This window comes from Stegodyphus dumicola, chromosome 12 (genome assembly GCF_044657685.1).
Source record: "Stegodyphus dumicola isolate Sdum_Otavi_A_Nest chromosome 12, ASM4465768v1".
Lineage (NCBI taxonomy): Eukaryota > Metazoa > Arthropoda > Arachnida > Araneae > Eresidae > Stegodyphus > Stegodyphus dumicola.
The window spans coordinates 104,373,960-104,518,138 of record NC_140779.1 but is presented as its reverse complement, the minus strand read 5'-3'; the positions used below and the strand labels follow the sequence as shown (position 1 = coordinate 104,518,138).

Sequence of the window (144,179 nt, the reverse complement as noted above, 5' to 3'; positions counted from 1 at the left end):
TTTAGTGAGTTCGATTAGAGCGGAGTAATTTAAAAAAAGTTATTTTATACGTTTTATTTCATGCTTTTTAGGCTATAGTAGGCAAAAAGTAATAATAAAAGAAAATCACTTCTTAAAAATTTTATTATTTTACGTAGAAGTTCGCCATTTTCATTTCAGAAGACGTTATTATCGATTTTGTGAACCATTATTATCGATTTTGTGAACGTCTGATACAACTTTATGGATACCATGAACTGAGAACTTTATTTTTAATGCAACTGCAATTTATTTTTATCATTTTATTTCTCTTTCATGTAAATATTTTTAACAGAGCTTTAGATTATGTACTGTAATATGAAAAATGTAAATTATTTGGTTATGCTTTTTTAAAATTAAAACAAATCTAGTTAATGATGAAGGTGGGACCATACCTTGTAGAGTCATTAGGTTATTTTAAAGCAAGCGATGTTAAAAATGTACAATGCCCTCGTCGGGAATCGAACCTGGACCTCTCGAATACGCGCCGAATATTACCCCGACGGCATGCTGGAAGGAAGGGAAAAAACTATATATACTCCCCCTTTCAAAGGGCGACTGGGGATTAGGGGACCCAATCGCCAAATCCTGGTCCACCACCTTTTAATTCGAGCGCCATTGTAGAAGCGTAGGTTGTTGTTGTTATTTTGCTGTTTTCAGGATAAGTGATAAGTGACGGAGGACGTGGGCACTGTCTCTTTACCTTAATGGTTAATCTGTTTTCAGGATATGTGAAAAATGTGCAATGGCCTCGCCGGGACTTGAACCTGGACCTCTCGAATACGGGCCGACTGTTCTACCGTTACACCACGAGGGCTTACTGGAAGGAGGAAGAAAATGCCTTAAAGCCTGTTGACCACTGGCAAAGACCAGGTGTCCCCGTTCATCGTCAAATGAACTGAATTAAACTGCCTCTAAATGTAGTAAAAATATCCTTTTTAATCTGGCACTCCCAGCAGCGGCCGAATGGTAAATTGGCTGAACAGTGGTGATTCCTTCCTTTGTTCGATTCCAGGTGAACCAGCTGGCTACATGAAAGCTTTCGTGGTTTTCCTGTGTGTAACGTGTATTCGAGGCAGTTTTCCTTTCAGTCCTCTACAAATGGCCCCTCCCCTTAGGCAGATAGCCTTAGTGTGCTTTTCCTTAACCAAAAAAATCAAACCAAACTAATCTGGGGCAGGATTACTTTCAATGAGTTTATAATTTTTTTGTTTGATTCAGAGTTCAGATCTACTCATCGCTTAATTGCATGGAAATAATAAAAGATTAAACCTTCTGATTTAAAAATTCAACGTTAGTAAATGCACGAAATATCTAAAAATTCGAAAGATTTTTTTGGAAGACTCTTTTTCGATCTATCCGATTATGTGAATATCAAAATTCTGAAATGGGTAGTGTTATAGGTTATGAAGCATTTACGAAAAAAACTCCAAACTAAATAAAAACTATCTGTATTGAATTTTTAAAACATTCCTAAGAAATATTACATTACCAAGAGCAAATACTTATGTATGAAAATTTTCAAGTAAAGTCGATCTGTAGAAGAAGATCAAAAGTTAATTTCAAGATTCAAAAACCAAATAAACAGAAAAACCAAGATACATAAAGCCGTGCTTAAAGAAACTTTCAATTAACTATTTTATAAGGTATTTCTCCCGCCCTTGTCGCGCTTGCCTAGCGAGCCTTCGTGGTGTAGTGGTCTGCACGCTCAGCGCGTATTTGAGAGGTCGCGGTTCGATTCCCGGCGAAGGTGTTGCTAATGTTTCATCTTTCTTGCTTCCAAAAAATACCTAATGTCTCTACAGTGGCGCCCGAAATAAAATGGTGTTGGATGATGATTCTCCTCACCCAGGATTTGGCGATTGGGTCCCCTAAAAACTCCAGTCGCTCTCTTTAAAAGGGGGAGTATATAAGGTATTTCCCCCGCCTTCTTAGCGAGCCTTCGTCGTGTAGTGGTCTGCAAGTTCAGCGCGTATATTTAAAATAGTAATTATTTAATTAAATTAAAACGAAATGGACAGAGAAATGAACTAGAAAGTTCAAATTTAATCAAATTATAAAAAATAATAAATAAAATTTGTGATATTTACTAAATTAACCTGGACTGATTTTGAAAAGTGATATGTAGAAACATAAAAAAATTTTCAACAGTCAAACTGATTGTGTGTAACAGTAATTTATATTCATATTATTGAATTATATTTATAAAAGGTTTCGAATATTATTATAACGATGCAAGAAAGCAGGTATAATACCAAAATGAATAAATAAATTCAACTAAAATTTAATTCATTTATCTTTATTCTTATTTTTTATTCTTTGTTATTTATTCTTATATTATTTTTAATTCATTTATTTTTCATTTAAAATTCCATGAAATAAAAAAAAAAATTTTTTTTAATTATTATGAAGAAACTGCGTTTTTTTAATGAAAATCTTGCCTGTAATTCGGACTAAGTGTTCGGAGAGAAAGATATTTGAAAAATTATATTTTCAAATCTGCGATAAAAGAATTAATAGTAAAAATAAGGTAAATCTTGTCCTATTACATATTATTTTCAGGTTAAGATGGTAAATTTTACAGTATTCCCTGTTACCTTAATGTCAATTGCATTGAGTTTTAAATTTTTTTTTAGATATATGACTAAGATAAGGTATTTACTGTACAAAAGTTAATTTACGTGTCTAAGTAATTAAATATTGATGTAAAAATGTATAATGTTGATCATCATACTTATATAGAAAATTAATGTAATATCACCTTTTCACCTCCTTAATAGTAAAATAAAAACTTAACGTTGAATCTAAAAAGTATTCACCGTGTATTGCGCTTAATCAAATTTAAATGGATATTAGCAGATTAATTAGTTCAGATGTTAAAAGACGTTAAGTGTTTAAAGTAAATTATAACATGCTAAGTGTGCTCGTATTGTGCATATTTCGAAATCTCATGAAGAATCCTAAATGAAAGAAATTATTATTAATTAGTCCAAAGGGGCAATTGCCCTGAAGGACTACTAATTTCGTTTTGGGATTTTGCGTTGGTTCACTGTAAATGTTGGTTCACTTTTCAAATTGTTGCCACCAAACATTATCGCCCTGTGTTATATTTAAAGAAATTAAATAGCGAAGAATCTCCATAAATGTATGTATGTTTCTCGCATTGGGATAAAACAACGGTACCTAGAACCATCAAATTTTGAATAACGTAATCTTCTACCGAATATGGTCATCCGGAAGCCCAACTTTGGAATTTGAAATTTGTTTTATTATCGATTTCATATGTTGCAACACTTTAACGAATTTTTGATTAACAAACTCAACGATTTCAAAGCGAGCAATGTCAACACTTCACCGGAAAATAAAACACTTTTATCTCCAGCGCGCGAAACTGTGTATCGGAATTTCTAAAGCTTTGTTCATTTAAAAATTATTTTTCGATATTGTTATTGAATTGAATTTTATGGTTTAAGTGCAAATAGAGTTATATTTAATAAATACAGGTCACACACAAAACGTTAAAGAAACGCCCCTTTGGGCGTAATGTAAAATCTGGACGCTTTCAGATTATTATTATTTTTTTTTTTACTTTGTTATTTCTTCTTCCTTTTATTCTATGGTAATGACAATACGACTTTTTGGTGACTATAATTTTTGAGACACGGCCCAGTTTAAATATTAGGACTTTTCTGCAGCATCTCTGTTTATACCAAGATACCAAGGAGGTGGATTTAATTTAATCGAATCCCTCTTTCCCTTTTTCTAAAGTCACAAGAGGACTTGGGGGGGGGCAGATGGATGTAATGTGACCCAATGTGAAGCGCATACGAACAATCCATACTTTAAATCATTCCATCTTTGTAGGAGCAGCCAATGTTAATCACTTTACAATTTGGGTGCAATTGATTTGCTGTTCCCTTATAAAAATAAGAATATTTTGTAAGACTGCAGTTATTGTAGGCTAACCATAATATTTTTTGCATTTTGCACAAACCGGGAAAATTCTAAGAAAATACGCATAAGAGGTGAATAAAACTATTAGGTATGTACTCATGATTGGAAATTTTAAATAAAGAAATTTTTAACGAAAAACAACACTGAATTAAAAGAAATTGTTAAGAACTCAAGTGAACATAACTTTAATTTTAAAAACTCATTAATATTTATCACTAGTGCGAAATTCTTTTTTTCATTGTTGTTTTTAATGGCATCGGAATTAAGTGAACCATGAATATAGGAAACTATTTAAGGTTTACGGAGATCTGCTGAACTAAGTTTAATGGCGTTGGAATCCATAAGTCGCTTTCTGGAACAGATCCAAGTGCATCATGTGACAAATTTTGTGAAGATGATTATGACATTGTTGTTGTTGTCTTGTCCATATTACATGGAACAATGGTTGGGACAGAACCTACTCTAATGAGTGGTTGGACTTCTATTTTCCACCCTCAATTTTGAGGGAGTTCACTTCCCCCACTGGGATCTGGGGACTCCCACCTATCTCCTCTTCCACTAATCCACACGAGAGGACTTTCAACTCACCGTATATTTATAATGTCGCCATGCCGCACCGACACTATACATTTGCAAACATCCATGTCTTCTCCGGGGTTCGAACCCGGGCACATCGTAGTAGGTTTCCCTAACACCACTGGGCGACAGATGATTATGATGAAATTGGTGAATTTCCTACTAGTGCTGAGATAAAGAATGCCGCATATTATGTGATAAATTTTGTTAAGATGCTTATGATGGAACTAGCGAATTTCCTACAAGTGCGGAGATGAGAGAAGCCGCCCCTTATCTCAGCACTTGTAGGAAATTCACCAATCTTATCATAATCATTTTCCAAAATTTGTCCATGATGTGCTTGAATTTGTTTCAGAAAGCGATTAGCAGATTCAATGGTCATTAAACGAGTTAGTTCAGCAGATCTAAGTAAACCTTAGAAAACATTTCCTATTTTCGTGGTTCATTTAATCAAACTGGAAGAAAGCGGGGTAATTTAGTTCACTGTTAATTTTGCAGCTTTGTAAAACTTTTACGGATTTAGCACTTTTACCTCTTTCTTCTGAGCATATGATATTCAGTCTTGAGAATACTCTTTCGACAAGTGCCAGTGTTCTTAACATGTTAAAAATTATTCTATTATTTCATCAAGACAGGGCAATGATTTATTTTTTTTCCTTTAAATCACTGAAAGGTTGTATCCATTTTCCGTCACAATTACCGTTTTCTCAAATAAATTAATTAACTGACAAAAAAAAACTTTTGCAGTCACTAGTTCGTCAGAAAGTTCATTTATGTTAACTGTATTATCTGCAACAGTTTCTTTGGTTTTTGCATCTGAAGCTTCAATTTCATACCATGTTAGATCAATGTTGTTTATACAAATAAAAGATTTTGCGCCACAAAAACTGTTTTTCCTACAGTTTAATGTAAGAAAGACATCTACTATCATTTTGGGAGATGAGCATTTAGACAAGAGAAAAAGTACTTACAGATCTAGATTTAAAAAAATATTTAGATTGCCAATAGTCAGTGTAACAGAGAGAATATTTCAATTACGAAATCTCAGTTCTACGAGTAACTGCACTATTTTTACTAGTTTCCTAATCGGTAATTTTAAAATTTTACCCAATAACCAAGACAACATAACAAACTAGTCGACACTCAAGGACTGCATCATTAAACCGGGACTGTTCCGGTCAAATTATCCGGTCATCATTAAACCTGGACTGTCTCACTTTGCGCGGGACTGTCCCGGTCAAAGTGAGATTACGTTATTAGTATCTTTTTTACGGTTGAGCTATTTCTGCAATGAAACTTTAATTTCGACCTTTCTAATTGCAAACAGCTTACTCCACATCAATGGCTTTTGAAATACTTACATTCTGTTGTTTGTTAGAAAAGTGCAAGGTATTATTGTCCCTTCACTACGAATATACAATTTATAAAAAAGTCTAACAATTAATCTGAAAGTCAACGGTCATCCAAAAGTGTTCGTTCAGGTTTGCACTCATTGCTAATCTTTTTTTTTTTTTTTTTATCCAAAAACAGACGTTAGTCATGAATCGGAGATTAGTGTCAAAGCGGCATTCTGAGTTGAATCACTATAAAAGGATTATCACTTTTCAAACTTTTGCCACCAAATAGCGCCATGTATTATATTTAAAGAAATTAAATTATGAAGAATCTGCATTAATGCATGCATGTTTCTCTCATTGTGAAAAAACACGGTACCTACAGCCATCAAATTTTGAATAGCGTTATTCTCCACTGAATATGACATCTGGAAGCCCTAATTTTGAATTTTGAATTTGTTTTATTATCAATTTCATATTTTGTAACACTTTAAGGAATTTTTAATTAACAAACTCAAGGATTTCAAAGCGAGCCATGGCAACACCGTACAGAAAAAACACTTTTATCTCTAGCGCGGGAAACTGTGTATCAGGAATTCTAAAGAAATGCTCAATTTAAAATTATTTTTCGGTATTGCTCTTGAACTGAATTTTATGGTTTAAGTGCGAAGAGCACTATATTTAAAAAAAAAAATAAAATAAAAGTAACACACAAAACGTTAAAAAAAGCGCCCCTTTGGACGTAATTTAATATCTGAAACCCACCAGATTTTTTTAATATTTTATTTAAGGAATTATGCTTTAGGTTTTTGCTAAGAGTACTGTAAAGTTCATTTCTATCGTATTTGGCTTAGCCCATAGCTTATCGTGACGCTTTTTCATACATTTATACAAATTCAATGGCCAGCGGCAGATTTAAAAGTAGGAGGGTTTTTTCCCCCTTTTCTCAATTCGTCGTATCCATGTTGAGTTTTCTCAGTAAAACGGCTTACATTTTTTTTTTGGTCTTTTTATTATTAACTTTTTGTGTGTTAACTTTATTTATTAAATATCACGTTCTCCGCATTTACGCCACCTAAAATTCACATTGCAACATCATAAAATACTTAAAAACTGTAAGTATATCTCTAGAATTTCCGATAGACAGTCCCGCAGGCTGAAGATAAAAACATTTTATTTCGTACACTGCTGCCTGCTGCACTCGCACTGCTCCCTTTGAAATCGAGGGCCCACCAGCGGCCGAGCGGTAAAGTCGCTGAACACTGGTAGTTCGGTCCGAGGTTCGAATCCCGCGAACGGGCTGGCTGCATGGGCGTTTTCGTGGTTTTCCCCATGTGTAACGTGTATACGAGCCAGTTTCCCTTAGAAAGTCCTCCACGAAAGGCATCCCTCCCTTTAGGCAGATAGCCCTCGAGGCTTTGCCATAATCACACACACACCGTTTGAAATCGTTGAGTTTCTTAATCAAAAATTCATAAAAGCTTTAGAGAATATGAAATAGATAATAAAACTGTATAAAATCATTTGATGAAAATATATTAAATATTTTTAATTATACAGATTATGAATTAGTAAATGAAATTTTATTATTAAAACCAATCTGATTAAAAAGTAAGAAAAGAATATTCTTAAGAGCTGTATCTGTTGCTTTCAAATAGCTTAGTTTGTTAATGTACAATAGATAGATTCAATTTGGAAGATAAATGACTTATATTTTGCCGAATGGCAACAGACTCGAATCAAAAGAGAAAGACACATTTATAGTCATTTGGTCGAAAATTCCATTTCGAGACTAATAGTACCTTTTGGGCTGTAGATACGCTCTTCGAAAGGGTAATTTAAAAAAAAAAAAAAAAAAAAAAAAAAAAAACTAGTCTTTGGCGTCAAACGTTGGCGATTAAATCTTCGTACTGTAGTTTCCCTGCAACCCCTGGGTGGTAACATGAAAACTGCCTTGTGAAATGCGGAAATCACTATCATTATCCGACTGAGGTGATTGGTTGATTGTAGGGTAGGGCCCGCGACAATATTTTGTTCCCTGTATTAATGATCTCTTATTAAATTTCATTGCAGTCACGCGCCCCTACCCGCGAAGACCTGTCAGTTAGGCTAGCGAAAGGTATCTTGTCCTTAGCCCACTGATACTGCTGCGTATTTTTTAATTTTTTCCCCCTCATACGACGATTAAAGCCTTAATTGGAGTCGTAAGAAACACTTTACCTCTTTTTTCTCCTTATGCTTGTCTATCATCATTCGGCAGTAGCCGAAATGTCTGTAGCTGTTATTAGCCAGTGTTATCAGATACAGAAACAACCTAAAAGAAATGAAGAATGTGTATCTTTAAAACTTGTAACAAAGTTTTGAAAATTAAAGTTTCTCAGTTCACACGTACGCTAAAATCAGTGAGAGATATTACGCATACGCATTTCAAGGCTGCGTCATGTTAACGTTATGGAGGAGTATGAAATCGTTCAAAGTAAATTGTGGTCTTTTCCGCAATGGTATGCGGGCTTTCAAACTGCCATAACTAAATCTAAAATAATTTATATTCAGACCGTTTATATTGCCCATCACACATACTTTACCTTGGAAATTAGACGAAGTGCTGAACGTCATTTCTCCCTGTAGATTGTCGTTAGACATATTATTCATTCCGTGATCACGAAGTCACTGTCACTTTGTAGGGTACTGCTATGGGTAGAAGCTTAGCTCAAAGGTCCTAGAGACCCTACTAGACTGCAAAGCAAGTTATCGTTTTAGTCTGAAGCAAATGACTGAAGTTAAAGTAGCCTTTTTGTTTAACTTTTAAATGAACAAAAGGCTCTGCTTAAGTGGCAGACAAATCTCGGCCACTTTCGGAGACTTAATACAGCATAAGCTAAAGTTAATTTCAAATGTATTTAACATGGTCTGAGACTACACAAAGTAGTCTACTCAAGCTGGCTCAAGAAAATTAACGGCGCGTATTTGAAATGTGGGTTAACAAGATGCTAAAGCTGGAATAACTTTAACAGAGCTGGCTATAGTAAGTTAAAGTCCGTATCACGAATGCTTCAGCTACGTGGGACTGGACGTCGAAATAGGCATTTCTTAAAATCCGCATTTCGACGAAACCTACGTAGCTAAGTTACTGTTTTCACTTACTAAACAGACTTGAAAGCCCGATTTTCGCTCAGATTGTGATCACGTGATCCTTCAGAAGCAGAACGTTCCTTTGATTGGTTGATCTCTATATGAGACAGAGGCTGCATACGGAACATTTTTGGCGAAGTTTCAAAATATCTCGCGTAGCCGGAACATAGTTTCTATAGCTAGGTGGGACTTCGCTTCCAGCGGAACTGCTTCTTCTAGGACCCTCCCGTTTAAACCAATGCTATCAGAACCTCGTTTCTCGGAAAAGTCCCGTCTAGCGGGGACCGTCGCTAGATGTGATAAACCCTTTTGACTGAAAGGCGAGGCTGACAGAAGCTCTAACCCTAACCCTTGGCTTAAATACTCAATAACTAATTTGCATTCTGGTGTGGACTATGAAAAGAAGCTAAAGTAAAGGTACAAAATCTTAATAATTGGTTAATTTACATATCTCATATTTTAGATGGACCTTTCTCTTTTGGCACTTTCTAAAAGATAAGATACCAACTAGATAGACAGATGGATGGCAGCAGATGTGGAGATCAGAATGTCGCCGACGGTAAACAGACTCACTCTAGTACCTACGGTATCTAGAAAGCATATCTCTCATGGGAAATGCTTGTATATAAATAGTTATAGATTAATTCTTGTCCTATTATTAACATATGTAACAAGGTTTTGATCATTATTAGCCTTAACATCATTGACTTTGATTATTATATAATTGCCCTGAGCAAGATATACATTATTCAACACCAGGATTTTGTTCAGCACTAGGATTACACTCAACATACTATACGGCAATCGGTATTTGAATTTCCTGCCATGTATTAGTGTTAACATCAAAGTAGCGTATTTTTTGTATCAGTTTCCGCCAAATGATGGTCCATGGATTGTATGCCACTTGTGACATCATTTTTTGCGACCCCTAACAAGATTCACAATTTTTTTTATTATTGCAGTAACAACATAATTTAGGTTCATAATTTAAAAACCAAAACAGACCAATTGTCTATTAATCTAATTTAATTATTATATAAATGAGACATTTAGCAGAGTTATCTTAAACCGAGTAATCATTTACACATTGTCTTTCAACATTCTCCTACAGAACAATCTTACAAAATATTATAGTATATATTTTAAACCTCCAATAATTGTCAAAATGTTGAAAGGTTGTATTTATTAAGAATCGTGAGAGTGCTTGCTAACCTAATCTATGAAATTCGTCTACAGAATTGTAATTTTTGTAAGAAAAATCACAAGACATGTTGATTTCACTTAAAATGAGTTCTCACAATCATTTAGAAAATGAACTAAAATAGAGAGCCATCATAGGTTTAGGGGCGGCCAATTTCAAGCGTAGGTCTCTCGATGTGACGAGTGGCCCGAATGGCGATAACGAAGTTATAGCATCAGTATTAAACTATCACAACACATGCGGAGTATTCATATAAAGTATTAAATGTACAAAAGGCATAGATCGATTACGACTAGAGAGTTCTCTCAGGCCTTTGCTGAACACAATTTCCAGGCTAATTGTATACAGTCGCCTAGTAGAGTAGGTTTCTTGTGGTAATACATGCCTAGTAATACATGCCCTCACTCGTCTATTCTAGATCTAGGTACTATTTTGTCTACAGCAAGACTGGGGCCATGTCTTCTCTTGTGATGAGTCAAGATTCAGTTATTATTCTTGGCAATCGTTCATCTTGAGAGAGCCTGGAGTCCGCTATCTACAATTTAAAAAAAAGAAAATCGATCACTTTCGTAGAAGTAGAATCTTTATGTGAGAAAGCGTTCTGTTGGGTGTCGATGTACTACTGTGTGCCTTCCATGCGACTATTGTGACCGCATACAGGGATGATGTTCCTGAATCTTATGTGAAGCTTTTACGGGAAGCTCTTAAAGAAGATTTTATTTTTATCGACACAACGAGAAACCATGCAGAGCTCAAGTGGTAGACGATTTACTGGAGGAAGATGTTCGCCAGGAGTCGCCAATCCCAAATCCTGTAGACCACATTTGGAATGCTCTAGGAAAAATTCATTGCACAACTAAAACGCCCTCCCAAGACTCTTCAGACATTAAAAGGCTCAATTTGTTCCCACAAGTTATGATCAACAACTTCATTTAGAGTATAAATGCCCATTGTGGGGCTTTTAATGCTGTGCGAGTAACCTAAGTTCTTATTAGTCGAACCATTTTGGAAATACGAGGTGTCACCTTTTGGCCGTTTTAGATTTCATTGGCATATCGCAGAAGATTCACTGCCTCTTTATTTATTATGTTACTACTGGCTGTCCCATAGTGTTTGACATCTATGTATAAAATTCCAGTATAATAAAACAAATATTTTTCGAGATCTCAGATTTTTTTTTTTTTTTTTTTTTTTTTTTTTTTTTTTTGTGTGTGTGTGTGTGTGTGTGTTTGTAAGCTTAATTTGGATACCAGTTTATATTTGGGCTGGAAAAGGCTGGTTTGCGTGCATGGAAAAACACGAAGCTTTACGCATCTTATAACTTAAGAAAATATTCGTTTCGTATTCACTGATAGAAAAACGCGGAAGACCCTAAATAATTTGGCTCTGTCCAAATGTTACTTGTATTCTGATAGTAAATCTGCTCTCAGTGCTGACGTAAAATAAAACTTAGGATAAAAAAACTGAAAAGGCTTTCCTCCTGCATTTCTGTTGCTTTAGTTACAGCATATGCCTTTCCTATGTCAAAATAGGCCTTTAATCCAGGTTATTCTGCTATCTTATTATTTTGGGATACTTTTCTTTGAATATTTGCAATTGTAGGAGAGTTGTGATGACTGCTTTAGATTGCTTACAAAATGGAGATGCTATTCGCATAAATAACAGCTATATCTGAAATATTTATTTATAACTTTTTCTGTGTCTTATCTTATGACTGAATCTGCTGCCTGGAATTCGTTATTTCACAAAAGGCATCCAAGATTTACTAGTTTGTCCACAAGTCAATCTAAGAAGGTTGGATAAGGACTAAAAGTGTTCTTTATCAAAAAAGCATCATTTGTGGAGTAGACTGAATTATTAAATTAAATCTATCACTAAGTGCCTAACTTCATTCTATTTTGAACAATAGCATCCTGGAAGATTATATATGAAAGGAATTATGACCGAAGTCATTTGATGAAATCATAGGTTAATATTATATAGGCTATTAAATATTAATATTTATGTATTACTATTAAATAGTCGAAGATCCAGCCATTTTTTTAAATATGAGAGACGTACGGTTATGGTCTACTATAATCAATAAATCACTTCTTAACATATGCAAAATATCACAGTATTTTGCTTTGTTTTCTTCATTTTTTGAAATCCCAGAACTGGAATATTCAAAGGCGAAGTGATGTCAATAGCTCTAATTACTAGATTTTAAACTGTAGAGCTCTGCGATATGTAGAAGCTCATCTCAATATCCTGCAAACCTTACGAGATAGGAAAGTGAGTTATCACTTTAAGTCTGAAGCAAATCACCAGTTGATAAGAAGGTTAAAATAACCTTTGCATTTAACTCTTAAATTAACAGAAGACATTACTTATACCACCGACGAACCTCCGCTAGTTGCAGGTATTTACCATAGCCCAAAATAAGTTAATCTCAAATTTAGGTAACATAGTCTGAGACTACGCCCAATATAGACTAATTATGTTGTTTCATGACAATTATTGGCCCGTATTTCAACGACTGCTGGTAAGTTGCTATAGCTGGAATAGAATTTTCTCTTTTTGGCAGAGTTGGAGTTAATACATAACTCAAGGCGACGCTACCAGAAACTCTAAAGCATTTAAATCCTCGGCTTAAATACAAACTATCACTAAAACTACCATAAACAAAAGACTCACTTGGATTTTTTAAATAGTTTTAATTATCAAAACACAATTAAGATAAAACATTACAATTAAGGGCGTTATAATTACACATTTAAGTTACAAAGTAAATCTCGGGGAAACAGCATGCTTAGCTCATGACGCCCGTACATCGACTGAAGGCTATTAACTTTCTTGGACGGTGTTTCTTCCGGCGGCCGCTAGGTGGCGCTCATTGAGCCGAGGGGTTATAAAACTAATTTGCACTTTAGTAAGCAATGGGAAAAGAAGAATTTGAAATAAATGTTCAAACCATAAGAACTGGTTAATTAACATAGCATCCCACACCTGTTACTGGGTTTTGAAAGGATATAATGAACTATAGAGTACATATTTCTTCTGGTTGACATAGGCAGAGTCATTAATGAAGTTAGTGTGTCGCATATTAATGTGTGCCTAAAACAGAATGAAGTGATATTCTTTTCAGCAAACAACAGCGTTTAAAATTCACGCTTATGATCAGATGATTATTACAGCTGCAAGGAATATTATCGCCGTGAGATGATTAGAATCAAAACTACATTTTTTTTCATTTACAGTTTGCAGTGGAATATATCAAAAAGACTCGTCGGAAGAAGACTCGAAGATATCAAAAATATTTTGTGCAGAAAGCGTAAATAAATTATTATCAGTGAGCTTAAATTTAATTGAGGCAGTTAAGAAGAACAAAAGATTCTCGATAATAGGAGTTATACTGTATTAACTGTAACCAGTAGTAAGCGCAGGTTCCTGAACGCGAAGTAAAGAACTTAATTTTTCCCATCCATTTCTGTGATGGAGCATTTATAACTACTATCGTGTTTCTTGACACGCATTAAAAAGATAAGCAAATGCGCTAGAACTAGACATAAACAGCCCACTCATATTTAAAATTGAGCGATGCGGTCGTCTGCGCCAGTCGCGTTTTGGATTTTTCATTTTTATCTTCTTTCCAACAACAAGAAAAGAACAAAAGCAGAACGAGAAAATGAATGAAGACTAAAAAAGAAAACGAAAATTCTTAACCCTAAGGTTGGAAACAAATTAAGCATCGGGTTGTATCGGTTTCTAGCATCTTTTTAAAGCCAGTGTACGTTTCTGTTAATTAGAAATTCTCTGCACGCAAGTAATTCGAAGAGCATCACGTGTTTGCACGCTTTTCTGAGGGGAGACGTTTTCCGCTGCATATGTAACTCCCACCGTCACCTGGAAACATTCTTCTTTTATAATACGATTTATTTTGCTCTTTTACAGTGAACCCTGGCAGCTGATAAAGAGAAACTCGCAGGGGAAACATCCCTAAAGATGAAGCGGGGAATAGCGAATGGGGCTAGAGTAAATATTCAATGTTTAATATAGCCTATGGAAAAATTAATTAATATTAATGTAATTTTATGATGTAACCGTAAATTTACTTTTTTAAGTGACAATGACTGTTATCAATGACAAAGTATCTGTTTATTATGAAAACAATATTTTACAGAGGAAAATATTTCAATATAATTATATTTACAGTGTCTCATCTTTGTTTTCGGACACTTATGTTTACCAGTTTTATTTGGAAATATCAGTTACTGAATATTAGTGAAATAACTTTATTTTTTCACGTATACTATTAATAATCGTTTTTAAAACTTACTTATTTCAGAAAACGTTATTTAAAGCATTTCTGGTTATAAAAAATATTCATAATGTTCTGTAATACATAAGCATTTGGAAACTTTGAACAAACAGTTTATATTTAATAAAAACACGAAAATAACGGGACACTCAATTATTTTGCTGGATATCTTTTACCTAAAATTATGTTGTTTTTCGTGTATTTTACCATATATTCAACTACTTTTTTCCGTGTAAGTATTTTCTATTTTGTACTCCGCAAGAATTACGTTTAGAAGTGCTTCCGAAATAATGTCATGCTTCTGCATTCGTTCGTAAACTCACTCCATATATGTCCGATAAGATTTAAGTACGACAAATATAGAGAAATTTTGTCAACTTCAGGGCAGTTGTATCATAACCCCAAGCGAACATTTAGACTTGTATGCCTACAGTCGTTATCCCGATAGAACTGGTACATATTTTGTATGTTGTTTTGTATTTTGTATATTTTGTTGAAGTTTTCTTGCATACGTTTTCAGATTTTCCTTAAGAATACTTATATGTTATACTCCTCCATTCTGTTTTTTATTAAATTATATTTCACATTCCAGAAACAGCAAAACATTCTGAAATCATTACACTTCCATCCTCGCGTTTAACAACAGACAATAATTACTTCGGATTCAATATTTTATTAGTATTTTCAAATTTTCAATCTCACCAATACTTCAGGTAAAAAATATTAAGCACTGTTAAACATTAATAAACATTGATCCATTAAGTGCATCCATACAATACATGTTTTTTCTCTTCGATTTTTCTAATATCAGATTTTGATTTATTTCCAACCGTCACATTTATGAAGAATCTTTTCTTACCATGAATTTTCCAAAAGTCAAGCGTATTCTTCCTTGTTTGCTTCTTCACAGAATTTTTTTTCCTTACGACTAGGTGGTTATATTCCTATACCCGATGATTAGTCAAACAGTTTCGGAATTAAATTTTATAGCATATCAATCTTCCAATTTCAGCTGCAAATATTAAAGCACTAAGCCTTCAGTCTTGCTTGATTTTCACCCGGATAAATATCCTGTTTCTTGAGTGTGCTGCAAACGTGGTTCAGATTTTAAGGCTGCTTAATATGTATCGTTTCATTATGTTAAGACCAATTAAGTCTTTATATTTACGGTTTTTGAATATTTTTACCTCCCTTGAAGTGTCCTATACTGTATTTCCTTGCGCATTCTCCTCCTTTTTTTTAACTAATTTTATCGTCTGAATCGAGAAGGCAAAATTACACGGGTAATTTAATTTCCGAAGAACGCGGTTACGATAAGAACACAAAGGTAATCGTGGATAAAATATTAATAACTACTGCAATATTACTTCTTTAAAATAAATCTATATTCAAATAAAAATACGTAGTAGTATTAACATTACAATATGTAATGGATAATGAGCCAATATTTGACGGCAACTTCAGCCGGAGACATGGCGGAGAGCTCGACGTGTCCAGCTCAGCTGCCTTAGGAGCGCCTATTATGAATGAGTCTTTACCGCAGTACCCAAGAGGGACATCGGAGGAATAAAAAAGAAGCGGGCTATCGAAAGATCTAACACATCAGCAGTAGATAAGGATATAATGATCTGGAATGTAAATAGAAGAAGTAAGGTGAAAATTCCTGTTTGGAAACTTCTTAAATGAGAGAACACCTGACCGTACGGGTAGCTTAAAAATCTGCATAAAGTACGTTTCATATAATAAATGCAAGGAAAACTCAAATGAATAAAATGCTAATACAGAAATACAAATACAACTTTAATACATTGAATAAAAATAGAAATAATCAAGAGAATACAGTTTAACAATAAATTAGCCTTCAGAGAGAAAAGCTATGCACAGTAGAGAAAGGGGGGAATTTAGTGGCTATTGCTAAAATTTTTAGAATGTAGCGCTAAAAACCTGGGGTAAAAATACGCGAGGATGTACGGTGTAATTTTCTAAGAGAAAGCGCAGATGTTTCGAAGAGTCTTGCAATGTTCCCTTCAGATTTGAAAACGGAGGTCATTTCTTTAATATCTGATAAGTGTTCTGTTGAAATTTCAAGAACACTAGACAGTGAAAACAGATGTGAGCCACTGTAATTACTATTCTTTTAACAAATATACAACGGATAGTAAATTTTTAGCATGTACCTTACAATTTATACTGTGTCAAATATTATAGGAGCTTTTTTACAGAATATATGCAGGTATGGAAATAATATTTCACATAAATATTTACATACTATTTACAAGATAATGGCAAAATGAAGAAAACACAAGAGGTTTCGTATTGAATGGGACAAAAAGAAATCATATCTGTGAACACTGTAATTACTTCATTTCGAGAAAACAAATTTACAGCGAACTATAGTTATCCAAGTTTCTATACATATTCTATGTGTTCTCCTCCTGTGACACAGCAAATATCTATGCGGTATCCCAGTTCCTGCTGCTCTCGTGATGGAATAGACTTTGTTAATGATTCTATCACTTCAGTTATCTGCTGCTTCAGTTGCTGTCAAGTCCTAGGGAAATGGAGGCCTGGGTACTTAGTCTTCAATAAAACCCAATAAGAAAAAAAACCACAAGGAGTTAGATATGAGGATCTCTACAACGAGCAAAGCAATAGCGTATCGTTTGACCCAGCACGGCCAGTCCACCGATGGGATAGACTGCCGTTCAGGTACTGGCATATGTTTGTATGGCGATGTGGTGGAACACAGTCTTGCTACAGAAAGAAGCTGGGAACCGCTTCCTCCAACTGAGGGGATAGCCACTTTGATAGCATATCTTGCTAAATGCACCCATTAATCGATTTTTCCACGAAGATAAAAGGACCAAAAATGCAACTGTTGGAAATGGCGCAGAAAATATTCACCTTTGGAGAACTACATTCAAGTTTCATTTGGATTTTCCGTTGACCAAAATTGTAAATTGTGGCGATTAACTTTGCTAGAAACGCAAAAATTGACTTTCATTCTTGAACACAAGTCTGTTTGCGAAACCATCTATTTCCAGCTTATCTTGTTAAATTCTCAAAGGAAGCTTTACGCTACAGTTTGTTGGAAAGTTTTAACGCCTGCATCATCTGAAAGGTGTATGGCCGGAATTGTAGAGGTTTCCTTATCACATGCCACACCATAAGGGACATTGAGTTCAGAACTCGCATGATGCGTTGATTTTGTGGGTCTTAATAGAAACGTTTCACGAATTTTTTCAAGCATTTCGGTTTGGGCTGCTGCTCGTCCTGAGCTGGTTTTTTTACAGCACGTGTCCTAAAACTGCTTCATCCACCGTTCAGTGTTGTGACGATGCAGTGATTCTGTACCAAATATCGTGAGAAAATGTCTTTGACGAAACTGTTGTAAATATAACAGTTGGAAAAGTCGACGATAAACGATGATGTTTTTTCACAGTACTCTTTCTCTTGCATGGATGTCATTTTGATTAATAGTGCCTCTAGCGTCGATTTCGTAACCGGAAGATTTTTCGTTGTTGCCAGATAAAACTGCGATGTTGTAATTGTAATTTCAGAATTAATTTGCTTCGGCTTAATAAATCTATTACAGTTACAGATTATATGAGTTACAGATTAAACTTTATGTAAGACGAAGCAACCTACTTTACAGTTACAGTGTTACGAATAATGGTCTGTGTTCAAGACCTAAATGTTATCAATATTTTTGAGAGTTTAAGTTACAACATTCTCATTTTCCACTATTCGAGTTCTCCAGGTCTGAGGTTATTTTAAAAGGATGGTCTTATAGATGTAAGTCTTGCGCATTCATGTAAATATGTCTCAAATTGCCTACTTTTCCAGAGAACCACTGGTCTGAGTCCTTAAGGCTGAACTTATATGGGCAACCCGGAGGTGTAGGGTAGAGTTCAAGGGACAGTTAGATAAAAGACTTTGGTGACCCAACATATGTTTACATATGACCCAACTAGTTTTTTCTTCATTCCTTCGCTCTCTCGTTTATGGATTAGCTGCACTATGCATTCCATGGTGAAATCGACAAGGGAAAAATTTTTGGTGTTTCCTTTTGTTTGATACCCTAAGCAAGCTTATATTGTTTAATGCAATGATCTCGGCTCCCGAAGCAATTTTATGAGACAATTCATGTTAGACTTTGTTGCAAATACAGAGTTATAAAGATATCAAAACTCTAAATATTCGAAGCCCGAGTTTATATTATCTTGATAACCAATAAAAATTAATGTGAATAAAGCATCAGAAAACCTATGAATGGAGCTAAATAATTTAGAGTGAGCTTAAATTTTATCCAAAGACTTGAAGATAAAGGTTTGATTAATTTTTATTCGGATTTGTCAAAAAATTAATCAGTTACGAGTTTTTGCACTAAAAATAAATTTCTTTGTTCGGGAGTATATTTACATGTGAATAGCCTTTTTTTAACATTAAAAATTAATAAGTAAAAAACCTGATTGGCCAATGGGCATCTACAATCCGTAGTTAAGATAATTTCTCTTCAAGGTTGCAAACTTTATGAAAACCAAAACGCCGTCAAGTGTCAAACTGTAGAAAGAAATAATATAAGCTTATAATTATTTACATGGAACTATGTGTATTTTTATTTATAGGTCAAATAAAAAGTTTTGAAGTTTGAGAAAGCGTCTAAGTTCTCATTATTTATTCTTAAGTTTTGACCTACTTGAAAAATTTTCTCTAAAGAAAGTTTTCATCATTTTTTTCAGTTTAAATTAACGTAAGTTATTTAATGATTAATTATACATCTCAGAACTATTTTAAATATATGTTAGTCTGAAAATTTAATATTTAGCTGTCCGTGTATTTATATTACAAATTATAGCCAATAAAATTGTCTTACAGGTACCAAACTCTAGATTTCAAGTAGAAAATAAATGCAAAGTTTCTAATAATCTATCAAGTTTGATTTTTTTTTCACTTTGCGATATTATTATTATGATTTATATATCTTTCGAAAAATATTTAGTAAGCAGAATTTAAAATTAATTAAAATTTTTTTAATTGTTAATAAAAAAATTTTATTTTGTTAAAAATTTCTGGTCCATCAGCTGTTTTCAAATCGTGCATGCGGCCCACGGGTAGTCTGAGTTTTGAGCCCACTGTCTTAATGGTTGATCCAACCCTGCATGAAGCAACTCGCTGACTTGTAGTCAAATAACTGACGAAACAGTGTCATGCTAAAGTAGATCCGATGGGCATGACGTAGCAGTTATCATATCAAGTTGAAATCTGTTTACCTGATCTTTTTCGTATGTCATAGATTGACATGCATTGTTCATCCAGCTTGTTAAATTAATTGGCCAATGGGATTAATGTCCCAATTAAAACTTTTGTTATTCACTTACATTCAGTGTTCTTTGCGCGCAAAATTCTACTACGTAACCATCATTTTCAATCCCCAACATCAGTAAACATTCTAAAAAATTCTTCGCGGCTTCGGTTTCCAAGTTGTACACTGCAGATGTTTAATGAGAAATACAATCTGCTGAGATGAATAAGAAAAAGAGAATTTTCTTTCGTTTGAGACGAATTAATACACAAGGTTGAAGTCACAAACTAAATAGTAGTTTCACGATGATCGTCAAAACAAAAAAGAATGGGAAAATATTCCGAACACGTCACGCTGTCTATCATCAAGACTGAATGGAGTGACGTAAAGCTTTTAGATGTGAAAACTTAAAACGCACTGCGCAGTAATACTTTTTTTTTAATTTTTATACTTCAAATAGCATCTGCTTTTATTTTTGAATATTTATTTTGATAAAAAATTTGCTTCCCCTTCTCCAGAATTTACTCCCCTTCCATTCAATGGAATTTAGAAACATATCTAACGTTGCACTTCCAAGTCAAGCAGGTAGAATTCAGATGAAAAGAGATACTAGGTTTCCAAGTTCGAAAAAACACTATTTCTATACTATCCAGTTTTTAAAGTTATTGTTTTGTTCGGAGTTGTAAATTTGTTTATTTTATTATTGACTGGCGAAATTTTAATCTGGGTTTTTGAATTTTTTTGAATTTAAACGATTCTCTACAAGTTAAATTTTCAAGTCACTTTTTTCTCGCCTATCAATAAAATCTGTGGTTTGGTTTAATTCTTAAGGAATTTATAGCTTATCTCGTCAGTATAGTTTGAGGTAGATCGGCAAAACTAAAACAACGTTAATGTTTCCCATCAAGAAATACGAGTCCTATGTCGGAGAAGGCGAAATTAACAGGTCTTCGTAGCTATTCATAGTTGAAAATTTAATTATAACTCATAATCTGCAAAAAGTTTTCCAAAAAGCTTCTTCGCTTCTTCCATTATGGTCAACTGGATTTTCTTGAGGATTTTCACATTCGCAAACATTTACCTTTAGTTAATGACTTTAATTCCAATTCAGTCCTTCCTAACGCTTTTAAAATTCTATTTGCTTAATTTTTCAACTTTCGTTACTATTTCTGTCAACAGATGGCACTACCTTCTCATTCGCTTCACTCCTTTTGGAGATAAATGCTAGCGCGTCTATTCCTTCGCTGCTTGCACACGTGAAATTTGGTCACGCCCAATTTCCACAACAGTTAATCTGTCCTTTCTGACCACAGTTCTGTGCTTAGCTATTTTATGAGCACTGAGAAGTATCTCATCCACGACAGCCGGAACAGCACACGACAACGGCACTTGCAACTTCAAGCTTGGTTACAAATTTATTTGCTCCTGATGAAGAAGTATTTGTACCTTTCGCCCTCGAAATCGGTAGATTCTAGCCTGAAATCTAAGCGAAGCACAAGGTTGCTGTTGCTTTGTTAATTTTATGTTTCAGACAGTATTTCAAAATATTTTCTTTTGAAATTTAGCTATTATTTTTTAAATAAGTAGCTTTTTTAATTTAGTCTTCCCTTTATTATCAAATTTAAAAATTTGCGCAAGAGTACTTTTTAAGTGGAGTTCAATTTTTAAGGGCCATTTAAGGGAATTTTTTAACAGTGTTTGCCATATAAGTCTATCACTTAAGTAAAATTCAATTGTACGCAAAGACTGATGTGTATTATAGAATCATATTTATTATTCTGCTAGAAACTATGGTATTGATTAACAAAATAAGTAACAAACTTTTATCTTTACGGCAAATCTGAATCTTCATTGGCTTTCATTTCTTTTCTAGAAAATATCTCAATTAAATCTCAAACTATCCTTTCGGAATATGTTACATGTATAAAACATACATTAGATGACATAAAAACTGCAATAAACTGAATGAAATTATAATTAATGAAATTATCAAATAACCATAACTGCATATATTTTCATTGGGTCAACGCACATATTGGTGTTACCGGGAATGAGAGGGCGGATATACTAGCTAAAGAGGCAGCCCTGGGAAGAGGGTGATATTTATGACGATATTAATGATTCCAGAAGAATTGCCTTGAGAAAAATGAAAGAAAGTATAATTGAGAAATGGGCTCGGGAATGGAATGGTTCAAATAAAAATAAGGGTTACTTGAAAATTTTGACTATAAAAAGAAAAATGGATCTATTTAATAATATAGATACTATTCAAGTCATCACGGATCATGGTAGATTCTCGTCCTATTTAAAACGTTTTAATCTCCAGGGCAATGATCAATGCTTGGCTTGTGGGAAGTACGGAAATGCAGCTCATTTTATGGAAGAATGTAAACTGACCGAGAGTTTGAGGACGAGATTTGGAAAAATAAATGAACAGAATGTAATTGAAAAAAGAAAATTCTTGGATAGCTATGCAACATAAATTATGAGGATTGTGAATGAAAACGACTATCATAGGAATAGGACCATTAAATATTTTAGTTTTTCTTTTGTTTACGATCTGTGTTGATCTGTTTAATCTGTGCTTTAATTTTTTGTTTTTATCTTTTAGCTGTATTTTTGTTTGTCTGTGTCGGGTGTGCTGCGTTAACCATGAGGCCGATTATTATCGGCCAGAGGGTTGCAATACACTCGTAAACTAAACTATAACTGCAATTAATATAATTAAATGGACCTATCTATTCAGAATTATGTTGAATGTATAACCGTGTACTATCATATTAATATAGATATTTTTAACAATTGAAAGTTCCTTACTTTTTATAATGTTCTTTATTCTTTTCGTAATTTTTCAGAATTCTTAGTTTATGTTTTGTACTTGTTATAAATTATTAGTCCTAAAGTGGTATTAATCTCAAAATACGATTTTGCATTATTTCACTTTAACGTACTATTTCACTTTTCTTTCGAGTCTGTCTCCCTTCAGAAAAACGCACGATATTATTCTTTCATATTTAATCTGTCTGTTATTAATTAACAAACTGAACTACTTAAAAGCAATAGACGCAGTTTTCACAAATACTATTTTTTCAGTTTTTAATCTGCTTGATTTAAATAAAATTGCATTTAATTAATGAAAATTAAAAACATTAAAAAAATAACATTACATATTTTTTTCACTTTTAAAACGTGCAGAAGATATATAACGGTCTCATGTTGGTCTAAATGCATATTCATCCAATATCTTATTATCTGTTTCGCCATTTCACCTGGCCATCTCTATCAGTAACCACTACTGATAAACTATATTAAACTTTAAGGAAACAAAAACCCTTTTGAGCGATCATTGAAATCTGAAACCATTTTCCCCCCAACACAGTTTCTAATTCGCACTGTGAAAGAATACCATAACTGATAAAATAAACAAAAACTAAATGCTGCTAATAATAGCTGTTGCTAAATAGAAGAAAGACCGCATTCCCTCCTGCCTTGAAACTATGAATCCCTCCAAGGAGAAATTCCATCCTGGTTGAGAACTCTTGAAATGAGCTAACGACTGACAAAACTCTCTCGGTGGCTGGCTACATGTTAATTAAGCAGTTATTTGTAATTTCAGTCCTTTCGTATTCCTGATCAGAAGGCAAATGCGTAGCGATTATTTAAATTTAGGTTTTGGAATTTGGGACAGAAATTGTTCCTGGCATCAAGTGAGCGTTACGTGGCTAGTTTCCTGCTAGTTCTGATAGTTGTAAGTATTCGGCTTGGCATTCCCTCGCTGCCGACACTTTATTTCTCACGCTCCGGCAGAGTTAGTGAATCAGCTTCTGGTAGTATGTAACTGTGTAATTCTTGACTAATGTTCAACGTTTGATTTAATTTGGATTGTTCAATTTTATGTTGCAGTACCGCAAATTCTGTAAATTATAGCACAAATAGTGCCCTTATGTTCTAAATTCTGTTTAAATAAAACGGCTATTTTAGTCTTCTCAGGACTTTATCATTGCTTTCAGGCATAACGATAATTCGCTTCACGTTTATTAGGGTTACTAGACTAAAGCAGCTTTACCAGATCAGTTGTAAGCTCACATAGTAATTAGAAATTAATATACTATTGTACTATGTTTTCCTACTAATTTTATGTTGAAAATTATGTATTTCTTTTTTGAAAACTTTATTTATTTATTTATTTACTTTCTTACTTATCAGAATTGATTTTTCATATTATACAATGGTTTTGGACTTTATAAGAAATTTAAGACTTGCTTGCAACACAGCAGTAGATATTGCTAGAGTTAGGTCTAAAACATTTTTGGAATTGTTAATTTTGTTATTTCTTGTAATTCAGCGGCATATACAAGTCGATTAAAAATACTGGCATAAATATAGAGGCAACTAAAAGATGACGTTTTTATAATAGGAAATGTGTCCTGAAATAGGTTATAAGTCGAGCTGTTAATTCGATTTTGATTTTATTCGATGACTTCACTTTAGTTAAAAAATTATTCAATAATATTCTGATAATATTAATTGAATTTTTGATTACAATAATTGATGCATTTTCCATGTTTTCGTATACAAACGGGCAGGACTTTGGTAATTTGATAACAATATATGAATTATATTAGCCATTATCACACTAAGCGATTTTATTGTATTTAAGTAATTACGATCAAATAGGCTCGATTTAATAGAAAATTTTCAGGTTATTTTTGCAATTCCCCAAGAAAACAAGTAAACTTACTTACGGGTATTAAAACACATTCAAACAAAATAATTAAAATCAAATACGAAATTCGTCATATAACTCTCTCATTCGAGAAAAACTTTTGTTAACATCCGAAAAATGAGTTTCTCCTTATTCCTTTACACAATTTCCTTATTACACAATTTAACTTCTTAATAAATTAATGAAGTGCATAAATATGTTTAATTTTAGAAAAAAAATGAAACACATCTGTACCTGAGTTGAAACTCCATTCATACCCAGTTGTAACAGATATCGAACCTAAGTCTGAAAATATTCGGGAGAATTCTATACAGGTTGTCTCAGTACCACGTTTCAGAACTTCTAGGAGGTGTAGGGTGCACCCCAAACGACTAGGAATCAGACAGCAATGCAGGGTCTGATATGCTTTTCTGACCCGGTAGATGTTGCTGGACAAAAGTTCCGAGAATTCTTGCAGGGAATCCTCATTTCGCATAATTACGCAGAGTTAGTAGGATGAATAATTATATGAACGCGGAGTTAGCTGATGTCCATTTGGCATATGAGGGCTGCAGCTTGTAGTGGGCTAGCCACACAGCGCTTATATATGGAACGGTATCTTATGAGCCGTACACCCAGCCATACTTTCCAAGGCTGCACAAGAAGTTAGCAGGTTACTTTCAAATAGCTGCCATGAATCGGGCACGATCAGCACAGACTCCGGATATTGAAGAGATGTATTTGCTACATGGGTTACAGCCGAAAACATGGGTTACAGCCCAAGTTTCGGCTGCATATACGGCTACATGGGTTACAGCCCATGTTTCGGCTGTAAACCATGTAGCCGTATATGCTACATGGGTTATAGCCGAAAACATCGCAGCAAAAACATCGCGGACGAAAACGTCGTGAAGAAAACAACGAGCGAAAACGTCAGGTACAAAAAATCATGGGAGAAAAGAAAGCAAAGAGACAACATCGCAGTTCTAAAACATCGTAGTACAAAATATCGTCGTCGAAAATAAAGCAGTAGAAAAATATCGTCATCGAAAATATCGTGGTAAAAAATAAAGTACGTACAAATAGTAAATAAACAGTAAACGTAGGGTTACAGAATCTTGTGCTGGCAGAATCCTAACCAACTCTACACGAGTGTCAAAAGCTCTCTTTCTAGATCTAAAAGCCCTCGGCTGAAATACGTACGTCACTCTGAAATTTTTTAGATATGCTCAGACGATGAGTGGCAGAAAAAAATAACGATTGGATTTGAAAGTATGAATTATTTTAGCCTAGGAGACGATTTTTTATTGCAAGGGTAGAATAAATTTTAGGCAGAAGGAGAATATAGCTGCCGCGAGAACATTATCGCGCTCTCATTTTCTACGATTTTAATGTGGAATTAAATCAATAAGAATGCGTTCAACGTCTACAGTTAGCATTTGGAAATAAAGGTCCATTTCATGCTACCTCATTTAGATGGTTTACAGAATTTCACAGATTTCACGACTCTCTTCAAGATGAAGAACATAAGGCAGAAGGGCGTTATCAGCAGTAATCCCGGATAATGTGTCTATCAAACGGAAAATATTAACCGATGATAATAGCTGTACCTACCAAATGATACAGAAAGAACATATCATTGGATACGCCGCCACACATAAAATTATTCATGAAGAATTGCACATGAAAAAATCAGTTTGCTGTTGGATTCCCCATAATTTAACTGAGCACCAAAAAGAGGAGAGTGTCAGGATTAATAAAAAAGCCCTTAAATTACTTGTTGGTGGCCACCGCACCTTAAATAAAATTGGTGGCCACCGCATTATTTCTAAAATCGTAACTGGTGATGAAACGGACACGCCATTTTTTGACGTTCAAATCCATCAAAAAAGTAAAGGGTAGGTCTTGGAAGATTGTCCCCCATCCACAATGGTAAATAGACAACGTGCCATCAAAAAAGTGATGTAAGCCGTTTTCTTTAGAAGTTCAAAAAAGTTATATAAGCCGTTTTCCTTCTTTAGAAGTGTCCTCTGTCCTTTCAATTTGACGCCACTGACGCCTTTGGCCGTCAAATTGAAAGGACAGAGGACAGTTACAGCTAACCGGTACACCACTAAGTGTCTTCCAAAAATTTTTCAAGAAATGAATGTTAGAGGACTCATGCTTCACCATGACAATGCATCTTCTAATTCAGCAAGATTGACAGGTGAGTTTCTTGAACAAAAACACATCAAAGTGATAGAACATCCACCCTGTTCACCCCATCTAGCTATAAGTGACTTTTGGTTATTTTTTAATCTAAAAAAGAACTTATGTGGACGTTGTTTTCATACCGAAAAGATGCTGAGGCTACAAATGCGTTTTTTAATTGTTTTCAAAAAATGAATAACCTGAGACATCTAATCTTTGGAAAATTCGTCTACAGTAGTGCATTGATGCTGGAGGATACTACTTTGAACACTCCGAAAGCTTCGTAAGTATAACTGTAAAAATCTATATGTATCTCAAAAATTTCAGAATGACCTTCGTACACTACAAAAAAATTTACATTCTGGTGAGGAATACGGAAAGAAGTAGTTACAGTAAAGATCAAAATCATAACAGCTGGTTAGTTTAACACAGCCTGACAAAGTAAACAAAAATCGAGCAAATATAACATTAAAAGGCGAAACAATAAGAACAAATAAGAATGATAATTTCAATCATTACAGGGTAAGACTGTCAAAATATAACGAAAAATAACACTTGTGCAGATTAATAATGTAAGAGATTTCTAAAATCAGTTAAATAAATAATTAAGGATATTGCTGTCGAAAAATGGCCCCAAGTGATTTTCCACACGTGAACTTTTTAATCACTCTCGCGACGTTCTTCCCTTATCAACTGGATAGAGTTATACCCTGTGCTTGCAGACTTGCTACACTCTATACTTGCAAGTATAAGATCCTGAATTAACTCCTTATTTCTCATTACTGTCGAGCAGCTGCAAACTGATGGCCTGGCGTTACTTTAGTGAGTGATTATCTATCTGTCTATAGTTTAGCGTTAGAAAGCGATGCATTGGAGTGGAAGTGAAATTTGGTAGACGTATTTTTGATTGCCTTCTTGTAGCTTTAGGTTAATTTAAATGCCCGCAAAATTATTTCACCATTTATTTCTTGTTATCATTATGATATTTTCTTTTAACATTGAATATAAATATAATTGTCTGAATATACAGGAATTCTGTGCACATACATTGATAATACCTTCTACATCAGATCATTGATATAAAATATCTGAATAAAAGCTTCTTTTATTTTGCTACAACATGCCTAATATTTTGAATATGTATTTTGATTATATGAAGCATATACACAGGTGCAAAGCATAAATTCATTTTTTATAATTAGATGTAATACGCTGAATAAATGCGCACCTCATCATGTATGAAAATTATGTGCCTATTTAGATGACGTCTGTTATTAACAAATACATTATACAAATACCTAAAACAAGCCATTAGAGCTAAATACATTCTTATATTCGAAGATAAGAATAACTAATTCCCTCCCCTGCTCATCTGAAACTGTATTAGTTTTATAAAACTTTTAAATAAAGGAAAAGAATTGTTGGGGTACCTCAGTATGCGTTTACTTTGAAACGCGTCCAACTTGGTGTACGTCCGTCCTCTTTGATCGCGAAAATTTTTATTTCGCATGCGCATTTTTTTGGAATACGACTCCATGAGTCATTACTGGGCACACTACACCTATTTATCTCTATAGATACAATGCTAAGACTGCTTATTGAGTGAGAGTATTCCCGTTGCTTCTATTCAGTTAACAACCCGAGTTTTATATAATTATATAATTCTAAATTTTCACGTGATTTAGTGTTTTTCGAGTAAATTTTTTTTGTAAATATATTAACAATGAATGTTAGGAAAGTTAATGAAAAGTGTCAAGCAAAGAAGAAAATTGTGAGGATCACCATGGGGGGAAGAAAGGGATTGTTGAAAAGTATGAAGAAGGCATGAGTATTCAGGACCTGGGCTGTTCCATACCGTATGTCGAGTGCGATGATATCTATGACTGTGAAAAATAAACTCGCTATTAAATCGGCTGAAGTTGTGAAGGGGGAGGAAAACGATTACCAAACAAAGATCAGAGAACATTAAAACATGCTGAAAAATTGCTTTTATTCTAGATAGCAGAAAAACATTTATGTACAGTGTCATGCGCAATCCGTCATTTATGCATGCTAAATATTTCATTTACTCCATTTGTAGTGTTAGAAATTTTGCATTTAGATAGCTAATTTTTTATAATTAAAATTGTTATATTTCTTCGTGCAATGCAGCGCGAGACAAATTTTAAGAGAAAGCTATGCCGGAAAAGTAAAAATACAGGAGCACGTGCATTTAACATTGACTAAATGGATATCTCGGTAATTTGTATTAAAATTGAATAAATGTAATCGACCGCTATGTTCGCTGTAATCGTAATTTCATCCTCTTATTGCTTTCCAAATAATCTCGAGAAGCATAAATTACTAGAAATATAACTACTGATTATACTGCGTGATGTTGTGAACACTTGTACGAATATCTCTGAGGAAATATTTCAGCGTTCTGATATATTTCTTTTGATAAGAATAAATTTTATTAACCTATTATCATTTTATTTAGTTTATTAGAAACCCGTACGCACGCAACAGTACTTTAGTTTTAAAGGTGTTATAGTCATAACAATGGAGTTTATATATATATATATATATATATATATAATGTTGTATGAACTTAAATCCATTTAACGCGAATACAAGTTATTATTACTTGCGCAATTGCTGCAAAGTTAGTTAATAATAATTTATTTCCTAAACAGTATTGATTAATTGATTATATTATCTCCTAAGTTTAATTAAAGTAGAATTATTTTAAAAGTGTGCATCCATACTGGTAAGTTATATTTTGAAAGATGTTTTGAAGTAATTTGAAAGCAAAATGTTAATAATGTTTTAACGGGGACTGGAGTTAAATCATCACGAAGAATAATATTACAATTGTAAAAGTAAAAATTAAAACATGTAATTATTGTCATTGATCGGAAATTAGTTGACTTTTCAAGGGAAACAAACCAACTCCCGTTCAATGATCAATAATTGATAAAAATACGTAAATATGAAAGTGTTTCGTCTTTACTCGAGTTATAAGTTAAAGCCAAACCGGTAATTCTAGTCAGGCCAAATATTTCCGCGAATAGTTGTTACTCAAAGAACTTATTCTCATGAAGCATTTTAGTCAATTCAATTTGGAGTAAAAATCAATTACTGTAGAGAAATCCTGTAAAACTCGAGTAACCGTCCCCGACACTATCATCTTTACGTATTTGAGTACTATATTATTTGTAGAAATTAAACATTGGAAATTGTCATTATGAAATCGAAATCAAAGTAAAGTTGAAATAAACATAGAAGATTATAAAAAAGATAAATAATGCAAACTTTGTAAAAACAAATCAAAGAGAACATAAAAATAATATAAAAATAATATAAAAATAAAATAGAAAATAATATAAATAAGATCAGTGAATGTACATGAAGATATAAAGGCCAGAAAGGTATTAAGTAACTTACATTCTTTCTAGTGGGGGAGTTGGCAATGTGTTCTCTTCGTGTCTGACTCAGAAGTGTAGGGTGTCCGAAAATTCTTAGCGGCAGTAGGGGCTTTGAATTATATCAGTCGGTAAGACTTGGGTGAAGAAATTTATGGTAGTGGGTGGGACTTGGAATTCTTGAGGGATGTATTTTGTGGAGTTCTTATCTGAGAGAGACCGTCTGTTAAGATTTTTTTAAAAATACTAGTGAATGGAAATTAATTAATTTCTGGCTAATTGTCGTGTCGCAATGATTAAGAATTTAAGAAAGGAAAAAGGCATTTTCGCTGTCCAAGAGCTAGTAGACAGTCTAAAGGCAGGAAATAGGCCCATTTTTTTAGTAACAGTATATGTCTGAAGACAATTAGCTTTTTACAATATATACAATTGAGTAATTACACTATATACAAATCTTTCAACTGACAGTCATCCAACTTATACCGCCTTCTCAGGTTTAGGAATAAATTATCATATCCCTATCAGTTAAATGATTTAGAGTGAGTATTTAACGCCTGCTCTTTTAAGGCAATGGTTGATAAATTGAAAGGGAATTAGATTATTTTTGAGAATTTTGATAAGGATCAAAATTTCGCGTTGTAAATCTATTGTATCTGTGCATATAGTTTTAATTCGTTGTATTTGATTAATTATAGTATTGTTAATTACTTTTTTGGATATGTTGGAGTTCCAATTTATTAATTTGTTAGTATTGAAATTGAAGTTTCTTGTTTTGTCAAAAAGTAAAATTTTTTTGTAGTTAATGATTTGAAGATCTAGAAAGTCTATGCTATTTTGTGAATTATTAGTTTTATTAAGTTTAAGACAATTCGGATAAATGTCGGAGTTTTCAATTTTACCAAAATTATTAATTGTAATAAGGTCATCAATAAATCTGTAGGTGTGTTTGTAGTAATTTAACTCTTGTGGTTGTAGATTTTTTTGGAAGTTAAATTCTTTGACAAATAAAAAGATATTACAGATCGAGGTGCTGGAATGTAAGCCCATTGGCAATCCTCTGACTTGTTTAAAAAGTTGATTTTGAAACTTGATGTAGTTATGAAAAAGTGTGCATTTTAGGTAGGTTTTCCATTTGTCAAGAGTCATGATATTGAGTATATTAGGGAAAAGTTTTGGTAGATCAAGTAGATTGGTATAGATTTCTTCTAGAGGAAGTGAGGTATATAAGTTTTCAAAATCATAGCAGTTAATGTTTTGGATGTTAATGGTATGAATGGTATTAATGACAGGAGTGTTATTATGAATGATCCAGCAATAGTTATGATTAGTGTTACAATCATTGAAAATAAATTTACAGATTTTATTAAGTTGAATTGAAAAATAATAGTCTATATTTTTCTTGTAATTATTAGTTCCATTAGCTATAAATCTAAATTTTAATGGTGTTTTATGGAATTTGGGAATCGCATAAAGATTAGTAAATCTGTTGTAGTTTGCATTGAAAGTAATATTGAGTTTCTTATGAAAAGTTTTAATCCTGTTTATTATAGATGTTTCTGTAAGGTTGGCTGATTGATAAGTAGTTGCGTTGAGAAGTTCTTTATGAATAATCTCAGTGTAGAATTGTTTTCATATAATGCTAAAGTTATTAGTTGCTTTATCTATTTTTGTAATAGTAAAAAGCTGTTTTAATTTACTAATATCAGATGTAAGTTGCGACCAGTTCAGTGTACTTTTAAATTTGAGGTGACTGATTTCTGTGGATATGCGTTGAAGAATTTTAGCTTTCCATTTTAAGAAGGTATCTATGGGAAAATTCAGTTGATAGCTTGCTTTAATTATAAATTCGTTGATGTTGTTTTCGAAAGTCTTGTAACAGTAATTTGTAGTCATGTTTCTGACTGGTCTAAATTTTGTACCATAACTCATTAGTGTTTTTAGTTGATGGTTTTGTATGATATTCAGGTTGCCAGTAATTATGTGCTGGTGATGAGAATCTACGTAATTGCTGTAAATTGGTGTCTTACAATGTCATTCTGCAGTTTCATCTATTTCATGGTGGTTAGTAAGCAAGTTGCTTAAGGTCCTTTGATATTTAAATGCAATCATTGGTATAGTGTCAACTGCGGGGAAGTAATCTTTACAATCTCTGATGATTCTTGAGAAATGAATATTGTCAAACTGCGGATGCAGAAAATTGACTTTAAAATAAATTTTGCGTTGAGTGAGACTATTAGAGAGTCTGAAAAGACTAAAATCAAGAATTATGTCTTTAATGATTTGTATGTTGTCGTAGCTTTCTTGAATGAATTTTTTTAGGATGAATTTTTTTTTCTTGAATGAATTATTTTAGGCATGAGGAATTAAAAAAATTCCTAAAAAAATTCATTCTGATTTTCAACTGAATTTTCCCATAGATACCTTCTTAAAATGGAAAGCTAAAATTCTTCAACGCATATCCACAGAAATCAGTCACCTCAAATTTAAAAGTACACTGAACTGGTCGCAACTTACATCTGATATTAGTAAATTAAAACAGCTTTTTACTATTACAAAAATAGATAAAGCAACTAATAACTTTAGCATTATATGAAAACAATTCTACACTGAGATTATTCATAAAGAACTTCTCAACGCAACTACTTATCAATCAGCCAACCTTACAGAAACATCTATAATAAACAGGATTAAAACTTTTCATAAGAAACTCAATATTACTTTCAATGCAAACTACAACAGATTTACTAATCTTTATGCGATTCCCAAATTCCATAAAACACCATTAAAATTTAGATTTATAGCTAATGGAACTAATAATTACAAGAAAAATATAGACTATTATTTTTCAATTCAACTTAATAAAATCTGTAAATTTATTTTCAATGATTGTAACACTAATCATAACTATTGCTGGATCATTCATAATAACACTCCTGTCATTAATACCATTCATACCATTAACATCCAAAACATTAACTGCTATGATTTTGAAAACTTATATACCTCACTTCCTCTAGAAGAAATCTATACCAATCTACTTGATCTACCAAAACTTTTCCCTAATATACTCAATATCATGACTCTTGACAAATGGAAAACCTACCTAAAATGCACACTTTTTCATAACTACATCAAGTTTCAAAATCAACTTTTTAAACAAGTCAGAGGATTGCCAATGGGCTTACATTCCAGCACCTCGATCTGTAATATCTTTTTATTTGTCAAAGAATTTAACTTCCAAAAAAATCTACAACCACAAGAGTTAAATTACTACAAACACACCTACAGATTTATTGATGACCTTATTACAATTAATAATTTTGGTAAAATTGAAAACTCCGACATTTATCCGAATTGTCTTAAACTTAATAAAACTAATAATTCACAAAATAGCATAGACTTTCTAGATCTTCAAATCATTAACTACAAAAAAATTTTACTTTTTGACAAAACAAGAAACTTCAATTTCAATACTAACAAATTAATAAATTGGAACTCCAACATATCCAAAAAAGTAATTAACAATACTATAATTAATCAAATACAACGAATTAAAACTATATGCACAGATACAATAGATTTACAACGCGAAATTTTGATCCTTATCAAAATTCTCAAAAATAATCTAATTCCCTTTCAATTTATCAACCATTGCCTTAAAAGAGCAGGCGTTAAATACTCACTCTAAATCATTTAACTGATAGGGATATGATAATTTATTCCTAAACCTGAGAAGGCGGTATAAGTTGGATGACTGTCAGTTGAAAGATTTGTATATAGTGTAATTACTCAATTGTATATATTGTAAAAAGCTAATTGTCTTCAGACATATACTGTTACTAAAAAAATGGGCCTATTTCCTGCCTTTAGACTGTCTACTAGCTCTTGGACAGCGAAAATGCCTTTTTCCTTTCTTAAATTCTTAATCATTGCGACACGACAATTAGCCAGAAATTAATTAATTTCCATTCACTAGTATTTTTAAAAAAATCTTAACAGACGGTCTCTCTCAGATAAGAACTCCACAAAATACATCCCTCAAGAATTCCAAGTCCCACCCACTACCATAAATTTCTTCACCCAAGTCTTACCGACTGATATAATTCAAAGCCCCTACTGCCGCTAAGAATTTTCGGACACCCTACACTTCTGAGTCAGACACGAAGAGAACACATTGCCAACTCCCCCACTAGAAAGAATGTAAGTTACTTAATACCTTTCTGGCCTTTATATCTTCATGTACATTCACTGATCTTATTTATATTATTTTCTATTTTATTTTTATATTATTTTTATATTATTTTTATGTTCTCTTTGATTTGTTTTTACAAAGTTTGCATTATTTATCTTTTTTATAATCCTCTATGTTTATTTCAACTTTTCTTTGATTTCGATTTCATAATGACAATTTCCAATGTTTAATTTCTACAAATAATATAGTACTCAAATACATAAAGATGATAGTGTCGGGGACGGTTACTCGAGTTTTACAGGATTTCTCTACAGTAATTGATTTTTACTCCAAATTGAATTGACTAAAATGCTTCATGAGAATAAGTTCTTTGAGTAACAACTATTCGCGGAAATATTTGGCCTGACTAGAATTACCGGTTTGGCTTTAACTTATAACTCGAGTAAAGACGAAACACTTTCATATTTACGTATTTTTATCAATTATTGATCATTGAACGGGAGTTGGTTTGTTTCCCTTGAAAAGTCAACTAATTTCCGATCAATGACAATAATTACATGTTTTAATTTTTACTTTTACAATTGTAATATTATTCTTCGTGATGATTTAACTCCAGTCCCCGTTAAAACATTATTAACATTTTGCTTTCAAATTACTTCAAAACATCTTTCAAAATATAACTTACCAGTATGGATGCACACTTTTAAAATAATTCTACTTTAATTAAACTTAGGAGATAATATAATCAATTAATCAATACTGTTTAGGAAATAAATTATATATATATATATATATATATATATATATATATATCCCTACAGGATTTATATATATATATATATATATAAATCCTGTAGGGATTTATACTCGTATTTATTTTAACTAACAAGTTAAGTTTAATTTTAAGCTAGAAGCCTATAAGCCTTCATTCGCCTAATTTTTAATGCCAGAATATTTAAATTTGGTAGCGCGCGAGAAGAATGCAAATTCTACCTTGAGGAGAAAAAGTTTAAATACCAAGTTTTAGAAGGAAATACAGAGTTAGGCTATTGCCGTCACTTCTACAGCGTGAACTTCTACTTTCGCAGTTATTGCTGGTTTACGTGGCATAACAACATTTACTTTACTGCCACTAGTTTCGACGCGGTTTTAAGTAATAGGAGTTTCTGAGCCTTGTAGCTTAGTTTCTACTACTTGTGAATATCTTCGAATTTTTATTTTAGTTCGTGTCATTTGAGTTACCGTCCAAGGGAGGAGTAGTGTGTTAGCGTCAAGTTGACGCATTGTAAATTTTAAAGAGTTTAATAAAAGGTACTTTTAACCTTTCTCCTGTGTAGTTCCTACAAGAACTTAATACACGTACAATTGCCACTTAGAAGATAAGCAAGTGGTTCCTACAACCGATCAATTATTTTCCCTTTATTTCTTATAGGAAACGTTCGTTTGGTATACGTCCAAGGATCTGGAACGGACTCATGACGTATACCGAAGCACCACTGTACTTGATTCTGTTTGAACTAGAGAATACCAAGGATTCAAATAACTGGAAATATCCCTACGTAAAATTCAGGTAATTAGAATTCCACTCGATTTATCATACGCTCAAGAACATTTTCATATATCTACGAATTATTTACGCTACCATAACAGAGATTAGACAAACAAAAGACACTTTACATTTCTCCTTTCGAACGTATTCATCAAACTGGAGATTACGTTTCTCAATTTGCGCATGCGCCCTCGTTCATAGCGAGAGAACTAGGCTTTGGGTGCATACGCAGGGGGTGATATCTGTCACGTTTGTAATAAGCATTCGGGCCAAGATGGCAGCCGAAGATAGTTTTCATTTGCCGGCTATGATTGATAATCATCGCCCCTACTTTATCCAGTAATTAAAGCTCCCACCCCCTTGAGTGTTAATTGAACTGGTGCTCGGTTTCGAGGTCTCTTCTCATTACCGAACCGATTCGAATTCTTGCGCTTCGGATTTCGGGACTTGTTTGTTTTTTTCTCTTTTACGTTTAAGTGTGCATCTGTTAGAAAGAATCATGAGCAGAGCATATCAATCTCTGTGGCCTTTCGCATCTGAAAGGAGTTTAAACTCGAAGTTGGAGAACAAAACTGAGGAGTTGTTCACTTTATACAAGCTCTGACTATCCGGGCATTACTGTTTAAATAACACGGCAATACTTAATTGCTTGTCCTTTCTTTCTTTTATTATTATTATTATTATTATTATTATTATTATTATTATTATTATTATTATTATTATTCCCTTATACTAAGTAAAGAAGTATTGTAATCGTGAAAAAATTTCGGATATCATTATTTAATGGAAATATTTTTGACCGTTCCTGAGCCCACCAGCGGCCGAGAGGTAAAGTCGCTGAACGCTGGTAGTTTGGTCTGAGGTTCGAATCCCGCGAACGGACCGGCTGCATGGGCATTTTCCTGGTTTTCCCCATGTGTAACGTGTATACGAGCTAGTTTCCCTTAGAAAGTCCTGCATGAAGGCATCCCTTCCCTTAGGCGAGATAGCCCTCGTGTGCTTTGCCTTAATTAAATACACCAACACATTGACCTTCCTGAATCCGTTTAGACTGTTTTTTGTGTATCGTCTGTACGTGCGGACAAATTAAAGGCTTTTTTCCCAAAATGGATTATTTCGTGACGTCTGAGCCCACTTGGAAATGTATCTCACGGAACTCAAAAACGATTAGCTGTAGAACTTGCGTAATAGCGTAGACATTTTGTATTGGTGTTGCTATTTATTGCAACCAACAATACCAAAAGGAAGTATATATACATATATAATTTTATTTATATGCGTCTCTGTAACATAAACAAAAAAAAATATAAAGGAAAATATAAAACCATTTCAAGAATTTTATCGTATTATACCGCTGAAAATTGATCAGTAAATATATAAAGAAAGAAATTTAGAACTAATTTTTCACAAAGACCAAAAATTGAAATTCAAATAAACAAATTTCAGAAAAACTTATAAATGCAGAATTAGAATTTTGAAAATGTTAAAAGAAAAATTAAACCAATACAAGAAAAATCAAAAATAATGTAATAAAGGACATGAAAGAAGACTAATCCAATCAACTCCGACATAACGTCTTCAAGAGAAAAATACGCTGAAATTGATTACAATCCTTCTTCCGAAGGAAAATCCAGAATTAGATGATGAACCATTGCAATATATTTTTTAATCTTAGCAGCTCACTCGAAAACTCTGGTCCTCTCGAAGCAAAAAAAAAAAAAAAAAAAAAATGACAAAAATACAAAGTAAAATCACTAATGAAGATTTCCCCTTTTTTTAAAAATGAATCATTTTCAAAATTGAAAACTTACCCATTATACATAAAATAAAAAATACCCACCCATTATATATGCATACGTATATATCTATCATCCATTTGATATGGTCCTCTTCATTAGGTTGAGAAGCAAGGCCCTATTATAATTTAAAAAATAAATAAAATATTTTATATCATCATTTGTGTTTTCAGCAATTCCGCTTTTAGACCTAAGAGTTTCCTTTGCAAAACGGAAAAATTTGAAATATCTCAATTCTTAACAGAATTGAGTCTAATGCACGCGTAATGCCTTTAAGCAGGTTACAAATGTGTTAGTAATTTAATGCAATATTTAATGGACTAAAATATAGAGAGTGCTTGCACATTTTTAGAAGAAGCCCGGGGACATTTAATGTTTAAAATAAATATAAAGAGTAATTTTTTTTTTTTTTTTTTTTTTTTTTTTTTTTTTTTAATGTTCGATCTTATAGCCCTTTTTCTAGAGTATAAGTCTGCATTGTGATTTCCGCGATAGAAGGGTTTATCGTAAAATTTCCAGGTGTATTGATTTGTATTCTTCTTTCCGGACTGCATCAAGTCATGGACTTCGGAAAGGTTCATGACTGATGGATTTGCGCTTAGAAATTGTGGGTTTTCGCTTAGAAAGAGCTCTTTTCTAGAGAACAAAGCCACAGTAATCTATAGGTGAAACGTCTGGGGATTTCGTAGGAAAACTTTGAAAATGTATACATGAAATACTTTTGTCAGTCTTCATTTCTTCAAGAAATGCAATGGTACTTGATGGAGGATCGTCTTGATTAGATTTTTTAACGTTTTGTGTGTTACCTTTATTTCTCATATATTCTTCGCACTTAAAGCATAAAATTCAATTCAACAGCAATATCGCAAAATAATTTAAAAAGAGCATATCTTTAGAATTTCCGATACACAATTTCGCGCGCCTGGAGATTTTTTTTTTTTTTTTTCCCCTTCCCGTACAGTGTTGCGGTTGATGGCTTTAAAATCGTTGAGTTTGTTAATCAAAAATTCCTTAAAGTTTTATAAAATGTGAAATAGATAATGAAACAAATTCGAAACCCAAAATTCGAGCTTCCAGGGTCCTATTTGAGAGGAGGACTACGTTATTCAAAATTTGATGTCTCTAGATACTTTTTTTTTTCCCACCGTGCAGAAAACATACATATATTCATGTAGATTCTTCATTATTTAATTTCTTTAAATAAAATGGAAGGCTCTACTATTTGGTGGCAACAATTTGAAAAGTAAAACTCCGTTTATGGCGAACCAACGGAAAATGTCAAAACGAAATTATTAGCCCTTCTTGGCAAATTGTCCCTTTGAGCTAATAAAATAAAATAACTTCTATCAAACCCGATCATTTCAAATGAGGTATTGGCGACGGCTTGTTAATAGTTGAAATATGATCGATTATCTTATTCTGAATTAAACTAAAGTTTCGATGAATCTTTTGCTACATGTTTATTTTAATTTTATATGTTTATTCTCCGTTCAAGTGCTACGTTAATGTTAATGAAATATAGTATTTCTAATCTAAATTGTATTTTTTAAATGTATAACCAAATACAAAATTACGAACCAACACTTTTTATCAGATTTATTAAGAGTGCGAAAAACAGCAGCGCCATTTGTCGAGTCGAAAGATTTTTATTAAGAAAGCAAATGATGATAAGTACGCATGTCAAAAGACAGATGGCATACGAGATAAAAGTTTTGTAAGATCTTCCGTTTGCTTGGGTTCTTTTGCTTACTTTTTTTCTCCTCATAATTCTTGCAGTGTCTCTGTGCGTGATTCTGTACTTTTTCTGAAGTCTCTTTCTTCTCACCATCTTCATAACATATGGCGTTCACGCTTTCGAATTGCAATAAAAACAGTACTATTCTTACCTTAAAGCAATTAATCCTAGACAATGTTCTTTTACTTTTGAGATCAAAAGAACATTTGACATCACATCCGTTCCAAATCACAAACGGTTATTGTTAAGTAGACGACTAAATGGGTTTCGGATATTCAATGCCGGCAATCTTCAATATCTAAAAAAAACGTTTTTTCCCCTCAACTACCAGTTCACAGCTTTCACATTTAGCTCCTGTATAAAATGCAATTTATTTGATTTGTTTGTCATATGTACAAATAATAGTAAAATAATGGTGCTGAAAATTCTTAGCAAAGGGTAAACACTTTTTGTCAGTCTTTTTCTAATTCCTGTAATCAGCATACTCAGCTAAAATCAGTTTTGCCACCTTTTTATCTTTTTAAAATTGCTAACCTGGACAGTTTAAAATTAGAATATTTAGAAAATAAAACAAATTAATTTTTTTTTTATTTTTATTTTTTTTTTTTAGATTATTATAGTGAAGGGGGAAAATAAATATTTTTGAATTATTATATTTGATATTTAATATTATTTTTATTACATTTTTAGTATTTTTATTAGCTTTATTATCTTCCTTTTATTATTATTATTTATTAAAAATATTGAATTAAATAGTTAATTAATGTTAAAATTAATAAACTGCTCTATTTGTTTCTGCTTTATAAAAAAATCAATACTAGAAAACTCTAATTATCTTCGTTAATCAACAGGTTTAAAACAGAAGCAAGGCAAAAATTACGAATTTTACTTCTTTAACTGTTTATGTTCTTTAATTTATACATTTGTTTTACATAAATAATATCTATACATATTCAAATTTTGTTCAGTAATTCAAATAGAAATTAAAAGTTTATAAAGAAAGATAAATATTAGACATGTTGCTCATAAAAAGCAAATAAAAATGCTCATAAAAATTATTAGCCCAAAGGGGCAATCTACCCAGAAAGGGCTATTAATTTCGTTTTGCCATATTGCGTCGTCCACTATAAAACAGCGTTTCACTTTTCAAATTGTTGCCACCAAGTATTAGAGCCTTGCATTATATTTAAAGAAATTAAATAATGAAGAATCGACATGAATGTATGTATGTTTCTCGCAATGTGAAAAAATAACGGTATCTAGAGACATCAGATTCTGAATAACGTAGTCCTCCACTCGAATACGTCCCAAATTTGGAAGCCCAAATCGAATCTAGAAGCCCAAATTTGAATGTGGAATTTGTTTATTATCTATTTAATACTTTTAAAACTTCAACGAACTTTTGATTAATAAACTCAACGATTTCAAAGCAAGAAATGGCAACAGAAAAAAAATTATCTCCAGCGCACGAGATTGTGTATCGGAAATTCTAAAGATATGATTTTTTTAATATTTTGTGATATTGCTGTTGAACTGAATTTTATGGTTTAAGTGGAAAGAACATCATATTTAATAAATAAAGGTGGCACACAAAACGTGAAAAAACGCCCCTTTGGGCATAATGTAAACTCTAAAAGCTTTCAGATTTTATTTATTTATTGGTTTCTTTTCCTCATTACCACATTAATATGCATCATATTAATGAAGTGTCATCATAGTAATATTCAGCTTTATTCACAAGATGGCTTACACAATGCTTTCGTTTTTGTTACTAAACTCACTTTCATCGCATTTGCGCAACATAATATTCAACAGCAAAATAAAAAATTTAAAAAAATTAAAAAACAGCTTACCTTTAGAATTCCCGATTTAATGTTGCCATACATTTTTTGCTCTAGAACCTCACTTTTGAGTAGAATCACTTTTGTTATCACTTTTCAAATAATAGCGGCGTAAAATGTTTACTATAAAGAAGTAAAAAACATATCATGCTTTTAATAAATTCAGCTAGTATAATGCTACCGGTCTAGCTAGTAAATTAAAAACTGCATTTATTGCTTTTAAATCGCTTAATTTTTTCATCAATAACAGAAAGATTAATTTTTCTATGAAACATCTTACACTGCTCCAGATGGCAACGGACTGGGGCGCAGGAATGAAATAATTTTATATTCGGCAGTGGCAACGCATTTATATTAAATAACTGAGCTCTTTTATTAGATTTGAAAGTCAAACATCTTCTGCTTTGGCGAGGGGCAATACCTTTGAAAAATAATAAACACACAAAAGTTATACTCACAAAAAAGTGAGAATCGAGATTAATATCACCTAGTGTTAATAAAAGAACAGGTAATACAGTTATTTAACATTTGTGTAGCATCCGGACGACTTGGGATCACAAACGGTCCAGATGCTTGGGGCTAGCATTAGAGAGATTGCATTAGAGAGAAATGGTTCCGTAGTGGAAGCAAAGGTGATTCTCAAATACCTATTCATTAGATCAAATTCAATCAAGTGCCATTATCATTTATAATTCCATTAATCCAAGCTTGTCACATAGCAGATGGTTAAATAAATTACCTCATCATTAATTTCTCGGCTGCCGACGGATCACGTGGGCGACGAAAGAAAAACTAGAAATCGGTGTCATCATAACCATTTTAAGTCATTAGTATTCTAAACTAGTATTAATCGATTTCAGTTCATCTTTAAGCTGCCTTTTAACTACTCTAATTGCTAACATATTTATCTTGAGCTTATACGTTTGAAATTATTACTCTTGTCTGCAGAAATGTAAGAATGTATCAATGACATACTCTTGTTTTTGTAATGTAACCCTTTCTTCTGGCACGCATTTGTCTTGAATAGCAGACATAAACGTAATCAGTTAATGCCACTTAATAAAAGATGCTTTGTATAAGGTGAAGAATAAGTCACTCGTTAATTGTTTGTAGTTAACTAATAATCCCCTCCCCCGATTCTCTAACCAATCGAATTATGGTTTAAATTAAAATGACCAGCCAACGTATTTGTGTCCTATTCAACATTCAACTCTTGAATAATTTTTTGGTGTGTTTATAAGGTATTTCTCCCGCCTTCTTAGCGTGCCTTCGTGGTGCAGTGGTCTAGTACGCTGGGCGTGTAATCTAGAGATCCGTGGTTCGATTCCCGGCGAAAGCATCGCTAATTTTTCATCTCTCCTGCCTGCAAAATACCTAATGTGTCTACAGTGGCGCCCCAACTAAAAGGGTGGTGGATGATGATTCTCCACACCCAGACTTTGGCGATCGGGTCCGTTAAAAGCCCCAATCGCCCTTTAAAAGAGGGAGTATATAAAATATTTCTCCCGCCTTCTTACTGTGCCTTCGTGGTGTAGTGGTCTGCACACTGGCATGTATTCTAGAGGTCCGCGGCTAACAGACCCTATAACAGACCGCGGTAAAAATTTCTAAGTGATTTCTTCATTCTCTGAAAGAGGTTCAGTTTTGTTTATTCCGTAATCTGCTCATAATTTATCGCTTGTGATTTCATAGGGACTAAAAATTTTATCACTGCTAATGTGGAAAATAAAGTACAGTAAAACTCTAATTATCCGAACTCTGACTATCCGAAACGCTGATTATCCGAATCGCTTTCAGAATTTCAGAATGTTTCACAATCAACTAAAGAAGAGAAGGAAAAGGAGAAAAAGAAGTCAAGAAAAGGAAGAGACAGTAGAAGATGAGGATGACGGGTCACTTGAATTAAGAAACATTCTTTTGAAATTTCCTGGATGTTCAGAACTTAGTGATGAAGACACAGCAGAATGAATGGTACTGATTCGTCAGACCCTGGGTTTCAAATTCTAAATGATGAACTTATTGAACGTGTGGGAGAAGAAAGTGTCGAGGAAGAAGATGACTTTAATATCGAAGTTGAAGCAGACACGGGAACATCAACTAGTGAAGCGTTTGCAGGCTTTGAAACTGCGTTGAAGCGGATGGAGCGTTAGCCCGAGTGTGACCACATGCAACTTCTCATTATCAAGCGAATGCGCGATTTGGCTGCCCGAAAACGAATGGAGACAGTCAGACAACTTACTTTAACCGAGATGTTTAGCAAGCAATGACTTTCAGCACTTGTAAGTACTGTACCGCACGCTATATAAGATATATGTAAAAGTGTTACTTTTTCATTTTAATTAATTAAAACCACTTTTTCTTTAAAAATAGTTTTTCCCACCCATTTTCAATATACAGCACATTTTCAACATACAGCACATACAGTAATCAATTAAAGTGTGCGTTGAGCCTTAAGAAAAAATCCAAATATCCGAATTTTTGATTATCCGAATGGGGTCCGGTCCCAATTGATTCGAATAATTGGAGTTCTACTGTACAATTTTAAAAAAGGTTCACATACAATCCGCTTTTATTTAAAATTGGTATCATAATTAATGCACTGAGAAAAGAAAAATGATTTATCCTATAGTTTAATTGGAAAAACTACATTAAATGAGTTAATTTGGACAATGCATCAATGACTTTCTGCTTTAATTCTTTGTGCTTTAACTGTATCTGCTTTAATTTTATAGAGTACTCATCTTCAAAAAATCCCTAGTTTTTGGTTTATAAGCGAAAAACTGGAAAAAAAATGGCAAAATTTTTAGGTTTTTTACCGATTTTCGCTGTGAAACTGGTCTTCGGTGAGGCAGAAAACCTAAAATTTGGATTCAGCACTCAAAAACACATATAGAACCTGTGAGAACAAAACTAAATTTTTGTCATGAAAACACCTGACCCTTTGATAATCGAGCTATTATATTTTTCTCTACATAATACAGAGCACAGCATGATAACAATACAAGTAAACTCACATAAATAGCTTGACAGTTAGATTAAGAATATGAACAAGAGTTTTTTAAAAATGATTTGTCAGATTTATGTTTAATTATTTTTTGCATCATTTTTAACTTTGCAAACACAAAAAAGTTTTCAGAAGCAAAATCACAAATTCTAATGGCATGAAAGTTCAACTGTATGTACTAAAGTAATTGTTTTAATTTTTGATATAAAATTGCTTAATTTTATTTTTAAATTACCTCGTTCAAAAATATTTTACCCGTTTCTTGTTTTCCATTTTAGTATTTTTTTAATTGTGTTTCACTTGTGTTCTTGCATTTTACTTTTTGCTGTTGCCCTTATTGCTTAAAAAATTCATAGGTTTAAAAAAATTACGTTGATTTTTAAAATACATTAAATAATTTTAAAACATTTTTCCCTTACATTTATTTTATATTATTTCTTATTTGCTAAATGGCGCAGCTTTATATCAGTAAACAATTATCAATTCATTAATAATTATTAATATTTTAGTAAATTTATCAATTTATTTTAAATCATTATTAATTTATTTTTTATCAATTTATTCATAATTATTAATTATCAATTTATCTATAATTACCAATTTTACTAATAATTATTTTATAATCCATCTTGATCATGTAGATTTATTACCGGCGCATATCTATCGATCCCTTGATCGTCATTGACCCCTTTAAAATTTCATCGACTCCAATAAATAGTCGTAACTCATTTGCACTCTGAAAGCTAATGAAAAGGAGAACTTAATGAATTGATCCCAGTTGTAAGAAAACCGTAATAAAATCCAAAGGTTTTCAGATTTTATATTACACCCAAAGGGACTTTTTTTAACGTTTTACGTGTTACTTTTATTTATTAAATATCATGTTCTTCGCATTTAAACTACATAAAATTCAATTCAACGGCAATATCCCAAAATATTTAAAAACAGCATATCTTTAGAATTTCCAGTAGAGAGGCTCGCGAGCTAAAAATAATATTTTTTTTTTTTTTTTTTTTTTTTTTTTTTTTTGTGTTGTGCTGCTATTGCTTGCTTTGAAATCTTAGAAAGTTTTACAAAATATAATATAAATAATAAAACAAATTCGAAATTCAAAATTCGGGTTTCCAGTTGCCCATGTTCGGGTGGAGATTACATTATTCAGAATTTGATGGCTCTATGTACCGTCGTTTTTTCACAGTGTGAAAAACATACATATATTCATGGAGATTCTTCATTATTCAATTTCTTTAAATATAATACAGGGCTCTAATATTTGGTGGCAACATTTTAAAAAGCGATTCGCCGTTTGCAGTGAAAACCCACAAAATGCCGTTTTGAGATTAATAGCCTTTCTGGGCTCCCGCCCATTTGGGCTTAAAATGGGTTAATTAATTTAAACTCTGGAAAGGAACATACTGAAGTTAATTTAAACTTGTGGTAAAAAGTTGCATATATTAAACCTGTTTGGGAAACATCATGCTGCTGACATCTATAATTCTTATCTGTTTTCTCTTAAGCCAAACTCTACCTCTTACTGCTTTTATATTTATAATAACACAATAGCTTTCCTACATATATACAATGTAGACAACGCAGCAGGTTGCTTCTAACTTTTGCTTGTTAAAGTTAATAGGAAAGGCAATGGGAGATTAAATTTTAATAATTAAAACTGAAATACTGCGTATTATTAGCTTCTTTTTCTGTTTTTCGCATATTGTCTCGCTTACTCCATTTTTCATCTTAAAGGTCACCTTTGAATAAAATGGATGTTTCAAGTTATTCTTCTGTTATATCCATATTTAATATACGTCAGAAGTCTACAGCCGGTTTCTTTTACGGTTATTTCTGAATTCTGATTACTTTTTTCTTGCATTGACCTTTTAAAAGACCTTTTAATGACCTTTTTACAATTTTCTATGTAATAATACAGAATAAATATAATCTTAATACAAATAATTGCGCATACATAACTTAAAGATAACTTTTAGATTATGAACATGAACAAAAGTTTTGAAAAAAAAGATGTTTTCTAGATTCGTGTTTTAATATTTTGTGTTATTATTATTTCTAATTTTACAAATATGAACAAGATTTTCGGAAAAAAATCACAGATTCAAACTGCGCAGATTTAGTTGCTTCAAAAGAATGACTGGCATGTTATTTAACAACTCCCGAAACCAGTAAGCCATGCACTAACGTAATGAGGGAAAATAATCAGGTAAAAACTGGCGTTCGCTGGCGTTTGGGCGATCTGCCGATGCCTGAATTCACGAAGAAAACAGTTATAAAATTTTGCAAACATGTGACTTCACCTTACTTCTATTATTTACATTTCAGCACATTGTACCACTACTGATGTGTTCGAGCTTTCAAAATCCAGGGCTTTTCTTCGCCCTTCTCGTTCGTTCCTCCGACATCTCCCATCAGAACTGCAGTTAAGGTTCATCCGTGATTCCAGGCTTTACAATGTAACTGAACCGAACAATAACTCAATTACCATGAGATATCCGTTAGATATGGGCTCAGTGTCCAGTCAAATATGGTAATATAAATAATGCTGTAAGTTCTTAATGGAATGTAGGTTTCTTTTAAAAATATAATATTATGATAGCTACCTGTAGTTTATCCTTTACTTGTCTTTCTTTATTTCGGTTGCAAGGAAGTAAAAGGATTTGTTTAAGCCTATTTATCTATCTCCTGAACTCTATTTAAAACGACCCATTTGTATCTGTTTATATGGGTTTTTTTCGTTGTTTTGCGCTATGTTTAAAAAAAAAAAAAACTGAAAGCTTTCAGATTTTACATTACACCCAAAGGAAAAAAATCATTTTCAACGTTTTGTGTTTTGCCTTTATTTATTTATTAGCATGTTCTTTGTATTTAAACCATAAAATTCAATTTAACAGCAATATCACAAAATAATTTTAAAATGAGCATATTTTTTATAATTTCTGATACACAGTCTCGAGCGCTGAAAATAATTTTTTTTTTTTTTTTTTTTTTTTTTGCCATTGCCCGCTTTGAAATCGTTTTGTTAGTCAAAAATTAGTTAAAGTGTTACAAAATATGAAATCGATCGTAAAACAAATTCCAAATTAGGGCTTCCAGATGCTCATATTCGATGGAAGATTACGTTATTCAGAATTTGATGGCTCTAGGTACCTTTGTTATATCCCAATGCGAGAAACATACATACATTTATGCAGATTCTTCATTATTTAATTTCTTTAAATATAACACTGGGCTGTAATAGTATTTCGCGACAACAATTTGAAAAGTGATCGACGCAAAATGTCAAAACGAAATTAATAGCCCTTCTGGGCTAACGCCCTTTGGGCTAAAAAAAAAAAAAAAAGACATTTCTAAAGTGCATATGAAAGTTTCATCACATAGACATCTCGACTCCATTTTTCTCAAACATAAATACCTTTTACACATTTTTGCAGATCCGTAGGTTGGTGTGGTAGTATAACATTTACTACTTACACATATATTTTATTCCTTCAGTAATGTAATTTAAATGCATATTTTAGCCCATTAGTTAGTATTTATAAAACACCGGTTAATACATGTTTTAACACAGTTTATTTGCATTATAATTTTAGCTCTGTTTATTTTAGCCCAGTTTATTGTACTCCGGTTATTATATATTTTAACATAATTTGTAATACACCAGTTAGTGTGTATTTTAATCCAAATATATATTAATCCGCCAATTAGTAATATAAAACCAATTAAAAATTATAGCTCTTGTCAGGTTTAAATCCGGCAAACAGGCTGGACGTATGAGTATTTGCACGGATTTCTCTGTAATAAACCTATGTAGCATAAATAGCAGCCAATTTCCCTTACAAAGTCTTCCACGAAAATATCACTAAGCAAATAACCCTTGCATACTTTGGCGTATACATACAAACAAAATACTTTATAGAAGAAGGGTTGTAGAGTCATTAGGTTAATTGGAAGCAGAAAAGATGAAAAATATGCAACCGCCTTCGCCTGGAATCGAACCACGGACCTCTGGAATACCGGCCCAGCGTGCTACCGTTACACCACGAAGGCACGCTAGGGAAGTGGGAGAAATACCTTATATATTCCCCCTTTTAAAGGGTGACTAGGGTTTTAGGGGACCTAGTCGCCAAATCCTGGGTGCGGAGAATCATCATCCACAACCCTTTTAGTTCGGGCCCCACTTGTAGAGCCATTAAATTAATTGGAAGCAGAAAAGATGAAAAATATGCAACCGCCTTCGCCGGGAATCGAACCACGGACCTCTGGAATACCGGCCCAGCGTGCTACCATTACACTACGAAGGCACGCTAGGGAAGTGGGAGAAATACCTTATAGGGTAAAGCTGGTGTATTAACAGAAATTTCTCTAGAAACACTGGACACCATCAGTAGTCTTGTGGCTAAGATTGCTGAACAATGTTAGTTCGACCTGCATCTGAACCCGGAGAAACGGGCTGGTTAAATGGAAAGCTTTCGAGATTTTCCTCGTGTTTAACGTAAGTAAGAGCCGGTTTTCGTCAGAGAGCTCTCCACGAATGTATCTCTCCACTTAGTCAGATAGTACTTTTGTTATTTGGCCATATTCACATAATCCAGCCTTTACAAATGCTTGAAAGTATGGAGAACATAGGTAAGAGAAAGAAAATACTCATTACTTTTGATGCTCTGATTATAACAATACGAATAAAGGTTCTGAAATTTAAAGTTGTAAAACACTGTTTTTTTTTAATATACACATTATCATTGTTATATGCTACTAAGTCATATATACGAATATATATAGAGAGAGAAAATCAGTACGATTTTTTTTTCTCTAAATTTTTAGTTGTCGCTCCAGATACATGAATGAAATTCCTATCCAATTTCTAAACACACACATTACAAAAATAATAATTAAAAAAATCATAGAGTCCCAGAGAAAAGAGGAAAAAATATTGCAGATGATATTTAATCTGGCGCAGTAGTACATCTATGCATGACGTCACAGGGGAATTTGATCCATCAAACTCTGCTTTCGCTTTCGTCACAATTGTAGAAAAAAAAACATTTTATTCCTTCGCTGTCTTTCCCGTCTTCCTTGCAAAGCTGTATGTTAAGCCATCATCTAAACAAAACCCGGACTTTTTAAAATTTCCTTACAATAAACAGACATTTCTAATATCTCACCAACTGCATTTGCTAACGTTTTTATTTATTTACTTAGCTATTTATTTTTAATGAGTTCAAGGGGAGGCAGAAGTGCGAAGATTTAAAAATAAATTAATTATGGAATTAAAAATTTTCTTTGGGAATGTTTGAAATAGAAATTTCACAGTCGCATTGAACTCCAGAAATTCTCAAATAAGGCGTGTAATAATATATATGTATATTTAATAAAATACTGCTTTATTTGCTCGTTGTTGGCTCAAAAGATCTGAGACAAATTTTAAAGGCTGGTCTGAAAATAAAAACAAATCACTTTTACATACAAATATCCAGCGAAAACTCCATCTGTTGTTGTTTTTGTGCCATATCTCACTTGTCTGACAGGAACATCAGAACAAGCCCACGAAACTCATTGTGGGAAAGAGTGCAAGACTGCGTCTGACGTTGGTAAGAGCCTTGAGCACCGAACAAGTGACAGTACGACTTTGCTCAATTCCGTCCCCAATTTTGAAGGAGAGCACCTCAAGGAGACAGGTCCTAGGGTCTCCCATTCCTCTTCCCCTATGACCAATCACTCCAGAGGACTTTTAACTGGCCGCATATTAAGAGTACCCTCATCCCACACAGAAAGTATACATTCCGAGATTCCAGCCCTAGCCCTTCGGTACTCCAGTCAGCGTCATTAACCGCCATCCCGGTTGGGCGTCGGAAACTCCATCTGAGAATTTTAATGGCATAGGAAGAACAAAAGCTACAAAATGCTGTTTTTTAGACTATAGCTTTTCGGCTGCCCTGCTCCGAGTAACTTAATCTCACTACAGGTCGACTCTACCTTTGGGCAAGTCGTGGAGGTTCAACCTCCACTATTACCCTCCAGTAGAGCCGCGCACCACCTGGATAAGACACCAGGCACCACCGGTCGTCTAATGCTCCTGCCAGTCGCTCGGGCGAGCCCGTCGCAGCGGGACATTACCCAGCGACCCCGGGGGAAAACCCCCGGGTTACTAGCACCACGCCGCGCTAGGACATGCCAGACTCCGAGGCCGGCCAATGAGTGACCTTTCCCAGAGCCTTCAGAACCACCAAGTTCATAAATTTTATACCCCCGTGGCCGAGACTGCCTAGGTACAGATCCTAGCCAGTAGCTTCGCAGAATTCTCTACGTCGACCCCCGGGGGGAAGCTATTTTTTAGACTATTGAATCTTTACAATTTCAGATTAAGTTCATCCTATCCTCAGCAGTACATGTATTGCAACGTCAACGCGCGCGTCAACGTAAGCGCGTTCGAAATTCATGAGCCTCTTTACGACTTTTAAGACACGCTTAATGTCAGAGGTTGCACAGAACCTTGAGGTTAGTCCCAAAAGGAGAAATCGACGAAGGATAACTCAGGTAATCGTAGTAGCCAAAAAAGCCTTTTCCATCCAACAGTATCAACGCAAATAACCTAATAACTCGCGCTGCCGAATACAGTTTCTAGCAAACAACATCTACATTTATAATTTCAAATGAAGTTTATTTCATCCGTGGCAGTGCATGTATTGGAACATTAAAGAATAGATCAGAGAAGGTATTTAAGAACTGCCAGGCCTCTCCACAAATTCTACTACATGGTCAGTGCCAGAGGTTACAGGGATTTTTCAAACAAAGCTGTTGAAATAACCGGAAATAAGCAGACTATGCCGGCATTGGCCACGGGAATAAGCAGACTGTCATATTAGAAACTTGGAATCGCATTTAAAGCACTAAATCAGGTAATAGATAACCTGAGTCTAGTCAGGAAGGGCAGAGAATAATAAGTGTATCTAAAGTCCGTTTTCTGTCTTTGTTGGTTCGAAGAAATTATGAAGCGACCACAAGAGAGTTAACTTTAAAACAACTCTCTTGTCGTTTCACGATTCAAGATGGCTTAGGAAATCACACCAGATGTTCTACTCCAGAAGGCTTCAAGAGGTTATGATTTATGTTCGAAAAAAAAACAATGATTTGTCTCGCGCTCATTTCACTTTAAAAGGCATCCGTTTAAACTAATGTCGTTTTCATGTTCAATGGGTCCAAAAGAGTATAAAGGTTTGCTATTTACCGTATTCATACATATGGCCTAAACCCTAGTCGGAACTTGAGTCCACATATAGCCTTAACCCTGACTCTAGATGTGTTTTGATCTCGAAGAAACAAGAAACACACAACTTGCCTTCCTTTATTCACGAAAGATCCCCTTTTTAGAAGGAAACATTTTCGTGGTTTATTATAGAATCATTAAAATGGCCACACCGGACTATATATCTTTGATGAACGTTCTATAACCGATCACAGATATGTAGACAAGATCTTAGAACTCATTGTAAGGTTATTTAGGGATGTCGGCGGACTTGATGTTTTGTAAATGGATGACAGTGCTCGTATGCATCGAGAATCTGCGGTGTTAAAAAATTGAAAACATAAAATGTCACTTCAATGAATTGGCCAGCTTATTGGGCAGACTCGAACCCGACTGAACATGTGTGGGATGCCTTAGGATCCCCCTCCCAAATGTAGAGCTCCAACTGTCCACCTGCACCCTCCATGATCTAAAAAGTGCATTGTCAAAAACAGTAAGGCATAAATCCACAAGATTTGATCAAAGGCTTATCAAATTCTGCTCAATCGAGATGTGAAGTTTCCCTTTCTGTCACAGGTGACCGCACATTTTATTAAAGAAAAATAGCTTATAAAATAATGAAATAATTTTTCCATCATTTTTTTAATTTCCTCAAGCTTACCTTTTTATTTTAAAATTCAAAATATTGAAATTAATCAGCTGACGAACGTGGTAATGTATGTTAAATAATACATTTGTGCAAGTTATTTTTAATCATTTTTAAAAGTGACAAGTAAATTGTTAGGTTTTTATTAACCAGTTATTATGAATTAAACAATTATCATGATTTTGGTCTTTACTTTAACGTCTTCTTTCCATATACCTCACCAGAATGAAATTAGCTTCTCGCGTATTTAAGCTGGGGATTTTGCATATGAGTGAGAAAAAATTTCTGGTACGCCAGTCACACTGTTAGATTTTGCCAGTTCTGTCTAAATGTAAATGTAATTACCGCCTAGACAGTACATTGGTTAGGGAATCCTGACTGCGAATCCGTAAGAAGGCATGCATGTAAATTGTCTGTTCCTTCATAGGAGACAAAGGTGGCCCTTCTATTAGGTGCCTCCATAATAAAGAGACCACAACATCTGGCCTTAAGAGTGGCCGATGCCGGCATGGGCAAGCGCTCGCCATTGGAAAAAAAAAATAAATAAATAAGTCTAAATGAAATTATTTCGGTTTTGCTTTCCTTAGCGGTCGATTGCTTTAAACGTACGCACCGGCAAAGTTAGTTGAGCCAGCTTATACCTTAGTTAATTGTACCCAGTGTACTACTACTTTTATCAAATTTTAAATTTAAATATCTGTTATTTACCAAATTACATCGCCCCAAGAAGTGATTTATTTGTAGCACAAATCGCGCCTTTTCTGTTAAAATTTCAGTTTAATAAAAGGTTGTTTAAATCTCTTCAAATCTTTGTCATACTATTTTAGATAGCGATAACTAGTTGTCTAGTAAGGTTGTAATGCTTCATCTTAAAATATGAGCTCAATTACAAACAAGCAAAGTTGGTGATTTCTGTCAATATCGTTAAATATTTTTGATCAATTCATATTCCTGACCTATCTTAAAAATTTGTCTAATATATTTTGAAACATCCTATTTGTACTTGTATATACATATCTAAGAATGACTAAATACAAAGTCAGAAACAATTCAAAATCTAATCCATTTGCTCGCTGATAGCAGCAACAAGTGATGGTAATAATGCAAAATGAAATAAAATTCATGACATATTCAATTCGCAATAAATCACATGTAAAAACCAAAAAACCAGAAGCGTAGAAGCAGACTGCAAGAAAAGGGAGGAATATGCCAAAACAAAAAATTAAATATGAAATATCTTCTTCCGCTGCATCGTCACATTAAGGGATTGTTTGGCTTGGTTTATTTAATTACGGCAAAGCACACTCGAAGACTATCTGCCTAAGGGGAGAGATGCCTTCGTGGAGGACGTTCTAAGGGAAACTGGTTCGTATACACGTTGCACATAGAGAAAAACATAAAAACGACCATATAAACAGTCTGTTTAACGGGATTCGAACCCCGGACCCAATTATCAATGTTGAGTGACTTTACCGCTCGGCCGCTGATGGGCCTCATTAAAGGGTTGGTGCAACGAAAGATGTAAATAAATAAAACAGCGTGTTTCTGAACCGGAAAAGACCTAAATTAAAGTTTAAAATTTAAAAATAATCTTAGAAAAAAATGAAAGTAATGTGTATTTTTATCAGTTCAATCCCTGTAGTCCGAATTAGGTAGTGCAAAAAATTTCAAATTATAGAATTAAAAATATTTTGAATAGATCATTTTGAATAGATCGAAACCAAAAACAAAACTTCCAAAAATAATAATTCCCTACTCAAAAAAAAAAAAAAAAAAAAAAAATGTGTGTGTGTTTAATAATGCAGATACAGTGATATATGTAGATCCATAAGGGAGATGAAGCTTGACAGTCGCGGCTGATTTAAATATCCATTTTTATTTTAATTGACATTTGTGGCCGCAAATAACTTCACACTAATCTTGCCTATTTCAGAACAATTCCTGGTTTAGTTGTGGCACGCAAACTCTCAGAGGGAGGGGAAAAATGGTAGCTAATATTTAAAATCAGGTACTGCCAAATACAAAATTAAAAGCTATAAAGGTTTAGTTAATTTTTTCAATTATTCTATTAATAGCCAAGAGCATATAAGACCTTTAAAAATTAATTTCTTGAAGCAACTAATAAGTATCTGGAAAACAACTTCTTATATACAAATAAATATATTACGCATTATTAATCTTCTTATTTAACCATAAAAATTACAAATATAATTTTGCTCAAGATTTCAAATAAGGCGAATTTGTTACAATTACCTCACCATTTCTCTTTTCTGAAACCGGTATTCTCTTAGAAGTAGACGTTAAAGAATATTCAAGAGATCGTTTGTTGTGTAACTGATCCATCAACAAGAGAATCGAAGTCCGTCATAAAGACGACCAAATCTTTAGCTTAATCGATTTTGCAGCTTATTGTATGTCAAAGCCTACTTTAAAAACATCAATAAAAATATCGCCAGCATATACACACCCTTGAAGACTGATAGTAAAAAACGTGCCCATGAACGGAGAAAAGACAATGAAGGAGTGAATGAATGTGTAACTCAGGTGGTGTGGAGTGTCCTTGGTGTCACATTTCAGGGCGGCGTGGAGCTGAGGGAAGCGATCGGGTGGGCCAGCGTGTCAGAGAGCGATCGAGCGTCAAATTCAATCCGATAGCTTCGCTGTTGGGCCGTGGCTGTCATCGCTTAAAAATGCCAATTGTTTTCGGCGACTTTCAGCCTGCAGGTAGGCAACGCTTATACCGAACAAATTAATCAAGCTGGATACCTCTGCTTTCAAAATAACGCGATCTTGACATAACTTCAAACAGACTGAAAAACTTTCAAGAATGTCTGTTATTTATTCGTTGCAATTCCAAAAATTATGACATCAATCGTCTGAAAATACATAACGTCAATTAAAAAGGGCTATTTGAATTACCCTGCATTGTTATCTGTCTTAAGAAATTTAATTTGGCATTTCGAATTTAGTATCTTTTGTTCTAGGCAATGGGAAGTTTAAAGGAAGAAAGGCAATAGAAACGTATGTATTACTTACAACTTTAGCTTGTTCTGTAAACTGAGATCCTTACCGATTTCTTTGAAAAATATGAAACTTTTACCAATAGTTTTTAAACAGTAAAAGAAAAGGGGGGCGTTAATAAAGTCTGCGTTCACTGAGTTGTTTACCCAGATACGTAGCTGAAGGGGAGAGGCGGGTTTTTGCTTGAAACATTATTTTATAGAGTAAAGTTATATGGATCTTCAAGGCAGGTGAAGAATAATAGATACCAAGTTACTATACAGAATTTAAATTAGAAGAAAAGAGTGTCTACTTCAGATAAGGTATTCAAAGTAATCACCACGTGAGTTCAACCGTCATATACTTTTATTATATTTTTTATTCCGTAGAAACTTCTGAATGCAAATTACGTATATCAATTAAATAATGATAACAGTAATATTCATAAAGAAGAATCCTTAGTTAAGGAGGAAGTATTTCAGAGTTTTATTTCAATCATTGCTAGAGGGAAATCGAAAAGGAATGTGGAAGAGTAGTCCTTTTCAATTTTTGCACTTTATTTCAAAATACAAGCTGCAGAACAAAGCTGCAAATATTGCAATACTTGTGCGAACTTACTACTTGTTTCTGTGCGAACTGACTACTTGTGAGAAGTGTTTTCTAAATACATATCATTTAAGAAATATTTAAATACAATTACCCGTTCTGAATGATTTTGTTTCAGTCCGAATATGTTTTCGCTAGTTAATTTTAAGTTTTGGTTCCCAAATTTGAAATTACTATTCCCTGAAACAGTATCTAAGTGCTTGAGTCATTAGTGTTAATATATAAGAACCAAAACACAATGATTAATTTTGAAATGATGCAGTTTAGAGATATTTATTAGTATACGCAGTTTCTATTTTTAGGACAGAAGAGTATTTGTAGTTTCTATTTTTAGTAGTATTATTGTATTTGTAGTTTCTAGTAGTATTTGTAGTTCATATTTTTAGGGAAGAGGGGGAAAATAACCAAACTGAAAAAGGGAAATGTCGGGGCAACTGTAAATAGTCTCCTCCTTTAAAGAGAAAAAGGCTTATCTGCAGAATTTTTTTTATATGTTATAACAGTAAAATATGAATTATAATAATGGAAATCTTAACTATAAACCGTAATAATAACATTGAATAACGAAAGCTATAAACTGTAAATTTTTTATATAAGTAATATTTTTGATAATACAAGAATATGACTTTTAAGTATTACATTTTTTGAGTAATCAGAATATTTAAAAACCTATTGAAATTTCAAGATGGTTTGGAATAAGTCTTTTTCCTAAAAAGTCCAAATTATAATCTTGATCCTTTCAGACTATTTTCACTGAATTCCATAAATAAAAGCTTCTCTTAATACAGTTTAACGTAACTATTACTTATCTTGATACATTATATAACAAACCACAAAAATGTATAATATTCAAATTTTCATATTTATAATTTCCCTTTCAATGTTATAAATATTTCAATAGCTTATTGATTACTATTTCATTTTTATTTATTTTCCATTTTTTGTTCCTAATTTTATACAAAGTGTAGGCTTAACAATTCTTTTAAATCCTGTTTGACTGGTATATTTGTTATTTCATCTATCATTAATATTTCCTCGAGCAATTGCTTGAAAACAGTGGCATAGCTAGATGAGGGCAGTGCGCCCCGGGCAGAACATTTTTGGGGACAGCATTTTCACGTAAAATATCACTTTATAAGGCTTAATCATGCGTATCATCGAGACAGATAAAGAATAAAAGATTATAAATTGCTACGTGGAATTAAATTGAGGGGTGGACGGTTTTTTTTTCTAGATAAAATATTCAAAGAAATCACCGTGAAATTTTAAGAGTTATTTTAAGAGCTGCGTACACTTGCTATGCCTTTTTTATTCCGTCGAAACTTTAGAATGGAAGCTATGAATGTTAACTAAATTATGATAACGATGACATTAAACAAGAATTCCTCGTTAAAAGAGAAGTATTTCAGAGTTTTATATCCATTTTTGCTATGGAAAAACGTAACAAATGTTGTAAATAATTCTAAAATACCATCTCCAGGACAAAGTTCCAAATATAGTAATACCGCTGCGAATTTTTTTCACAATTGCGTAAAACTGTAAATTTTGCAAGTACTTGTATAGTAAGTGTACTTAATTGTAAGAGAAATTTTCTAACTAAAAATCATTTAAACTTACAATGTTTACTTTGCACTTAAAAAAACCTTTCTTAACTGTCTACATAACAGCAACTACAGCAATCAAATATACCTTTGCAATTTTTGATAGTTTTGGGAACAGACAAGCAAGCAAATTAGTAACATAACTTTAAAATGTTGGAATCAAATATTTTCTTCAAAAATAAATATAGAGTTTTAATTTATTACTGTATGTGTCATTTTATTTTTTCCCCTTAGTTGTTAATATATCAAGAAGGGCGGCAAATTCAGGTGCCGCCCCGGGCGGTAGAAGCTCTTATCTACACAATTGCTTGAAAAGGTCTTCAGTATTTTCATAAGATAAATCTCAACTGAGAATAACTAGAATAATAACAAAAAAATTCTACAAACACATTAGATTCATTTTTTTAAAATGTTTTCTATTTTATTTATATGGGAAGGTAAAAAGAGCAATTACTCAGAGATAAAATAAAACACTAGTTCTCAACCAGTATCTTTTCTTTTCATACAACGACCCATTTACATAATTGTAAAAACTATTCATCATGATTTCAGATATTGTTTTTTATACATTTCACTTCTAAATTATATTCACGCATAATCAGTTTTATTATAATTATTCAATTTCTGAAGTCTAATGTATTTTTTATATAATGTTACACCAATATTCAAATTGTAGTTTTTATATTTTCTACATGATTCTTCAAAACACAATTTTTATACCATTTTCTATGCTAATACTCAGAATTATCTCCTTCAATTTTTCACATTATCATATTCTCACAATAATTCAAAACTTTTGAAAGTAAAATTATAGTTACTGAAAAATTAAATTTTAAAAACTTTTCCTAGTATAAATGTTTGAAAAATGTTTAAATTCGTTTCAAAATTTCTTTGAATTTAAATATTGAAACCAAATTTATTAACACTATTAAATTTTAATTTGATAACGTTCTTAAAAGCAGAGCTACATTTTAGAAATTACGTACACTGAGAAAAATCATTAATATCAATTCAATTAAAATTTTTTAAAAAAAATCTGCATTACTTAACCAAAAGGTTAACTGAAATATGGAAAACTGTAAACATTATTATAAAATTTATTAAATTATTATTATGAAAAATTATAAACTTTATTATGAAAACGTACATGCTTTATTATGAAACACTTAAAACATACTCTGTTACCAAAAGCATAAAATTAAATGAACCATCAAAATTAATAAATGGCGTAATCATTAAATGAAAATATCAGAATAATTACATTTTCATTCTGTGTGAACAATATTTTTTAGGTTTTTCTCAAAGCAACAAAAATCAAATTTAAGAAATTTTAACTAAAGCACTTAACTTAAAAACTGTTTTTTTATCAAATTGGTATCATTAATAAAAATGCAGTTTCTAGTTAAATTTTCTTTAAAATATTTTTATCTGTATTTTCAGAAAATAACTTTTGAGTTTTCTTTAATGCCAAATTATCGTTAAGTGTAGTTCGCTTCGGTAGTGGTCGAGTAATTAAGACAGCTGAATACTGAGAATTCTGAGTTCTATATCATGTGAAAGAGCTAGCTGCAATGGTTGGTTTCTGTGGCTTTCTCCATGTGTAACATGAATATGAGCTAGTTTCTCTTGGAAAGTTCTACACGAAAGCATCACTTTCCTTGCGCAGATAGCCCTCGTGGGCTTTGCCATATTCAAATAACCTAGCCATTACGTATAATTCACCGAACTGAGAATAGACAACTACATCTCACAAGCGATTAAACATACATCCCTGTGAATACCATTACTTACATTTTAATGACGTACTGGTTTTGTAGCATCGAATTAATGTATTAGAATAGTCATTGAGATACTTTTTCTATTTCATTTTTAACCTAATAGCATATAAAAACGATCTAAATAATTGCATTACTTTAGAACATCTATAGATGTAATTTCGGATGCAAATTTGGGTTGAGAAACAAAGTATAAAAATATCTCGTCTGACAGAAAGGCATGGCACAGGCTCAAATATCCTGTTGGACTGGTGCATATACGTTCCCAAAATTTAAGGATGAACATCAGTACCCAAAGTTATTGCCACAAAATCAAATAATTAAGATTTTCATAAATAAAATAATCGTCAGTGAATATGCTAATTTGGAATCATGCGTTTAAAGGTCTCGGTGGTAACTCGAAAGTACATGAAAAATAAACTAACAGTGCCGATGAACTATTTTTTGCCAGTAATTCTAAACGTAAAGAAATAAATCCCAATAGCGAAATTTTCATTCATGCATAAAAGACATCACCTCGACGATTTTGTGGAACTGAAAGAACTGGATGCTTTGGAAAAAAATCTTGCAATGACTAAATCAGCGATGGGGTTGGAATCCCGCAAAGTGTCATCTCCAGGCTAGTAATATTTGAGATGACTGGAATTTGTTTCAAATTCACTGCAGAGATATCATCCTCTTTTTAACATCTGCACAGAACGTCTGAAACGGGACTGCAAACGACACTACATGGGCAGCCAAAATGCATGTTGTCTGTACTTGTGCAAACACGAACCAGGAAAGAAAATATTCCTTCAAGCTGTGATTCCGTATCTGTAGACCATATACGAAAACCGAATGTCTGTGTGATTCTGTCCGGGAAAGCCTGGATTCCACAAAAGACATTTCAAGGGATGGAATATCGTCCGAAATCGAGCAAATCAGCCGTGAGACAAGATTTTATTCTCAGATGACAACCCATTCAAGCTGCAGTCGAATTCCAAATACCCGTTTAGGTACAGGTAGAAGCTAGGGTGGGTAGCACCTCTGACCTACCATAGTTAATTGAGGTATTGCTGAACCTAGCTAAGTGAAGTTTCCGCCCCAGTTTTGCGAGAAAGAACATTCTAAGTGGCGGTCTGAGGGTCTCCCCCTCTTCACCTACCACCAAACTCTCTAGAGGACTTTTGGCTTGCCATGTTTTTTGAGTGCCCCACTGCTGCACAGACACTATTCGCGTACAAATATCCATTCCTTCTCCGGGATTCGAACCCGAGCCCATCGTTACGGCAGTTAGTGTCATTAATCACTATACGGGCTGGGAAGCTAGATACCAGTTCATCAGATATGAAAGTGATAAGGAGGGCGTGATAAGGCAACGCCATTGAAAAGGAGTTTTTGAACACGATGTTCGTTTATTTCGTGGTAACATTAACAGAGCATTCCTTTTTATAGAAAATAATGCCATGCATCATAGAAATAAAGCATTGGAGAATCTTCTGCAGAGTTAAGATATCCATCCAACTGGCTGGCTTATATCTGCTATTCAGATTGAACATGTTTGAGGCATTATAGGAAAATTAATTGCAGCATGCAATCTCTGAGAAAAATCACTTAAGGCTTAATTCACATTCAAAAGAAAGAATGAAACAATTTGTCCTCGAAGCTCCTACATCACAGGATAATAAGCATAGGATTACGTTGGGACAGCCGCATCAGAGTTCGAGATTGACATATAAATAGAATTCCTCTTTATGCCAGGCATCACCTCGGTATTACCACGGCATTGCTGAATCTAGCTAGCTGTTAAACCTCCACTCAGTTTTGAAAGGTAATATCCCGGGGAGAAGTCCAGAAGATTCCCATCCTTTTTCCCTATCACCAACCTCTCGAGAGGACTTTTAACTCCCCATGTATTTTGAGTGCTTCTTCGCAGAAATTCTATAAATTTTACAAATACCCATTCTTCCTCCGGGATTCGAGCCTGGGCCCAACGATACGGTAGTCAGATGCCCAGCCACTAAACTGCTTCAGAAACCCTTAGACGTAAAGTGAGATTGAACTTCATTTTATCATCACCCGTGAAAGACTAGGGCAGCGGTCTCCAGCTGGTGGCCTGCGAACATATTTCTATTACAAGGCTCAATTATACAATGATTTCAAGAATTTAATTATTTGACATTAACTTTTCTATTATATTAAATCTAACGAGAATAACGCGTCAGAAAATCCACAAATGGCGCTGACTAACTTACAGTATGATATAATCCTTATTCAAAGATTTGAAGATACATATTTTATCAAATTTTATTCGTATTTATCATAAAATAAATAAGCTCTGTTACGAATTTTCGGACTAAGAATGTAAAGGCTGTTCGCCCATTTTTTAGACGATTTTGCATTGCAAAAAATCTTCTGCTTGGAATTATTTTTTAACTGCAACTATATTTTTGAAAGTATAAATTATCGTCTCTGCTACTTGAAAGTTTTGTTTTCATGCAAAATGTCACTTTTAAAGAAGCACGCGATGGAAGGCTATGTTTATGTTCTTTCCGAAAAAAAAAATTGTTCGTATCTAATTATTAAAAACCGATAATGATGTCAACAACAAAGATTAAAAACGTCAAAATTTAACTTCAAGTGGAAAAATTGTTCCAAATACATATCTAAGGAAAACATGAAATATTTCTATTAATGCAAAACAAGATGCTTAATGTTAAAAGAAAATTCACAAAGTCAAAGGACAGTTATAAAATCATTAAAATGTTCAATGTCAACTGGCAAACAAAGTGATTAATGCTGATTTGAATCTTAAAAAGGAAAACGACATATCACCGAACGCAGAATGCGCTTCAGAATTCTTTATGAGAAACATTTATTCGGAGAAAAATGGAAAACTATTATCACCATAGACGAATCTTCGGTCTACTTAAACGACTGCAATAAAAAGGGATTCATTTATTATCATCAAAGGGGAGGAGAAAAAATCTTAAAGCATGGTTCAAAAAATCCAAAGGGAGAGAGTGGTGAAAAATGCTAAGATTAACTCCATATATTATCAAAACCATGTTTTATAGCCCGTTTTCAAATATGAAAGCCCTTTCTCTTTACACACAGTGTAATCAATCAGTAAAACTGCATTAAGACAAAGCAAGTAGAGACACGTCAGAATCTATTGTTAATTTCCTGGAAAAAATGGAACAAGAAATGGGTATCAATACTCTTTACTCGTACTACTAACTAAATCTCCTAATATATCACCAATGTATTTTTTCGCTTTGAAAAAAACGGGTTGTCCAAACGTCGATCTATAATCTCCTTAGACATTGAATAGCTATTGGAGAGCAATAGGATAAAACACCTCTTCCGATACTATAAAAAGCTTTATTGTCTTGAAAATTACGGTGCATAAAGATAGTAGAGAATAAGGGTTATCAAACAGAACATATAAAACATTAAAAATTTTAGGTAAAGTATTTTTGTAATTGCAATGAAATTCGTGTAAAAAATGTGTAAACAGCATCCGTAATCCTTTTATTCGGGAATACATTTGTGTGCGAATGGCTTTTCTTCCCAATTGAAAATTAATAAGAAAATAACCCGATTGTCTGATAAGCATCTACTATCCGTTATGAAGATAATTTTTGTCATTTCTCTTCAAGGATACAAACTTTATCAAAATTGAAATTCTATCAAGTGTCAAGCTGTAATGGAAATAAAATACTATAGTCATTTACTTAGAAACATACGTATTTATATTCATGTGTCAATGAAATATTTAATAATTACGAGAAAGAGACTAAGTTGTCATTATTTATTTTCCCAGAAAATTTAACAATTTTTTTTTATAATTTCTTTCATTCTAAGTTGAACAACATTTGGTTTAAATATCACACTGAATAACAATCAAAGTCACTTAAGCCTTAATTCACATTCAGAAGAAGCGTAAATTTTTTGCAGAACTAGTTTCGATAGTTTTTTAATTACCCTCTTCAGCTGCTTAAGTGCAAATGAACCAGATAAAATGTGAAGAAAGATAAGATAATAGAGACAAGACAAGAAAAGTTGGGCATAAGTTAAGCTACTGGCGCCATCTATTGATGAAACAAGAAAAATAAAACAAAATTTCTTTAAAGGCTGAACAACATTGTTTAATTATCACCTAATTAACATGTTAGAAATAACTGAAGAAAATCAGTCTGGAAACGTAATATTTAGCTGTAAATATATTTGTGTTACGAAGCGTAACCAACAAAAATATCTTGGAGATCCCAGGCTTTAGATTTCTGATCGAAAAGGAATATAAGTTTAAATATTATTATTATTGGGCTCTACTCTTATATGCGCCCTAAGATCATCAAGTGGGTCGATATGTATTCTGCGCTAGTTTTGGGCGCAATTGCGTGTTGTATGGCAACCCTTTTGACGTTGAATACTCTTTTGGAGTGTTTTAATTGCTCGTTGGTTCGTGTCGTGCTTGTTTTGAAATGGCCTATGTTGCAATGTGAGACGTGGTTGCAAGAGGGTCTGGGAGATAATTTTTAGTGGCTGTGCATGATAGAAGTAAGGAAACGCTGATGCAGTGTATTAAAGAGTGGATTGAGCCTTATACAACATTTTTTTCGGATGGCTGGAAATCTTAGAAGGATTTAGGAAAAGAAGGTACCATAGTACCATAGTACGATATATTATATATTTGTGAACCATAGTACGAATTTTCTGGGTAGTGTGTCTGGCTGTCATATAAATACGATAGTGATTACGCTGCGGCATGTTAAATGCAGCATGAAATTGGTATTTCTGCTGTTCGAAAAAGCATTCATTCATGGTAAGTGCATTTTATTTTATTCATGTTCGTATTTTGTAGAATGTTATGTTCATTGTTTTTTAGTATGAATTTCTGTCATTATTGTTTTTTCTTTGACTTGTTTGAAATTTATTTTAGTTATTTTAGTTCATTTTGTTAATTAGTGCGTAGTGCCTAGATTGTGCAATTCGTAGATTTTTTTTAAGTTGAAACAGAACGCTGTGTACATGGTATTCTTTGAAATTTATTGCTGTTATTTAATTTATTAAAGCGAGGTGCGCGTAATTCGTAGATTCTTTCGCTGCCTAAATTGTGCAATTCGTAGATATTTTTTCAAGTTAAAACATATCATTGTATACATGAATTCTTGTCAAATATTTTTGGTTAGAAACTTTACGTTTTTGCTATCTAAATTTTTTGTTTTTGTTTCGGATTTTTAGCTTAAATTGTGTGTTCAAAACTTGGTTTTTGCATTAGCTAAAACCGCTTTTTTGGACACATTTTAGGCTTAAAGTTCGAAATGTAAACAAAAAATTTAGATAGTAATATGGCACCGTGGATTTTCTCGCCAAAAACGTTTGGCGAGAAATTTGGTGACTTGAGGGCGCATATAAGAGTAGTTCCTATTTTTGCTTAAGTATGTTTTGAAAACTATTTAATAGGCAAAAGTTAAAATTTATTTAAAATAATTTTCATTTCGTTAATAAAAAATTTTCAGTTTTGCTAAAAAATATTCTGGCCAGTCAACTGTTTTCAGATCGCGTCTGCGGCCTGCTAGGAATTTCTGTTTGAGACCACTACTCTAGGGGCCCTATCTGATTTATTAGTTAACACCTGGTGTATTGCTTGTATGTCAGAAACACAGTAGTGATAATTCCAATACTAATTCCAGAGTAAAATTTCAAGTTTCGATAATAAACTTCATATAGTTTTTGCCCAATAGAGTAGCAGATGGTAATAACTTTGTACTCTCTCCGTTAAATTCTGAAATACTGTGATTTTGTCAATCCCGGGATATTATGGGAACTAGTTTAACACGAGACAAGAATAAACGCAATTTTAGAAATTTGGCTTGGAGTAAAGTTTTTAAATCACAAAATTTGAAATGCGATTATAACTTTTTGTTTTCCTCGGATATAAATTATAGATAATGTCTCTGATTTGTTTCAGATTAGTGCGATAATCTATTGATCTGCCTCTACTGTACTAAGTAAAGGCGAATCCATTATTATTATTATTATTACTATTATTATTATTATTTTCTTTTTACGTTGGAGGTCAGTGTTTGGATTAGGAGAGAAATATTTTTAAGACAATCCTCAATAATCTTCATCAATCATTCATATCTTTCTCAGTATCAGTGGTCCTCCTCTTCATATTCAAGCAGTTGTACGGAGAAAGAAGTTTATATTCATTTTCCTAATGAAATTCCATACTGAAAAATTTGCTTTCCTTAACGCGTTTTTTTTTTTTTTTTTCTTTTTCTTTTTTTTTTAATTAAAGATTGTTTAGAAGTTTTCGCTTTCCTTCCAGTAAAGCAACCTAAAGTTTATTCTTTTCTTTGCATATTACAGCACAAAATTATTAATATTATTATTATTAATATTATTAATATTATTATTATTAATATTATTAATATTATTATGCTTTTACATATCAGTTATCAGCGTCGGTAGTTTCCTTTCTGCGCTCAGCCATGATATTGTGATTGATAATGATTATTGAGTATGAACAAAACTAAAAATGTTTGCAAAAGTATTTTACTAATCTAACTTATGTTTAAATGCTTCTAATATAATGCGCATTGTAAATAAACAAATATTATTAATTTATTAAACTTTTTTAGTATTGAGAAGTGTTTGTGAAAATTATAATCTATTTGACAGATAAAGAATATGTAAAATAAAATTCTGTCTTTAGTTCTGCAACTAAAGTGATTCTGTAATAAATTTGTAATTAATAATTTTCTTTAATTTAACTAAATCTTTTTTTAATTCATTATTTCCTTTTATATCCTAAAAATATCAGCATGCTTACGATAAAATTTTCTGAAAAAAAATATTTGTTATATGATTCTTCAAGTAAATAAATAAACAAAGAACCATAAGTTTACTTTCTTTACTGTACTCGTTTCGAGTTTCTACGAATTTCAAATGAGTGTTATAAAGACTTTTTGCGGATACAGAGAAAATTTATAAAAATAGAATTTTTAGCCCAAAGTGGCAGTAGCCCAGAAGGGCTATTAGTCTCAAAACGCATCGGACATCGTTGGTGGTTCTTGAGGCATCAACCGCTAGGAGTTTTGACCTCTAGGTTGGCGCTGCGGTCTGAGGGCTTTGGCTGGAAATAGTGCTTTTGCGCTACTTAGATTAGTATCTAAGTTAAGCACACACGAAAATGTTATTTGCTGTATGGGAAATGCAAAAAATAAAGTTGAAACTTAATAAACATAGATGAAGTTATTATATATCAAGAAACTGTATTCTTGCTATGTGGACTTGAAAATTATTTGCCAAGTATAAATGCGCTAACACTAGAATAATAAAAATGCATTATTCTAGTGTTAGCGCATTTATACTTGGCAAATAATTTTCAAGTAATAATATGAGTTGAAGTAAGGTATAAGAAAGTCCTACCGCTTTGTCTGGGGCTCAGTCCGTTTATTTGCAAGGGTTACAGCCGAAAACATCGCGGCAAAAACATCGCAGACGAAAATGTCGCGGAGAAAACAACGCAACGCGAAAACGTCGTGCTACAAAACATCGTGGTAGAAAACATCGCAAAGAGAAAACATCGCAGTTTTAAAACATCGTGGTACAAAACATCGTCGTCGAAAATAAAGCGGTTCAAAAAACATCGCAGTTTAAAAACATCGTAGTCGAAAATATCGTGGTAAAAAATAAAGTATCTACAAATCATCGCATGACGATAACATCGCAGATATGCTTTTTTCAGGCATGCTTTAATAAGTGTAAATGGATATTCCCATAATGATTTGTGAGCGCAAGATGGAAAGAAGGATAAATTTTACTTTCATATTTTTTATTAATTAATAAATTTTTGCTGAGAAAATAAAAAGGAAACTTAAGCATAAAAAATTAATGCAACTTATAGCACTTAATAGAATTTTAAACCGACATAGTTAACTAACAAAGGCCATTAATAAATCATTTTTATAAAGTTTTTACTGGTAATATTTCATGAAAAGTATAATCTATAAGTTACATTTAATTTTCTATGCTCAAGTTTCCTTCTTACGTTTTCAGCAAAAATTTATTAGTTAATAAAATATGCGAAAGTAAAATTTATCCTTCTTTACACCTTGCGCTCACAAATCATTATGGGAATATCCATTTGCACTTATTAAAGCATGCCTGAAAAAAGCATGTCTGCGATGTTATCGTCATGCGATGATTTGTAGATACTTTATTTTTTACCGCGATATTTTCGACGACGATGTTTATAAACTGCGATGTTTTTGAACCGCTTTATTTTCTACGACGATGTTTTGTACCACAATGTTTTAGAACTGCGATGTTTTCTCTTTGCGATGTTTTCTCCCACGATGTTTTGTAGCACGACGTTTTCGCGTTGCGTTGTTTTCTCCGCGACGTTTTCGTCCGCGATGTTTTTGCCGCGATGTTATCGGCGGACACCCTTTGCAAGTTATATGAAAGCTGAATACATAATAAATGAAAATGCAAAAAGATTTAGAGAATTCAAAACAAAAATCCTAATGCTTTGCCAGTTAAATCACATAATATCTGTTGCTTTGATGAAATTTATTATTAACTATGTGCAGGCAGAAAAACGAGGTTATTGAATTTTTGGCCTGCGTTGGCGAAGTTAATTATTCATCATAGTCCTTTTACTATGATAAATAGTACGAGGACCCTTGAATGGATGCACAATTATTGGATCATAGTTTGCGAATTGTTGCGATATGATGATGTTCTGAATTTTGTACACTTCTCAAGAAGTTATGAGCAGTCATTAATAAATAATCTTGGGCATGAGGAATTTTTAAATAATGATTTCTGCCAAACGACGGTGAATTTATTAGGCTTCTAAGGATTTTATTTTGGAAGACGATGATCTTGCAACGATAATATTTTGTCGAGGGGGCCCCAACACGGAGCTGCATAAAAAAGTACTGGCCGAATTAGCGAATTTTTTAATAATTTCAACGATTACAAAGAGATCAATGGCAGCACTCTACGGAAAAATTTACGGAAAAATCTACGGCTGTTTTCAATAAATATTTTGTGATGTTGCTGTTGAATTGAGTTTTATGTGGTTTAAATGCGAAGAACGTGATATTTAATAAATAAAGGTAACACAGAAAACATTAAAAAAATGCCCCTTTGGGCGTAATATAGAATGTAAAGACTTTCAGATTTTTAATTTGTTTTATTATTATTATTATTATTATTATTATTATTATTTAAATTGAATAACTAAGCACTTAACTAACGTGATTTTATCATCGATTTCTTAAGAGTTTGATGTCTGATGGCAAGTTTAAAAGATTTGTAATCATCATACTTTAATTTTTTTTAAATCGGCGGAAATTGCTTAATTAAATTTGCATTTCGAAATTATATAACAGAAGATATATTTTAATACAAATTAAAATTTTTCATCTTTCGAGAGAAAATAAAAAAAAAAAAAAAAAAAAAAAAAAAAAAAAAACAAGAAAGAAGATTGTTTAAGATCAAACTAATGAAAATTTTGAAAAGTGGATATTTTCGAAAAGCGCAACAACGGTTTTCAGTTGCTTATTTCTGATAACAATACTCTTTATTTTATGGTTACAAAATCCAACACATGATGGCGCCACATATTAGCCCTTAATAATAGCTTTGGTGACGAAGAGATTTCGTGGCTTCTTTCTGTGATGAAGTGATGATGCATAATCGTTCAAAGTAGTGTTTTGGGGGTAAATATTTTCTACCTAAATTAGTTGTCCTTTTTATTTACTATTCCGGTTTTTTTTTTTTTAATTTCCTTTTATTTTTTTTGTAGGTAGCAGAAAAGTACCATTTTGTTTTCTGATACAAATATCATTTTATGGTATTTGAATATGTTGACTGCATCGTGTTTGTTGTATTCAGTGTTATTATTATCGAAAACATGAAAGCGGCTTCAGTTTGCTGTCAAACAGTCATATGTTTTTGTAGACGGTGTGGCAAGTTGGTTTATATATAGAAAAAAACAGTATTATATGCAAGATCTTTTTTCCTCGGTAATTTTGAATCATTTTGCATGTATGCATGCTGTATGTTTACATAAAATTTTATAATTACATTTGGATAAGCAGGTTTAACCCCCCCCTAAAAAAAATCTGCATACTTATTTGAACTTTCTTTTGCACTAAGCCTCATATACAGTGATTGACTTCAGTAAATGAAATGCTTGATCGTAATTATTTCATATTTAGCTTTGTAAATTGTAATAAGCCAATATCTAAGATTTTACTGCTTAGCAGTTCAAATACCATTCAATTCTGCATCATATAATAAAAAATCAAGGATAATTAAACAGTATTATCAGTAGTTACATCATCCACTGGCATTAATTTTGGAGAAATATTTTGTGCTTCTTGCAAAAATTAGGCATTGTTTTATCATCTAGAAGAAAATAAAACATCTGCAGAATAATTTTAGAAGAAAATTTTAATTTCTGAAGAAAAATGTGTATCATATTATCTTGAACCGCTACAGCATTTCTGTAAAATAAATGTCAATGTAAATTGCATTGACAAATTTTGGTGATTTTCCTTGTAAATTATGAACTTTTCAAGAAGAAATCAAACATTTGCATTTTATTATCAAGTGTTTGCTTGTTGAACTTAAATAAACCTCTTTCAGGTTCCAATAATGTCTTCCTCTTCTAATCCATCATCTAAGAAGGCCTCTAAACATTCTCCCAGGAATCCAAAGAAAAGTGGAAAACCATCTAGTGCAAGAAGTGCTGGTCATAGAAGTGCAGACCATTCTTCAAGATCTTGTAATTTTTTATTTCTTTTTTTTATATATAGTTATAAGCTTTATTCTGTTTTCATTTTCCAGTTGGCTTTCATGTGTATTTCTAATTGAAGTGCAGTTTATTTTTTGTGTGTGAATGTTATTTTACTCTAGTAAGCTATAAAGGAACATAATATTTACCTTTTAAAATTTGATGGTTATTTGCAATCATCTGTTAGTATATTTTTTAATAGTGTAGAAAATTGTATAAGTTTCTAAAAATATTATAAATAAATTTTCTTCCATTTAGTTTTATCATTAAAATAGAATTATTTGAACATGTAATTATCTTGTTGTTTCTGTTAAACATTAATGCTTGGCATGTCATGATCAAACATATCATTATTTGGATGATTAATGTTTGGCATTTAAAAGGACCAACATGTACCAAATAATAACTGGGTTAATTAGCATAAAATCCTACTGTATTGCACACTCTGGTGATAATACAAATATTTTTGTAGACAACCTAGAGATACAATATTCATCTAATGATATTGCCAGCTGACCACAACTTTATGGTAGTTAAAAAAGAGTATTATTATTATTATTATTATAAAGGCACAGCCTCGATCCTCCTAGCCAGCACAAGCCGGCTGTATAATCACAAAATGGGACTGGCCAGAAAAAACATTTAAAAGTATATTTACGGGTACCCCTTGGCAATACTTGGTGATTTTTGGTGGTACATGGATACTGAGTTTGTTCAATTCTTTGACTAACAAAGAATTGCACAAACTCGGTATCCATGTACATATTGACCTATTTTCACTTCAAAAAGAATCACAGAATTCCACAAAAATGGCATTGTGCACTCCCTTGACTTTATCCATGTACATATCAACCTATTTTCATTTTTAAAAAATCAGAGAATTGCACAAACTAGGCTTTACGCACTTCCTTGACTTTGCCCCTATATACATCGAACTATATTCACTTAAAAAGTCAAAGGAGCAACCAACAAAAAATATATAATCTCAATAAACTACATTTTAAATCAAACAATGAAACAACGTAAAAAAGGAAATTCATCATTGCACTACACAAAGGAACTATCCACTTACCTAATTAATGAGTTAACTCGTCTTCAGTCAAACAAAATTCCTTAATAGCATCGAAAAACTTCCTAAAATTATCTGAACTAGAATCTGTATACTGGCGTTGCCACATAAATTCACAAAATAAGAGTCAAAAATATCCTCCGTAGCGATGTTCGAACAAGACCTTATGAATTTACCGCAATCATGCAACCGATTACATCATAATAGGGTTTCCATAACATTCAGCTACTCAGGCTACCATCAATGAAACAACAACTTGGCGATAAATAAAACAACAACTTCACAATAATACAAGGAGTACCTTTTTCTCTACTCTAACCAAAACACAAATATAAAAATATATATATATATTAAGTTCAAAATCTGAGTTTAAGTGCTGAATTCCAATTCTGTCTTTGTTCGCATTTATAATCTTCATTATTGTGTTTGTAAAAACTTTCAAATTTGAATAGTTCCTTTTAAAATCTTACTTAAAATTATTTCTATATTTCTGTCTTGCACTCCGGGTAAGCATACATTCATCGAAGAAGTATTTATCACAAATGAAGCATTTATCATTATTCTGTATATGGAACCGATTAAAATAAGCCGGAAAATGCCCATGATTAGTCAGTACCTGATTTATATCAACATTTTTTATAATATTCATCTTCTTGTTTAACTTTATATTTTTCATTAACTTGTTTTTCTTATTAGACGACTCCCAGCAAAAATTCCATTCTGTATAAATCGTTTTCCATTTCAGCAATGGTCTTTTTTCTTGAATCTTGGGATATCGAAATTATCGGTCCCATCCCCAAGTGCTGCCATTTTAGCAAGGGTGTCCGCTCTTTCATTTATGACAATTCCACTGTGTGCTTTTACCCAATGTAATTTAACAATGTGTTTTCTTTCAGCCTTTTTAAACAAGACTTTTTTCATTAATTAGTATATACATTCATATATCTTGTATACTTGTTATCATTCAGTTCAGTGTTATATAACTGTAAATAAATTTGTTAATCTTTCATTAGAATTGATTTGCCTCTTACACTCATTAATCATCAGAGTGGTCTGTCCATAAACAACATAACCTTCAAACTAAAAAGTCTGAATTTTGAATCATGGGAGTTAATCATGCACTTTCATCTTTACATGAATGGTTAAACATAGATTTAAGAAAAAAAAGGGAAGTAGGAAGGACCTGATTGGTTATCATATCTATTGATGATTTTCTGATTTAAGTTTTTAGCAGAAAATTTGAATTTATTTTTTATCTTGATACATGAATTTCTTGTTGCTGCAGCTTATGTGACTTGTGTGACCTAATCAGAACAAGTCCATAAATTTTATCATGGCAAAGAGTGTAGTATTCCATTGGTACTTCATTGTTATAGCAGCCCCTGAGATTGAACAGTCAATCAACCGAAATATGTTGGGGAAATCTGACTGTGTTCTTATACCTACCCACGTAATAGTATATTAGCATGAACCGTTTGTTCTTATATCTCACCAGGTGATTGTACATTAGTTCCGGCTGCGTGTTCTTATACTTTACTATGTAATCATATATTAGCACCATTTTGCATTTTTGCTGTTGATGTGTGTTCTTATATTATTCATTTTTGCTGAGATTTTTGAATTCGTATTGTTTATTTTAAAATATAGTTTATTTTAAAATAGCCTTTTTTTTTTTAATAATATGACGTAAACAGTCTTTAATTTATTAAGTAATAATTTCTTGAAAAAATTATAAGGTGAATGCCTTATCATTTTTTGATAAAGGAGTATACAAAAATGCCTATAACATGAAATTTTAAATGTTAATGGTAAAACCATTTGGAGGTGTAATGTTGAAAATTGCAAAAAGAAGAGCCTTTCTGTTGGAAATTAGTTCAGTGGTTCCAGAATATCGTTCTTGACTGCTATTAGATTTATGCATTCCTGGGCAGAGTAGTTGACGTCCATGAAATGGTGTAACAAACAGCTTAATATGTGTGACAGTACTGCAGTTGATTGGAATAGTTACATTTGATAAATTAATAATAATAAGGATTCTTTAAAATATTCTTAGGAATTGACATGCGAGTATTGTATTGTTTATTTTTATACTCGTGTTTCATAAGCTTGGCAAAATTGTAGCACAGATCTTTGCATAAATCTAAAATCGCCAAATATGTTTGGGGGCTGCTATAACAAAAACATACCATTGCATGAGGACCATACAAGTGACAGTATGATAGCACAGCTCCATCCCTATTTTAATAGGACCACACAAGGTATAATACTAGGTAATACACTAGGTTAATAGGTTTAAAGGTCTTCCATCCCTCTTCCCCTACAATCAAATCTGCTGAGAGGTTCATCATGTATTTTGAGTGCTCCACAGGCACAACATGCATGCAAATACTCATGGCTTCTCTGGGATTGAAACCATAACCCAATAAATGATATGACAACCAGGAGCATTAACCACTATACTGATCAAGAAAAAGGAACCATCAAATGTACATTAACTATCTTTGGTACTTAACATGGTGATCAGTACCTGTCATGTGTATTGGCCATGCCATTAATGTATTTTCATTACCAATACCTTGCTAGTAAACATATAGCTGTAGCATCCACATATAATCATACTTTGGCCATATTTCTTTCTATTTCTGTTTGTTTATTTATTTATTTATGGTTTCATTATTATATGTCTGTTGGATGGGTATATCCCTAGACAAAAATCAGTAATTATCCCTTTCTTCATGATCACAGCATGTTTCTTGTGCTGATTCCCACATTCTGTCACTGAATATATTATGAAGGTGTAAAATACATAAGTGCAGTATTTATAAAATAAGGAACATGAAAGAAATGACATTTACAATTGCCTTACAGTGTAATATTATGATTGCATCATATAAAGTCCCACTTACTCAACATTCTACATAACTTGATTATAATTTTTTTAATCACTAAAATTTTTTCTGTTGTTTAAGCAGAGCATTATCTTTCAAATTATATACTGGTTTATTAACAGCTAGACTGTAATATTGTCCAGCAGTGCCCGATTTTAAACTCAGTTTGCATGTGAGCTAAATACACAATCTAAAACAACTGATGGGCCAGAAATTTATTGTAACCAAATTTAAACTTTTTATCAGTAAAATATAAACTGTTTCACCTAAATTTTAAATTTGATTTACTAAATATTTATCAAAACATGCATAAACAATAATAATAATGATGCAAAGGGGGAAAATTCAATTTTCTATCTGAAATATAAAGTTTGATACCTGCAAGACATTTTTGTTGCTTTGTAATTCAAGTCTAGTGACTGTTAAATATGAAATATTCAAACTGAAATCTGTTTAAATTAATTTTAATGTGTTTAATTAATCATTTAAATAACTTTTAGCTTAAATTAAAAATAAACAAATTATGAATAAGCTTTCCAAGGACGACAAAACTTGAGAATAAATAATGACAGCCTAGTCTATTTCTTTTATTAATTGAATTTTTCTTCAGGGCATAAATAAAGTTAAATATGTATGTAAAGTATGTAAATAATTATAAACATTTTTATTTCTTAGTACAGTTTGATACTTGATGGCATTTCGGTTTTGATAAAGTTTGTAAACTTGGAGAAAAACTTTAAATTATCTTCTATCACTTGTAGTAGATGCTTGTTGGTCAATCGGCTTAGTTTCTTATTTAATTTCAAATGTGAAGAAAAAAATTGTTCATGTAGAAATGTATTTCCAAACAAAGTGATTATTCTTACTGCAGAAATTTGTAACTGAACATATTTATTTTTTGACAAATACAAATAAAGGGTAATGATATCTGTATCTTCTAATATTTGAATAAGATTTAAATGACTTAGTAAATTAATTAGCTCCATTTACAGATTTCTTGCTTATTGTATTTAATTTTCAATTATTAGCAAAGAAAAAGGTAAATGGAGTAGTTACTGGAAAATAACCCCCTTCAAAAAATAAATAAATAAATAAAACACAAGCTTAGCATTAGGAGCTATTTTTTTTTTTTTTTTTTTAAATGTGATAGGCTTGATGTAATGAAGTATGGTTAATTTGTAATGAACTAAGAAAAACAGTACTTACACATTAATGCAACTTGGTGAATTTTTGACAGATGAAAAGGTAAAAGTTACTTATTTGGTGCAAATTGGTTTGCACTCTTTTTTAGAAGGATTTCTAAACTATTGATATTTATTGTAAGTCGGTAGACATTATGTAAAAAACAAAATATAAAAAAAAAAGAAAGAAAGAAAGCATACTTTCATACAAACAGCAATTCAAAATACAAATTCGGATTATTAAATAAGTATTAAGTGATACATTAAAAAAACACTTGCAGTCTTCCTCAAATTTTTCTCTATTTCTTTTTCTTTCCCCCCCCCTTTTTTTTTTCTATTTTTCTCCCAAATTGCACAGCAATATATTTTGGCTTTAAAAAACATCAGAGAATTGTGGAGGTATGGCTTTATGCAATCCTCAGCTGTAGTGGCTGTTGAGGAAATACATTTGTTTGTTGTTCCCTTTAAAAAATTTTCAGCAAAATACTGTATTCTTGCAAAAATTTTACTGCAGTTTCTTCCATTGCTGGCAAATTCCACAAACTTATGTTTTAAAACTAAGGCAAGAAATATTGCAATTTGTTTATAAAAAATAAAATAATTATTGGAACATGGAATGCAACAAAAAAAGAATGAATATGAAAACTGCAGCATCACTTGAGTGAAGAACTATTATGGGCATGGTTGTTGGAAGAATGCTATATATAGGGTACATTCTGAAAATTTGGCAGTTTTTTCTGTGGTGGTTGCATTAATATGTAAGTACTGAAAAATTATTATTATTATTATTGCTTTGCTAGTGAAATACTTTTAAAATAGGTGTGTATGCATGTATATATGTCTTTCGCATCTGCCTTCTGAATTATTCGTAATCATGTGGATTTTAACTGCATAATACTTAAGATTTTTGAAATAATATTGCTATCAACTCATTGCAAATGTCATAAACAGAAAAAATTTAACATCATGTTTGCTTGTGACTATCAAAGCTTGTAATGTTTGACTGACAGCTGGTTGTTACATTTTATTATTAAAATTACTCCTACAAACCATTTTGAATTTTTTGTAACAATAATATGTTTTAAGCAATTTTTTAAATTGTTTCTGCATTTGAAATTATTTTTAAATGCAGTTTAAATAAAATTATAATATATTTTTATTTAAGCTAAACATGTTGATAATGCTATCCCATCTACAAGTGGAGAAGGCACAAGTAAATCCCTTGGGAAGTATGTACTAGACTTATTACAACATTTTCTTGACTTATATTGGTAACTTTTTAACTGCTTTAAATTTTATTACTGGTTATATGCTCTACTGAACATTTTTTTACGTTAAATGCATCATAATTAAAGAGCAATTAATTTTATATTAAAAAAATGTATTAATATAGTAAGTAGTTACAAAAATTTAATTTTATATTTTATTTGCCATTTATTATAATTGATTTAAATTTTATGAAAATTATAGCTGTCAATATTCATTACATATGACATTATATAGTCATGCTTTGTATCAGAATTTTCATCATCCTATGATTTAACTGTCTGTAAATCACAGGATAAAAAATCTCATTTAAAAAATGAGCTTTAAAAATTAAGAAAATATAATGATTTTTAAGATATAAAACATTTACCAAGAGAGAGTGATAATATAGTTAAGTATATAGTCAAAATGTAACAAGTACTATTTTTTAATGCTGATGCCAAATGATCTTGTGCAAATTTGGCTGCTATTTCCATCTGAGGTTAAATTGCGCCGGAACCAGGTTCCGGTTCTTCTCAATTTATGGGATAAATTAATAAAATAAAAGCAATAAAATTATATTAAAAAATTATTAGCTATTATTAGCAATAAAATTATATTAAAAATTGTTATTAAATTTTAATTTACCTCTTTACATTTTATTTAATTATTTTTAATAAATAATAATATATTAATTAATTGATTAATGGTTAGATAATATTTATTTATTAATTTGAAAATAATTAAATATTTAATTTTTAAATTATTAATGATTTTAATAGTTATTTTATTTATTTATTTACTCTTGTTCCTCTTTCCTAACAGCCTTCCATAGAATTCCAGCACTTCTAATTCTAGAAATTAAGCCCTGATTTCTGTGCTGATACAGTGCTTTAATCAAGAATATAGTTTTTACATCCCTTGTTAGCTGTAGAGTTAATGTAATATCATAAATATAATGTCCAGTATCCCTGGGCTGTCAACACAGAGTAACTAAACTTATAGAGCACTAATAGCTCATCCCAGTTATATTTTTCAGCTGCTAAATAGGTTAGTTGCATAGCATTTTTGTAGCTTTTCTCATCCACAATCTAAATATGACCTCAAGTTCTTAATAATCAGGTCTTCCTCCTCCTAGGCAGACAGCCTGGAAATGCTGTTATAACTAATGAGATCTTTTAGATGAACTAATGAGATCTTTTTTACTGATTGTAAGATGACCTACACCAAAAAATTTTCTATGCAAAGGTATGCACAGTATATTTACAAAGTTTTAGGACTAAATTCGGCTCTAGTGTAGAATTGGGTGCCCCTTCAATAAGCGATAATTTTTTTTTTTTTTTTTTTTTATTTTGGCGATGAAACGTCATGTCTGGTGGTTACCATGACAGTTTTAACTTTGTTTTAGCTTCCTGAGTTTTTTTTTAAATGAAAATAGATTGATGTGTACATGGACAAATTTTATGGCAGTGTGCAATGTCTAGTTTGTGCAATTCTATGATTTTTTTTTTTTTTTTTTTTTTTTTTTTTTAAGTGAAAGCAGATTGATGTGTACATGGACGTACAACTCTTTGACTTTTTATTTTGATTTTGTGTAGCGGCCATCTTGAAATTGTGCCTTCCTGGCGTCGATCTTGGCATCAAAAAAGAATCGCCAAAAAACGAGGTGCACCCACGAGGTGTAAACTTTTACCCTAAATTCATACAAAATTGTTGAAAAAAGTAATATTCGTACTCCTTAGCCATCACTATACAATCCTAACAAGTCTGTGCAACACTTGGCCTATTCATACAGCTGCTTGATTCCTTCATAAAAATTTTCTTTTGGAATACTATTTAAGTATCTGGTTACTGTTTTATGAATCTCTACAATGTTAATAAATTAATGACATTTCAGATAAGACTTCACTTTAAAGCAGTGCCTGTCCTAGGTATTTTGATACCCAGTGCATTCTCTGCGAGTTCTGAATTCTGCTGCCCAGTGCCTACTCTAAACTCAAAGCAAGATTCTCAAAACCTTTCACAATTTATATTTTATTATCTATATTTGTTATCTCGGCATTGGCATCTGTTGACATTTCTTTTTTCTGCTTGAGACTATCAGTATCAAACTTGTATTTGCGAAAAGTCGTACAGTCTTGCACATCTGTGAAAAAAAGGTTGTGATCTCGACAAAATATTGCAAGAAATCGACGAGTCCTTATTAATACACTCTTAGACAAAAAAAAAAAAAAAAAAAAAACGCACCAAGAAGGAGTTATCCGAATGGGACGAAAATTGGTAGAAGTGATGTACATGTACAGAAAAACAAATGATTACAGTTTGAGAAAAATTGGATGATTTATTGAAGTGATAAAGCTTTACAAAAAGTCAGTAATGCGTTTGTCCACCTCTGGCCCTTACGCAAGCAGTTATTCAGCTTGGCATTGATTGATAGAGATTGTGGATGCCCTCCTGAGCGATATCGGGACAAATTCTGTCCAACTGCCACGTTAGATCGTCAACATCCCAAGCTGGTTGGAGGGCCCTGCCCATAATGCTCCAAATGTGCTCAATAGGAGAGAGATCCGGCGACCTTGCTGGCCAAGGTAATGTTCGGCAAGCTGTAGAAACATGTGCAGTGTGGGGTAGGCATTATCTTGCTGAAGCCCAGGGTGGCATAACATCAAGGGCAACACAACGGGCCTTAGGAATTTGTCAACTTACCGCTGTGCTGTAAGGTTGCAACGGATGACAACCAAAGGAGTCCTACTCTGAAATGAAATAGCATCCTAGACCATCATTCCTGGTTGTCGGCCTGTCTGCCAGAAGACAGTCAGGTTGGTATCACACTGCTGTCTGGGGCATCTTCAGACTCGCCTTCGCTGGTCATCGGGGCTCAGTCCAAAGCAGGAATCATCACTGAAGACTGTTATCACTATTCCAGTGCGAATGAGCTTGACACCACTGCAAACAGGCTTGGCTTTGTACAAAGGTCAAGTAGTCGGCGCTAGGGGCTTTCTGTGTGCCCCCTTTCTGTGTGCCCTCTATGAATGGTCCTTCTCCTGAAGCACTAGTTGCTTGTACAATCGATGATAATGATGCATCTGGGGCTGTGAGTGGCTCTCTGACGATTGCTCGGCCTTCACGTTCTGTCGTTTCTCTAGGCCTACCGCTTCCTTCTTGACACTGTGTGCAGCCATGCTTCACCCATTCCTGCCAACATCGTCTAATATTGGCATTAACAGGCTCAATATATTATGAAACATGTATGTACTATGGCCAATGAAAATTATTATGAACTATGTATGTATTATGTAACAGGCTCAATATATTATGAACTATGTAAGCAAGTATGAACTATGTAAGCAAGTATTATGAAAGATCTATGTATTATGAACTACTTGTATATAAGCATGTACTATGAACTATGTAACTATGTAAGCATATATTATGAACTATGTAACTATAAGCATATGTTAGGAACTATGTAAGCATGTATACAGGACCAATGTATGCCCTTATAGGCCCCATGAGGTGTTGCCCCGGATAGTTGTGGAACCTGGACTAGACCCGAATAGTCTTAGTAAGCCGCACGGGTGTCCAGATTCTGCTCTTAACTCAACTCAACTCTAATAGTGGCATCACTCCTGCTCAAATTCGAGCTATTCGCCGATAAGACCAACCACCTTCTTTGAGCCCACTACAGGACCTATCTCAAATTCTGATATCTGCGCATATCGTTTGCGCACCTGTATGCGAGGCATAGTTACTGTCTACCACAGTACACGGAATGAAATTCGTGAAGAATTTATGACCTGGAATCGTAATTTCTCCTCTTAAATATTCTGCCAGATGCACTATAGCAACAATCGTTCATTCATTGGCAGCAAAAATGTAAAATTTTGCATTTTCCGTCGAAACCTGTATGCATATCAATTTGCTTTATATCTTCTCCGTGCATCGTGTTTTTTGTCTAAGTGTATTTCTCAAAATAAAAAGAATTTTATTAAACAAGCAAAACGATGGTAACGATAGCTAGAGTGATAAGGCATCGACAACTCGCAAAGGAGAACAGAAGCAAAAATTTCGTAACTACAAGGAGAGTTACTTTGATTTTTTTACTTCAGTAGATATAAACAAAGATGACACATGTAATATCTGCTTAAAAAAATCTTTGCACTCGAAACTGCTCCCAAGTAAGCTGAAGCTACATCTTGAGGCCATTCGTCCTAACTTGGTGAACAAATCTCTCATTTTTTTAGTAAGAAGTTGCAAAATTTACAAAAGCAAAGCAGCCTGTTCACTAAACAAGTGTTAGTTTTAAATAATACACAGCTAGAGTATGCTAATAGCGAACTGCAGGAAACTGCACAATATCATAGAAGAGTTTATTCTGCCGGCTACTCTCGTGATGGTTAATATTATGTGGGAAAATTATTTCTAAGCTACCTCTATCCAACAACACTATTAGTCAAAGAATTTAATGTATAGTTCAGGATCTTAAGGTTTAATTAATAGAGAAAATGAAATGAAATGAATTCAGTTTGCAGTTAGATGAGGCTAGTGACAGTAACAAAGATGCAAATATTGCATGTTATGTAGGCTTCCTGGTTGGCAATATTGTTATTGAAGAGCTTCTGTTCTGTAAGAACATAATCCGAAGTGCAAAGGCTCAACTTGTTCGAAAGGCCTGACAAGTTTAAAATGGAAAATGAGTTAGTTTGAAAATAGTGTGTCAGTGTATATACTGATGGTGCTCGATTAGTGTTTTTCACTAAGGATGACTGCAGACACTTATTTGCAGCAAAAACACCGCATGCTGTGTGGACCACAAGGAAGCAGTTGCATCGAGCTCGCTCATTCCTCACTTGAATTTGGCATTGGAATATGTCATAGATGTAGTAAACTACATAAAAACTACCCCATTGAAAGCAAGAGTTTTAAAAAGCTGTGCTAGGACATGTAAGTTGAACACACAACCTTACTATACTATTGCAATTCGCGATGGCGTTTGCGTGGCGATGTCCTGTCTCATGTGTTTGAGCTACTTCAAGAAATTCACACTTTTCTGCTAGAGGAAGGTCATGCGATCGCTAAGTACTATTTTGCCGAACATTTTGCACATACATTTTGCTAAACTAACATGTTAGTGTGACATATTTGAGAAACTAAATGTCTTGAATCTGTCTCTACAGGGCAATGTATGCATTTGAAACTTGTAGAAAAGAACTCAATTCAGAGTTTAGAAAAAGTTGCATTTGTGCATAAGGTTAGGTTATTCAATTACGGCAAAGCCTCGAGAGCTAGCTGCCTAAGGGGATGCCTTAGGCAGCTAGCTCCTTAGGCCTAAGGGGCTCAGGAAGGGATTTTTGAGAGAAACTTTATTTTATGGGAATTAGTCAGGTGGTTTGTCCAGGTAAGTGAAGAATGATTACATTCTAAATGGTGATATGGAATTAAATTGAAAAGTTGGTGTATTTAATTATGGCAAAGCACAGTAGGGCTATCTGCCTAAGGGAAGGGATGCCTTCGTGGAGGACTTGCTAAGGGAAACTGGCTCGTATACACGTTACACATGGGGAAAACCACAAAAACATCCATGCAGCCAGCCCGCGGGATTCAAACCTCGGACCAAACTACCAGTGTTCAGCGACTTTACCGCTCGGTCGCTGGTGGGCCATTTGTGCATAAGGAAATTGAATGACTGGGATGCTCAAGGCTGTTTTTGTATGTTGTACCCAGGCTCTAATAAAATCATTATTCTACAAGAATTTCTGTCCCTTTTCATGGAATACCTCTCAAAGCTCACTAACTGGCTCACAAAATACTGTGCAGAAGATAATGTAGAGAAACTTATGTTGATATAAGATTCTTTTCATTAGACCAAGAAAGTTTAATTGAATTCTTTTGCAATAACATTCTGAAAAAAAATTTGCTTGTCAGATTTAATGGAATTTTGGATCTCAATAAAAACTGAGTATCCAACTTTAAAGTTCTAATGTTCTAAGGATTTCCATTTCTTTTGCGACATCTATCTATGCGAAGCTGGATTTTAATTGGATGCTTTATTAAGGACCGAATACCGTTTGAAAATCATTGTGGAACAAGAAATGAGAATAGCTGTATCAAGCCTTCTTCTGCAATTTGAAAAACTGCAGAAGAAGTGTGGGGGGATTAACAAGCTGCCCTGTCACATTGACTTCCTGATCTACCACTGAAGGTTTCGTTTATTTGTATTCAGTTCATATGTTTTCTTCTCAATTAAAGTTATACTTTTTCATTAAAAAGTCACTTTCATTTCTGAGCCTTATTAACGCTGTAGTAGAAATATTGGAACCGGGGCACCGTGGAAAAACAACAAGTGCCCGTGTATTGAAAACATTTGCAAACCCCTGGCATAGGGCAACAGAATTCAGAGGTAGCAAAATTTTTAGAACTGAAGAAAGTGATAAGTAATAAAATTTAGGACCTGTAGAAATTGCAGTAGCTGCAAAATGGCTAGCACCATCCCTGCTCTGAATATGCTGTTGTACATAGCATCTGGGCACCAGAGTACATATACAAGTATTTGTATTTAATTTTTTTATGTTTTTATTTATCAAAAAAAAATTATTTAAAATTTTAGTTATATTGCTCTTTTAGCATAGTGAAGTAAGTATTTCTAAATAAATTGAAATTCAATAGTTGTATTATATATATTATTTTTATATGAATTTTTTTCACCTTAGGGAGATAAGCATCCGTGTAATTGATGATTGCAAAAATGTAGAAGAAACATTTTCTTGTGCCTATGACTTATTAATTAACAAAATGCCATACTTCAAAGATTGCTTGGATTCTGAACCTGAAGGAGAACTGACGATATCTGTTCACTGTGACATTGTAGTATTTAGGAAGATTATGGACTATATTAATTCAGATTCAACATCTGGAACTAAAAAGTTTAAATTTGGTGAGTTCTTCCTCATAACTTCTCAATTTGGAAACAAAATGGTTTCAATAAATATAATTGATAGTATAGATATTTTTATCAAATGGAAAAATAAATACTCATATTTTTCTAGGAGTTTTTCTATCAGAATTTGATATTGTATAATGTTTATCAAACTAATAAAATTAAAGAAGAGATATCCTAAAATGTGAATATCAACTGATAATTTCAAAGCAAACGTCTTCAATATGAATGCCTTTATTTAAGGAACTGCTAACACATTTTAAATGCATTATAGTATGAATTGTTTACTAAAATAGAATTTCTAAATAACTTATATATCTGATTTTAATTTTTTTCATGTAAATTGTATGAAATTTATTTGAAACAATATAGAAATAAAATATATAAGTTTGTACAATAGTAGAAATTCGAATTCATACACAGTTACAGCAACCAAATAAGCAAACTTCATTTATATACTAGTCTAATGTTTTCACTAAAAAAAGTGACATCTGATTAAACAACTTTAACCCTTTGAGGAGCGGTATATAAAATAATTCAAAATTGTGGTAAAGTTTTGCATGAATTGTAACTTATGGTCCCTAAGAACACAAAATTGAGACGTAAAATCCTGATTTCTGAGGACCACTGCTGGCTATTAAAATTGCAACACCAGGAAGGAATGATCTTACGAATGTCAAAATCACATGAAAGGAAGACGAAGGGATAAGCAAGTGATTAGTATTTCAGCGCATTTAGACCTCACAGTAATGAGAAATTACATCTAAAGCACTGCATAAAAGAAAAGTTGTATAGTAGATTTCTTATTCAGAAAGTGCTTTGTATGGTTGGAGTTTTCTGAGAATGTCATGTTGTGCCTTGAATAAGAAGAGGAAATAATTACTAGCAAGTTTTGAAATTCGATAGAGGCAGTATCGTTGCCTATCGAAATTGTAGATTATCGTTCTATCGTATCATCAGTCGCACTGGTCTACATCAAACCACTGTCATGCGAATATGGAATCAATGGATTACTGAGTATCTTACTGAGCAGCATGTAGGATCTTAAAACCCTCCCATGGCTAACACCAGAGAGGACAGACATATCGTGCAGTCAGCCCTGCAAGACTGTATGACCACATCGCAGACCATTAGTCAGGAAATGGGCATGTTTGCAGCACACCCAGTATTGGCTCATAAGGTGCGTCGACATTTGCAGCAGAGTGACCATTACTTTGGCTTCCCTTGACAATGCAGCATAAAGAGGGATGGCCATTCTTTTGCACCAAACGACAAAGCTGGGTACAGGAGTGGCACAATGTCACCTTTTCAAATGAGTCCCGGTTCTATGTGCAGTATTCGTTTGGCCATATATGCATCTGGAGTGTTCGAGGAGACGGCACGTCACCTGCTTGCATTCAATATTGGTATAGGGCCCTGCGCCTAGTGTGATGGTTTGGGCAGCCATTCGGTACATGACACGCACATCTCTAGCTCAGATCGATGGTAATTTTAATGCAGATGGGTACTTTTCTAACATTTTACGTCCAGTGGCTGTGCCCTATCTTTGAGGGACCTCAAACGCCATGTTCCAACAAGATAATGTAAGATCACATGTTGCACATCATGTTCTGATCTTCAAGTCACCCATTGAAAACATCTTGCCATGGGTTGCTGAGAAACTGACCCACTACCCCTCTCCAGCTAATATGGTTGATGAAGTGTGGCATAGACTTGAAGCAACATGGAATGGGTTGCTCATTTCTTTAATCCAAGCTCAATTTGACTCCATGCCTAGTTAAGAGCTGTTTTACTAATTTCGCACCCATACTAATTTAGGATGTGATTTATGATGATTTAAATGTAGTTAGTGGTAATTTGGATGTGATTTCTGCAGTGTACATTTTTTTTTTTTTTTTAATTTGAGGGGACGGAATTATCATTAGATAAATGTCTTTAGAAGTTCTAAGAAATTTAAAAAATTATTTTTGTAACTCTATTTCTTTTTAATAGATTTTTATAGTTTTTGCTTTAAGCTTCCGTGTGGTTTAATGTTCAGCAAAAAATTAATTTTTTCTTCCTTAATTCATTAGAATTCATGTTTTCCGTATTGTGTTTTTATTTAAAATTATTGCTTGCAAATATCGTGTATACATCATAATAATTAGTCTTTTGCATTTCACAGATCCAAAATATGCAATACATTTACTTGTATCAGCAGACTTTTTACAAATGTCAACTTTGGTTGAAGAGTGTTTAAATTATTGCCATAGGCATATGAACAGTATAATTGAGAATAATTGTCCAATTGGTGCACTAAATGATGATCTCTTAACTAGGTAAGTTTTCTTACTTATTTTGCTGTTCTTTTCTTATTTATCAGATCATTAATATAATCATCTTAACATAATTTTTCAGGCTTGCTTTGTTATTTAATCATCGAGAAGTTGAATCTTTAAAAGATCCTAGTGGCAGAATTAAAGAGTGAGTATAGTGATATACTATAATCGTATCATTATTATTAATGAATTAAAAAACTCTTTATTCAAATTAACAATATGCTTGTAATTTTTAAGTTTGCAGGCCACATGTTCTTTAATTAAGTATAAACTTTCTTTAACTGTAGAAAATTATATAAAATATTACTTGAGCGACTGCTGAAGCCTGATGCTAAACTTCCTAATCAACGAATTGTGGCTAAACTTATGAAATGTAGTTTATGTGATCAAGTATTTGCTACAAAACTGCAAATGTTCGTTCCATGCAAATCTAAAAAGTAAGTTTTTTCGTCACCTTTTCAATATTATGATTAAAAACATATAAATAGTTATATTAAAGTATTTCACTATTTACAAACTTTTAAAATTTTAAAGCTACAGTTAACTGTAGTTGCATTTTAATTTAACTTTTGTAAATATACAATTTGTGTACACTTGTGTGCAAGATAAGAGGATTTGTACATTTTGTTGAACTTCTGAGAAACTAATGGAGATATTTCAATGAAATTTGGTATGAATATCTATTTGTAACAGAGGGAGAGATGTACTATTCACAACTCATTTTATCCACATTGTGATATTAAACTGAAAATGAGTCTAATGTAGAGTATGGTCCTCTATCACAGCCAGACAGGTCACAGCTTATAATGGCATACTGCACAGGGGCAGTTGAGGAGTCTTAGTGGCAGTCTATCCTTTTTTTGGAGCAATGTAGTTTTCGATTTGTCCTCCAAAGAGCATTTCAGATATGCTGTATATGATTAAGGTCAGGAGACTTACATGGCCAATCCTTGTAGCAAATATCCTTATTTTTCAGGCATTTATCAATCATCTGAGCCCTATGTAAATGAGTGTTGTCATCCATTAGTAGGAACCCAGGACCAAATGTGCTCATTAAAAGTTGAACATAGGGCTCTAAGATCTATCTGTACACCTCATAGCAGACAAGGAGTGCTTGTCAAACAGATGCAAGGGTATGCAGCTATCCATCATAATGCCTGCCCAAACCATTACACCACTACCCCTTTATGATTTTTTCCCTGATGAGAGAGAGATGATATTGTATTCCAGGCTCACTTCAGATAAAGTACACCAAGAACCTGCATCCAGGTTGAACTTCAACTCATTTATAAAAAATATGGTGCTCCAATATAGTCCAGGTCAAGGGTGTAGCAAGAGTTTCTAGTGCCCGGAGGCAACTGAAGAATTTGTGCCCCTTTCTGTGTACCAAGAATGGAAAACATTTTTTTAAAAAATTTCGTAGCATCAATTTAGCACCCTTTGAATGCTGTACCTGGGGACAGATGTACCCCCTTGCTCCACCCTAGCTACGCCACTGGTCCAGGTGCATGGTATCTTCACCATACTATACATGCTCTCTTGTGTGCTGCAGTGAGCAGGATGGAAACAGATTGGCAGCACACAGAGAGAGCTATAACAATCCTGTCGTCATGCTAAAACTGCTTCATTTATCGTTGTGGATCTTCGTTGACCTTGTCCAGTCTTCTTGTTATGAATCTAGTATCCTGAAACTGTTTCCACAAATTGCAGGCTACACTTTGCGTTACTTTGAACTCACCTTGTGCTTGTGATTGGCCTGCCTTTAATCTGTCAATAATTCTGCATTTCATTCTGTCATTCATACACTTGTGGCTACTCATTTTACTTGAAACCTTATGAAATCTACCCAACTCTTGCGAGAAAAACAATAAATGTTATGAAGGAATACAAATCACTGAAAATCCCTTGTACGCTTATATCCCCTCCACAACTCTGCAGACACACATGTGTACACTTTTGTATTCAACTCTGAGTATTTGCATAATTCTTCAACATTATTAGTACCTTTGAATACTTTTCGTAAAAATAGACATAATTTACAACTTCTCTCAATTTTCCATGAACATACATCAGTAGATAAAATTTCAGTTATTGTTGAGTATAAACATTTATCTTTGCACTACTTTTGTAAGGAAATGTTGAAAGTAATGAATTATATTAATGACCAACCTAACCTGAAAACTCTGGATGTAGTAGAAAATGAGTGCATCTACCAACAAATACAGTTCTGTCACTTCTAGCAGCTGTACTTCAGGCATTAAACTATGAAACAAGATTATTGTAGGAAAAAAAGACCAAACAGGAAAGGAAACTTAGAAAAATTATATTTCACTCTTAAGTTTTATGTCAATCATTTGATGGCCAATAGGAAAAGATTTCCTTTTTGCAGTTTTTATTGTTGTCTTGTCCATGTATTTCATTACAGAATGGCTGCCAGAGCCTCAAGCAGGTTGGACTTTTTCCCCCACCCCAGTTTTGAAAAGGAGCACCCTGGGGAGCATAGTCTGAGGGTCTCTCACCCCTCTCCTGTAACACCAAACTACATGAGAGGACTTTCGGACTATAATTTATATTTATAGTGGCAACAATGCAACGAAAGCACTATACATTTACAAACATTTCTTTTAAAATATCAATTGTGGAATCGTAATTAGCAGAATAATCAATATTCCTTTGATTGTATTTAAAGCAGAACCACCCAAATGAGCTTTTAAATAGTAAAATTTGTCTACTTTATCTAAAGAATCATTTTTATGACTAGCAGACTCAAAACTGTTCCAAAATGTAAGCCAGTTGTTTAGATCTCCATAGAATTCCGTTAAATTTAGGTAATTTAATTCAAACAGCATCAGTGCATTTTGCTTCATTTTGACTATCAGTACTAAACTGGTTATTCACTATAGTTTCAGTAGAATTGCATTTTAAATCATCAATTGTGTGAAAATTTCGTTAAATGACTTTTTGATGATATTCTTCCAATTTTGGAAATTAAGCATCAAATTCTTTGCCTTTAAAGAGAAATTCTAATTCTTTATTAACAGTTTTAAGTGATTTTAAATTATTCTTTAATGTTTCTAAATTTTCTTCCAAATCATACACTTTTGAATCATAAGTTGTGATTTTAAATCTTTAAGGGATTCCGTTACTGCTCTTCAGAGCTTCTTTTTTAACTTATTTAAATTATCTTCAAACATGTCCTCAAAGATTCAAAATCAATATGTAAACAATAATTGCATATTTTAAAAATGTCATCCTGGCAGGGTATGCCAATAATATGTAATCTTAAATTTAAGGTATTAGAATTCATGCTCATAAAAATTAAAAAGAAAAACTGTTACCTTTTTTATTTCAGAGAGGCGAATGTAGGACATTTCTTGATTCCTTTAATTCTTGACGTGATAATCTTTGATGAAAGTAATTGAATCATTTTAGACAGTAATCCTTTATTGGAACAAGTATAAGGAATGATAAATTATGTACTTGGATGATACACAACTCATTTTTTTAATATATATGCACATTTATGTTATGTTACATTTAGATCTCATGAAAATTAAACATGCACTGTTTTTCGCAAAACAATTCCAGTTCTGGTTCTGTATTGTAGCTGTACTCTCTTTCTGCACAGTTCTATTTTCTTTTAAACTCTTTGCAGACTATAACGACTCAGATGGCCTTTCATTCAAACGATGACAAATGGCTAAAATTCCAATGTTGTTTTCTTCCCTCTCCTAAGGTATGCACTAGCGGGTGCAGTTTCCCCAAATGCATTGTATCATTTTATTGCAGGCAGCTTGTCCTAAAAAGACTTATTTGTTGTTTCTTATTTTTATTTGTTAGAAGTAGAAACGATAACATTTGAAATCTTCATTCTTCTTTGTGTGTTAATGGATGGGGAGGGGAGGAAATTGCTATGGATGTCGAAAACCATTTTGGGCAGTTCAGTATTTTAATATACAGGTTAGTGAAAGCTCCAGTTTTCAAAGAGTTAAACAATTATTTTTAAAGTTCGCTAGAAGGCACTGGAAGTCCACAGCCCAGATGTAGTATCATCCATGAGTAATTAGAGAATGTGATTTGTTTTCCAAAATCATAGATTGAATATCAGTTATGTTTGCTTTGCAGTGGTGAGTTGCTTCTTGTATTAGGCTGAAGTTCAACAGTTAGAAAAAAAAAAAAAGGTTTGGCATGACCTTTGCAGGTAATTTGTGAGGGGTTGTCTTTGTTAATAAGACAAAAACAATCACTGTGTGGACAAATCCATTTTAAAATTTAAGGAAGCCTGTTCTCTGAATGCATTGAGGAAGAGGAAAATTACACAAATATTTTTTTAATTTTCAGAACCGGGTGCTAAAAGGCGGGGGGGGGGGGATATCTAAGGTAATCTGATAATTTTTATGATTGCTTTGTCTCAATATAAAAGGTTCCTCATCTTTTATCATTAAATGCTATTTTGCTTACTTTAGTTTCCATACTTTGCTTTTGTTACCTTTTAACATATTTTATGTATTATCTTTAACCTAATTAATATGTTATGTATTATATATGTTTTAATGATATATTACTATCTCAGGGCAACTATTGGTCCTAGAGGTGAACTCATGTACACTCATAAAAGGTAGTTATCATTAATATTATTGATTATTAATATTAATATATCAAAATATATTATTAGTAGTATATAAAATGAATAAAATGTTGTTCTCTTTACAAGTAGAACACTTGAATGTGTTTTGTTCTACTTTTTTAAATATGAAAAGGAAGAAATTCAATATTTTAGATGATTTATTGTTATCAATAAAAATATTAAACTTATTTCTTTATGCATTTAAGCACTTAATAGTGAAGATTAAATCTATATGCATAAAAGTATGTTAATTTCATTACTTCTGTCATAGTTTTAGTTGAAAGCTTATCCACTTCTTGAACTGTATCTTAAACTATGTTCTCCTCTGCTTTCCCCATTCTTTTTCTTTTCTCCTTTCCACCCCCTCTTTATTCTCTGTGTTGTTTTTATCCGTGATTACTATACATTAACCCTCTAAGTAGCATGACGACTTTTATCTGGTCATAGGATTTTTGCTACTTAGTGTGTGTATACCTTACTATTTAAAATACTTCACTTTCTTATTTTCTTTGCTGAACTTAATATAATTTTAATAAATGAAAGGTAATGAAAACAAAGACTAAAATAAGTGATTGTGCAAATGTAGCTGTTAAGTTTTGTTTAAACACAGCTGTTAAAAAACAGATCCAAAAAGCCATACCATTTGGAAGGTGAATAGTTTTTAGTGACTAAGCGATTTGAATTTTAAATTCATTTTATCCAAATGTAAGGGAAAGTGATTACCGTATTTGATGGCATATAAGATGCACTTTTTTTCCTAAATTTGGTCTCAAAAAAGTTACCTGCTTTTTGTACGTGAAGGACACAGGTTAACTTTCAATACCGAATGCGATTTTTAGCCCGGATAAAGGTTTAGACACACATAACTTTTTTTACACCTGCCATAATTATTTTGCGCATGCGTGAAATGTCTGTTACCAAAAAGCGCCAAAGCTCGAAGCTGGTGTCGAAGTTCGAACAGGTTCGATGGTCACATTACGTCTATGGAGCCTTTCCTTCTTTAAATAGACTTTCTTTGACTCAGCCGACACACGTGTTGGTATCGGTGCTTAAAACTATTTGTTTTAAAAAAATACCCTGGAAAATATGACTACAGGAAACAAAAGATTAAGCTATTCGATTCAGTATAAACTAGGAGTGTTAAACTACGCCAAAGCGCATGGAAACAGAGCAGTAGCAAGGCATTTCGGTCCACCACCTACCGAAAAAATGATACGTACTTGTTGGAAGATCAACTGAAGACTGCTAAAGAACAAAAATATAACCTTTGATGCCCAGCTCCATCTTGGCCTGAACTTGAAAATTACATTTTAAGTTATTGTGGTACCTTGCTATCGCGTGAACTAATAAAACTTTTTTTCCTTGTGTGTGGTCTTCTAAATAAGGGTGCATCTTATATGCCAGTGTGTCTTATATGCCGTCAAATACAGTATATGTTTTATCTTGCATCACTACCTTTCTGTGTAAGTATGGTCCTTTACATATGTAGTTAATTATAAGCAAAATTTGTTAGGGTTCCTATTGTTGATGAATCTTTGTCATTTTTGTGCTCTGTGATACTATCTATTATTCTCCAAGATGTTGATACATTATATTGTGATTTTCTATTGTCTCATCATAGACAAGAAGGCAGTCTGTTTCTAATGTTTCTCTTTTCTTTTTGTTATTTTTTTCTTCCATGGTTAATTTTCAAACATCTGATATTGGAATGATTGCAAGTTTATAACCATATTACTTGCATCTGATGTTATGTGTGTAATATTTGGTTAAATCATATCAATCAAATCTTCTTACTGAGTTTTCTCGCAACATCCAGCTGATGCCTGTTCTTTTTTGCAAACTGTAGGATATATTAGTTTTCTGTTTGTTATAGATCCAGGTGTAGAGTAGAATTTCTAAGCACTAAAGGTAGAAATTGGTAGTTTTATTGATGTGAAGAAATAAAAAATCAAAAGCTATTTCCCAGTCTTTGTCTGGAAAACCAATTTTAAGATTAAATTACTTGATTAAAAACCATAGGTGATAATTGCTCGTATTTCAACTGCAGACAAAACTGTCATGAAGCATATAATGGAGGGAGAAAATGTGCAATAAGACACTATATGAGTTCCAACTGGCGAAATGTGTAGATCATCTACAAAAGTTTTGATCAAATGAAACACACCGATAGCTTGTAGATTTAATCTTCGGTATTTGATGTTTCATTTATACTACATGTGGCAATAATTATCCTCAAAATACTTAAAATCTGCTGAGCATAAAAACATGAGAATGCTAGCATTTCACAAACATTTCTGTAACTCAGCTGAAAAATTGCTTCATTTTTTATAAAATTTACATTAACTCTGAAGTGTCTTTAGTTCTGCTGACATAAAATTTATGCATGTGTATGCTTTGTATGTTTGCATTTCTCTTAACTATATATTTTTTAATGATTCTTTTTTAATAATTTACTGACTTAATTCTTTTAATTTTAAAAAATCTTAATATTTTATTAATTTTGTATTTTAATGAAGCTTATAACTGTAATTTTCTGTTGTACAAATAATATTTAACTTTCAATTCGCATGTGTCATTGTTACTAAAAATCTGCTTTTTATCTTTGCCTTTCTGCTTTTCTGCTTCCAGAGATATGACTTGGAATCTTGATAGATATCTTGAAGACTTATTCGTATCTTTACAGTCATGGAGAAAGATATATTGGAGGATTTGGGGTTTAGTTAACAGTTTGCACTGTATAACTTGCGGCACTAATTTTTCATGTTCTGATTTTACTAAATGTCCTTATCACAAAGACTTAATAACATTTCCTTCATCTGATCAGTCTGAAAATGTTCATAAACCTGGTGTCTTTCCATGCTGCGGCACTAAAGCATATAAGTTTGATCCTATCGATCCTTTGTTTCTGTTATCTGTGAGTAAAGTTTAGCATTTATTTTCATGATTATCTTTAAAAATGTGCTGAAGTAGTATTGTTGGTTAATTTTTGTAATAGCCTCTAAATGCATGAACTTGGAATCTTTAAAAGCAATGCCACTAAGTAAACCTTGTAATAATCTATATATTTTAAGATAAAGTATTATTTTTGTATTATAATAAAATATGTAATTCTTTTTAGTGTCTTCGTTGTACATATTATTTTAAATAGTCTTATGCATTTTAGATGTATTTTCAATTACATTAATTGAGAAGCCTATTTAGTTTTCAATTAGAATTTCATTAAAGTTTTGATCAATAATGACTTTACAGGAATTCAGATAAAGGTTTTAATCACACATAAATAAGATGCAACTGAAAAGGCCCAATTTATGTTCTCAAATATTTCAGTGTTTCCAATTTAAAAAGTAACCAATTAATGGAATATAACCTCTTGTTTTCTATATCATTTTATTAATCTAGTGCATTAAAATCCTAATTTATACTTTTTATATACCTCTAATTTTAATAGTTGGGTTTAATGTTATAGATATTTCTGTTTTTGGAAGAACCAAGAAAATATCAAGCAATTCATCTTTAACTGTTGCCATAAATTGAAATTTGTACTTTTTGGTTAATGGGGTGCCCCTTAGTACCAAATATAAATAAATACTGTTGTAAAATTTAATAAGAGATAGTAATGACAACACTAGTGATTTATAGCTTTATGAAAATAATGGCTGTTTCATTAAATTTAAAATGAATTCAAAAATTTAAAAAGTACAGAAATTCTCAAATGAAAATACATGTTCTTGAGGGACTAGTATCAGACTTTTTGTTACCCTGGGCAATCTCTGCAACTCCAAAATATGCTGTTGGACTCCTTCCTAAATTCTAAAAATTTTGCTGCCCAGTATGGACGCACTGCTTTTGGAACTGGCTCCATATACTTATTTCAGTTGACAGTTATGTAATGATTCACTTCTAGCTGCTTTTGTAATGGAAGAGTTCAGACATGGCTATTTGTTGTTCAGCAGTTGTCAAATGCTGTAATCCACAGTGATTTTTTCTTTGGGCAGGGAGATGAAATACAAGATCGCTAACCACTATACAGCTAACATTGCTAACCATTGTACTGATCAGGGCAAGGAGGTTAGAATACATGGAGATGCCCTCTATGCAGTCCAAGTGAAGCCAAAAAGGGAGGAAAGCATGCCCTTAGTAGTCCTGGCTTTTTGAAAGATTGATGAGCTCTTCAACCAATGAGGCAGAATCTAACCACACCCAGTTTTGCTCCTGTCAGTCGTAAATTAAAGACCAGGGATTCTTCGCTCACTTTTTCCTTCACTTTTTGAGCCATTTTATTTTATTTCTACATTTTCTAGCATCTTGTAAGTGGTTGCAATATTGTTCCAAGAAGTGATTTTTATTCCTGCCAGAATGGTAAATTCCTGCACCACTTTCAGCTCTACAAATAGAAGAATAGACGGATCCAGCATTATATTCCACAGGTAAATATTCTTTTAATATATACTATAATTTATTTAAGTATATTTTGTTCAAAATTAGAAAAAATTTGCTGTGATTGGTTAAAAACATAACCAAGAAAATGGCTGCAGGTGTTGATAATTTTATCAATTCTAATAATTTTCATGATATGAGTCATACTCCTTAATTACTTTTACATTGTAAAATGCAATGAAAAGTACATTTTTCTGTGCATCTATATGCAAATAGTTGATGAAATGTCATTTATGAAAACATAACTTCCCACTAGTTATGATTAAGCATTTATATATGCATTTTTCTGACAAAATTCAAAGCATGTTATTTGGTAAAAAATTTATGCTTCTTTTTCCTTTTTTGATATATTAGTACTTTTACTGAATCCAGTAATTTAATATGGGGAAGATATGCAACTACAGTTGGTTTCCATGACTGAAATGTAAATTTGAGTTATAGTTCACTTGTTCATAATTTCTGAAGTATTTATTTTTAAAAATCCCATTTTTGAAATAAATGAAAAAGGATGTAACCTTGTTTATACTTTTAATAATAAATCAATGTTCCTTGAAGTTTAAAAAATAGTTTATAAGATTTTATAATATGAAAGTATTATTTGAAACCTATCAATAAATCATAGTTAAATGTAAATAACACTTTTTCTTCATATGACCAAGATAATAGTTGGAGGGTACATTATAATGATTATAACTAATTCTTGTACTTGTGTGCTATAAATATTCTTGCATAAAAAAGATATAAAAAAGCACTAAACATTTTTTGGCGTTATAAATATTTCAAAAGAACTAGTCTAAAACAAATTGACTATATTATTTTTCAGAGTGCGGAAAATACTTTTCCTCTTACATGTTTTAGATCATGATGACACTCACCATCAGGCTTTGCCTTACTGTACTTAGAATGTTTCACCAAAGATGCTTTTTGATGTTCAAAAGAATTCATAATTATTTGTTGTAGAGCTCTATTTGACCCCTCTTAAAGCCACTATTGCTCACCATTGTCTCAGTGGATAAGTTCATTGAAAATTGTTGGTAGTTACGCGAAGATTTAAAACTCGCATCTCTCATAATATATGAATATGAATCAATTAATCTAAGAAGGTCTTCCACAGAGGCATTTGTCTTATAAGCAAACAGCTGCATTAATTAATCAACAGTTTTATATTTATGATGCAATGTTAAAATTTATTTAGTAATTTTATATGTTACTTCTGTATTGTATCATTTACTATACGAATCTTATTAACATATTTATTTTTATACTTCTTTACCATATCGATTTTTCTTTTACAGAATTTTTAAAGATCCAACATTTAGAGAAGCATTAGTTCAGGCAATACGATATAAAGATTATAAACCCTTCTGCAACTATACTTCTTTGTTCTTAACATTTTAAAGATGATTTCAATAAAACAATGCTAGCCACTTTGTAACGCATCTTATTTGTAGAAGGTGTATGTATATATATATATATATATATATATATAAGGATGTGTGCAAAAGGTATAATATAAGGATGTATTTTATTTTTTAATAATATTAAAAAAATTTTGTTTTTAATATTCGTACATAAAAATCAAATTTAATATTATACATGAAAAATGTATGATTTAGAGGCATATACTGATAATGTACAGTCTTCTTCTTATTAAATAATTGTCCACCACTGGCAAAGCCAGTGCTCTGGGTTTTTGTGTCTGCCTGCAAATTCAGAAATAAAACTTTTGAGGAATTTTTAATTTTTATTTTCTTTACATATTGCGAGATTTTGAGTGCAGGGAGGCATTAATAATCTGTTGCATTTTTGTGAAATTTCTTTTAAACATAAATTCAACATGCATATAATATTCATTTGCCAGCTATTCAAGATTACAAGCTTATTTTGTTACATACATCTGTCATACATATGATTTCATTTTTAACATTAAATTGGATTTTGAAAATGATTTGTCTAAAGTTGAAGCATGAACATGTAAAATCAAAAACATTTTAAAATAAATTGCTTAAGTTGTTAACTATTAAGATAATGAGTTTAAGCTTCTCAGTTTATCTTTGTTATAGCTATCTCTTTATCTAAATATCTGTAGGAAAATGTCATTCCTATGTATATCTTTTTAGTTGCAGTTTTGCAATAGCAAAAGTAAATATATTATCACTGCCAGTTATTGTTGATCAAAGATTTAAATGCACGCAATATCCATAAGCATATAAAATATATTAATTCTGAAGTTATCTACAGGTTTGTGGTGATTCATTATTATGTTTGCATTGAAATTGTCATGCCCTGTGCCAAATTTCATTTGCATGCATAAGTTTTGATTCTTCATTTGTCTTCATCATTATTGTTTTCCCCCTCAGTTTCAAATGCTTTCATTAATGTATGTCTGTTCTCTAGTCCAATAAAATGCTTTTACCTTTCACTGCTTTATAAAATAAGCTTACTATTCATCTTTTATCTTTGAAGTGTTTTTTGCTGATATTTTTTTGTAAGAATATGATTTTAAATTAGTGGATAAAATATGCATTTAAAATATGATATTTTATTGCAAAAAGTTTGTTCTTCATGTTTAATTTCAAATTAAAATTATAATTCATAATTTCACAAAAGAAGACTCTCGGATTGATTCCCTGGAGTGTTATCCTTCAAAATTTGGATTTGTCTTCCCCTTTCTCTTTGATGTAAAACCAGTTGCCCCCCCTCTGGTGTACATTGAATAATATTTTTGGTGATGGAACCCTAAATGGCTAATATATGTTGGTAATCCAAAATTTCGTATTTAGCAAATGTTTTAATTTACTGTAGCAACTAATTTTAACTAATGTCTTTCTTTCTGAATGCATAGAATAAGAATTTTAAGTCAGTCCCAAACTCTGTGTTATTAAACCTTGCCTTTTAAAGAAATCTTTAAAAAGAATCCCCCCCCCAAAATTCTTAAAAACTGCATTCAAGTAATGTCCTACTGTGTAAAACATAAATAAACATATATATATTTTAAATACATAATATTTGTAGATTTCCTTCTTTATACTGTAAAGCAGAATAAAGTATTTTACACTTAATAAAATATTAAAATTATAGAGATCGTTAACACATTAGTTTTAAGCACTTTTTTTTCAAGATAGAGTGATGACTTTTCAAAATCAAACAGTAAACAGTTGCCAGTGTATTTCGATGTGGAGCAGTGTGGCTTATTACAAAATCTATAAGTTTTTAACTTTCGATTTTTATTACACTTGGTGCAGGATAAGAGCATAATTATGTAGGGAAAAATTTATGTCAAGCATACTTTGAATTGATACATCTTTTCTATTTTATTTTATAACATTATTTCTTTAAAGATGTCTTATTTCTGCCAAGAAAGTAGTTAGTCCACATGAGAAATGTGTTTATCAGATAATTATTCCTTGGTTATAGATCCAAAACTACCAATAAAACTTAAAATGATTACAAATTGTTGATTACCCCCTCCCTCTTTTTAGCTTGTGTGTCCTGCTATGCAGGCCCACTTCTGCTGACCCCGACCATTGGCTAAGTGATAAATTCAAAGAATAATGTTAATTAAGCCCAGGTTGGCGGTTAAACCAGCCTGTTGCATGGGTTAGATTTTAATTGTATTACAATAACAGCTATAAATTTTTATCAAAAAGTTTCATTGCCTTTCTGGAGATAAACAAATGGTCATCCTCCTCTATATGCAATTTATTTTATAATCAGGTATACCAATTCTTAGCTGCAGCACCCCCCCCCCCTCAAGTTAAGAAATATTTTTTCCTTTCTTTTATATATTCTGTGCATATTTTTAAAAAAATTTAAAACTAAGAATGTCAATAATTTACTAATATTTATCTAACCATTCATCAATTTGTATGAATACAATAAACTCTGTCTTAATAACAGCTTTTGAAAATGATCAGTATTTCTGAGAATATAAGAGCATAAATGTAGAACATCGCGTCCACATAAAACCAAAATTGTGGGTGATGATCTCAAGAGAGGATTCACTGTATATACACTCATGTCCATAAATTAAGGATAATGCAAAATCAGGCAAAGGAAGAGTTAGAAGCAAAACAAATTTGACTTATTTATTAAACAAAAGGTAAAGAGCAAAAAAAGGTACTATATGTTTGATATTATTAAAAAAATTGGCGATTTTTTCTCCCTGGAGCAAATTACAAAGAAAAAACCTATTTACAAAAAACCAATATTACATGGTTGGTATGATTGTTAATACATTGTATGTCTCCCAGACAATGCAGTACACTCCGTACAACGCCTAGGCATGCTGAGTATCAAATTATCGATCTGATCTTGGGGGATATTACACCACTCAAAAAGCAATGCTTTCCGAAGTTCTGGTAGACATGTAGGAGGAGGTTGACGGGCTGCAACTCGTCGGCCAAGCATGTCCCACACGTGCTCTACTGGATTCAAGTCCGGTGAGAATGCTGGCCAGTCCATACGGGTGATATCCTCCAATTGAAGGCATTCGCTTACGATGTTTGCACGGTGAGGACGGGCATTGTCATCCATAAACACAAATTGTTTGACATCGATAAACACAAATTGGCACCCCGAAACAAATGTACATGTTGTTCCAGAATGGCGTCCTGATAGATTTGGCTTGGCATGGTTCCAATTTGAACATGCAGGTCAGTTCTGGAACCCAGAATAATTCCACCCCAAACGAGCACTCCTGCACCAACATAACAGTGTCGTTCAATGATGTTTTCTTGGTGGTAACGGGTACTTGGAGCTCTCCATATGAAAGTCCGGTGAGAATCAGACTGCAAGCTAAACCTGGACTCGTCGGAAAACATCGCACAAGCCCACTGTTGCGGTGTCCACAATGCATGCTCTCTACTCCAGGCTAACTGCAGGCGACAGTGAGTTGCAGTAAGTGGAACACATCTGACAGGTCTACGAGCATATAGACCAATCTGCCCTAAGTGTCTGTACATGGTCTGCCTTGAAATTGTCGTACCAGTGGCTGAAGAGAGCTGACGAGATAGGTCTGAGGCTGTGCTCCACCTGTTTCTTTTGGCAGTAACTGCCAAATACCTGTCCTCATTTGGTGTTGTAACTCTGGGGGTGACCTGTGCTGTAATGTCTACTCACATTACCATCATCTTGGAATCGTTGCCCAAGCCTGGAGATGCCACTCTGGGCAATTCCAAGTTCATCTGATACTTCCAGTTGGGTACGCGCACATTCCAGACGGCCGATAATTTTACCACGTAAAAAATCATCCAAATGCGTCCTTTGTGTCATAACTATTCGGTTATTGCACTGAAATGCTTATAAAGCGCCTGCGAACAATTTTACTTCTTTGCCTGTATTCCTTATATATCACTCTCTTACAGTCTCGTCATTGTGACGTACCATCGGTGTCATCTGGTTACTTCCTGAAATTTGCATATGATTCTTGAAGATGTTTATAGTGATTTTACAGGTGATATATTTATTTTAGAGTTTGATTTCCACGTTACTCCGAATTATCCTTAATTTATGGACATGAGTGTATTTAGATCAATACCACGTTAAATAAGCTGTTCTGTTGTACGTAAGTATATAAGTGCTAATCAAGTTTTTTTTTTACACAGACTAAGAAAGTTCGAGCTAAGAGACCTGCTGCTGCTGACTCAGAAACTAGAGAATTAATAGCTGATGAAACATGCTCTAATACAGAAGATTCTTCTGTTTAAAAAAAAGAAAGTAAAACTGAAGACAAATTCTTTGCAACTCAAAATGGCAAAAGTTCATGTCAAAGTGATGCAGCAAGCAAAGTGATGCTTACAAAACTGATTCCTTTCTCATATTTTACTTGAGCTGAAAAATAAAAATTTTATTACAGATGAATACTATGAACTTTTGAAGAACATTCCAGAAATACCCAAAGATATTAATTCAGGTCTTAAGAAAAAGCATAACAAATACTCTCCCCAATTTTGTTCTTTCGCATTAACTTTAAATTTCTTATCATTCAAAGCATACTGTTATGTTAGAAAGCAATTTGACACTGGCTTGCCACATCCACTTAACATTTCTGAATGGTATGAAACTTTAGATGCATCACCAGGATTCTGCAGAGTAGCTTTAGCAGCTTTGAAAACAAAACATTCAACAAGTCAGTATCCAGACTGTTCATTAATTGTTGATGAAATAGTAATTCGACAACATGTAAAATGGAATGGTGGATATATTGATATTGGAACTCATTTTAGATGGTGTCGAAAGGTCTGTTGCAAAAGAAGTTTTTGTACTATTGATAAATTGCATTAATAGTAACTGAAAGCTTCTAGTTGGTTACTTTTTTACAGCTGGATTAAGAGGAGAGCAGCTTGCATCAATTATTCTTAATAGTTTAAGATTGGTGAAGTGAAGCAAATATTAATATCGTCAGTCTGACATTGATGGTGCAATTTCAAATTTCTCAGTGATGAAAAATCTAGACTGCAGTTTTGAACTGGACAATTTTAAAACGTTCTTCCTGCATCCCACAACTTAAGAACTCATATATTTTTTCCTGGATCCTTGCAATGCATTGAAATTGGTAAGAAATACTTTTAGGGACAAAGGTGTTCTAATTGACACTGAATGTAAAGTAATTCATTGGGACCACTTGGTTAATTTAAATAAATTATAGGAAGAAGAAGGCCTCCATTTTGAAAATAAATTAAAATGGCACCATGTATTTTAGAAAAAACAAGAGATGAAAGTAAATTTAGCTGCACAATTTTTTAGCAATTCAGCCATTGATGCTCCGCAGTTTTGTATGGAAAAACAAATTCATGGTTTTCAAGGTGGATCAGGCACATTAAATTAATTAATAGGTTATTTGATATTTTAAATTCTAGAAGTATTCACAGGTGTCATATAAAAGAGTAATATGCACTGAAAATTATTTAACAATTTTAGAATTTTTTGGCAAAGCAAAATTTTACATTGAAAACCTCACTGAAAGAGAGAAAACGCCTGTAATATTTTGCTACCGAAAAATAATTTTTTTAGGATTTTTAATCTGTATTGAAAGTAGCAAGGGGACATTCTAAAAATTAATAATGAAAGAAATGAAGTTAAATTATGTGCTAGTGTATAAATTTACTACATAGAACTTCTGTTTGGGTATATAAGGTCAAAATTTTGCTGCTATATCTTGCAGGCAGTTCACATCTGTTTAAAAAAAAAAAAAAAAAAAATCTTGTTTGTCAAGAACTAAAAATTAATACAAATGGAAATTGCTCGGCAGTAGAAAATTATAAAATTCTTGTATGTTCTCAACAAAAAAATCCAACAGAAGGTATCAATAACAGTATCCGACAAAATTTATTATTAGAAAATGGAAAAACAACTCAAAATTGTGTTATGTGTGCTGAACATGATTACTGCCTTTCTTTTAATTTCCTACCAAGTGAATGTTTAGAAGAAACCATTACATACATGAGGGCTTTATTGTTCAGTAAACAGAACAAAAAATTCTCTGCTCTGAATGCATTGAAGCATTTTATTCGTCCAAAAAAAAAAAAACTGGAAATTATTAGATGTAAAGACTTATATTTTCTTCTTGGAATATCATTCAAATCTGTAAAGAGACAAATACTTTTCAGAAGATAGTTGACTATTTGTATCCTCTGTCAGAAATTAATATTACTAAAGTCGAAACTATAATTACAGATGTTTTAATTAAATGTCTTGATGTAAACATCTTTGAGAGTTTAAAAAATCATGCTGTGGATACTGAATGCGAGCATAATCAAGTATTATATTTAGTTAAAAATATTGCTATGCATTATATAAATATATGGCTGCATTATAAAACAAAACAGAAAACTCTTTTTCTACATGAAGAGAGAATACAAGAGAGATTAACAAAACTGGTATTGTTTAAAGGCCAGTAAGCAGATTACCAATGGAGTATTACAGACAAGTACAATTAAAGTTTCATTCTTGACTAAAATTGCATTATACTTTTTTAGATGTTGTAACTCATAATAATATCATCCTGTTTTCTTCTATTTCTTAAGTATTTCAGTTTTGTATTATATGGTTCTAAATAAATGGTACATCTTGTTATGGATAATGAATAGTTGCACATATTTAGGTTTCAAGATTTCTTATTGTTGAACTGTAAATCTGAAATGTGTAATTTACTGTTTTTATATTCAAATGGAATTTGTCTGCCTTGTGTTTCACAAACAAAGCTTGTTATGTTGAAGAAGTTATTGATGTAATATACCATACTTTTATCTGTTTTATTTATGTATATAATTTGAAGTTTCTATGTAATTCACTTTATTATTTCTATAAATTATTGTAGCTTCAATAACAACACATATTTCTTCCTTGAAAACTTAAGTTATATCCTGTTATTTTTTATAAAACAGTATTATAATATGTTATACGATAACTAGCAGTCGCATGTATTTATCATTTGTACCATGCTTATACTAAATTAGAATTTCACTATTGAATAAATTACTTTCCTTGTGTACAAAAGTATCATGAATTGAGATAATCTGATTATTTATATGATGGAATGAATCTGATTATTTACTGATGGAAATATTGCATAATTTTATCTTGTATATTTTTCATAATACAAAATAATGTTTGTATTTGCACATTTTATAATTTTTATATATTTTTTCTTTATGCAACTCAACTATATATCTTAAATAAACATAATTTTTTGTGAATAAAAAAAACATTTACTGATGATTAGTTTTTGATCTTTTAACGAATAAGCATCATTCAATATTTAACATAAAAAAGTGAATTAAATCTTAATGTAATAGGCAAAGTGCTGTTAAAATTCCTAATGTGTGTGTGTAATAAATATCTTTTGACCTAAATATGTATCAAATAAATGTAAAAACTAAACTGAATTTCCTAGCAAAAGTTGAAAGATAAAATGAATTAAATCATAGTTTGCAATTTGAGTTACTCTGAAATGCAGGGGAAAAAATTGCACATACAAAAGGACTGATTCCCTTGAAATGAGTTAAATGAAAAATACATTATATAATTGCATGATATTATTAATGAATGCTAATAATAAAAGTATTGTGAACAAAATAACAATAAGTAAGTAATCAAAATCGTAAAAAACAACCTTGTATTTAGCGTAGGTATAAAGAAACGGATTCTCCAGAAATTCAATTTTCAAGTCGGTTTCTCCCCTATTAATAAAATTCACCCTTCGATTCTAAAAAATTGCATTTCTGTCTTGAATTCTTGGGGAATTTATAGTATATCGTGTCAGTGTGGTTTAAGATATATCGGCCAAATGAAAAGAACGTTGAAGTTTCGTATCAAGGAACATGAATCTTATGTCAGAAAAGGCGAAATTAACAAGTCTTCAATAGCGTATCATAGTTGGACTTTTAACCATAATTTTGATTTTGGATCTTCAAAAATTATCCAAAAGGCTTCTTCCATAGGTGAATTGGATTTTCTTGAGGCTTTTCACATTCACAAAGATTTAACAGGTTTAGTTAATGATTTGAAGTCCAATCCAGTCCTTCCTAATGCCTTTAAAATTCTACTATCTTAATTCAGTTATTTTTGCCGATAGATGGCGTTACCTCCTCGCGTTTGGTACTACCCATGGAGGTAGGAAAGGGAGGAGGGGCCATTCCGCGCTAGAAGTGAAGCACTGCTTTGAAGCTTGGGTCACCAGACGGGGTGTTTTTTGTTTACATTCAGAAGCTCGCTTGACAAGATTCTGATTGTATTTCGACACACGACAGTTCCATAGAAATCCAAAAAGGGACACTCTCGCATGAAAGAAACATTCATAGTGGAATGGATAATAGCAATTTGTATAGTTTACTGACATTTACGCAAAAATCACATCTTGGTGATTTTTCGATAACTAACAACAGCGATTTTGATTATGAATTTGTTTTATAAAATTCTAAGCTGTTGCACTACAAAAATATAGATTTTAAGAAAATTGCTAAAAGAGATCTTTCAAAATTTATTTTCTAGAAGATTTGAAAAGTTTGAAACTTGATGGCTAAATGTAAATATAAAATTATGTATGTTAAAATATTTGTAATTAGGCACATAGGTCAGATTAAGTTTTTATTAAATAGAGTAACGCATGCAAGGGCTATTTGCCTAAAGAGAAAGATGCCATCGTGGAGGAATTTTGAAGAAAAACTGAACTTTGAGTGGGTATTAAAAATAATACTTATAATTTTCATTCAAATTATATTCATATATATTTTTTATGTAAAACTTTCGGGTGTATGCTAAATTAGTGTAAATTACTTTACACGAAAAATATAGTGAATGCACAGAAATTAAAGATTTGCACATGCCGGGAATAATAAATAGGAAATATGTATGGGTATTTATGCATGTGCTTGCAAAAAGCATGTATCTGCCTTTGACAAAATACTTAAATATTCATTAAATTATTTATAAATGTATTTGAAATGAAGAATTTATTCACTTATAAAAAACTGTGAAAGTACTGTGAAGAAATCTAATGATTAAATGTATCTAATTTATAATGATTATAAATATTATCTAAATATATAATAACCTTAATATTGAATTGTAAACATAAATTGAAATCCTGTTGACAAATACGTTATAAAACTATTTAAGCAAGAATTGTTCGCATTAGAAAGCAATCTGTTAAAAGGTATTGTAAAGCAAATGCTATGAGATGCGCACTTAAGAACGTAATAAAGAGTTTTGGAATATGTATTGTTGAAATGAAGGGTAAAAAAAAAATCTGATAAGTATAATTAAAAGAATTATTCCCTTTACATTTTATAATAACTCAGTTACAAGTTTTAAATAATACTTAAAAAAAAAACTTATTTTATTCCCTTTCAGAAATGTTCAGAGAAAGTCAAATACTATTTAATACCTATTTAATTATTAGGAATTAGCGAAATACTTATTTAAAGTATTTCGCTAATTCCTAATAATTCTCTAATTTAAAATGAAGCGAATAGAGCATTAATTATAAATTGACTTACATTTTTCGATTTAAAAGAAGCCAAAAAATCATGTCATATTTAAGAAAGTATTTTAGGAAGAAGCTCTATAAATAGAAAAGAAATAATGCATAATTTTAATATTAATAATACAATAAACTTTGATCTTAATTTTTGTACCTTAACCGAATAAAATTGAATTACCTTAATTTTTTTTTTCTAATGTAATTAACGAAAACTTGTGAAAATATTTCATTCAAATTAAACCATTCTGAGAAAACTGTCCTGTGAAAAGTATAGCATTTAATTCCGTTCAGAATGAAATGTTGTTTAAAAATATGTTGTTTTCACATACTTAGGACTCTGAAGTGTTGTAGAAAAAGAAAATATATACATTTATATGTATATTTGCGACGTAATTACAAAATATTTACACCCGAACGCGTCAAATCCCATAGAACTCAATGGTAAATGACCCAATGTTTTGGTCACCACGTAGGGATCGCCGGTGCTTCAGAGCAGGCTACGGAGAAACTTGTTTAGGATGACTCCTTCTTACTTCCTACCTCCATGGTACTACCAGAGGGTATAAAAATCCGTTCAGTGGTTGCTTTCCATTATTTGAAGTTCAGATTTTGAGCGTAAGGTGCATTTGCCCCTCGCTCCCTATTTTAACTTCGCTAATATTTCTTTATGCTTGATCAGATAACCTGGCTCAGTAAAAGTAGGCGGCCAGTGCAACTCTGATTAAAAATCTAGTTATAACCACGTGCAGTGCTGATAAGGACCACGTGTTTCTGTGACTCCTCCTATTTTCTTCTTTCTATGTATTTCTTTCTCCTGATGAGGAGGGACCTTTAGCTGCCCTCGAAATCGATTGAGTGTTTCATTATACCTACGCTAAATACAAGGTTGTTTTTTACGATTTTGATTGTCACATTAGTGTGTTTCACTTCTAGTCTAATAAGTAAGTACTCAAACCATTAATTAATTGTATTTTAGTTGTTCTAAATATAAATAATTCTCAAATTTTTAATGTTATAAATACTACTTTTATTTTGAATAATCTTAACTTGAATGAACAATGATAAAAAAAAAAAAATTAAGTTCTGCATTGTTCTTTTTAAAACTTGCACAGCAAATGTAACTAAAAATCAAATTCTGTTATTAAATATTTACATGAACAGAAAATAAAATTAAATACATGAAATAAAATACTTGGAATATAATATGACCACACTTTAAATAATGTGTTTTCTTTTCCATGAAGAGCTGCTGTCTGCTCCCCCTTCCCTTTTATACTTACCATTTTGCTTTTACAGCTCAGTTAATTATAACATTTATTATTATGAAAAGGAAAATCTGAGAACTATAGATGTTTCTTCATGCACGTTACACTGAGAAAATACTCAAAACTCTTTGTTGATGGCTTTTCAAATGCACATTTCAATTACTGTAATTATTTATGCATGTTTAAAAATATTCTTTTACATAGAAATGAAACCTGAAATGTAGACATTATTTCATTGTAATAATTTAGAACCTTTCAGCCCTCTCACAACTTCACATAGAAAATCAAAGAACACTCTCAGAACTTTAGACCAGCTGACATTTAACTGTCCTTCACTTACTAATGGCAACATTTTCTTGTTGCAAACGGTGTGGCTTATTTGCTTTCCCCGGCTTCATTCTGCAACAGCAGAGGCACCATCTCCATGTATTCTAACATCCTTGGATCAGGGCAGCAAGTGTTACTGCAGTTCAAGTCAGCAAAGACTGAAAATCTCAATCATTTTCATGCTTTTTCCCTATGTGTAATGTGTATACGAGCCAGTTTCCCCCTTAAAAAATCCTCCACGAAGGCATCCCTCCCTTTAGGCAGATAGCCCTTGAGCCTTTGCTGTAATCACATAAAACCTTCACAAAAGAATGAAACAATTTTTATAGTCTTTCCAAGGTAACTCAGAAGCAGAATAAATGTTTTTTATTATTCAGAAATGCTTTAAAGAATTAGATGTTGCTTAATGTATGTTTATTATAGCAGAAATAGCAATCATGGAGATGATTATACGACTTCCATAAAGCATATGTGAGCATTTGTCCATATTTATCTAATTGTGTTTTAAACCAAGTGCATGGGAAATAGGAACAGCGTTTGTTGGAGAAGTAATTTATAAAGATCTGAGAGATTTTGAACTACTATAAAAATAAGATATTTTTTATTGGAACTTTTATTTAACTATGTATTCCCTGTATAATAATTTTTATGTAGTTACTACACTGATGTATAATTGTTATTCAAATATTAATCTGCTGGCACAATTCAAGTTTTTCAATTATTTAGAATAGAATATCCAAAGATTTAAAAGTATCCAAAAAACATTTGCAGTCTTAATATTATTTCTTGAAATTTTTCTATGTTGTTTAAAAACATTTACTTTGATCTTTTAATTGTATTAAAAAAAGAGCATAAAAAATTTTGACGCAGTTATTATAAGGAAACAAATCTATTTAATTACATGCAGTTGTTTCCTTTAGTGGACTTTTTGAATAAAATTAATAATAACTTAACAAATCATTGTATTCTTAATACCATTATCATGAGAGTTATAAGGTGATCCAAAAGACACACACATCAAATCTTGAAAAACTGAAAAATTTCCAAAATGGATATTAATGACAGTTTGTTCCAATGGATGACACTCCTGTACTGTTACAAGTAATACATAAATCAGTTGAAATTCCATTTCCAGTTTATGGTGTTAGCTTAAAAAACAAACATTTGTTTAGGTTGGAGATGAGATTCTCCCATGCAGAACACCACCTGATCATTTTTTAATCTAAAATAGTTTTGGAAGAAATAGCTGAGATAAAAATAATTTCAAAAGCAATTTAAAGATCTGTGATAATCTAATTTTTATTGACTGTTAATAATATGATACCATTAGTAATAATTCCTTTTTTAACCCTTGATGCAGCTCAGAAGTTATTACTACAAACTGTCCATTGACTTTAGTTGAAAATCTATAATGCAGCCATAGCAAAATAAGAAATTAATCAGTGGATAAAACATGAAAATGTAAATTTTTAGAATATTTAATCTGGGATATTGTCAAGCTGAATATGTGTACTGTTACTCAATAAAACCACTTATGTATACAAATTAGATTGGCGTATTTCAAGAAAAATTAATATGAACATTGGTGGTGTAGAAATCTTTCATCTATATGAATTTTGTTTATTTTAAATTTAAAGTAATTGTTTTATGATTCTAGGTTGGGCCTATTTTCATGCAGTCTCAATGTTTTATTATAAAGTTGAATTAAAACTTCTGAAAAAATTTATAAGTGTAAAATTTATGCAGTTGGTATCTATTAATATTGATCAATTAAAAATATTGCTTTGAGAGGCACTAAATTTCATAAAAAGATCTGCCAACTTTCAGAAGCACATTAATTTTTAATTCTGAAAGAGGAAGTTTAGTGATTGAATTACCTTTTTAAAAGTTTAAAAAAAATATTAAGAAAGGTCTTTTGTTGTTAAAGGTACTTTACATAAATTTTACTTTACATAATATATTATTTTTGCTTTATTTTATAATTAAGTATACTTTTAAAAGATGAAAAATTTATCAAGAATTCAGTTAATTTGTATATAACTTTCAGAATTTAAGTTGTTTTTCTAATGTCTGATTATGTTCTGTAACATATTATAATAAATTTACATTATTTGATTTAAAATTTATACTTAAAGAATTATTTAATAAATAAATATTTAACTGTATTTCAATTACCTGTATCAAGTTCAATTCATTAACTGTTCATCAAGTTTGATGTGTTTAAATTTATAATGTAGTAATTAAATTTTTATATATATATTTGTTTAATGCAACTTTTTTTCTTATTTCTTATGCTAGGGATGTACTTATAGAAATCACACCGTGAATGCCACTGAAAGGTCGTCAGATGTATTTCAAGACATGTTGACTTACTTTGATCTAATTTGTCTGCCCAATTCATCTCAGCCCATTCCTAATGAAAATATTGGCCTTGATAGAATCACACCATGCCATAGTGAAAGAGCACTGATTCAGTGGCTGAAAACCTTAAAGCCTGACAGTGCAGAACTGAAAAAAGTATTATGTTTAATTTTTATATATATTAAAATTATGAAGGAAATACTACAGTAATGAAAAGACAGCTTTTAATAATTAGAATAATGTATGGAAAGGCCAATATAATTGGCAGTATTTAACAGTTAAAAGCTTAAGCTCGACAACAAACTACTTTTTAATGAGTAAAATTTGTCATGCATGTGTCATAGTAGTATTAGGTTGCTTTAATTTTTCTGATAGCCTTGAAGAATCAGTAGAGATTATTTAATTTAATTTATTAAACATCACTGTGTTTGTTGTTTTCCATACCTAATATATATACAGCAAGATGCATCTAGAACATAGTACTTAACTTATTTTTTTTAATATTTTATTCAATGGTGAGCTTATCTTTGAAGAAAAATTTTAATTTAATATAATATATTTTTTATTTTTGCTGTCTCAAATATATATTTGAAATTTTATTCATTAATTTGTAAACATTCAAGGTGGGCTCAAAACTCAGCGTTTCTTCTGATGGCAGTGGGTCTGTTAACAGATCTGCAGAAAGTCTAGCAGGCAAGTTTTCCTTTAGATAAATTAAAATTGAATGCTTTTTTAAAAGTCGATTTTTGTTTTATGAAGTCAAATTTTTATTACTAGTTGTATTTATTAAGTTTCAATTTTTGCAGTGGGCATTACTCGCAAAGAAGAAAAGCAACCCACAGTTTTCACTCCATTGCTGTCTTCACTAGGGCAAGTTGAGGGGTAAGTTAATAAATTTAATTTTATATAAACCCCTTGGGGCCTATCCGCTCAACCAACGAAAATGAAATTTCAGGTATTGTAATTTGAAGGTATGCACTTGAGATTGTGATGATTTAAAGCAATAGAACTCTCAAGATGATGGTTACAATAAAAAAAAAATTCAAATGGCAATACTCATTTCTTTCGTGTGCAAGTTGATCAATGCAGTGAAAAAACAATAAATGGCATTGGAGTGAAACGTGTATGGCAAAAATAGCAAGCAAAAAAGACTAGTGTAAAGGACCAATTGGAATTACAAGTTTTCAATGTGTACAGCATTTCAAAATAAGAGTTCTCTCGTGTAACTTTGCAGTTTCGTAGCCATTGTGATCCTTCGACCTCGCTGGATTTCTGGATCTAGGGTTATCTGAAATCTGAAGTGTACACATCAAATTCATGAGATTTATCAGAACTGATAGTTGCAATAAAACGTGAAGTTATACAGATTCCTCCTGTGATGTTACTTTCATCATTGTTATCAACCATCTCCCACGTGCAATGCATTATCATTTGCGAAGGTGGGCGTGTTGAAAACTTGTTAATTCCAATAAAAGTTTTTTTCCTGTCCTCTCTTTTGTTGCCATTGATCGTTTACAATGCTGTTCCGTACAGATGTTTTATTCCTGTAATGTTTACATATATCATTTTGATGCCGTTTATTGTTTTTCAATGCATTAATCAATTTGTGCAAGAAAAAAATGGATGTTGTCATTCAAAAAATTTGGTCATTGTAACTATGACAGCTGTATTGTTTTAAATGATTACAATCTCAAGTGCATACCTTCCAAAAACAATATCTGAAATTTCATTTCTATTGGTTGAATGGATAGGCCACTACAAATTCGTATATTGGGGAATTTTTTTTTTTTTTTTAAATTTTTTTTTTTTTTTTTTTAATGAACCCCTTGTAAATGCCTTTTAATATAAATTAAAGTAACTAAAGTACTTTTGCTGTTTAAGAGTGTAATTTATTGTCTTGGTTGACCCTCTAACTGCAAGATCCATGAATCCCATGTTCAGCATTTATCCTGAATATATGTAGGAAGCATTCTTTATTGTGTTTGTATTTAAACCTGGTAGTACGTTAATAAGGAAAAATACTATTTTTCCATCAATTTACGATTTCATTTGAATCATATCCTTCATTTTTATGAAGATTGTATTCATAGTCAGTGGATTAACAAATATTCTTTATCCTTAAATACAAGAGCAGTAGTACCAAAAATTTCAGTCAGTTCATATTTAAATTGGAAAATGTTTTAAATTTTTAATTTTTTTTTCATTGCTGTATAATATCTTATACACATAAGCTTTAAATTTGCTGGAAAGCATCATTATATTAATTTAGCCCCATTTATATTAAGAAATAAGGAAGATATTTATTATTATATTGTCTTTTTAAGGCTTTACGGTGAATCTAATAAAATTAATGAAATAAGTATAATTTTGTGCATGAAACTGTTTATGTTTAGATCATAGGAATTAAATAATTACTTTGTAATATATAGTAATTAAATATGCACCATTAATAAAGAAATGCAATTATCATCTATTTTAATTGCATGTTAAGCATTAGAAAATATAGGTGAGTAACATAATAAAAGGATATCGAAAGGAAAATAAAATGTATTGTTAAGTGGAAGGAGAGGATAAATATAATGTGAAGTTTTATGTTAAAATTATATTTTATCTAAGCTTTCTAAAAGGATTTAAATTAGTTATTAGTTTTTACTTTCTATTTTGAATGAGAGTTTTCACTTATATTAAATGAAAATTTCTGTAAAACATTTACCTGTTAACTACATTAATAGTAATACTAGTAAATAAATTTAACTTTTTTGTCTGCCATATACAATGCCTGATTAAGATTTTTTTGCACTTTTGACAAAGTTCTTTAGCAATACCATTTCATAAAATGGTACAGAAATTCTCTACTTATCTTCTATATTGTGTCAATAAGCAAAGCATTACTTAAAAAGGTCAAGGAAACAGTAAACAAAAAATTAATAATAAGTAACTTTTCATTAAGTAAAATAATAATAATTTAGAAACAGGCATAGCACATAGCCTGCATCAAATTCAGAAATTGCATTCTAACAAGAGATCACATTATTATTAGTAAAACAATTATTTTAATTGCTATATATAAAAATTATAATTATTTTATTAAAACAAGGTAATTTAATAATGAAATACTAAAATATGTAGTTGTATACATAAAATTATATCTCTTAAAATTCTTAGGGAAAACTGCAGGAAATGTGAAATCTCATTGAAATCAGTTTTTTAGCTGTAATATTTTGCAGGATAGTTCAAGAGAATATTTGGTGTGTTAGATCTTGGATGTATTTAAAGTTTTAGAGTAATAAAATTTCTCTTGCAGATAGTAAATGTCACTAGCAATGTAAATAAAATTCTTAAAGCAACCAATAGTTTTAGTATCACATTCTATAAATGATTTACAGTAAAATTTTGTGAAAAAGTTACCTTGACAAGAAGCAAGCAGTTACCGATACACAACAGCTCATGCAATGCATAATTTAGGTAATCTACATATAGAGAAACAATTTAATAGTAATTTTTTTCCTCATTTCATTTAATACAATTTTGTAAGAAATTTATGTAAAATAAACGGCATATAGATACATGTCCAAAATGACAACAACATATACATGCAGTATGTACAATATCATATTTGACATATATAAAATACATTCAATAATTAGAAACATATCTGAAATGCCACTTTAAGGTAGCCATAAGATGGTTTCTTTTCTGATATACAGTTGCATAGTATAGTCATTTTCAAGAAATTTTTTGGACATTGAAATCCCTTCCTCTTGGAAAAAACTACTGCAGCTTTTTCCATTGATGAAAGGTTGAGATAGTAAACATTAAATACTTAGCAATGGAAAACTGAGAAAATTTTCTCTTGCTGAAGAAACATAAACTATACGCATGTATATGTGTAAAGCATAAATTATGTATGCATGTGCAGATAACTTGACTGACTGTTTCTCACTGAGGCTAAAACAGGCCTAATTTTTGTCTTTTGTCATTACCTTTATAAACAATGAATACCTAGTTTACTTTTATTGATTTTAAAATTTTGAGAGGTGTATTTACATATTTAGATACTTTGAAATTAAATTTTATCAAATAATTCACTCCCTTTAATGCCTAAGCATATATAAAGATTTATTTTCAAGAATTAATTCTAATTTGTATGGTAGCTGCTTAAGTTATTTATATCAAGGCAATTTTATTTTTAAATTAAGGCCTCACATTTATCAAATTTTCAGTCAAATGAAATCATTTAATGATAGCATTATGTTCCCAGTTTTATTAAAGATTTATTTAAGAAGATCCTCTTTTTTGGTTGGGAGGGCAAGGGGTTAAGTTTCCTCTCTGCAGCATTTATGATATGTTCATTAAATTTGTAAGTGAATAATATTATTTTTATTCTGCTATTTTAGTTTTAGAAATAAGCTGTACTCTTAAACATTCAACTAATTTTTTTGCTTATATTAAAACATCATTAAGTATCAAACAATAGAAAATGTAATAGATTATAATCAGCAGACTTTAAATCTGCCTTCATTTATTTACATATATTTACTTACTATATTTATTTGAGACACTATAAAATAATTTTAAAAGCAAAGTCGTGGTTAGTATGTGATTATGATTGCTTCATACTTTCCAGAAACATCATATGAATTTAACAAATAAATATTACTGAGATATTGTAAATTTCAATAATTCAATAACTGCAATTTGAAGGGGGGAACTCATGAAATTAACAAATGATTTCATCCGATCTGGTAATTTCTGACAAATGTGAGAATTTAAATTTAAAATAAAATTGTCGGACACAAATGGATATCATACCACATTAACTTTAGCTTTACCAACTAATGTCACAAAAGGATACTAATGTCAAAGAAGCCAAGCTGTCAGTTAAAATCTTCTGTTTTATTTTTTTAGATGCTGAAAGTAACATATAAATATGTTAGAATAATTCAAAAAAAGATACAGCTTGATTCAAGAAATTGCAGTATCTCCAACAAGTACAGCAAAGAGCAACTGCAAGGAAGAATAAATTTTTCTCACACTTACAAAAGAGCTTATGGGCCAGTTTTCTTGCTTTTTTTGTTTCATTTGCTACCTTTATTTTGTTTTTTGTAATCGTCTAAATAAGTTTAAAATCAGCTAGAAGTTTATTTGTAATCTCAAAATAAATATTATCTTGCTGTTTTTTCAGTCTCCTGAAGTATTAGTGTATGTATATATATAAATTTAATTATTAATTTTCTATTTATGATTTATGATTATCTCGTAGGAAAGGAAGTGTAAACCTATTCCAAATTGAAATTAGGAAATGTTAATACTTAAGAAGATAAAAGAAAAAAACCATTAAAAACTTGTATTAAACTTAAAAGAAGTTCAAAATTTGTAATTGTATGCCTCAAAAACATACATTCAAAAAAAAGAAAAAAGATAGAAAGTTAAAAAAAAAAAAAAATAGGTATAACAGTACATACTTAAAAAAGTAAGTAAATTACTGCTGATTTCCCAGAAGAGGGTTGACTTCTCAAAGGGAATTAACGCTGCCCCTTTTTTGGGAATGGTCATGTTTCTTCTCCTTCATATACACTGCTCGACATTGAAAATGCAACACCGAGAAGGAGTGGTCAGAAATTTATGCAAATTTTAGAGTAGACGCACGTTACTGAGTTAGGCAAATGATGTGAAATGCGCAGCTCTCTGACGCACGTGAAGTAAGATATAAGGGAAGGAACGGGCAGAATGGCCAATATTCGTGTTTTTATTTCTGCCAGACGAATTATCGAAGAAAGTTGGTTTATGTCCCGGAGGATACATGTAATATGAGAGAATGCCAGGCCGCCATCCATGAAGGCACTTCCAGCCATATAGATGATTTTATGAGGGGTATTGTGATCGGACTGAGAAGGGCGGGTTGGTTCTTACGTCAAATCGCAGCTGATACCCACATGGATGCAAGCACGGTGCATCGGCTATGGTGAACATGGTTGGAACAACGAAATGTGGGAAGAAGGAGGGGTGCAGGTGCAGCTAGAGTGACGTCAGCCCGTGTGGAGTGACGCATCCGCCGACAAGCTGTGGCAGTCTCGCAAGTCACTTGTACTGTGATTGTGCAGCATGTGCAAGATACCCTGGATGTTCCCTTGTCGAACAGAACCATTTCCCATCGATTGGTTAAGCATGGCCTGCACTCAGGGTGTTCATTAAGAAGACTGCCATTGACCCCACAGCATAGATGCCAACGTTTAGAATGGTGCCGGACTGGAGCGATGTGGATGACAGAATGGCAAAACGTCATGTTCTCAGATGAGTCACGATTCTGTTTATCCAGTGACAGTCGCCGCATACATGTGTGGCATCGATGTGGAGACAGATCTAATCCGGATTAATCCAGATTAATTGTGGAACACCCCATGGCGCAGCAACGTGGCATAATCATTTGGGGCGCTATTGCCTACGATTCCAGGTCACCTCTAGTTCGTATTCAGGGCACTCTGACAGCCCAATGATATTTGACTAATGTACTGTATCCGGTGGCAATCCCCTACCTTCAGGGGTTGCATTATGCAATTTATCAGCAGGATAACGTCCGACCACACAGTGCTGGCATTTGCCAACATGCTCTGCAAGGTATGCAGATGCTTCCCGGGCCACCATACTCTCCTGACTTGTCACCAATCGAACATGTGTGGGATATGATTGGACGCCATTTGCAGACTCTGCCCTTACCTCATTCAGAAGACAAACTGTGGCAAATGGTTGAAAGGGAATGGAGAGCCATCCCTCAGAACACCATCCATGCTCTTATTGACTCTATGCCTAGACGTGTTTCTTCATGCATCGCTGTACGAGATAGTCCTACATCCTACTGAGTAGACGCCGTTCTCGATTCTATCATTTTGAAATAAAGATCACTTATTGCTGCTTTCTGTCTCTGTCTTTTTTTCCAAATTTCATCACTTTCTGATCACTCCTTCTTGGTGTTGCATTTTCAATGTCGAGCAGTGTATTTGAATGGATTCTCTTAATCATAGAAAACAAATGTATAAAATTTTGATTTAAATTAATAATTTTCAAACATGGAGGTAGTTTCCTGGCATGATCAAAAAAGAAGATATTTTCAAAAAGATTGTTATAAAAACCAATGGGAAATTCAGTATCAATAAAAAATTTGCCATGCATATGAAACCTAAACTTCATGGCTGCAATTGGGAAGCTTTTAATCAGAAAGGATGTTTGTTGGAACCAATGTTTGAGGGAATGGCGAGAAATGAATTCGAAGGAGCCCCTTTTATTGGGTCACTGTATATATTTAGATCAAGTGGGATATGCATATTTGGAGTGTGTTAACACATAATTATGAATGTTAATACTTAGAGACATGAAGTATTTAAAAAGTATATTTTTCATAAAATTTTTGTAGGCATCCATACATCTTTCAAAATTTATTTCAATCCAGATACTATTTTTTGATTTTGTTCTGAAATCAAAGCTGAAAATTTACATTTATCTCTTGTTTAAAATATTGCTTTCTCTCTAGTTAGAGCCATAGTTCTGATTATTTTACTGCTATTCAATAAAAATGTTAAAATATTCAAAATTCAAATATTTTAATATGTGCAGCACAGCACATCTTTTGTGTTTAATCAATGAAACTTTAATTGTTTATATGTCCTAAACTGTCAAATTTATTGATTTTCAAATTTCTTACTTTAATATTTACCTATCTGAATGACGAAAATATAATAAAAGAACTAAAATGTGAAGTTCTTTAAGGCAGTATTGCTAATGTAAGGATGGTGCATGTAAAACTAGCCCGTTTCCTACTGCCAGCCTCTACTATTGCGATTCATTGTTGAAGAGAATGCATTCATTGAGCTTCTTTACATGATTTTTGTATGTATGTCTCAATGGCTTTTATACTGACAGTGGGATAATCTACGATATTCACAATAATAAAGTAGCTGAGATGAGCTAGCATCTGTTTCTATATACACATGCAGGCTGATTTTTTATAACCCACCTTGTAGTTGCGAAGAAGGTAGACATTCCACAAAATCAGAAAGTTTCTGAAAATTAGAAAAGGAATCAGATTGATAAATGATAATACAATTTTTTATCCAGAAATTATATGTGTTATTTTTGTATTCTGCTTTCTGAATTCTTGTGCGGGGAACAGTTTTATGTGAAAATTTGTACTCTGTGCTGGTTATAAAAAAGGGTATTTGTTTGACAGTAGAATTTGAAATTAAAAGCTTGTCTTCTTCTTTTTTTTTTTTTTTTTTTTTTTTTTTTTTTGTGTGTGTGTGTGTGTAATTTAAAAGAAAGTCCAATCAAGTCTGTAACTTGATAAATTATTCATTCCAAAATATAAAATAACACAGAATCATTTATGAGCAATGGGAAAGAAAGAAATCTGTGGTGAAGAATAGTACTGAAAACAAGCTTTATTATTCAGAAGCATTTTGAACCTAAGTAAGTAACTGCAAAGTAAAAAATGTATTTGATATTACTATTAACTCTTTCTCAGCAAGAAATATTAGTTACTTGTAAGAAAACAAAGCATATTGTAATAACAATTTATACTTCATAAACCTTCAGATTTTTTAGACATATTTGTAAAAACAGCTAAGTTGAACAGATTTCTTATAATTGTAAATTAAAGGGATGTACATCATATAAATTATAAACGTTAATTTATTTTTGTAATATTTCTGTAAATTCATATTCTAACATTTATAAAGTTCAAATGTTTGTATTATTGTCATATAAGAACAGCTTAATTTCTTAAGTGGTATATTATTATTTTTATATTATTTATGAAATAGCAACAGTAGTTTTAATTCTTATTTATAATTTATGAAAATTAAATTTTTTGAATATATATGTAATCTATTTCATTATAAAATGGGCCCATGAACAGCATTAAAAAAGTTCTGTCAGGGCATGGATACCTTAATCATACATAGTACTTGCATAGTTTAAATAACTATCGGGTTTTTATCTTAGTATATATATTTTTATTTTTATTTGGTATTATAAATTAGATTTTCACTTGTGATTTGAATAATTCAAATAGTGATTGACTATATTTAGGTCCTTACTCATATGTTAGCAGTTAGTTGTAATTCTGTTTCAGAAATTTTCATAAATTTAGAAATACATGTATATATAATTTTTATTTTCCCTAAATAGATTTGAATATGACTTACTATAGAAAATTCTGATGATGTAAAAGCATTTCTATAATATCTGGTGTCATTTAAAAAAGGAAATATTTGAACTTTTCTATCCTTTATAATTTTTTATACAGCCTGAAATTATTCTGTCGAGTCTAAAGTATTTGAAAATACAGCATTTGCTTAGTAATCTTAGAATTAGCACCCCCAAAAAAACCTTTGCCCAAATGTACTCCCTTTCTTTTCAGAAATTTTTCTTGAGATATCGTAGTACCAAGGTGACAGGAAACCTTACATTGATTTATTCCTTCTGACCAATTCCCTGACTAACCATAATTAGATGACACCTAGCTACTGTTCAAGTATCTTTCAAGGCTATATAGCTCATTTGGAAATCATATCAGAGGGAATTAATTATCTGCAAGAGTTCCTAAACCTGAGATTACTGTTTACAGTGGGTATTAATGCCATGGCGAAGTTGAATGCATGAAACAAAAAATTTGTAAAAAATCCATGAGAACTTAAGCCAATTTTAATTATATTTTTACCAAATTAATTTTAAAATATACATTAAATTTCATATCCCAAAAAACATAGCGCCTGGAATGACTATCCATCTTTCCTGCATCTTGATATTATGCAGCTACATGAGTGAAAACAAGTCATTGTGTGACTAAACTGATTCTTATGAATATGAAGTAACAGTAAAATTTTCATGTAGCATATTTTTATGTGGCAGAAGTGAGCAAAAAAAGACAAATTAGACAATTTTTTAACATATAGTGCTACTATTAAATCTGATTCGATAATATTTTTTATCTAACATGGGAGGCAGTATGGAATACAATAAACTGATATTACTCTTAAGAAGCTAACCATTTAATCCAAATGCTATATTTAAAAGTGTGTATGATTTATTAGATATATAAACTTCATGTAATGTACTAATAAAAAATGAAAGTGTTAAACTACATTATAAAGGCAAACACAATTAATAGTATGCAATATATGTGTTGATGTTAAACTAAAACCTGTGTATAAAATAGAAAGTATTCTGGAAATAAGAAATATTTTTAACATTTACAATTATTTTTTCCTTTTATGCCAAGTGTCACTATCTCTAACTAAACACCAGAAGTAGTCACCTGTCATATTAGGGACCCATCTATTTTAATATCTCTGTTAATTTTTTGAATATCATGTTGGAATCTTTCTCCTTGTTATTTAGTCACAACTCTTTAAGTTTTCAGAGAAAATGTCCAAGTAGCTATAGCAATGTAGAAAGTGAACTTCCAGAGATGTTTTGTTTCCTAGCTTATTGTATATGTCAAGGAGTTCTTAAAATCAATTGTTGGTAATTTTCTGCTTTATTTTTTCCTGGAAATCAGTACATTGTTTCACCAAAGACTTCCATACTGCTAAAGCGATCACCATTAATCTGAAATGAAAATTTCAATGATTGTATCCATTTCATATAGGGAAAAAATTAATATCTATAAAAATTACTACTTCTTGACTTCTTTTTTCTCAAATAAATACGTGTTTAGCAGCTAAGCATGTGAAATCTCATCTAAGATTTTATTTAAAACATGAAAGAAAATATGCCATAATGTTATCTCCTTAGAAATACAAATTCTGGAAATTTAATTTCTAGAATGGCTGCCTAATGTTAAATAATCTGACCGTAAGAAGAACATATAAACTGACACTTACATGAACTTCAAGCTGACAATGTTCAAATGTTAATTATTGAGAGGCTAATAGATGTTTGCATGTAGAGATTTGCATAAAAGTGGACAATTAAAATTTATAATAGCATAATAATATCTAATTTTGTATGAAAATTGGAAAAATTGCTTCTGAATCTTTTTAAGGAACATGTGGTGAATATGCCTGGAAAACATCAAGTGCGTTGGAATAAAGTTAAGATTCAAAGATTAGCAAGAAAATTATCTGATGGCTGGCTCTTGGGACCATCTAGATAAATGCAATGGCAGATATTAAAATTAATAGAGTGCAAAACATTATATTGTTGTGACAAATATTAAGTATGAGATTAATGGCTAAAGAATTTGAGTTAAATCAAGAAAGATTTAGACAAAATTCTTTATCAAATTGCTAGACATGAAAAAAGATTCCTGTGCAGTTTGTGCCTCATATAGGCAGTTACTGTGTATATTTTCTAAGAGATCTGTTGCCCCTTCATGAGGTAGGTACTCAAGTGACTGCAGAAAATAAGTTCCATGCCAGCTTCCAGAAAAGGGAAACTAGTAAAAGGAACCTTCTTAGAATTAAACTATCATATCTTTTGTTTATTATTTATAACTATGTCATATTTAAATACATAAATAAAATAGATGACTTTAGTGCATAATAAAAGACGCATGCTTATTTGTAAAAATTTCAACTTTTATGTAAATTAAGTACTACCTATCAATACTTTATTTTTAATAACTGCTAATTTCGCATAATGTTGCAGTAAAGTTAAAAAAGGGGAGGGATTTATTGTAAAATTGTTATTTTAATTTATGTATCTAATGTAATAATTGTTTCCTCTTTATCTCAGAGCTCCAGATCTGAAGCAAGTATGGAAACCAGGAGGCTCATTATGGCATAATCAAGATGCTGTCAGAGAGCATGGTATTTTTATATAAATTATAATTCCTGTAGTTGAACTGTACATTTCTTTGTATTCTTTTTTATTACATTTGAAATAAAGGTAGAAATTTGGTTCGAAATATCACACCCATTGCATTTCATAACTCTGTATTTACTGCATATTGTTTTTAATTACTTTATAAAGTCTTGCTCTCTTTGGTGACATAAACTGTGAGAACTCTACATAAGACATAAGCGATTTATCACAATGTGTTGGAAATTACAACAGAGTTCATGAAGGGTGTAAAAGACCCTTTTATTTACTTTATTACTTACTTACTTTTTTATTCACTTGAGTACCTTAAGTAAAGGTTAATGGAAGGTACTGCTCTTGCTTACAGAAACAGCCAATATGTATAATCCAAAAAGTAATGAATTGTTGAATACATTTTAGTTAAAGGTTACTCAGACAGAAAATGCACAAGTTGGCTCTGACTTAATATCGGTGTGATAAGCCTAGTAGTGAGAATAACACAGTGCTGCAGATAAACTGCTCTTAAGAGAATCAAGTAGCAAATACGGCCTTCAGCAGGCAGAACACACTCTGTTTTTACCATCTAAAAACCTTCATTTAAATACTGTCTCTTTTCTACCTCATTTGAGTATGCTAGCAATTAGCATTCTGGTAGAAAAATGGAAAGTGAGAAAGTCAAAAAGCTGATTAACATAAAATGACTGTTTAATAAAAGTAAATGAATGGGCTACAGATTAAATTATTAAAAATGATATTTTTATTGAAGACTATATTTTATTCTGATAGAATGGTAATCATATGTATCAAATACAGAAATTAACTTTTGAGGTTTGTAAAGTATTTCATTTATGTTCATATTTTCTCAAACTTAATTTTTTTTTTCTCCTTTTAAGATGCTCTGTTGGAAACCATATTTATCAAAAGCTTCGAAATTGCAGGGTTATCTCATTTGCAAGACTTTCTTAGGTTTAAGGCAAATTTGGTAATTTTTTTAGCAGAGCCGACAATTTATAATATTTTTTCACTTTTCAGAGAATACTTTTCTAACTTTATTTTATTTTTGAATATGCCAGATAAGCATTCTGAAAAATCAAATCTCAAAATTTGATTTTTTTTTATTATTATTATTAGCTAGATCAACTGTATGCCTGGAGAGATGCAAACATCATACATAAATCACTTTTGCAAATGGCAGCTTATGTTTTACTTTTTCAATAAAATACTCTTTTATTATTATGAGATGCATCTGAATATGAAGAATTCTTTTCAAAATGACTATTCATAGTTTCAAATCATTATGTCATCTTAAGAAAGGAAACTTTCAGTGATTACAGCTGTTGGCGATGGCAGTAGATTTAACTTCTTCAAAACTTTTGGAATCCATTAAAGAAAAATGTTTAACTGCAGCTTATTAATTTATTCATACCTTTACAATAATAAAATTAATTAATTACAAAATAAATGGCAAATAATGTAGCAAAGAATAAAAGTTAATGAAAAAAATTATCTTTTCATTATATTTTAAGTGAACAAAATTTTAAAATAAGGGAAGTAGTGGAGTAAATCAAAGCAAAACACATTGCAGAAGCTTTACATTAGAAATGCTTTAATAGTTTCAAAAGCATTGAATATTTATTGAAAAATCCATAATGAAGTCTGCCTACTCTAATTTCTCATTTGCTTTCTTTTCAGAAACAGTTTGAACTTTTTAAAATATTTATTAAATGTTATGACTATCAACTATCTATAATATTTTTCTGCTATCTTTGCTTGACACAGATTTCTAGCAGCACTCGGTAATTAACTATATTTCTAAAATTAATTCTGTTGCTTTTTGTTTTGCAGGGTCACAATCAAAAGCTATTAAAAATGTCATAGTATATTGACATTTATAAAATTTGAAATAAAAAAATGATATATATACATACCCTGAATTATTACTTTAAAAAAAAACATAACAGATAGAAATAACATCAGAATCAGAAATAAACTGCTTTGTGTCTCTTGTGTGTTGCCTCTTAATCCATTACCAGATTCAGAAACAGAAAATGCAAAAATGAACATAAGCAGATTAGGAATATGATAATTTATCAATACTATATTAAACTGTCAAATGAAGCGTCTTGCTGTGGGGGGAAAAAGAAAAAAGTCAATGATTCGAAAGTGATTTCCACAAAACATTTTTATAAAAATTGTTTCACTGTTACAGTAAGAATTGTAAATGTTAAGTCATGATGGATTTAGGATAGAAAATATCATAGAGAAATTAAACATTTTAGTGATCATCGTTATACCTATATGATGATTTTATCTGGGTCAAGGGCCAGCTGCATAGAGAACATTAATATATTTTTAATGGCACTGTTTATTCCATATTTGTCTAGAATATATTTATCCCTTTTTCTTCTTTTCAAGTTCTTCATTGTTCTCATCACTTAACTTTAGAGTGTGTTCTCATCAGTTGGTGGCAAAGGTTTAAAACCAATTATTGTGCTACAAGGTTTGCTTTTCCTTACCAAGGTCAACCAGCATGGTGACATTAACATTCTTATAAACCACCATTTCACACTGGTGTGGTATGAATGCATTGTATATGTGGTTCTCTAATCGATGAATGAGGTGATTTTAATAAACATCTGTGATGTGGTGGCATCAGAAACAGATTTATCCTTCAAATCCATAGCCCTGTCTGTCTAGAGACCCTGGTTAAAATATGGAAAAGTAGTAGCTTGTCATATATTTTATTTCAGATTAATAGTCTAACTGAATGGGTTTTTCATGATCTTCCTCATATGTAATATAAGTATAGAATTTACTTTCTCATACCTTTTCATATATGCAGATAACTGCAGTTGTGCTTTAATCAAAAATTGCAGTCCAAGTATTATAATCTGAATTTTCTTTAACCAGTACTATATTGTTGCTATCTTCCTCAGCGTCTTGCTTGGAAGGGTAGCCAGATTGAATTTTTTAAGCCAAATTATAAATTTGCTATTTCTTACTATGTGATTGGCATTAGAAAATTTATGTGTCTTTCCTGCCCTCCCCCATTCTAAAATAATTTGCATGAGACTTTATGTGTAGTATTTTTATAAATAATCTCTCAGAATATTGGATGGCATATTGCACCTCTCAGAATTTGAATGGGAATATTTTTATAGCAAAATGAAATCATCCAAAATTTTAACATTTGAGCATCTAGAATATTCTTGTGCTCATAGCAGTTTATAAAAGCAGAATTCCGAATCCAATTTATGTGTAGTTTCTTATGTTTCTGAATAGAGTTTTTAATCATGCAAACTGACTGTGAAATTGTTTATATAACTTTGTGAATAATATGGTTTCTTTATGTATTCTTGATAAATTGTATTTTACCATATCACTTAAGCTTAAGAACTTATATATATTGTCAGAAACAATACAAATTTTTATATATGACAAGATTAATTTTGCTGCAGATTCCACCTGTTTCATTCTATTATCCAAATCTGGTTAATGTATGCTGACAGCATCAAATATATATTTAAATTTATGCATCTTCCTTCAACTTTTTATTACTTGGCCTTAAAGGAAAGTTTTAATCCTATAACTTGGAACTATTTTAAATGAGTTTTCTCTCTTCCATAAAATCTTGTTTTAAAATGTACTTCAATTTTGTAACTTCTTAAAAAGAAAATAAATAGAAAGTAAATGTTCTTATTAAAAATAGGACATGATTTAACATGGAAAAGTTTGAATTTATTTTTCTTTTTTCATATTTTTTAATTATTAATTTATGTTATGCATATTGCTTTACATTATGTCTTTACAGATGCTCGGCAAATGGAATTATTGATGATTGAACTACAGAAAATTCAATGCAATTTCAGAACGCGACATAGTTCTCCTGGAAAGCCATAAAGTACTGATACATGTGGCTATGGTTAAAAAAATCTCTCTCAATGAAATGAATGCAAAGAACATGTTATATTCTAATTTAAATATGTCTATATATGATTCTGAATCTTCATGTTTATTGAATTGCAAATCTATTACACTTAATCTTTGTATGGAAAAACTTGCTTTAAGTGATGCCCAATTTGTGCATTTTGTAGTATAGTAAAGTTATTATTATGTTGTCAAAAACATATTAATATTATGGCAGAAAAATATGTTTTCAAAATTTTAAATAACTAAAACCTGCATGTTAACCACTTCACCAATTAGCCCAAAAGGGACTCAATGATTTAAAAATTGTTGTCAGACATTAACAACCTTACACATTTGTTGGGGTCACCCCCAACAGATACCCTTTACTTTGTGTTTTCCAACCCCCAAAATTCAGCAAAAATGAAAACAGGTGATTGATGGCTTGATTGATCATGATTTCCCCACTCGTACAAAGGTAAGTTTGTTTAAAAAGAAAGAAATAGAAATGCACTTCTGGCCTCCATTTCAGCTGGTATTGCAATGAAACTACTTCTAATTTAAAAACATTTGTTAAAGGGATGGTCTTTGTTAATTTTCAGGTAAGAGACTAGTGAAAACAAATGAAATTTTTCTCCCATATAGGGAGACAAGTATGTAGTTTTCTAAATAGGGTTTTGATAGTTGGTGAAGGGGAAAAGATTTATTTCTAAGGCTGGTTTCAAATGCAAAAAAATTTATCTTTGGAGGAGGAAAGTAAAGCAAATATTTGAATTTTGTATGATGGTGAAGTGAAATATTTTGTCGTGCTTTAAACCTTGTCTTTAATTGTGTTATTTTTCAGTTGTTAACTATGAGCTTTTAAACTTAGTTCTAATCATTTGTCTTTCAATATATTTTATTTATAATTGAATAATTGTTTTTTATTCTACTTCTGTCCTTTTTTTATAAAATGTGCGTGTTGTTTTTGTTATGTATTTTCTGAAAAATTGTGTTTTTATTTATGAACTCCTTTAAACTACTTAAAAAGAAAACTACTTAAAATATTTATTTTTAAGGAAGAGGGATTTTGTTTTATATTAATATTGTTTTAACTTCATATGAGAAATATGTGATATGTTATTAAATTTAGCATTATAGTATTTATGTCATTAATCGTGTTTATTTTATGACATCCCCAAAATGGTTATGTATTTCTGTGAGATGTGAAAGATATTTATTTATAATGCATTACTTTATTTTGGCTATTGTGATAATTATTGTAGTACAAATTTAAACTGACATATAAAAATTATTCATAAGAGTACAGTTATAAAGCAGTATATTGTTGCTTATTTTCAAGACTTTTTAAGAGCTCTATTAACTTTTTAAAATATATCAGGTATTAAGATAATCAGGCATATTATCTGAATACCTGACTTTGTACATTTCTGAATTATATGATTTTTAATTATAAATTTAAAAAAAAACTGTGGGAAAATTTCTTTTAATTTCTATGTCAGAAAATTGAAATGTCTTTTGTAATTGAAATTATTTCATTTCTCAGCAATCTTCATCTAAAATTAAAATAAATAGACATCATTAAAGTTGTTCAAAATATGCAGAGCAATGTGTTAAAGGAAACAAGAACTAAATAAATTATAGATGTGCAAAGTCAATTTTTTCTAATTTTTAGATTTTGATTTTTGCTAATTTTTTATGTGCTGCAGAAAGGAAAATTTTCTTTTTAAAATGCATCTAATTCTTTTACATTAAAACTCATATCAATTTTTATGTCACATAACCTTTTTCTTTTATTATATTTTACTTTGTATGTTAACTAACTTGTGGTTTGGCTTACTTTGTTTTTAATGTGGAAAAAAAAAAACTGTATTAAAATACTCTTTTTCTTTTAATCAAAATTCCATCGCTTGATTCATGCTTTTTTTTTTTTTTTTTTTTTTTTCCATTTAATCCAGAACTTCTAAATTAAAGACTTTGATTAAAATATTATAAGCTAGGTAATTAATTACTCTTTGTTGATGAATCATATAACCAGTTTATACTAATTTAGCAATTTGTCATGAAATGTCAGTTATCTGTACAACAGGAAGTATTTTATATGTAAGTATGATATAATGGTGATTAGTTACAAAACATGAAAAATGCTTAGATTTTTCATTTCAATCCTTATTAAAAAAATAAGAAATATTAATGTGGGCAATATTTTCTCACATAAATCAATTTATTAGTTAAAATGCCCATTTCATTCTTATCAGTGCTAAGAGTTCTTAAAATTGTTTCAAAATATTTCAATATTAAAACTATTATTTTTCAATATTTCTATACTAAAAGGTGTTACAAACACATATGTTAATACTATAGTGGCTTTTGCTTTAAAAGTTGAATGAAGTTTTCTTTTAAACCACCACTGTGAATTTTTATTACTATATTTTATGAAGTTATTTATTTTTTTAGATTTAATTTATTTTATGTTATTTCTACAATAATTTATTTATACTGCATATTGCATTTCAATCATTTATAACAATCCATTAATTGTAACTACAAGTGCAATTCATTTATTTTATTTACATTTGTTATTTTTTTATACACAAATATTATGAAATAAAGTTTTTATTTCGTTACATGTGTGTGCCTGAAATTTAAAAAATTATTGTTTGAAACTCATGGCAGTTGTCAAAGTTGATGGGGACTTGAAAATATTCTATAAGAATGGGAAAAATTTTCAAAAAAAAAGATAGAAAATAACTGAAAATATTTACTGTTAATTCATCATGTATATATAAAATTGATGAAACACAAATCATGATTGTCATTAAATCTCAAAGTGAACAAAAATTGTAATTTACCATATTTACCCTCAGATTTCTCCTCGCATAAGTCCCCCTAGCATTTTCGGCATAATTTAATTTCTGATTTATAGTAAAAATATGTAAAACATTGATAAATATGACAGTCTGTAAATGAAATGAAGGTTATTGAAAATAATAACTGTAACTGACTGCTTTGAAGACAGAATACAGTAATATTCATATAATGTCTATACCTATGTACATTTAAATTGGCTATATTTTTCAGCTTTTTTACCACGAAAATGGTATGCACTACTTATTTCTTCCCCTGGATTTTCCCAAAGTAAAATTAGTAATAGGAGAAGGAAAATTGTTCATGTAAATAGAATATATGGTAAAAATATTTGTAATATGTCAAAAATTTATAATGGCCTTAATTCAAAGAGTATATATATGAAGACTTTGACCTCGGTTTGATCCCGATTGAACGGGCTAGTTGCATGGTTGGTTTTCTTGTTTTTTCCCATGTGCAACTTGAATATAACCCAGTTTTCCTTAAAAAGTCATCCACGATGGCATCTCTTCTCATAACCAGATAGCTCTTGAGCACTTCGTCATATCCAAATAACCTAACCTCAAAGAGTAAATAAGCCTTTAAGAGGTCCCTGGTGTATGTTTATGGAGTCATGAAATTCTTAAATGGTGGTCTGTTTTAAAATTGCAAGAGAAATATTCCAATGTTAAGCAAAAAAGCAATTCAAAAGTTTTTTGTTTGTTTGTTTTGTGTAAGAGAGAGAGACTCTTCCAAATATGGAAATCGGAGATTAATCTAATTGTAAAGAACTCGAGGCATTAACTGAAGTTGTGTGCCAAAAAAATTAAGAGAAAACATTGAAGAATGGTTCATTGGCGATTCGACTGAGCACAGCTTTCAGTGCTTGAATGATTCCTGTATCGTTTCAAATGTTACAAAAACAGAAGAAGCAGAGAGTGATACTGAAAATACAAGTGAAGAATATACTGGCAATTGTATTAATCCCGCGAGTGCAATAATTTTTGTTGAAACTGTGTTGGACTTTGTCGATTAAAGAGTATCCGAATACATGATAAAATAGCATTTAAAAAAATACGCAGTGAAATTCGACAAATAGTCTCAAAAAAAATTAAAATTATTGCTTTGTATAAGAAATAAGCAGTGTGCATGAAAATTGATAGTTCGGATTATCCCCGTGACTTACTTATCCAGCATTAGCCCGGGTAATCGATAGTAACACTGTATACATTTTACACTGATCACTCCAACATCGAAGGTTTTATTTAAATGCAGTGCCATTGCACCATGTAATATAATATATAACAATTTTTTTTTTAATTGTCATAGATTCTAACTATATTTTTTGGCATCGTAGAATTGTATCGCTCATTATGCTGGTGCTGGAGACATTTTTCAGTTAGATGCAATCATGGCACATATCTCTATTTTAAACTATTGGTTAAAAGTTTTGGTTTGCAAATTTATCATTACTATTGAATAAAAGACTTTAATTGTATTGTTGTTATGCAAGTGCATGCGTTATTAACATTGTATGCAAGAATCATGTGATGGGGATTAATTTTGAAATGACGCACTTCAGAAGGAATTATTATGAATACTTTATTATTTTCCTAACAGAAACGGAAATAACCGAATTAAAGAAGAGCTTCATACACGCATAAATATGTGGATTCAAATAATCCAAAAGTAACGTAACAATTCAATAATTCGAAGCCCACCAGCGGCCGAGCGGTAAAGTTGCTGAACACTGGTAGTTCGGTCCGAGGTTCGAATCACGCGAACGGGCTGGCTGCATGGGTGTTTTCGTAGTTTTCCCCATGTGTAACGTGTATACGAGCCAGTTTCTCTTAGAAAGTCCTCCACGAAGGCATCCCTCCCTTTAGGCAGATAGCCCTTGAGTCTTTACCATAATCACACACTCAATAATTCGAAAAGTTAGATAGTAGTAGCATGGTGTGATATTTACAGAAAGAACTTTTTTTTTTAATTAACGATAATGTTTTCCCCCGTATTAGTTACGTTTTCACGACAAATGGTGCTGTAGCATTCCCATAAAAGATGCATTTTGTATAGGATTAAGTGATCAGTCAGGATAATCCTCAAGATATATATTTACAAATCCAATATTTACAGAAACTGAAACAACCGATTTGGAGAGAAGTCATGAATTTCAAATTACGCTTTTGAATAGACAGGAAACGTACGGACCGATTGTTAAACGTCTTGTGGACTTACGAGGCGTGCTTTTCGCTTGTTGAAAGTGTAATTCGCGCAACTGGCCGCATCTAGGAGAGATATGACATGAAGGAAGTCAGGCGAACACCTACGTAATACCGTAGGTTTTGCTGAACCTAGCTAATGCGTAGAGCAGACATGGCCAAACTACGGCTCTTCGACACCTTAACTGTGGCTCGCGAGCTGCTTGCATCTTTTGCTATCTAAAATGCGACTTGTTTCGAAAAATATAGTTTAACTTTTTAATACAAATAGAATTTGAAATAGAAATCATCCAGTGCCACGTTTCTTTATTAATCGCTAATTTAATTTCCGATATGTATGTAAAAATTTGATAGATTTCAAACTGTTTACTGCTGGATTATCATCAGAAGAACAAATAGGTAAAATTACAAATAATTCCATTTCTGGTAATTACTCTTCTAGTTATGTTACTTTTTGAACTGGTAATGGTCATCGGAATATACTAATATGAAGTTAATCTAAAACGCAATGCTAACATTTTTAATTAATTATTCTCCCTAATATTTTTTCTCTCGAGTTAATTTTACTGCAAGCAGTATCTGTTTATATTCCTGTGTGATTCCACTGTTCACAACAGTTGTGGTCCACCTGGAAGATTTGCTATTCTGTATAGGGTACTTAAATTCAGTCCTTGAATGGCGTGAGTAACTGCAAAAACCTGTTTCGCCTTGCAATCCATATAGAGAGTTTTTCATCTGTGGAAGAATTTTATGAGGATTTTATTTTTGGTGGAGTAAACCTTCAGCCTCTTTACTTGGTTAGGAGACTTGTCTCAATTTTCTGCGGAACTCCTTCAAAATTAATTTCCTATCCCTCAGCAAACCAGGCATTTTTATACAATTGCTTCACAGAGTTCGCAAGCATTCGTAATAACATGCTTCCTGAGCACTTTCCTTACATAGAACTTCATCTTTCGTAATAATTCCTTGGTAATCCTAGGCAGAGATCGTAATTTATTTCACCAGTGGCTATGTATGCTGAAATATTTGAAGTCGTTGGAAGAATCACTGACAACGATTTAAATTTTAATCAAATTGTTTAATTCCCATTTTATTAAATATTGTCATTCCAGAGAGATCTTTTACCTTAACCATCAATATCTATGCATCAAGCAATGAGGGATCAACAAGAACACAAATGTCTCTCTTCTCCAAAGTTTCTGTCAAAATCGGCGTATTGATATTGGTGAAATCTGTTTAGCTTGTGATATATTCTCGTATTTTTCGATTTCTTGTTTGATGACCTTCTTTTTTTCTACCTCGCACTAGGTTAGAGGCATTTTGCTGCACTAGGTTAATCTGTTGATATTTTATCTCTTCCTAATTTTCGATCAACATGTACGTCTGACATGTCCTTAATGAAAACTTAGTAGCCAAACGAAAAGTTTTTCAGTGATCCACTGGTTTATCACTACAAATGTCCAGCAATAATGTGAAATTTTGCTCCTGTAAACGTTTAAAGTCTGATCTTTTATTTTTTGAAGTATCCTTTGCCTGCAGACTACATTTCAAACTCCATTTAAGATTTATTTTCTGTATGCAAGTTAGGTAACCAAATGGTTAGTTCACCTATTTGGCAAGCTCTTAGGAACAGCTTAGGAAGCTCTATTTTGCAGATGTCTGCCGTATTACAAAAAGCCTCCACATAGAACATCGAGCATGTCTCTAGAAATATGAAGAGTTACGCGTTCATGTTATATCTGCATTTGCGAAATAAATTCATTATAGTAGTGACCGATATGTTTTGTTTATGTAACATTAGTTTTGATTTGCCATGTATATGAAAAACAGCTAGATTGAAGAGTTCGGCTGGTACAGATGGAATATGCGCTTGAAAGCGTTTGTATAGCCCTACGTGAACTATCTGATTTATTAGCAATATGTTATGTATGTCCAAATCTATCGTAACGATCCAAGAAGTGGTTTTGAGAATTTCCAATTATGAGCATGAACTTCATTATCTATGTCCAAAATTATTAGGACAATTCGAGTGATAGTTGCGAGAATTTTCAATGATGCGCATGAACTTCGTTATCTATGTCCAGAATTATTGGGACAATTCGAAAAATAGTTTCAAGAATTTTCAGTGATGTGCCTGAACTTCATTATCTATGTCCAAAATTATCGGAACGATTCGAGAAATAGTTTCGAGAATTTTCAGTGATGCGTAGTGTAAATTAGTGATTACGAAAAAATTCTGGCAGATTCCGTTGCATGATACGCTGAAATACTGTATCAGTCAGGGCCATCATGAGAGATGCTGATTATTCAGATACCACTGAAATTGCAGTCATATTCTATTTTTGGTTAATTCTTCTATACTGGGCATCAGTAAAAGCAGTTATTCCAAAGTTTTGGCAAACAATGTTTAACTATTTCTTACGTTAGGATCCAAAGATTCGAATGATCTCAGTATGTTTGTCCTTATGTAAATTGTGTGGAGAAACAAAATTACTTTTTAAGCAGAAGCTTAAGCAAGGTAATGGCTTATTTTAAAATAAATATTCTTTCTCGAATAACAGTTTCTCTCAAGTGCACGTTGACGTGTATCATTTAATTTATCCTTTCTAAAAGACTGCTTATGAGTTTAAAAAAAAAAATTAAATAATGATTTCTAATTTACTCAAATAATTTTTTATGTAATTGTAGACCAATGAATATTATTCTGATTCATTTTACTTCTACTAAAGTAAAATAACAGAAATTGTAAACGGAGAGGTATAAAGGAAATCAGAAGAAAATATTTGGCTTCTCTACCTGAAGAAAAAACGTTCAGTTTCCTAGTACATGAGTTACAATTTCTTATTTTCTTGGGACTTAACTTTCCTAAACCCAAAACAGTAGATATAAGATGTATTTATTCATAGTTATATGTAATCATGTTAATCACATAATCATTAATTTACTTCAAAAGTTTCTTTGTAATCAAAATCTGTATCATTATTTTTGAAAGTATATAAATTTGAACTTGCAGCTCTCGAAAGTTGTTCATAAAACCTATCATGTGACTCCTGTCGTTCTGAAGTTTGGCCATCCCTGACATAGAGAAACAGAACCTTCCAGAGAAATCATGAGGGCCGATTCGCCCTCCACTCATAGGCGCAACCTACCAACACCACCAAGAATTAAGGACTTGAAGATGGCATGGGTATCCAGGATTTGGTTACCGTATGCGAGTACGATTGTGAAAAACAACGGTGTTGAATCGGCTAACGTTGGATGACGTTTATTACCAACCAAAGATCAGAGATGTTAGAATACTGTAACGTTAGGACACCCGTGTCGGGTGAAAGAAAGACAGGTTGTCTTTTAAATTATGTATTTGATAAACAAAAATAGATTTCTTGATTAAAACATAAAAATAAACTTATCATTACAGCCCTAAATCATACAATATCCGCTAACGCAGATTGGACGCAAAAAAGCGTCCTTTTTACTGTAGTGTTACAACATAAAAAAAACTATTGTTCTACAGAAACCACTGGCGTGGTTTAGAACGTAAAAGATGCGTCCTGTCACCTCAAAATCACATGAAGAACTCTTACACAAAGATTTCACTCGTTTTGTTATCTGCGAAGAGAAACATAATTAGTTCCTTGTGTCCGGAAACTCCCAGGGGTTTTATTCTGCAGTCCTGCTTTTTGCAGGTATGGTCCATTCCGTCCGCGAACCAAACAGGAAGTTATAATTCAGCACCTGTGCCCGTGGGAGGGGTGCTAGTAGCTGTAACGTCACAACCCTTTTTCTTCCCGGGGGGCGGGTGTTTTCAGAACTCCAATTCCCGGTAGCTACCACAGCAAGTTTTCGAAGTAACCTAATTAGCTGTTATTAGCATCAATACATTTTACAACAACACTGGGCTAAGTACCAAGGATAATATAACAAGAACTATATTGAGGCCAGTAAAAAAAGAAACATATAATCAACGTAATACTGAGAAATAAACTTAATTATACACCTACAAATAAAGAACGTATAATTTTCTGAAAAATGGAACATACATTCCTAAGTTTAATATTAATTATATATCTAGCCAGGCTGAAAAGGGAAACCTTGCAGATTTTTAATTTTCCGTTTGTGATAAACTCTCAATGGTAACCCAACACCTGGATGAGAGCTACTACATTTGACTTCAAAATAAACATGTACATTTAATTTGGCTTTAACATCAGAAAAACCCACTTCATTACAAGTTGGATTTACCTCATTCATGAAATAGCTATATTTAATCCCTTTGACCGTTTAGTATCAAGCACTAGTATAGATAAATGATAAACTGGGGATTCTTCTACTTTCCTTGGTAAATTTACACTACTAGGTGTCTTGGGCAATTCTCCTACGGAATTTCTAGGCATTCGCAAACCTCCCGAGTCTGGTTGGTACGAAATGTCATTTAGCTTATCTACAGTTTCTTGTTCGTGCGGAACCGAAAAGGTAATTCTTAACTTGTACACCTATCCCAAAGAGTTACTGTGATCGTTTAATGCGACTAAGTCACAAGATTGCTTTACAACGTCACTTTTCTTTTGTAGGTCCGCTATAAAAGAATATTTTATTGTAGGCAGTGATAGTTCATTCACTTTCGTTTCAGGCAGAAAGAAATTGGTTTTCTCCATCCTTTGTGTTTGAGACAAGACTTTACCCCTTTCTATAATGAGGGGAGAAACTTCGCTTGAGGGTTCGAGTTCGCCGCGTTCAGACTCCAGTGGACAACCTTTCCCCATTTCATTCTTTGATTGACTCGGAGCTCGAATACCTGTTTTCACCTGAAAGTAAAGTTTATCGTGTTGATCTACGGCTAATTTTTCGGCGGTTCTGTTTTCTAACAGATAATGTTCCAATTCATTTCGAGTGACCGCTGCTTTTGTTGTTACTTGGCCAAAAGTTCCTTCTATTGTAACGTTTGCTAAGGGTAAACAAATTGGGGCCTCATCAAACGGGTGTTTTACCCAAACAGTCTCGCCCGTCAGCATCGAAGGAGTGAGATATTTCTTGCAAATTACGTCAATGCATGACCCGGTATCTCTCAAAACTGGAAGATCAAAACCGTTCACTTTAGCCATCGTTAGATACGGGGCTAAACAATCTTCTTCAATCTCCTGGACTCTATTTACAATAAACGGAGTTTTGAGATCCCTTTTAATTTCCGGACATTGAGGCCTTAAGTGTTGGGTTGAACCACAAGAATAACACTTAAATGGTCTTCTCATATCAAATTGACGCTCATCCTGATTCCGGAGATGTTCCTTTCTGTCAGAGGCATATCTATCTTCCCCTCCAGACTGGTGATACTTTTGCGGATCCCTCGAATTTAAATTATTTGTATTTCCCCTTTGTGACTCCGAACTATGAACAGGAGAGATCTTCTTCCGGGGTTCACGCACATTTTCATATTCTTCCAGCATTTCCGCTAATTTCTCTGGAGTCGTTATCTTCGACCATTCGTCAATAAAATGTTGCCGCACTTCGGCATTTACACTACGCTTCATTTGGTCCGTTATCATGAGCTCCTTTAAAAGTTCAAAACCCGTAACTTCCAAACCTGCAATCCATTCTTCAAAGTAATTCCTTAATGCAAAGGCAAAATCTCTCCAAGTGGTTTGGGGGTGTTTCTGAGATTGCACGAATTTGATGCGAAATTTTTCTGGACTAAGTTTGAACCTTTTAAGCAGTATCCCTTTTATATAAGCGTAATCATAAGCCTGCTGTTCTGGTTTTCGCATAATCAGCTGAACTATGTCAGTTGGCAAAATTGTCAATAAAACCGAAACCCATTCTGATTGGTGAAGATTCGCACGCTTTGCTTGGCGCTCAAACATGACTAGATACAAACTGATATCGTTCTCTTCAGGATCAAATTTTGGCATCATTTTTTTTAGATCGTATCGGCTTTTTTTTTTTAGTCCATTTTCTTTATTCCCACCATTTCCAGAGTCATTTCCGTTAGCGGCTAGTAAACGTAACTTGGATAATTCAAATTCCATTTCTTCTCTTCTAATTCTATCCTGCCTTTCTTCTTCTTCTCTCCTAATTCTTTCCTGCCTTTCTTCTTCTTCTCTCCTAATTCTTTCCTGCTCCTTTTTTTCTTCTCTCCTAATTCTTTCTTGCCTTTCTTCTTCTTCTCTCCTAATTCTTTCTTGCTCCTTTTTTTCTCTCTCAAGCCTCGTTGAAGTGATATTTTCTAACAGGCCTTTCACTAGTTCCTCTTCATAGGATTCATTTCCCATAATCAGCTGTCTTAAATCCAATATCCTAAGTTCAGGGCTAACCTTTTCCCCTAACTCTTCAGCCAAGGATTTAAGATCCTCTTTTCTAACTTTTGCTAAGAATGCCATGATATAACCAAAATTATGATCCTAACAATTTTAGCTCCCTCACACTACAGATACATACGATTGATTTAAACAGATATCGTTTTCACAAGAGAGAGTAAAAATTAAACTTTTATAATTTTTTTCACAACCTATTTTACAGATGTTAGACAAAAACAAGACAGTTTACACTATAATATGCACATTATGCATTCAAAAATAAAAATAAAAACAAAAATTGTCTACTTGAGGACGTATGAAACTACAAATAATATTATCCTCTGAAAAGCTTTAAATTTAGTTGCGTAAAACACACTTGCTTATGATAATACAATATACTTTCCTCAAAATTTGGGATATGTTAAAATATGCATTCAGAATACAATAAATTACACAATACCTATCCATATGCTAATGATTAACATTAATATGACAACAGTTAAAAGGAAAGATACTGGGGGTTTTATCATTCCTCTTTTACTCCTTCAATAGAAAAAAAAAATTCTCAGTTCTTACACAAATAAAAGTTTGACACACCTTAACTGAAATTCTAATATTTTTAACATTCAAAACGTCTTAGCAATGATATGTCAGAATGCCACCTAACATTAAAACCTTCAAGTTACAGTAATTCTACTCCTTTACACAATCCAATATATAAGTTTAATTTAAGCACAACACATTAACATTTCAGATATTAAAAAAAATCTATTAACACAGGTTTAAATTCTAAAATTTTATACTTTCTTATTGTAACATAAAACCCAAAAAGCACATTTCTTTAAGCTTTACAGGAACAAGTTGACTTAAAACAGTTATGTGAACTTACATACTGATTTACAGAAATAAATTAAATTACTTTACTGCCTCAATATAAAAATCCAAGGTACTTACCCGTCTGGATTGGAGAGTTGAAATGGTTGCGATGCAAAACCGGATGCCGTCACAACTTCGTTTTCTCACAATTTAAGATTTTATGGACACTGATGATCCAGGCACCTATATCGCACACACACAAGATCTGATGATCTAAATTTTCTCGATCACAAGGGTGATCACCCACATATCACTTTTTCAATACCCTACACATCACAATGATCTGATGATCTTCGGACAATGATTGTCCCACACGCTCACTGCGGTAAATTTTCTCGAACACAAAAGATGATCGCACAAGTAGCACCTTTATCACCGCGCTTAAAGATGAGCTTATTTCAGGAGACTGTCGTTCCTCTTTTTCTGGACTGATGTCCGTAACTTCTTCGTGGATTCTATTCCCCACTTCTAAGAGCTGTAAATCACTTTTCGAACGGATGTTCGTAAATTCGTGCTGCACTTCAGAGCCTGGCGGTCTGTACTATCTGCAAACACTGATGATGTCCGGACAATGGCTGTCCTACAAACTCGAGATGAATTTCAGACTCGAACGGTCTGCAATCTCTGCATGGATTTTCTTATCTCGTCGCTTCGGAGAGCTGTAACTACTTTTTCGAACTGATGTTCGTAACTTTTCGTGCTGCACTTCAGAACCTGACGGTCTGTAATATCTGCAAAACACTGTTGATATCCGGACAATGACTGTCCCACAATCTTGAGATGAATTTTTAGAGCCTAACTGTCTGTAATTTCTGCATGGATTTTCTTATCTCGTCGCTTCGGAGAGCTGTAATCACTTTTTCGAACTGATGTTCGCAACTTTTCGTGCTGCACTTCAGAACCTGACGGTCTGTAATATCTGCAAAACACTGTTGATATCCGGACAATGACAGTCCCACAATCTTGAGATGAAATTTTAGAGCCTGAAGGTCTGTAATTTCTGCATGGATTTTCTCATCTTACCGCTGCTACCATTTATTATAGCTGTAACGTTAGGACACCCGTGTCGGGTGAAAGAAAGACAGGTTGTCTTTTAAATTATTTATTTGATAAACTAAAATAGATTTCTTGATTAAAACATAAAAATAAACTGATAATTACAGCCCTAAAGCATACAATATCCGCTAACACAGATTGGACGCAAAAAAGCGTCCTTTTTACTGTAGTTACAGCATAAAAAAACTATTGTTCTACAGAAACCACTGTCGTGGTTTAGAACGTAAAAGATGCGTCCTGTCACCTCAAAATCACAGGAAGAACTCTTACACAAAGATTTCACTCGTTTTCTTATCTGCGAAGAGAAACATAATTAGTTCCTTGTGTCCGGAAACTCCCAGGGGGTTTTTCTGCAGTTCTGCTTTTTGCAGGTATGGTCCATTCCGTCCGCGAACCAAACAGGAAGTTATAATTCAGCACCTGTGCCCGCGGGGGGGGTGCTAGTAGCTGTAACGTCACAATACGTTGCTTTTGATCAAAATAGCAGAAAAACATTTATGTATAATATTATGTGCAGCACTTCATTTATGTATAGTATATTACACCCACTGCATATTTTTAAAAAGCGTCTTGATAACAACAATTTGACTTTTTGTTAAGAACGATTAATAATTTTTCCTTTTATTCCTTATTGGAAAAGTTGTTTTGGCATATGTCCAAGGATGTGGAACAGAATGATGTATACTGTATCTCTGTATTTTTAGTCTCTAGTAAGTAATTCACTTATAACAGAAAATGAAAGTTAAAAGAATGAGATCTAACTGAACTCCACTGAAGTATGTATATAGGTCTACAAAAATTTATTAACTGTCATATCATTTCTTTTATTAATTAAAGACGTTTCTAATGCCCTAAAGTATGTACTTGCATTGTGAAATCTTACTAACATTTATGGACGTTTCTAACGCCCTAAAGTATGTACTTGCATTGTGGAATGGTACTATTTATACCATTATAACTAATTTAAAGTCGACTATCATATATTGATTATTAACACTTAACTCCGCCCCGCAAGTGGTTGAGTGCTGCTGAATACTTGGTAGTTCGTCTACAGTTAAAACAAGCAAAGGGGTTGGTTGCATGATTGGTGTTTCGGAGGGAGGCTTACTCCATATGTAATTCGAATACGAGCCATCTTCCTTTAGAAAGTCTTCTATGAAGGTCTGTCTCTCCTTAAGCAGATAGCACTCGTGAGAACTAGCCAACTATTATTGGTTGCACATTAGCAAAAGTACACACTGATTGCATACATTGAAATAATAGCGCATAGTAGCAGATACTATGGTATCTTTATATCGAGTTTATTCGGAAATTGTGGCCTTGGCGTTATCAATAGTGCGCAGAGAGCAAACAGTGCAAAACAACACATCAAGCAATCTGTAACTCAGTAAGCTTCTTGCTATCCTGTCGTACTGCCGCCCGTATGTGCTCATAATAACGTCACAATTTGGGAAAAAAACTGTCAGCGGCAGACATTCATCGTGAATTGTGTGTCGTATACGGCATAAATGTTATAAGTGAAGATGTAGTGCGTCACTGGGTGAGATTTTTCAAAGAAGGAAGAAAAACATTCCTGAGATTTCTCGACCAATTTTGTACGAGAGAGTCATCGGAAAATTAAGCTACTGGAAGTTCTGTGCTCGATGGGTACCAGGATTCTAAGTCTTCTAAATCCTGGATGGGTACCAAAAATTTTCACGGAGATCCACAAAACTAGTCGAATGGGCGCTGCCTGAGATATTCTCTCCCGGTACCACACGGAAGTGGAAGAGTTTTTGAACTGAGACAAAACAACAGTTAATCGCATGGAGTCATATCGGTTCTCCAACCCGACTGAGAAAAGACCGTCGAATTTTGTCAGCGAAGAAAGTTATAATCACCGTGTTTTGGGATGCTAATGAATCTTATTCATGGAATGTTCATGGTACGACAATCAATTCTGAAGTATACTGTGAGACTTTGAGACAACTGGAGAAAGCCAATTAGGACAAACGTCGTGGCCTGCTGACATCTGAGTTAGTGTTCCTGCACGATAACGCTCGCCCTCACAGTGCTCAGCGAATACATGATCTTTTGCGCCAGTTCAACATAACCCCTACAGCTCGGACTTGACTTGTTCTGATTACCATCTGCTCCCTGCAATGAAGAAGCAGCTTGGGGCACAGCACTTCACTGACAATGAAGAACTTCAAACCACTCTGACAAGTTTGTTGAAGTTGGAGGCGGCTGAGTTTTATGCAGAAGGGATTACTAAGCTTGTAAAACGCTAGGACAAATACTTGAATGTACATGGTGACTATATTGAAAAATTACCTCTCAGATGTAAATAAAAAAGTGTGTTGAATCTTTGCGGAGTTTTAATTAACAGCGAAAGGGAGGTTAGTTTCCGAAACACAGTACAAAACAACAATTGATGTACAGACAAATAAACAAAGTTAAATATTCAATTTGAAAAATGTTTAAAACTAGCGGAAGTACCCAATGCCAGTTAAGTTCGATTGAGAGTAATGCATTTAACAGCAGAGAGAACGATACCGCTGTAATCCTTCTCTAATAACAATGCAAAAAGTACGATTCATAGTCATACATTTTTCAGTCTGATGAGATATGGAACCCACATAAAAAATTTCGATAGAAAAATAAGTTAATTCTTTCTCTCATTATATCAGCAACAATGGCGCGCAGTTTTGAATGATTTTTGTCTTTCTAATCAAATGTTCGTAAAAGCTCAAGTTCCATCCAATATTTCACCTATATTCAATTTTAGTCGATTAACTGTGGCAAAAAATTTATAATTGATCAGAAATCTATAAAGCGAACAAACACATAAACAGGCATTCTTCTATATAGAGATTTTGTAAAACTTACAAATTTTTGATTCGCGAACTATACGATTTGAAAGCCAGCAGCAGTAACATTTTTCGAAATAAAGCATTTTTATCTCCAACGCCAGAGACTGTTGCCACTCGGAAAAATGAGGGCTAAAATTAGCGCCTTCAGAGTTTTAATTAATATTTCGCCTGATTAAAGGCGCATGAACATGGGAACAGTCGAAATGGCTTACCACGAATTTTTGGAATCGGGAATAATGGGTTTAATGTTTGGCAATGCTATTTTTATTTCATCGTAAAACTTAGAAATTTTTTATTAACAAACTCTAAAATTTGAAAGCGAGTAGTGGCAACAACTTTCGAAATAAAGCAGATTTTCATGTCCAGCTTGCGAGACAGTTGCCACTCGGAAAAATGAGGGCGAAATTTCTCGTTTTTCCGAGTGACAACAGCTATAGTAGTGACTAAGTTATCAGAGGACAAACACACAGACTTTCTTCTTCATATATATAGATTATAATGAAAGGAAACATCACATGCATATTTTTATGCCTGGTAAAATATAAATTTTAGTTTTGTTATTCCTATTGGGAACATTTCTCTACTAATCCATTAAATCATATTTAAAGAGTAGATAACTTTCTTTTCAAATTTTTTAATCAATTTTAAACTAAGCTTGATATTATGTGCGATCGTATTGTAGATTTCGTTGATGAAAACTCACTCTGCGAATGAAATCACTTGCTTTTTCGTGAAATATTAAAAGTTAAAACATACCTGTTTAAAAAGAATTTTTAGAAACGTTTGATGCACTTGTCTTTTTAACGGGATAAAGAATTGCTCTTCCAGGAATAATAATACGTTATATAATTTATAGCTACTGTCAAAAATCCGATTCAGATGTCAGAAACAGTTATTTTAGCAGAGGCGAGAGTAGAGGAGTTTGGCCCCGAGCGGCACATTTTTAGGAAAGGAATATTTTTCGAGAAACATTTGTAAGTCTTAGTCAGGTAAATCGTAGAGGCTGGTGAAGAATAATTAAATTCTAGGTTTCCAAACGGAATTAAACTGAAAAATAAAAAAGTGTGTTTAATCTAAATAAAGAGTTTTAATGAATCCGCATGTGATTACAATAATTACATATTTTTGTCATACCTTTCTTATTCCGTTGAAACTTAAATATAAATTACGATATCAACTATAGATATCAGAATCTGAACTAAATTATAATCATGGTGAAATTTATAAGAGAGAATTCCTCTTTAAGAAAAAGTACTTTAGCTTTGTTTCCTTTATTGCTAAAGGAATTGAAAGAGGAGCAAAAAAGAGAAATCTTTTTGAGCTTTTGCAATTTATTCTAAAAATCCATTCTCTAGAGCAAAGTTCCTCTCGTTTCAATAGCTTAAGTGCTGCTAGCTATGAAAACGTTTTAGAAATCATTTGCGAAGTATTTAAGAACTGTAAATGAAGGTTTTACGTTTAAGAAATCTTATTCTACTATAGCAAGAACAATCAAGTAGACTTCTACAATGTAACTAATGGTTTCGCCAATGGAAGAGAAAATAGTAATAATAAATAAAATAAAGTAAAATGAAACAAATTAAAAGTCTGAAAGGTTTCATATTTTATATTACGCCTAAAGCGGCGTTTTTTTTTTTTTTTTTTACCGTTTTGTATGTTACTTTTATTATTTATTAAATATAAAATTCTTCGCACTGAAATTCAATTCAACTCAGTATCACAAAATATTAAAAAAGAGCATATCAGTAGAATTTCTGATACACAGTCTCGCGGGGGGGGGGGCACTGGAGATAACTTTTTTTTTTTTTTTTTTTTTTTCCCCCCCCCGTACAGTGTTGTCATTGCTCGCTTTGAAATCGTTGAGTTTGTTAATCAGAAATTCGTTAAAGTTTTAGAAAATATAAAACAAATTTCAAATTCCAAATTCGGGCTTCCAGATGCCCATATTCGAGTGGAGGACTACGTTATTCAAAATTTGATGTCTCTAGGTACCGTTGTTTTTTTTTTCACAATGCGAGAAACCTACATACATTCATGCAGATTCTTCATTATTTAATTTCTTTACATATAATGCAGGGCGATAGTATTTAGTGAAAAGTGAAACGCCGTTTTATAGTGGACGACGGAAAATGCCAAAACGAAATTATTAGCCCTTCTGGGCATATTGCCCCTTTCGACTAACAAGGAAAACAAAAATATAATTTTGAAATGTTGGAATTAAAATTTTTCTACAAAATAAATGTAGAGTTTTAATGGGCATTCATTTTGAACATTTTTTACAGCTATTTGCTTGCATACTCAGAGGGACAGCAAATTCAGATATAATCTCAGGCGGCAAACTCAGAAACCGCCCAGGGCGGCAAATGTTCTAACTACGTCGCTGTATTTTAATTGAATCGATGTTTAAAATTAATGATAGTAATCGCTACGTTTTGAATAGTAATTTGAATCTATTAAATTACAAATCGTACATTTTAAGCACAGTGATAACATCTTTCTTCAACGGGAAATAAAGAGAGCGAAGTTCTACGAAGAGCCACACTTCATATACAGCCCCTTCGAAAACAAATCCCTGTCGAATGTAACCGGAGAGCGTTCCAAGCAACAGGAATGATTAGGCTCGGGAAACCCGATCCCGTAATGACTGCAGGTCCTCCGAAACCGGAGAACGAACGATTTAATAACAGTCCGGGACCCGCTCTTTGTACGTTCCGGACTTCCAGACACAATCCAAAGCGTAGCAGCGCGAGCGCCCAAGTCTTTTTT

General features: G+C 32.2%; 1 protein-coding gene across 4 annotated transcripts; it reads left to right on the top strand.

Moving 5' to 3' along the window:
* Nucleotides 1-68,722: 68,722 nt before the first annotated feature.
* Nucleotides 68,723-127,897, top strand: LOC118188871 (SANT and BTB domain regulator of class switch recombination). 4 transcript variants are annotated; one of them, XM_035359387.2, is made up of 14 exons: nt 68,723-68,847; nt 69,779-69,917; nt 76,230-76,293; nt 83,020-83,243; nt 85,411-85,564; nt 85,644-85,709; nt 85,852-86,001; nt 90,138-90,182; nt 92,820-93,105; nt 109,503-109,721; nt 110,189-110,258; nt 110,372-110,447; nt 121,299-121,372; nt 125,176-127,897. In XM_035359387.2, the coding sequence occupies exons 2-14, from the start codon at nt 69,788-69,790 to the stop codon at nt 125,262-125,264; spliced, it is 1,647 nt and encodes a 548-aa protein (XP_035215278.1). In that variant the 5' UTR covers nt 68,723-68,847; nt 69,779-69,787; the 3' UTR covers nt 125,265-127,897. The 4 variants fall into 4 exon arrangements, with proteins under 4 accessions (XP_035215278.1, XP_035215279.1, XP_035215277.1 ...); XM_035359386.2 differs by lacking the exon at nt 68,723-68,847 and adding an exon at nt 68,937-69,153; XM_035359388.2 differs by lacking the exons at nt 68,723-68,847; nt 90,138-90,182 and adding an exon at nt 68,936-69,153.
* The last annotated feature ends 16,282 nt before the right edge of the window (nt 127,898-144,179 follow it).

What these genes read in the sequence shown, in the direction of transcription:
- LOC118188871 (XM_035359386.2), top strand. Translation starts at nt 69,133, where the DNA reads ATGCAAGATCTTTTTTCCTCG. An exon ending in ACAAGTAAATCCCTTGGGAA is followed by an intron (nt 76,294 to 83,019) that starts GTATGTACTAGA and finishes TTTTCACCTTAG; the next exon opens with GGAGATAAGCATCCGTGTAA. An exon ending in TCACTAGGGCAAGTTGAGGG is followed by an intron (nt 110,448 to 121,298) that starts GTAAGTTAATAA and finishes TCTTTATCTCAG; the next exon opens with AGCTCCAGATCTGAAGCAAG.